Source organism: Homo sapiens, chromosome 1 (assembly GCF_000001405.40).
Source record: "Homo sapiens chromosome 1, GRCh38.p14 Primary Assembly".
In the NCBI taxonomy this organism is placed as follows: domain Eukaryota; kingdom Metazoa; phylum Chordata; class Mammalia; order Primates; family Hominidae; genus Homo; species Homo sapiens.
In genome coordinates this window covers 31,145,162-31,251,077 of record NC_000001.11, presented here as the reverse complement: position 1 = coordinate 31,251,077, position 105,916 = coordinate 31,145,162, and the positions used below count along the sequence as shown (strand labels likewise).

Here is a 105,916-nt window from a genome sequence, read left to right as displayed (position 1 = left end):
TGATAAGACTCTGAGACAGAGTCTTGTTCTGTTGCCCAGGCTGGAGTACAGTGGTGGGATCGTGGCTCACTGCAGCCTCAACATCTTGGGCTCAAGTGAGCCTCCCACCTCAGCGTCCCAAGTAGCTAGGACTACAGGCACGTGCCACGACACCTGGCCAATTTTTCATTTATTTTTTGTAGTAACAGAGTCTCCTGATGTTGCCCAGGCAGGCCTCAAACCCCAGGGCTCAAGCAATCCACCCACCCCAGCCTCCCAAAGTGCTGGGATTACAGGCATGAGCCACTGTGCCCAGCCAATAAATGTTTTAAATGACTTAGCATCAACTAAAATGGATACTCCAGGAAGATTTACTAACTACATTTACCCTATGCTTTGTGTCTTCTCACTTACTTGTTTTAGACCAGTTATCAATTCAAATACAATCTAATAAAAAAAAAAATACAATCTAATACACGTTGTCAAAGGCATACCTGCAAAGAAGGCAATGCATAGGGAGGAGTTAGGAAAAGTTTTACTGAGGGAATAACATGGGGTGAATCTTTGTTGTTGTTGTTCCTTTTTTTTTTAAGCTGGAGTCTTGCTTTGTCGACCAGGCTGGAGTGCAGTGGCCTGATCTCGGCTCACTACAACCTCTGTCTCCCGGACTCAAGCAATCCTCCTGCCTCAGCCTCCTGAGCAGCTGGGACTACAGGTGTGCACCACCACACCCAGCTAATTTTTGTATTTTTAGTAAAAACAGAGTTTCGCCATGTTGCCTGGGCTGGTCTCAAACTCCTGACCTCAAATGATCTGCCCACCTCGGCCTCCCGAAGTGCTGGGATTACAGGCGTGAGCCACTGCATCCAGCCTAGGTGAATCTTAAAGGAGGATCAGAAACTGTGGAGAAGGGAGGGAGCTGGGAGTGTGGGTAGGGGCCATCTAGATAGATAGTGGAATAAACATGGACAACAACACAGATTGCCAAATCTGGTGTGTTCAAAAATAACACACAGCGTATGTGGTGACAGCATGTTGGGGGAGTAACAGATGAGTAGGAGCCTTGGAAAGTGATGGAGCCAAATTATGAAAGGCCTGGAAAGCCAAGTTGGCAGCTTTGGCTTCGTCCTATGGAAAGGGAGCCACCAGAGGGTTCTTAGTACTCTGCACAAGAGGTCAACCACACCTGAGGATGCCTTTGGTTCTGGGTGCCCTCTTGGGAAGTCATTGTGGGGAACAGTTGTAGGAACTAGGGAAGAAGACAGGTAAGATCACTGCCTTAAACAGCAAAAAGCTGCCTTGGAAAAGAGAGGAAACACTCTTATTCTGGGATGCCTCAAAGTGCAGAGCCAAGACAAAGTGAACCATAAGAAGGCAGATTTATACTGAACAAAGAAAGAGCAACAGGCCAGGCATGGTGGCTCATGCCTGTAATCCCAACACTTTGAGAGGCCTAGGCAGGCAGATCACCTGAGGTCAGGAGTTCAAGACCAGCCTGGCCAACATGGTGAAACCCCATCTCTACTAAAAATCCAAAAATTAGCCGGGCATGGTGGCACATGCCTGTAATCCCAGCTACTCGAGAGGCTGAGGCAGGAAAATCGCTTGACCAGGAGGTGGAGGTTGCAGTGAGCTGAGATCAGGCCACTGCACTTCAGCCTGGGTGATAGAATGAGACTCTGTCTCAAAAATAACAACCAAAAAAAAGAAAGAGCAACCATCAGAGCTGTTTCCAGAATGGTAGGGAGTTCCTCATCTCTGGAGGTATGCAAGCAGAAGTTGGGTGACCATTAGACAGGAATTCCTGTCGGATCCATTCAGAGGATTAGAGCTACTCATCAGAATCCCTGGGGAGTATATTAAAAACACCCATAACCAGGTCCCACCTCCACAGATTTTGTTTGATTTGGGCTGGTGTGGAGCCCTGATTCAGATGCAAGTGGTCTGTACACTAACATTTGGGAACTGCTCCATTTAGAAGTCCTTCCAGTTTAGCCAGGCACGGTGGCTCACACCTGTAATCCCAGCACTTTGGGAGACTGAGGCAGGCAGATCACTTGAAGCCAGAAGTTCATGACCAGCCTGGCCAACATGACAAAACCCCATCTCCACTAAAAGTTCAAAAAGAATTCAGCCGGGTGTGATGGTACATGCCTGTAATCCTAGCTACTCAGGGGGCTGAAGCACAAGAATCACTCAAACCCAGGAGGCAGAGGTTGCGGTGAGAGGAGATCATGCCACTGCACACTGCACTCCAGCCTGGGCAACAGAGTGAGACCCTGTCTCAAAAAAAAAAAAAAAAGTCCTTCCAGCTCTACTGTTCTGTGATTTTAAGATGACAGTTTTCCTCAGACTCAAAGATGGTAATTTTAGGATCCTAAGAACTGTTGGCTGAGAAGAGACACCTGGATGAGGCCCTATGGAAAATGACAAGGAGCGGGGAGCAGCAGGGAGTTGAGAATCTCATCAGGGCATTTGGGATGTGCTAGAGGGGCCAGGCTTGAGCTGACTCCATCTGTCTTCCTATCCTAGTTGGTCCCTAGACAACCCCAGTGCAGCATAATGACTCAACACAGTAAGGGGCCAATCGGCGAGAAGGCCTCTAGCCATCTCTCCTTGTCCCCAGCTCAACTGGCCTGAGGGCAGACTTGAACTGAAAACCCACATGGTTTCCAAAGGCTGGTGGAAAGGGAGATTTGTCTTGGCTGTCAACAGATTCTGTGCTAAAGACTGGACCCCACAGTCCAGACAAGAAGAGTAAATTTTCACCAGGCACAGTAGCTCATGCCTGTAATCCCAGCACTTTGGGAGGCTGAGGCGGCCACATCACCTGAGGTCAGGCGTTCGAGACTAGCCTGACCAACATGGAGAAACCCTGCCTCTACTAAAAATACAAAAATTAGGCCGGGTACGGTGGCTCACATCTGTAATCCCAGCGCTTTGGAGGCCTAGGCGGGCGGATCACAAGGTCAGGAGTTCGAGACCAGCCTGGACAACATGGTGAAACCCTGTCTCTACTAAAAATACAAAAAATTAGCTGGGCATGGTGGTGCTCACCTGTAGTCCCAGCTATTCGGGAGGCTGAGACAGGAGAATCGCTTGAACCCAGGAGGCAGAGGTTGCGGTGAGCCGAGATCGCTCCACTGTACTCCAGCCTGGGCGACAGTGCGAGACTCCATCTCAAAAAATATATATACAAAAATTAGCTGGGAGTGGTGGCTCATGCCTGTAATCCCAGTTACTCGGGAGGCTGAGGCAGGAGAATCGCTTGAACCTGTGAGGTGGAGGTTGCAGTGAGCCAGGATTGCGCCATGGCACTCCAGCCTGGGCAACAAGAGCGAAACTCCATCTCAAAAAAAGCAAAAAAAAGAGTAAATTTTCTACCAGCTTTACTGCCATCAGAACTGTTTAGGATTTCCTGCCCTAGATCCCTAGACGCTGCCATTCATATACACCCTGTCCTAACCCCTAACCTCTTCCCTTTTTCTTGACCATTCTTTCTGATCAGAGATTTTGTTTCTCTCCTTTTTTTTTTTTTTTTTTTTGAGACAGAGTCTCACTCTGTCACCCAGGCTGGAGTGCAGTGGTGCTATCTCATCTCACCACAACTCCGCCTCCTGGGTTCAAGTGATTCTCCTGCTGTAGCCTCCCAAGTAGCTGGGATTACAGGCATGCGCCACCACGCCCAGCTAATTTTTGTATTTTTTAGTAGAGACGGGGTTTTACCATATTGGACAGACTGGTCTCGAACTCCTGACCTTGTGATCCACCTGCCTCGGCCTCCCAAAGTGCTGGGATTACAGGCGTAAGCCTCTGTGCCTGGCCTGTTTCTCCTTTTAATATTTGCTCTGGAGGTGAGATTTGGAAGATAGTTAGTTAAAGGAAGTAACTTACAGTAATGGCAGTAAGGAGGCAAGAAGAAGTAAAAAGTGTGGGTGGAAGTTAAAGAAAAGAGGGGTCATAGTTCCTGAAAAAGTATGGGCAGAAGTTAGACACTTCTGCCGTGCAAGTTGGCTCATATCTGTAATCCCAGCACTTTGAGAGGCCAATGCAGGTGGATGGCTTGAGCCCAAGAGTTCTGAGACCAGCCTGGGCAACATGGTAAGACCCCATATCTACTAAAAAAAAAAAAAAAAAGGGAGAAGAAGAAGGAGAAGGAGGAGGAGGAGGAGGAGAAGGAGAAGGAGAAGGAGAAGGAGAAGTTAGACACTTGTGTGTCTGCACATCTTTTCTTGTTTGGAAACCTATATTTCAGGCATCATCTTTTCTCTGAAATTTTTCATTACTGCCTAATCCCGAGCAAAGTTAATTATTTCTTCCACTATTCTGTTTATGTACCTCATAGACGCTATTGCCAATCTATGTATTGCTTATAACTCTCTTTATATGTTTTGCCTCTCCAACAGGCCTAAGAGTCACAAACTTAGATGCCAGTAGAGGCCAGAGAGGAAAAACAACTGGTGAAGCTGCTGAGTTTAAGACAGTGATCAGTGGACAATGCCACACTGTTGGCCACTGTATTAACCTCAGGTCTTTATCCCAGGGCTTTCTTGGGCACACCTGTGCCATTCATGTTTGCTTCCAAAGCTCCTAACACAATACCTGGCAGAGTAACCAAACCGAAGTGACCCAGAAGTGTTGAGATCCAACTCTGCCCCTAAGGTGCTATGTAACTGTAAAGAACTCAGTCAGCGTCTCTGCCCTTCAGGTTCTCCCTTTCTTTCTCTCTCCCCTCTTCAAAAAAAGGCACCTTGAAGATCATCTAGGCCAATGGGTTTTCTACTTTGTTCGTTAGAGGCCTTGGACTGAGGAGCTGATTTTGGAGGCCTTCACAGAAGGCAAGGGCACATTGAGAGAGCAGGTTGCTAGTCCTCTTTCCCTATACAATCAGACAAGTTCTACTTTTTTCTGTTTTAGAAATGTATGCTTTCTTTTGAAGAAAAGGGTCTACTGTTAGAAAAGTTTGAAAACATAACAAATGGTACAGGCAAAGTTGTTCTGCCTGGGATCAAATCCTATTCTATGACTTCCTTGTTATATGACCCTGGGCAAGTGATCTAACCTCAGTTTCCTTATCTAGAAAATGGAGATGATGATAATAGCACCTACCTCAAAGGATTGTAGTGAGGTTTAATGAGTAAATACATAGAAATTGTGCCTGGCACATCGTTTTTGTTTTTTTGGGTTTTTTTTTAGGCAGGGTCTTGCTCTGTCAGCCAGGCTGGAGTATAATGGCACAATCATGACTCACTGCAGCCTCAAATCCCTGGGCTCAAGTGATCCTCACGCCTTAGCCTCCCAAGTAGCTGTAAGTACAGGCTTGCACCACCACACCTGACTAGTTTTTTAACAATATTTTTGTAGAGACAGGGTCTCGCTACATTGCCCAGGCTGATCTCGAACTCCTCAGCTCAAGCAATCCTCCCACCTCAGCCTCCCAAAGTGCTGAGATTACAGGCATGAGCCACCACACCCAGCCTGGCACATAGTTCTTGATAAGTGTTGGCTACAGTGGTATAATACAAAAACATATTTGGTCTTTGTCCCTGGATCTTGGGAATTTCCTGAGCAATAGGAGTGTTTTTTCTTATTCATAAGCCCCTTCTATCACACTTGAGTTTACCCTAATGAGGTGACTTAAGTAGAGCCCCTAGATCTAGGGATGGGACTAGTCACCAGAAAGACCAAGTGATGAGAAGGTTGGAAATTTCAGTCCCACCCACTGACCTCTGAGAATGGGGGGTGGTGCTGAAGATTGAGCTATATGAAAACTCTTGAACAATGAGATTCAGAGAGCTGGGTTGGTGAATGCATCCACAGGCCAGGAGGGTGATGCTCCCTGACTCTTCAGGGACAGAAACTCCTGCACTTGGGACTCTTCTGGACCTCACCCTGTATACTTCTTCATCTGGCTCCTCATTAGTATCCTTTAAAATAAACAGACAAACGTAAGTAAAATGCCTTCCTGGATCCTGTGAGCCATTCTAGCAAACTATTAGAACTGAGGAGGGGATAGCAGGAACCCCCAATTTATAGCCAGTTTATCAGCAGTATAGCTGGGTGGCCAGAGACTTGTGACTGGTCTGAAGTAGGGGCAGTCTTGAAGAACTGAGTCCTTAACCTGTGGGGTCTACACTAACCCCTAATAGCTAGGGTCAGAATTGAACTGGATTGCTGGCCACCCAGTTGGTGTGAAGAATTTGGCTGATGTCAGAAAATATCCCAGAGGCTGTAATTAGTGAGCATGTTCAGTCCTCTAACTTGAAAGCAGGGAAATTATTATGTTTAACAACTCAGCTATCTTATAAGTGAACTTTCTCAGAAGCCTTTAGTGTTTTAACCCACAGAGAGACTAATGGTGGAAGACTGAAACACTGACAAGCCTTGGTTCAGGGCAGGGGAGAAAGTTCTTAACCCTCTAGAAATCTCATCACCTCAGCAGAACCCACCATGCTTCTCTCCGGGCTGACCATGCCTCTGTCTTCTCGCTCAGGAAGTGTGGATATATTCTGAATCATCTCTCTCCTTTATTTCCAAACCCTGCTTCATTCTCCCCACAGCATTTCTTTGGCCCAAGGGTTAGTCATCCTTCAAGGTGAATATTGATGTCATCCCCAGCTCCTAGCCCCTCCAACTTCTTGCCAAAGATGTTTCTATCTGTTCCTACAGTTAGGCTGTCTTCCTCCGTAGAACCCTGACTTCCAGGTGGTAAAGAGGGCACAAGATATGCTGGGCACTGAAGCAGGAACGACAGGAGTGCTGGGTGTGCAATCATTCATTTGCTACACATTTGCTGATTCCTGCCCTGATCCTAGCCCTGTAGGATGTAGAGATAATTTATGACGTAGTTGCTTAAGAGTGGAAGTATGAGAGGGCATCCTGTGTGCGTGAATTCGTCAGGGCAGCACTTGCGGGAATGAGCCAGGGGCAGAGGTTAATTCTACTGAGGTCAGACAGGCCATCCCCACTCCCACAGGACAGACTTATGAGTGAGTCAGCCAGGCCTTGGAATAGAGGTTACAGGCATGACCAGATATAGTCAAGAGCCGGCAGGGGTGGTCAGAGCCCCAGTGGGAATCCACTGTTACTATAGGAATTAAATGAGATAATGCATGTAGAAGCTTGGCTCAGAGTAAACACTCAATAAATGGTAGCTATTATTGTCTTTTTGTTATTGAGTTGCATTGTTAGCCTCACAGAGGTAACTGGCAGAGATTATATCTGGAAGAGGCCCAGCAGAGGATCTGGTAGAGAACGTTACATCTGGGCTGAGCCTTTGTGGAGGTGGTTCTATTCTTTTGTGGGAAATGGACTCTTTGGAGAACCTGACGAAAGCTGTGCCTCTCCCCAGAAAAAGGCACAGCTGCTCACATGATGCTTTGCATATTATTTCAGGGACTTCACAGACTCCTGGAAGCCTGTCTAGTCACGGAACCTGGTTGGACACAGCTGTTATTTGCCAAGCATGGCTGAGAAAATTTCCTGCTGTTCTGCCAGGCACTGTGGCTCACACCTATAATCCCAGCACTTTTGGAGGCCGAGGCAGGTGGATCGCTTGAGCCCAGGAGTTTGAGACCAGCCTGGGCAACATGGCAAAACTCTGTCTCTACACAAAACACAAAAATTAGCCAGGCATGGTGGTACACGCCTGTAGTCCCAGCTACTCGTGAGGCTGAGGTGGGAAGATCAAATGAGCCTCGGAGGTCAAGGCTGCACTGAATTGTGATCTCTCCATTGCACTCCAGCCTGGGCGACAGAGCGAGACCCTGTCTCAAAAAAAGAAAAAGAAAAGAAAAGTTCCCACTATTAGCTTATTGACCCAAGTGAAAACTTCAGCACACATAGGATATTCAACGGTGGGGATATTCTGTGTCTTTTAAAATACAAAGTGGTATCCTGCAGAATGGGTGGAAGAGGGAGACCTGTGAAGAGACCCATCTTTTTTTTTTTTTTTTGAGGCGGAGTTTTGCTCTTGTCACCCAGGCTGGAATGCAGTGGCACGATCTTGGCTCAGTGCAACCTCCGCCTCCCGTGTTCAAGTGATTTCTCCTGCCTCAGCCTCCTGAGTAGCTGGGACTACAGGCGCCTGCCACCACATCAAGCTAATTTTTTGTATTTTTAGTAGAGACAGGGTTTCATCATGTTGGCCAGCCTGGTCTCAAACTCCGATCTCAGGTGATACACCCGACTCAGCCTCCCAAAGTGCAGGGATTACAGGTGTGAGCCACCACGCCCGGCCAAAGAGACCCACCTTAAAGTCCAGGGAGAAGACACAATTGGCTTCATGGGCATGTGACCTCTGCAGTCACACAGGACCCTGCATGTTTTGTTTTCTGTTCTTTGTTTTTTTGAGACACCGTTTCACTCTGTCACCCAGGCTGGAGTGCAGTGGCACAATCTCAGCTCACTGCAACCTCCATCTCCTGGGTTCAAGCAATTCTCATGCCTCAACCTCCCAAGTAGCTGGGATTGCAGGCACATGCCACCACGCCCAGCTAATTTTTGTATTTTTTTAATTTTTATTTTTTGAGATGGAGTCTCACTCTGTCACTAGGCTGGAGTACAGTGGCGTGACCTTGGATCACTGCAATCTCCGTCTCCTGGGTTCAAGCGATTCCCCTGCCCCAACCTCCCTAGTAGCTGGGATTACAGGCATGCACCACCACGCCTGGATAATTTTTTGTATTTTAGTAGAGATGGGGTTTCACCATGTTGGACAGGATGGTCTCGATCTCCTGATTATCTGCCCGCCTTGGCCTCCCAAAGTGCTGGGATTACAGGTATAAGCCACCACGCCTGGCCTAATTATTGTATTTTTAGTAGAGATGGGGTTTTGCCATGTTGGCTAGGTTGATCTTGAACTCCTGACCTTAAGTGATCCGCCTGCCTTGGCCTCCCAGAGTCCTGGGATTATAGCGTAAGCCACAGCGCCCGGCCCCCTGCATGTTCTTGACTTCACGCTCTGCTGTGTTGCCATCTTGAAATTCTTAATTTTTTTTTTTTTTTTAGATGGAGTTTTGCTCTTGTTGCCCCAGGCTGGAGTGCAGTGGGGTGATCTCAGCTCACCACAACCTCTGCCTCCTGGGTTCAAGCAATTCTCCCACTTCAGCCTCCTGAGTAGCTGCGAATTACAGGCATGTGCCACCACACCTATCTAATTATTTTTTGTATTTTTAGTAGAGACAGGGTTTTTCCATGTTGGTCAGGCTGGTCTCGAACGCCTGACCTTGTCATCTGGCCAGGCCTCCCAAGTGCTGGGATTATAGGCATGAGCCACTGCGTCTGGCCGAAATTCTTAATTTTTTAACAAGAAGTGCTGCATCTTCATTTTGTGCTGGGCCCCCCAAACTATGTAGCCAGTCCTGGAAGAAAACAGTGACACATTTATTTGCATGCTTACTATGTGAGCAGCAAACAAGTGACAGTGCTGGAACCGGGACCCAGGCCGTTTGGGTCCAAAACCACGGGTCCTAACCTACATCTTACCATACTTCCTGTCTCTCGAATCAAGAGGGCTAGTGAGAGTGGAGAGGAAGGGAAAGAATAAGAACCTTCTGTTTCTTCCACCAGAACACTCTTCACTCCCCTGCCTCTCCTTCCTTCCTATTGTCGTCTCAGTATCAGTTTCGTTTCCTCAAAGAGGTGTTTCCTGGTCCCCAAACCTAAATTATGCCCCTCTCATTCTCTCTTTTCTCCCTTAGTATTTTATTTATTATTTATTTATTTTGACAGAGTTTCGCTTTTGTCGCCTAGGCTAAAGTGCAATAGCATGGTCTTGGCTCACTGCAACCTCCACCTCCCGGGTTCAAGCGATTCTCCTGCCTCAACCTCCTGAGTAGCTGGGATTACAGGTGCCTGATACCATCCCTGCCTAATTTTTGTATTTTTAGTAGAGATGGGGTTTCACCACGTTGGCCAGGCTGGTCTCGAACTCCTGAACTCAGGTGATCCACTCACTTTTGGGAGGCCGATCTCCACTCAGGTGGAGGTTGCAGTGAGCTGATTCAGCCTCCCAAAGTGCTGAAATTACAGGTGTGAGCCACCGTGCCACGTTTCTTCTTTAATATTCTTTAGAGTATTCATCAGAACTTTGCGTATTTATTTGTATATTTCCTTGTTTTAATGACAATCCCTCACTAGACTGTGTGCTCAATGAGGGCAGAGATTTTGTCGGGTTTTGTTCCCTTATCCCCAGCAGAGAACCTGGCACATAGTGGGTATTTCATAAATGTTAGTTGGAAAGTACAGTTTATAGAATGTAGTGACAGATCAGATGTAATTGTAGGGAAGCCTGGAGGATGACCTAGGAAATTCCACTTGGGTGATGCTAATTGCCAAGGTGAATATAGGAAGTTAGGAGTGGGACAGGAATGATTATGTGGATTTGAGATGTGTCCAGTTCGAGGGCTTTTGGGGGTGGCTTGGAGAAGGCAATCTTCTGCTGGGAAACTTCTGACTCTGTCCCTACTGCAGCCCAGGGTAGGGGCTCCCTACCTCCACCTGGGCAGATCTCTGCCATCACCCATCTCACTGGCGTGCTCTTGGGAGCCTATCTGTTCCCTGGGCGGTGCAGCTCTACGGGATTTGGAACAGTGTTGCAGGTCTCATCTCTGGCTCGCAGGGCCCCCAGGGGTGTGTATGCAGTCAGGGCTCAATAAATGCCAGTAGACGGAAAGAAGGAAGGCGAAAAATGTGGCCAGACACTCAGGGGAGAGGCTGGGGTGAGGAGCAGATCTGGGAACGTAAATAGAACTAGAAGTCCAAGTTGGAACCCTGGAGCCCTAGAGACAGGGTGGACAAAAAAGTGTTCCAAGCCAGGAGGCCAGGCACAGGGCTAAGCGCTTTATTCACATGACTGCATTTCATCTTCATATCTACACTAAAGAGGCATAATTATTCCTACTTTGTTCATGAGAAAACAGGTCCAGAGAGGTGACGTGATTTGCCCAAGGTCACACAGCGAGTGAGCAGCAAAGTCTGGATTTGACTCAGGGCTGTTGTCCCCTAAGCCCGCACGCACTCTTCCACTTCACTCCCTGCCTCTCCAACCCTCCACCTCCCTATCCCTCTCCCCTCCCCTCCGGCGGCTCCCCCGCCCCACCCCTCTGCCGTTCCCCCCAACTCCCTCCCTGTCGGTGGCGGCGGCGGAGCCACGTGGTGGGGCCGGGAAGCCGCGGCCGACGAGAGCCCGGGCGACTGCCCCAGCTGGGCAGTGCTGCTCTGCGCTGCGCCGCGCTCGGGGCTCGCTCTCCTTGCTCCGCGCTCCCCGCCAGCCGCCCCGGGGCAGGAGGCGCGCCTGACGGACGGCCCGCTAGACAAAGGAGGCGCGGCTCGGCGGGGCCAGCGCGCGGACGGACGGACCATGGACTCGGAGCGCGGGCGGCCGGCCCCAGCCTTGGGGACCGGACACTCCCGGGCCCGGCCCTAGGCGCCCGGCCCCGCCGCCCGGCGCGCCCAGCGGGGAGGACGTGGAGCCCGCGCGGCGCGAGCAGGCGGCGGCCGCGGAGCAAGAAGGGCGCCGCGGCGTGCGGCCCGCGCAGCCCCCGGAGCCATGGGCAAGTGCAGCGGGCGCTGCACGCTGGTCGCCTTCTGCTGCCTGCAGCTGGTAAGCGTCGCGTGCCCAGGCAGTCGGGGCAGGGTGGGGCGCGGCGGGGCGCGGTCCCAGGGCGTGCGGGTGGGGTTGCGTGTGTCTCTGTGTGTGTGTCTGGTGCGTGTGCCCGGGCGGGGGGTGGTCTGGAGTCTCGGAGCGGTCGGGCGGAGCCTGCTCCCGCTGGCCGGGCTGTCTCTTTGTGTGCGCTTCTCGCTGCTGTGCCCGGCGCTCCTCCGGTCCCCAAGTGCGTCCTGTGCGCGAGTCCCCGGCCCGCCCGCACTGTACAAGTGGCCTCCTGTTGGGGGATGCGCTGTGGGACGGTGGCTTGCTGGGACTGGGGGTGTGTCTGAGGCTGATCTGTGGATCCGTTGAGGTCCTGCTGTGTGTTTCCCTCTAGATCCCTCGTTTGCATGGGTCTCTCCCTTCCTCTGGGTCTCTGCCTCTGATCACCACCCCTGTGTGAGCGTTTCTCACAAAGTCTCTGCTCCGGCGTGTGTCTCTCAGGGTTTCTCTTTGGTGTGTCTCTAAATCGCTGACCATTTCTGGCCCATGTTCATCTGTGTTCTGGGATCTTAGACTCCAAGAACCCTCCAATCCTTTGTGTTGTTTCTGCCTCCCTTCACCTTCCTGACCGGGCAGTCCTGGGAAAGGAGAGCCACCTCCCTGGAGAGGGTCACCAGGAGCTGCCAGATCCTGGGCCAGCCTGACCCAGCCTGGACCACACTTCCTGCTTTGGTCTGGCCGCTGTGGCCATGGGGGTTCCATCAGTCATCAGTTCCACCCACCAGAGCAGCTCCTCTGCCGGGGCCAGCAACAGTGGGGATGGGGACACTTGGGTGCCCTAGGGAGGACCAGAGCATCTGAGGACACTGTGCCTAGCCCCAGCATAGGGAACTCAGGTTCTTGTCTCAGGGAGGAGTGACTGTAGTGGACTAGAAGAAACAGCACTGCCCTTCAAATCAGGCCCTGGCAGGGGAATTTGGGAGGGTGGTTAAGGAGAGGCAGGGGTCTCCTACCTACCCTAGAGCTGAGATTGAACAACTAGGGAGGTTGAAGCTGTGCTTCTCCTCTAGGCAGAGGTGCATGGGGACCTCCATCGCCGAACCCAGGTCTGAGAGTGGGCAGCGAGGAGCCTGAGCCCCCCTCATGCTGGACTCCTTGTTCTGGGTTTCCACTCTTGCCTGCATCCATCACGCCCTCCCCACCACAGGAGCCAATGATAATGTAGAGTGAAGTTTTGAGCCTGGACATGCAGACCTCCTCATTCGTCTTGCTTCTCTCCTCCTGGGGACACCAGCTTCAAACATGCCATCCACAGACCTGGCCTGGGCAGTGGTGGAAACAGCCCTAGCTCTGGAGATTGTAGCCCTGCTCCCAGCTGTGGGAGACTGGACAAGTGACTTCCCCCCACTGGCCGGCCTCAGTCTTCTTATCTGTAAAATGATTATCCCTGAGGATTGCAGAGGGAATTAATTAAGATCAGGTGGAATGGGAACTCCAGAAGGGCAGAGATTGTCTGTTTTTCTTTATCTACTTTGAGGAACATGAAATGCCAAGAAATGTTTAAACCTTTCAGAGGATTCTTCTGTGTTTGTTAATTTTTTAATTTTAAACTAGGGGTTTTTTTTAATTAGAAAAGTAATATACATATATTGTAAAAAATAAATACATACATAATCAAACAGGACAGATAAATAAAAAGTAAGTTTTCTAGGCCAGGCATCGTGGCTTATGCCTGTAACCCCAGCACTTTGGGAGGGCGAGATGGGCAGATCACCTGAGGTCAGGGGTTCGAGACCAGCCTGGCCAACATGAAGAAACCCCATCACTGCTGAAAATACAAAAATTAGGGGTGGTGGCACGCATCTGTAATCCCAGCTACTCGAGAGGCTGAGACATGAGAATCACTTGAACCCAGGAGGCGGAGGTTACAGTGAGATGAGATCACGCCGCTGCACTCCAGCCTGGACGACAGAGTGAAACTGTGTCTCAAAAAAAAAAAAAAAGTTTTCTTCTCTCTATAACTAGACCCCTCCCCAAAGGTGAACCTGTTAGCAGTTTGTCCCATGCTCATTCTCTGTTGGCGATAATAACGGTTAGCTTTGGAGAGCCCTTGACTAAGTGTCAGGTACTCTTGGAAGCACTTTTCCAGGTATTAACTCATTTAATCCTAACAGCCCTATGAAGTAACTTGTCCAGAATTCTACAGGAACTAGGACCCAGGCTTTGTTTTGGGGGTTTTGTTTTTGTTTTTGTTTGAGACATGGGCTCACTCTGTCATCCAGGACAGAGTGCAGTGGTGCAATCATAGCTCACTACAGCCTTGACCTCCCAGGCTCAAACAATCCTCCCACCTCAGCCTCCTGAGTACCTGGGACTACGGGGGCACACCACCATGCCTAGCTAATTTTTTTGTGTTTTAGAGGTGGGTCTCACTCTTGTTGCCCAGGCTGGTCTCAAACTCCTGTGGTCAAGCCATCCTCCCACTTCAGCCTCCCAAGTGCTGGGATTATAGGCATGAGCCACCACATCCAGCCAGGATCCAGGCTTTGAATCCAGGCAGTTGGCCAGGTCCTCTGTTGCCTTCTTAATTATAAAATAAGTAGTTCTGGCCCTGGTAAGTCTGGGGCCCCATGGAAGGAGCTCATGGCTCTAGAGAGAAATGAAGGTGGTAGAGTGTCTCTCTGCCTCCCACTTCCCTTCCTCCATAGTTCTCCCTTGCTAAGCTAACCCCACTCTTCCACTTAGAGGAGCTCACCAGCACTAGAGGCTTGAGTTAGATGAGACCTGGGTGGCATTCTGGTTTCTCCCACATCCCGGCTGGGTGGCTTTGGGCAGCTTGTGAAGGTTGCACAAGATCATTTGCGGGAGGAACTTGAAAATTGCTCTCTTGGCTCTGTTGCACTATCTGGGCTCATTGCAGAGTGGGCCCTCCAGTTGTCACTAACCTCCATGAGCCCCTACTGCCTGATAGCTTCCATAATGTGCCCCGGGATGTTGGAATTCACCAGCCTGAGGGGAGAAGGGAGTCTTGGTTTTCTCATCCAAGGGACTGAAGGGAAAAAAGAGGCTGTTAAATATCTTTCAGCTGAAAACTTAGGAGGAACTGTGTCATTTTTCTTTCTCAAATGGAGTTTAATCGTTACAATGAATCAGGCCAATTCGAAACATTCTTCCTCAGTTGGGATAGATGTGATTTGGGTGAGGGAGTGAGGTGTGAGGGTGCCATGGGGTTTAAGGGAAGCAGGTAGGGACTGTGCCTTTCAGATGGATAAGTGTAGGATAGTAGTTAAGGCTCTGAAGTTTGACAGGACAGACCTGGCTTTTAGACCTGGTTCTGTCACTTCCTGGCTATGCAATTTTGGGCAAGTTGCTTACCGTCTCTGAGCCACATAGTTTTGTCATCTGTTAAATAGAGAGAATATAAAACAGTTCCTAATCCTTAGGGTTGTTGTGAGGACTCAGTCCATATAATGAATTTAGCACTCTGGCAGGTACAGAGTGAGTACTCATTAAACTGTAGCTTATTGTTATTATCTTAATGATTCATATCATGGGATGTGTCTGTGGCACTGTAGCCCAAACATATCCAGGTGACCCCCTGCACTGTCCTTTGTGGACTGTCCTTTGTGGGAAGTAGCAGGTAGTTGGGCACTGAGCTGAGAGGCAAAAGACCTGGATTTAAGCCTGGCTCTGCTTCTGACATCCTGCAATTTGGGGCAAGTCTCTTCCACACTCTAGGCTTTGGTTTTTCCATCTGTAAAATGGGAGGCATTATTGGTCTGGCTCGCTGGGATCCTGCCAGCTGTACTTGTCAGGAACTCAGGGTGGTGCCTGGACTGGCATGTTTTGTTTATTTATTGTTTATTTTTTAGAGATAGGCGTCTCACTGTGTTGCCCAGGCTGGAGTGCAGTGGCAATCATAACCCACTGCAGCCTCAAATTCCTGAGCTCAAGTGACCTTCCCACCTCAGCCTCTCAAATAGCTGCAGCCTCAAATCCCTGAGCTCAAGTGATCCTCCTACCTCGGCCTCTCAAATAGCTGGGACAACAGGTGCATGTCACCACACCTGGCTTTGGCATGGCAGTTTTGTTGCATCTTGATCCGGTTCCTTTCTGTAGAACATCTTGGGTCCCTTGCTTTCCAGAATTCTTTTTGGTGTATCATTTTGACAACATTATTAACATATTCACCCTCTAATTTTTAATCCCGTGCCTTTTCTCTCTCCTTTCCAAACCCAGCTCTTCCTTGTTCACCTCCTTCCTGAAACCTTACAGGCCACTCTGTTCTTCCTGGAAGGGGATGAACCAGTGAGATTTGCCCTAGGGAATCCCCATCAATTTCTTCATCATCATCATTATCATTCCCATTTCAGGAGTCCTGTGCTAAGCACTTTATATGCATTACCTCATTTAACCAAATGAGCATACATATGTAAAGTGCTTGGCAAAGTGCCTGGTGCATGTTAAATGATCAATAAACGTTAGCTCTTTTACTGCTTTCATCCTTCTTATTGCAATTCCACACAGTGGGGTAGATGTGTTTATTATCCCCTTTTTCAGGTGAGGAAATTGAGGTGCGAAGGGGTGTGACGTTTGCCCAAGCTCGCTAAGCTAGTCAGTGACAGAACCAAGATGCGAGGACTCTTCTGTCTGAACAGAGAGCCACCCTCTCAGCCCCGTGCTACTCTACTGCTCGCGTTTAACCAGTGCTTGACCCCAGACAGGTCCAAGCCTGCGTTTCCTCATCTGAAAATGAAGATGATCATATTTCGATAGCCTCATGTGTAGTGCCTGCACTGTGAGCCAGTGAGTGCCCAATAATAGATCACTGCCATGGTTGTTTCTGTCCCAGCTCTGTGTGACCTTGGACACACGCATTCACTCCTCTGGCCACAGTTTCTTCCTTTGTAAAAGAGGAAGAGTCATCTCTAGCCCACAGAGTTGTAGAAAGGGCTTCCTTGGCCAGGTGCCAGACACATAGTAGGTATTCAGAAAAATGTTGGTTTCATTCTTTTCCCTTCTAGAAAGCTCTTTGCTTTCTGGAAGGTGGGGGCGGGGGGCGGGATGTAGCTTCCAGCTGAGCTGCGAGTAATGGTGTGAAACATGGTCAACCTGATTGATGTCGTTATTAGCAATAGTGACGGCGAAGACCAAAGGGAGATGGGCTCCAGCAGGGGCCTGCACTCTGGAGCAGCTGCAGCTGCAAGCTCACGGCTTCCTCGGGAGGGTCTGGTTCTGCTTCGGGTGCTTGAGGTCCTTGGGCCGGGTATCAGAGTCAGGAGCGTGAAATTATGCAGGCCACTGGCCCCTTTTGTTCCTCATACCCCTTTGGACAGAGTTGGCAGGGATGATCAACTCCCTTTTGTGAATGAACAGACTGAAGCCAAACTGCCCTCGAGGCCCTTATGAGATGGGCGGAGCAGGGTAGAATGGAGAAGAAGGCCTCCAGGGGACCTGGGGATGGCCCTGGTTCTCCTCCTTTATAAGGGTAGGTGAGTGGATGGTTTTTAAATAAGCAGCCCATAAATGGCAGCTTCGCTGAGATCTGGCACAGGGGCTAGGAGCACTACATCTGGGATCAGGCCTTGCTTTGTGACTCCCAGGAAGTCCTGCACCCTCTCTGAGCCTCTGCCTTCTTACTTACAAAGTAGTCAGAAAAACAGCTTCTACCCCACGAACGAGCCCATGGCAGTTTGGGGAATTCGCAAGTTGATGCCGGGATAGCCAAGTACGGTCCCTGGCCTAGGAAAGTGCTCTCCAGGGCTAGCTATGATTTGCCTTGAGACTTGGACAAGTCACGTCAGCCCCATCTCTGCCTGTATTAGAGGATTTCGTGATCAGGGTCATTCCCACAAACACTCCAGCTCTTCTTTATGTGGAAAATATGGGGCTGAGTGGGAAATTAACATAATGAGAATTTCTTTTTGTTTGGTGTCTGCTATGAGCCAGGCATTGTACTAGGCATTTTATATATGTCTCTTGCTACTGTGTGGCTTATCCATGGCCACATAAATGATAGGTGCAGAATGAGTATTCAAACTCAGATCTGGGACTCCACAGCTTCTCCCTGCATGCCCCATTGCCCCCTGCTAGTATTGTGGGACGCTGGAGTGGAAGCAGGTGGAGAAATCCAAACCTTTCCTCAGCCACAGGGCTTGTTACCAGATGCCAGATCTAACTGCTTACACAGATGCCCCCTCTCCCCATTCTACCCACCCCCAAGCTCTGTGCTGGACTTAAAAGAGCTGTGATGCACGGCTGGGTGCGGTAGCTCACACCTGTAATCCCAGCACTTTGGGAGGCCGAGGCATGCAGATCACTTGAGATCAGGAGTTCGAAACCAGCCTGGCCAATGTGGTGAAACCGCATCTCTACTAAAAATACAAAAAATTAGCCGAGCGTGGTGGTGGGCACCTGTAATTTCAGCTACTCGGGAGGCTGAGGCAAGAGAATCATTTGAACCTGGGAGGCGGAGGTTGCAGTGTGCCAAGGAGCTGTGATACAGATTGAGAAAACCAGGGAATAAAGTAACCTGTATCTACAAGTGATCCATCCTCATAACAACTCTATGAGATAGGTGTGGTTTTTATACCCATTAACTGATGGACATACTGAGGCTCAGAAGGGTAAAATGACATCTCTCCAAGGAAACAGGAGATAATAGTCTGAGCCTCAGAGTAGTCATCAAGGGGAAAGGGTTTGAGAACAATTGTTATAAAATCTGGACCAAGCAGAGATAGTCAGCTCTGATCACTGGAACATGTTGTCTCCTCTAGTCAGTCCTTTTATTTTTTATTTTGTATTTTTTTATTCTATGTGGTAGGAGACTCCCAAACTACTCTTCTCTAGTATTAAGGAGAGATGGGTGACAGGAAGGCAGACTAAGGCTACAGGTGTATTTTTAAAAACTAGTTCCAGGCCAGGTGCGGTGGCTCACACCTGTAATCCCAGCATTTTGGGAAGGCAAGGTGGAAGGATCGCTTGAGCCCAGGAGTTTGAGACCAGCCTGGGGAACATAGTGAGACCTCCCCCACTCTCTCTCTCTCTCTCTCTCTCTCTCTCTCTCTCTCTCTCTCTCTCTATATATATATATATATATATATATATATGAAGTAGGCCAGACACGGTGGCTCATGCCTGTAATCCCAACACTCTGGGAGGCTGAGACAGGTGGATCACCTGAGGTCAGGAGTTCGAGACCAGCCTGACCAACATGGTGAAACCCTGTCTCTACTAAAAATACAAAATTAGCCAGGCATGGTAGCTCATGCCTGTAATCCCAGCTACTCGGGAGGCTGAGGCAGGAGAATTGCTTGAACCTGGGAGGCAGATGTTGTGGTAAGCCAAGATCACGCCATTGCACTCCAGCCTGGGTAACAAGAGCGAAACTCCGTCTCAAAAAAAGAAAAACAAAAAGGTAAAAACTTAGCTGGGCATGGTAGCATGCACCTGTAGTCCCAGCTACTGAGGCAGAGGGGAGGATTGCTTTTGCCCAGGAGCTTGAGGCTGCAGTGAGCCATGATTGCACCACTGCCCTACAGCCTGGGCAACACAGTGAGATCCTGTCTCAAAAAAAATTAAAAAAAAAAAAAAAGCTAGTTCCAGCCAGGCACAGAGAGACAAACTTCAGATGTTCTTACTTATTTGTGTGAGCTAAAAATTAAAACAATTGAACTCGCCAGGTGCAGTGGCTCACGCTTGTAATCCCGGCACTTTGGGAGGCCAAGGCGGGCGGATCACAAGGTCAGGAGATCGAGACCATCCTGGCTAACACTGTGAAACCCTGTCTCTACTAAAAATACAAAAAATTAGCCGGGCGTGGTGGCGGGCGCCTGTAGTTCCAGCTACTCGGGAGGCTGAGGCAGGACAGTGGCATGAACCCAGGAGGCGGAGCTTGCAGTGAGCTGAGATGGCGCCACTGCACTCCAGCCTGGGTGACAGAGCGAGACTCCGTCTCAAAAACAACAACAACAACAACAACAAACAACAACAAAAACAATTGAACTCATGGAGATAGTGCGTAGAATGAGGAGGTTGGGCACTGTGGGTCACGCCTGTAATCCCAGCACTTTGGGAGGCCAAGGTGGGTGGACTGCTTGAGCTCAGGAGTTGGAGACCAGCCTGGGTAACATGGCAAGACCCTGCATCTATTAAAAAAAAAAAAAAAAAAAGTAGAATAAGGATTACCAGAGGCTGGGAAAGGTAGTCGGGGAGTGGGGAGGTTGTATAAAAACATGGTTAGATAGGATGAATAAATCTTGTCTTTGATAGCACAACAGTGTGACTACAGTCAACGAAATTTACTGTACATTTAAAAATAACTGGATGGTGCAGTGGCTTACACCTGTAATCCCAGCACTCTGGGAGGCCGAGGCGGGTGGATCACTTGAGGTCAGGAGTTTGAGACCAGCCTGGCCAACGTGGTGAAACCCCATTTGTACTAAAAATACAAAAAATTAGCTGGGCATGGTGGCGGGCACCTGTAATCCCAGCTACTCAGGAGGCTAAGACAGGAGAATCACTTGAACCTGGGAGGCGGAGGTTGCAGTGAGCCAAGATCGTGCCACTACACTCCGGCCTGGGCAACAAGAGCAAAACTCCGTCTCAAAAAAAAAAAAAAAAAAAAATAACCCAAAGAGTATGATTGGATTATTTGTAACACAAAGAAAGGATAAATGCTTGATTTACCCTGATGTGACGATTGCACAGTGGATGCCTATATCAAAATATCTCATGTGCCCCCTAAATATATATACCTACTATGTAACCCACAAAAATTAAAAATTAAAAACATTTTTTAAATTGAACACTAGATCCAGGCCATGGGGGGAGAGCTGGGTTTAGGCCCAGGAAGCCAAGTCCCAGTGCTTTGCCTGGCTTTCCCTGCCCTGGCCTGGAGAGGGATGTCGATTGATTCACAGATGAGGGAGAGCTTCAGAGAGCAAAGCAAACTTCCCCTAGAGGCACTGAATGAGCAGTAAGGTTTTAGAAGAGCCGTTAAGTGTGGTTGCAGGTTTTCCTGATTTACATTGGCCTCCTGGCCCCTCTCAAAGCAGCTGACAAATCCAGAGACAAGGAGGTGGACTGGGAACTGGGAAGAACCCGGGCTTTGGGGTCAGGCTGGGATTTGAGTTCCAGCTTTGCCTCTTTGTAGCTGGATGACCTTGAGCAAGAAGACACCTAACCTCTCTGAGCTTCCACTTGCACTTCTCTAAATCAGGATAATGATCATCTACTTCAGAGAGTTGTTGGGAGGCTCCTTTGAAATAAAACGTGTGGAGTGGGAGCTCACAAAGGGGGTACACTCTTGAATGCCCAGGATATGAGGCTGCAGGTTCTGCAATCCGAGTACTGTGGGGTAGGAAATGAGATGACTCCCCTTTCTCAATGAATGGAAGGCTCAAGCTGGAGCAGCAGTTCTTCTTCATCTGTGTGGTCTTGGCATTGCTGGACCGTGGTCTTCTCTTCTGTAAAATGGGAATAATAATAGCACCCACCTCATAGGACTATAATGAGGGCAACCTGAGATAATGCAGGGAGAGCCGTGGGCACAGGCTGCCACTCACTAAGAGGGGTTCCAAGATGAAGGCGTGGCCTCTTTGGGCCTCTCTCTTGCTCTGTATGGGGAAAAGGTTGGACTCATCATCTCAAAGGACCCTTCCAGCTCTGAGTCAGTAATGAGCTCCTTCTCTTCCCAGGTGGAGGTAAGAGGTGCTGCCTGGCCCACCTTGTTGCAGGCAGTGGTGACTGATGGAGTGTCAGGGCCTGGGGTCAGGAGGAGACTTCTGCCTCTGATGGCTTGCTCAAGACTTTACACCTGGGTGTCAGGTTGTCAGGGACTCTGGTGACCTCATCTTTCTCCTGTCTGTCTGTCTGTCTGTCTGGTGAGCTGAGATCACGCCATTGCACTCCAGCCTGGGTAACAAGAGCGAAACTCCGTCTCAAAAAAAGAAAAAAAAATGTAAAAGATTAGCTGGGCATGGTAGCATGCACCTGTCGTCCCAGCTACTGAAGCGGAGGGGAGGATTGCTTTTGCCCCAGAAGTTGAGGCTGCAGTGAGCCATGATTGTACCACTGCACTACAGCCTGGGCAACATAGGCTGCACTGCTCCCACCCCAGATGCCCATGTAGCATATTTTGATTGTAAGATGAAGTCTCAAACTACAGAGATTCAGAGCTGGGAGGCTTGTGGCCCATCACTCACCTCCAGCTCACCATAGGTGAGCTTCCTGAACTACAGAAAGACTAATACTCTTGGGTCAGAGAGTGAGAATTGCCTCTAGCTAACTCTACCTGGAGTTGAATCCAGCAAATATTTATCAAGCACACACAAACTGCCATGCATGATTCTAGGTGCTGAGTCACCTTAGTGTATGAAACATGCCCTCAGCTGCAAGACAGAATGCCTGGGTTCTAGTACTCACTGCTGTGCAACTTTGAGTTGGGCCTGGCCTTCTCTGGGCCTCATTTATCACAGCCTATGAAGTGGGAAATGAGAGGAGAGTACTGAACTCTGTTAGCAGCTTTCAGACCCTCCAGAGGCTCTGCAGGGGTGGGGGCTGATAACCAGGTGGTGAGTTTCCTGTCCTAGGCAGTGGGATTTATGTGTGGCCAGGCCTGGTGGCTCATACCTATAATCCCAGCACTTTGGGAGGCTGAGGCCGAAGGATGACTTGAGGCCCGGAGTTCAAGACCAGCCTGGGCAACACAGTAAGATCCCATCTCTAAAAAAAATTTTTTTTAATTAGCTGGCCATGGTGGTGCCAGCCTGTGGTCCTAGCTACTGAGGTGGCTGTGGTAGGATGATCACTTGAGCCCAGGAGGTCAAGTGTGCAGTGAGCCGAGATCATGCCGCTGTACTCCAGCCTCAAACAATGAAAAAAAGCAAGAAAGAATTTATGTGTAGGTCGGATGACTGCTTGGACATGTAGTGGATCTAGTGATGACCCAGATCCCTTGGAACCACTCAATGCTGGTTCTAGGTCCTGAGAGGACAGTGCTAACAGCACACAATGATATCTATAATTATGAACATTTCTGTGAGCTCACCATGTCCCCTCTCCTTAGCATACTTCTTCCCACCCCATACCTCAAATCACAGGGCCTGGTGAGCTCATGGTACAGGCAGTAGGGGAAATGGAAATCTCTAGGCATTTTATCCCTTTGCCTGCTCTGGCCACCCCTTGCCCTAGAAGGACAAAAATTCTGAGATTTTCAGGATAAGGATTGGTTCCTAAGCCTGTTTTTTGGGAGGAGGTGGGCATGTTCCACAGCCCCAGCCTGAACCAGAGATGTGGGTTTTCAATTACACAATTAAATGCACAATTAGGCATAATTACCAGTGCTCAGAGCCCGAGACTGCTCATAATAGGCGTGTAATCTACTGCAGCCTCTGTTTATACTACTCAGCGCGCTCCCTAATGATGCCAGGATGCCTTCACACTGCACTGTTGCCATGGAGACAAGCCCGCCACCACCATGCAAAGCTGACAAATGGTGTTCTGGTCTTGGGCCTTTGGATTGTTTCTGAGGCTTCTAACAGCCAGCACTGGAGTGGAGGGGCTGGCCAGGGGGACAGGAAGGTGGGGCAACCCTCCCTGGACTCTGACACACCCCACTGGTTCAGGCCAGCGTTGGAGCCACCAGGGAGGACAGGGGAGAGGAGCATCAGCCACCTCTCACCCCTAGAGTCCTCAAGCCATGAGCAGGATGGCCCGGGGCCATGAAAGGTCTTGTGGTTATCCATTCATACATCTCACGCTATCATGGAATCAAAGGTCTGGACAGGGGGTCCTGCCTACACCAGGTTCAAAGATAGGCCTGGCTCTGCTGTGAACTGGCTCTGTGACCTTGGTTGGGCAAGTCCTTGGCCCTCTTGGGGGCTGTGCTTCCCCGTATATAAAATGGACTGCAGGGTCTCTGCACATGGCATAGTCTAATAGAGAAGATTTACTGAGCACTTATGACCCACCTCATTCTGCTGTAACTGCTTTACCTGGAGTGGCTCATTCATCCTCATGGCACCCTGTGGGGTGGGCACAGCTACTACCTCTATTTCACCGAAGCAGAATCTGAGGCTGAGAGCAGTCACATCCAGCAGTGGCAGAGCTGCGCAAACCCAGGTCTTGCCCTTAACCCCAATGCCACATAGCTTCACATGTGCCACCTGAGGTCATCCTCACAACAGCCCTAGAGGTGGAACTTTGTCACACCCATTTCCGTTTCCTAGATGAGGACTCTGAGGCTCAGAGAACTGAAGTCACTTGGCCAAAGTCACGCAACGAGGCAGCGGCAGAGCACAGTCTGGCTGGTGCCAACAGCCAGGGTTCCTACCTTTGGCTTCTTAGTGGAACTCATAAAGGGGTAAAAAGATTTCCTTTGGCTGGGCACAGTGGTTCACACCTGTAATCCTAGCACTTTGGGAGGCCAGGGCAGGCAGATCACTTGAGGCCAGGAGTTTGAGAACAGCCTGGCCAACATGGTGAAATCCCGTCTCTACTAAAAATACAAAAATTAGCTGGGTGTGGTGGCGTGCACCTGTAATCCCAGCTATTCAGGAGTCTGAGGCACCAGAATCACCTTGAACCCGAGAGGCAGAGGTTGCAGTGAGACGAGATTGCAACACTGCACTCCAGCCCGGGCAACAGAGCAAGACTGTATCTCCAGAAAAAATGATTTTCTGGCCGGGTGCGGTGGCTCACGCCTGTAATCCCAGCACTTTGGGAGACGGAGGCGGGCAGATTACCTGAGGTTGGGAGTTCGAGAACAGCCTGGCTAACATGGTGAAACCCCGTCTCTACTAAATATACAAAATTAGCTGGGTGTGGTGGTGCACGCCTGTAATCCCAGCTACTCCAGAGGCCGAGGCAGGAGAATTGCTTGAACCCGGGAGGCGGAGGTTGCAGTAAACCGGGATTGTGCCACTGCACTCCAACAACCTGGGTGACAGTGAGACTCCGTCTCAAAAAAAAAAAAAAAAAAGATTTTCTTCAACAAGCACATACCATGGAGCCCCGATATCCCCATCTGGCCTGGCCCCAGCCACCGAGGAGTCAAGGAGTCCCAGGGTCCCTTAGACCCAGCACTTCACTTTGATCTTGAAGGAAATTTTGGTCTAGCTCTTCCTCTATCAGCTCACCCCCACCTTGGTCACTAGAAGTGGGGCTTGTTTTTACAGGATTTTTTTTTTTTTGCTGCATTTCTCTGTAATTCAGCACATTATTTATGGATACCTACTATGTGCCAGCCCCTGGGGACACAGATGGATCACATAGTGGGTTCAAATCCTGGCGCTTAACGCGGGATGCTGGGCAAGTTGCTTGACGTCTCTATACCTTGGTTTCTTCATCTGTAATGAAGGCGACAGCCTGTTCCTTGCAGGGTTGTTGGCAATGTTAGCAATAACAACTACCACTTATCAAGCACTATGTGCCAGGCAGTCAGCTAAACCTTTTATATTCCCTGGGTGAAGCTTCATAACATAATCTGTCATTCCCATTTAACAGATGAAGCAACTTAAGGCTCAAGAAGCATAAGTTGAGTGAGGTAAGTGGCAGAGCAGGCACCTGAGTCCAGAGCCCTTGCTCCTCCCCACCCAGTGTCCCACCAGCATGGAGGTGGCAGTCACCGAAATGTGAGTTTCTCCCACCTCTTCCCTACAGCCTCCAGCCAGCTTCTCCTGGAGGAATGAGGCATTTGAATGGAGGGGTAATCTGAGGGAGACAGTGCCCACCTGAGAGGGGCATAGCCCAAGACTCTATCTGGCTGCATGAGTCCCCCCGGACATCTTAAATTCTAGTTTTCTGAGAGGGGGGCTCTCACACATCACCTCCACCCTCACACAATGTAGCTGGGAAAACTGAAGTCCAGAAATGGACTGTGAGGCGTGGTGGCTCATACCTGTAATCTCAACATTTTGGGAGGCCATGGTGGGTGGATCACTTGAGGCCAGGAGTTCAAGACCAGCCTGGCCAAGAGTGCAAACCCTGTCTCTACTAAAAATACAAAAATTAGCCAGGCATGTCGGTGGGTGCCTGTAGTCCATTCAGCTGGGTGAGGCATGAGAATTGCTTAACCCAGGAGGCAGAGGTTGCAGTGAGCCGAGATTGTGGCACTGCACTCCAGCCTGGGCAACAGAGTAAGACTCTGTCTTTAAAAAAAAAAAAAAAAAAAAAAAAAAGGCCGGGCATGGTGGCTTATGCCTGTGATCCCAGCACTTTGGGAGGCTGAGGCGGGCAGATCATGAGATCAGGAGATCAAGACCATCCTGCCCAACATGGTGAAACCCCATCTCTACTAAAAATACAGAAATTAGCCAGGTGTGGTGGCGGGTGCCTGTAGTCCCAGCTACTTGGGAGGCTGAGGCAGGAGAATTGCTTGAACCCAAGAGGTGGAGCTTGCAGTGAGCCGAGATTGTGCCACTGCACTCCAGCCTGGCAATGAAGTGAGAGTCCGTCTCAAAAAAAAAAAAAGAAAAGAAAAGAAAAAGAAATGGGCTGTGGCTTGCCCAAGACCACAGTCTAAGTCAAGGGTATTTGATCCACAAATCTCCATGTGCAGTGTCCGCTGGCTTTGGGTCCCACTCTCAACTCTACCCTTGTTAGGTGGGCACTGCCCCCCTCAGGTTGCCCCTCCATCCAAATGCCTCATCCTCCAAGAAAAGCTGGCCACCCTCCAAGAGAGGAGGCACTAGGGAAGAGGCGGGAGGAACCCACATTTGGTTGACTGTCACCTCCGTGCTGGTGGGACACCGGGTGGGGAAGAGCAAGGGCTCTGGATCCAGGTGCCTTCTCTGCCACTCACTGGCTCTGAGGCCCCGGGCAGGGCACTTACGCTTCATGATCCTCAAGTTGCTTCATCTATTAGGAAACTTCTTGTTAACTTCCTTTTATTCCCCACCAGTCTGTTGGAGAGGGACATTTGGGGGCTGTGGTATGTTTCTGTGTTTGTATGTACAGCTAGCTGGTCCCCAGCTTACAGCTCACAGTGGTTCAACATGGTTTTTTGACTTACGATGGGTTTATTGGGGTGTGGAATGCATTTTCGATTTAGGATGGCTTGATTGGGATGTGGCCCCGTCGTAAATCAAGGAGCATCTGTATTCGAAACTGCACACTGCTGCATGCCCCAGCATTTGTGGGGCGGACACTGGCACGTAGAGATTTGTGGATCAATAAACATCCCTTCCCGCTTCCTCCCTGTTCATTTATTCATGAACTCTGAACTCCTTGGCTCCAGAGAAACTGCCTGGAAGAAAGCAATTAGAGCATAATTAGAACCACTCCTATCATCGGCTCTCAGAGGGAGGGAAGGGGGCTGCTGGGGCATGGGGGGATGTCCCCAACCTCTGCAGCTGCCCATTCAGCTCCTACTCACCCCATGGAGCTCAGCCTCCCCAGAGTCCTGGACACTGGAAACCGCTTTACAGGGAGATGCCTCATCCCTGGAGGCATTCAAGCAATTGATAAGGCTAGGGAGGAGAGCTGTCTGTCTTGCATACTGAGTTAGAGTAGATGATCTCCAAGTCCCTTCCTTGCTGAGCTTCTTGGGTGCTCCCTGCCAGGGACTGGAACAGGCATTGCAGGAAAACTAAAAAGTATAACATAGCTCCTGCTTTCTAGAAAACATTCGTTCAGCAGATTGTAGTGAATGAAGACTACAAGGACAATAGGAAATGCAGATTACCTGGAGGAAGCAATTTACCAGGCAGGGTTCCATTCATTGCCAGGTGATTAATGGTAATAATAACAGTACCAGCAGTCGGCTGGGCGTGGTGGCTCACGCCTGTAATCCCAGCACTTTGGGAGGCCGAGGCAGGCGAATCACGAGGTCAGGAGATCGGGACCATCCTGGCTAACACGGTGAAACCCCGTCTCTACTAAAAATACAAAACATTAGCTGGGTGTGGTGGCAGGGGCCTGTAGTCCCAGCTACTTGGAAGGCTGAGGCAGGAGAATGGCGTGAACCCAGGAGGTGGAGCTTGCAGTAAGCGGAGATCGCGCCACTGCACTCCATCCAGCCTGGGCGACAGAGCGAGACTCCGTCTCAAAAACAAAACAAAACAAAACAAACAGTACCAGCAGTCAATGTTTATGGAGTATTTCTTTCTTTCTTTTTTTTTTTTTTTTTTGAGATGGAGTCTTGCTCTGTCTCCCAGGCTGGAGTGCAGTGGAGCAATCTCAGTTCATGGCAACCTCCGCCTCCCAGGTTCAAGCAATTCTCCTGCCTCAGCCTCCCGAGCATTTGGGATTACAAGCACCTGCCACCATGCCCAGCTAATTTTTGTATTTTAGTAGAGACAGGGTTTTGCCATGTTGGCCAGGCTGGTCTCAAACTCCTGACCTCGGGTGATCCACCCACCTCAGCCTCCCAAAGTGCTGGGATTACAGGCGTGAGCCGCCGCGCCTGGCCGTTTATGGAGCATTTCTGATCCCAGAGCCGCTGCTTTTCCCCAGCAAGTGTCCCAGCATCAAGGAGTAGCCGCCTGAGAGCAGGTGTTCCTCCCTCCCTGAAGAAAAGAGGACAAGACGCAGGGAGGTGCCAGGCACTGTGCATCTCACTTCAGATGCATTTCCTCAGTTGGTCCTGCAGTAACCCTAAGAGGTAGACACTATTATATGGATACTATCTCCCATGTACAGATGAGGAAACTGAAGCTCAGGGAGTGACAGAGCCTGCCCAACATCACACAGTATTTGTTCAGGACTCTAACCCAGGCCTTTTGGACTCCAAACTCCTTGAACTTTGCACTTCACCAGGTTTGAGGGTGCAGTTTGCTCTCTCTTCCTTTCCCCTCTCCTGAGCTTCAGTTTGGGCCTCAGTTGTTCTGAGCTTCCTTGTTGGGGAGCCTTGAAAAGCTGTTTAATGTGCTCCTCTGCATCCGTCTCCTGGTTGAAGAGGATGCATTGAGTCCTCCTGTTCCTCTTCCTCTCACCCTGCACCAGCTGAAGAAAGAATGGGAGAGCCCCACCACTGGTGACGGGTCACCACCCCCAGATGGGTCCATACCCTGCCTTGGCAAAGGAAAGTGAAGGCCTGGCAGATGACAGTCTCTGGCCTCTTGACCCTCTGTAGGACTGTGCCCCCTTTATCTGAGTGACAGGTGGTCACCCTGGCAACAGGCCCTTTGCCCAGCAGGGGTCCCTGACTTCCCAGTAGCCACTTCCCTTTCACGTGTGAAGATACACACATGTTCTGCAGCCACAGCAGCTCTGTCCAGCTGGAGGGAGTCTCCATGTCAGGCCAGCTTTCAGATGTGGGTTTTTACCAGCCCCTCACCAGACTGCCCTGGACCCAGCCTGCGCAAGCAATCTTAATAAAATGCAGTTCTGCTGGGCACAGTGGCTCACGCCTGTAATCCCAACACTGAGAGGCCGAGGCGGGTGGATTCCCTGAGGTCAGGAGTTCAACACTAGCCTGGCCAATATGGCGAAACCCTGTCTCTACTAAAAATACAAAAATTAGCCAGGTGTGGTGGTGGGCGCCTGTAATTCCAGCTCCTCAGGAGGCTGAGGCAGGAGGATTGCTTGAACCCGGGAAGTGGAGGTTGCAGTGAGCCAAGATCGCACCACTGCACTCCAGCCTGGGTGACAGAGTGAGACTCTGTCTCAAAAAAATAAAATAAAATAAAATGCAGTTCTGATACTGCCTCGCCTCTGTTTAAACCCTACCCCTGGCCCCTCATTGCCTTCAGGATAAAGTCTAAAGCTGTGTTTCTCAAACTTTAGCATGCATCAAAAGCACTTGGAGGTTTGTTGAAATATGGATTTCCAGGTCAGGTGCAGTGGCTCATGCCTGTAATCCCAGCACTTTGGGAGGCCGAGGTGGGCAGATCATGAGGTCAAGAGATCGAGACCATCTTGGCCAACATGGTGAAACCCCGGCTCTACTAAAAATACAAAAATTAGCTGGGCTTGGTGGCGCGTGCCTGTAGTCCCAGCTACTCGGGAGGCTGAGGCAGGAGAATCGCTTGAACCCGGGAGGCGGATGTTGCAGTGAGCCGAGACCGCACCACTGCACTCCAGCCTGGCGACAGAGCAAGACTCCGTCTCAAAAAATATATATATATGGATTTCCAGGCTTCACCCCCAGAGTTTCTGATTTAGGAGGTCTGGGATGGGGGCCAAGAATGTGCATCTCTAACAAGTTCCAAAGTGATGCTGATGCTGCTAGTCCAGGGACCACACAATGAGAATTATTCGTCTAGACCAGAGAGACACTGAAAGCCTGCCCAGGCTTGCCTGCTAACCGAAACTTACCACTTCCGTGTCCCTAAACTCAGGTTGCATGGACCTAAACACCCTGGGTTGTTTCACACCTCAGAGCCTTTGCCATTTGCTGTGCCTGCCTCTCTGGAAGCTCTTTCCTTCTTTATCTCCTAGGCCTGCTAATCCATCATTTCATCCTCGGAGCATCTCTGTACTCCCGCATGCTCACCACACTGACTTCTTCCTCTGGGCCCTGACAACTTGTCCCCTGCCTCCATCACAGCAGGTACTATGCTGTTGTAATTCTGCTCTATTTCCACATCAAATCCCTCTCCCTGGACTGGGAGCTCCTTGAGGCCTGGAAGTGTCCACTGAGTGTGGACATGGAGTGTGGCCCTCAGAAGGAACTCAGTGAATGTGTGATGCTTGAATGAACCCCAAGAGCAGATGGAAGGCCCAGGTGAATAATCACAAATCACAAAGTTTCATAGTTTATCCAGCCAGTCAAATATTCACTGGATGCTTTTTTTTTTTTTTTTTTTTTGGAGATGGAGTCTTACTCTGTCGCCAGGCTGGAGTGCAGTGGCACTATCTTGGCTCACCGCAACCTCCACCTCCCAGGTTCAAGTGATTCTCCTGCCTCAGCCTCCCAAGCAGCTGGGATTATAGGTGCATGCCACCACACCTGGCTAATTTTTATATTTTTAGTAGAGACAGGGTTTCGCCATGTTGGCCAGGCTGGTCTCAAACTCCTGATCTCAGGTAGTCCACTGGCCTCGGCTTCCCAAAGTGCCAGGATTATAGGCGTGAGCCACCGTGCCCGGCCACTGGGTGCTTATTCTGTGCTAGGTAGGTGCTGGGGATACGGTAGTATGGGAGGCAATGTCCCTGCCCATGTGGACTCAGATGCTATCAGTGATCATGTTGGGACACAGATGGTGAGCATTATACAGGAAAAGAAGATCGTAAAAGATCTGAATGTTGCCAGGTGTGGTGGCTCACGCCTGTAATCCCAGCACTTTGGGAGGCCAAGGTGGGCAGATCACCTGAGGTCAGGAGTTCGAGACCAGCCTGACCAACATGGAGAAACCCCGTCTGTACTAAAAAAAAAAAAAAAAAAAAAATTAGCTGGGCGTGGTGGCACATGCCTGTAATCCCAGCTGCTCAGGTGGCTGAGGCATGAGAATTGCTTGAACCCGGGAGGCAGAGGTTGCAGTGAGCCGAGATCACGCCATTGCACTCCAGCCTGGGCAACAAGAGCAAAACTCCATCTCAAAAAAAAAAAAAAAAAAAAATCTGAGTGTTCTGAAGCAGGTTTAGCAGCAGTGGCCAGGGTGGAGTTGAATAGCCTGTGCAAGCAAGGCACAAACATTTCACAGACCTTACTGCACTCATTTGCTCCTTCATACAACTCTGCTAGGCAGAAACTGTCATCCCTGTTTTACAGATGGGCAAGTGGGAACCAACAGGGGAATTTGCTGGGCCACAATCACAGCCAGCACATGGCAGAGCTAGGACTTGAACCTGGATTTCCTGATCCCAAGCTCTCCAAACCCTTGGGCTACTCCTGGAGTCTAGGCACCTGTGTGGCCTGAGACCTTCCTTTGGGAATGTGTCTCCAGTGATGATTTACGAGTTTGCTCACAACAGACACCACAGCCCCGCTACAGGGGACCTGGGCGGTACCGGAAGCATTAGGGGGCCTTCTGTGGCCCTCCTCTGGCCATGCCCCTTTCCCCAGGGCGGGCAGTCCACAGGATCAGGGGGACATGCTCACTGGAAACCTATGCCTACGCTCCCACCCTAGACTCCACCCCAGATACTCAGGACCCCAGATTCCCCCATCCAGTCAGCCCCAAGCCCACTGTCAGGGCGTGCCGGGGCTTCTCCAGAGGACAGCCTGCGCTGCCAGTGTGTGTATGTCCACCCATAGACAGCGCCAGCTGCTTGGAAGGAGGGGCAGGTGTGGACATAGCTTACACATGTGTCCTAGGATCCAGACCTGCGTATGAGACCCCAGCCAGAAATGGGACTGATAGCTGGGGCTGGCTTTCCCATATGCTGAAAGATGCTACTACCTTCTGGCTCAAAACTCCAAGAAGTCAGAGGAATTGAAATTCACAGCCTGGCCTACCAGACCATTAAGTCTATTAGAAGACAGAACATATATTTAGGAGGTTGTTAGTTTGGTTTGTAACTTAGATATTTAGGCATGTGAGGGGTAGACCCGCATTGGTGCTCCTGCCCTGGTCCACAAGGCCCCCAAATGTTAGAGAAGGGTCTGGACTTGAGGGCAGAATGCAGGCCAGGGCTCCCCTGGGTGTCTGATCAGCCTCGGGTGATGCCAGCTGCTCAGCCTGTCACTGCCTGTCTGCTGGTCAGCAGCCCCACGAGTCATCTGAGCGCACTGCCGTCCCCAGGCTGCCGCTAGCTGTCATCCTCAAGACAGGCCACCAGAGACAGGGATCATCCACTGAACTGAGAGGCTGTCTGGGGCCCAGCCTGGGAATCACACTGTGGTTGTCGACTATGACAGGCTGGGCTGGTTGGTATCAGGGACAAATAGGACAGGAAGTGGGGACGTGAGGAGGAGGGTACAGGGGCACAGTTTATCAAGGCCTGCTATGGCCAAATGCTTGATGCACCTGATCAACTCTCACTCTCCCAGCAGCATGAGGTGATGGTAAGATTTCCTCCCATTTTGCAGAAGAGGAAGCTGAGGGAGTGGAAATCCTGCATCTGTTACTTCCTAAAAGTGTGAACAGAGGCAAGTTGCCCAGCCTCCCTGAGCTCAGTTTCAAGTTTCTTCATCTGTAAAGTGGAGATGAGTGTACCTGCCTCTTAGAGCCATCCAGCAAATTCAGTGAGAGAATCCATGAAATGCACTCAGCACAGCAGCACCTGGCACTTAGTTAAGGCTTAGAAAATGGTAGCTGCGGCCAGGTGCGGTGGCTCATGCCTGTAATCCCAGCACTTTGGAAGGCTGAGGCGGGAGGATCATGAGGTCAGGAGATCGAGACCATCCTGGCCAACATGTTGAAATCCCCATCTCTACTAAAAATACAAAAATTAGCCAGGCATGGCAGTGTGCACCTGTAGTCCCAGCTACCCGGGAGGCTGAGGCAGGAGAATTGCTTGAACCTGGGAGGCAGAGGCTGCAGTGAGCTGAGAATGTGCCACTGCACTCCAGCTTGGGTGACAGAGCGAGACTCCATCTCAAAAAAAAAAAAGAAAGAAAGAAAGAAAGAAAGAAAGAAAGAAAGAAAGAAAGAAAGAAAGAAAATGGTAGCTGCTGTGATTATGGCCAATACAAATCATTATTAGGTGCTTAGAGGACAGGAGTGCCTATGAAGCATAAATCATGATTGTTTGCTGAATGGAGTCCTCCCAGGCACAGAATCCTGGAATCCAGGAGCCAAGAGGGTCCCTAGAGAACATCCCTGCAGCCCTTTGTTTATACAGATGAGTACACAGAACCCCAGGGACACAGTGGGGCCTGTTAGGTCCAACTCCTGTCTCCTTTCCTCACTGCCCCAGGAGAGGACAGGGAGCCTGGCACTGAGGCCCTTCATGTGCTGTTCCAGGAAGCAGGCTGATGCCACTTCCAGGAGGGATGGAGACTGGGCGTGTAATTCCAGACAAAAATACCTGGAACAAGAATAAGATCCCCCAGTGGGTGGAAGCAGTCAGCTACTCTCTGCCCAATTATGGGCAAGAGTCTGCTGCTAGAGCCTTTCCCCATGGTCTTGATGTTTCCGGGTGGGGGTTGGTAGGGAGCAGTGGTGAGGGTGCCCATCAGTCTAGGAGGTGCCACTAAATAAATCATAATGCAAGGCCAGGCATGGTGGCTCACACCAGTAATCCCAGCATTTTGAGAGGCCAAAGCAGCAGGGTCTCTTGAGGCCAGGAGTTTGAGACCAGCTTGGACAACATAGTGAGACCCCCGTCTCTACAAAAAATACAAAAATTAGCTGGGCATGTTGGCACACACTTGTAGCCCTAGCTACATGGGAGGCTGAGGCAAGAGAATCACTTGAGTCCAGGAGTTGGAGGCTGCAGTAAGCTATGACTGTGCTGCCACACTCCAACCTGGGCAACAGACTAAGACCCTGTCTCTAAAACAAAAAGTCAATGCCGCGGCACGGTGGCTCATGCCTGTAATCCCAGAACTTTGGGAGGCCGAGGTGGGCGGATCACTTGAGGCCAGGAGTTCAAGACCAGCCTGGCCAACATGGTAAAACCCTGTCTCTACTAAAAATACAAAAATTACCTGGGCGTGGTGGCACACGCCTGTAATCCCAGCTACTTGGGAGGTTGAGGCGGGAGAATCGCTTGAATGCGGGAGGCGGAGTTTGCAGTGAGCCAAGATCGCACCATTGCACTCCAGCCTCGGCAACACAGACAGCCTCCATCTCACACACACACAAAAATACAAAAATTAGCTAGGCGTGGTGGCAGCCACCTATAATCCCAGCTACTCGGGAGGCTGAGGCAGGAGAATCACTTGAACCCCGGAGGTGGAGGTTGCAGTGAGCCGAGATGGTGCCACTGGACTCCAGCTGTCTCAATAAATAAATAAATAAATAAATAAATAAATAAATAAATAAAAGTCAATGCCACAGGCGTTCCTAGGAGATCAAACCCCACTGATGATGGCCTCGCCCCTCCTCTGGAAGAAAAGTCCTCCAGCTCTCCTAGCAGGGCAGCGAGTCTGTTAAACTCATGGACATGAGCCAGGGGACCTGGTCCAAATCTTAATCTGCCATATGACCTCAGGCAAGTTACTTTTTGGTGTGCTTCAGTGCTTTCATATGCAAAGCGGGCTTGACCTTAGGCTGTACCTGGCATGTTTCTTTGAAGATTAAATGAATCAAAGTGTTCTAAACTTGGAGAGATACTTGACATAGGGTAAGCATTAGCTATGATTCCCTCACAGTGTCATTCTGGGGATGAAAGGAAATGCCACCTGTGAAGAGCAGCGCTCGGCATAGGCACATTCAGACTAGGCCGTGAGAACCAGGCCTTCCTTGCCCTCCTCGCTCCACTCCTGCTCCCACGTGCAGACGGCAATTGCTTCCTCCAACAGATCCAACCAGCCGCCTCTGGCCCAGGGCCAGGAAATGATTGTTCCATTCCGTTCCCCCGTGCTCCTCTGCCCTCCCCTTTAATCTTCCCAGCCTGCCTGCGAGATAGAGGGAGAGAAAGTCTCCTCCCAAAGCTGCAGTGGGGCCTGCAGGTATCTGCTTAAGAGCTCAGGCTCTGGGACCAGACCACTTGGGTTTACTGCAGCTGTGCCCCCACTCCAGCTCTGAGATCTTGTCCCCTTCGTAGAACGAGGGGGCAGTGGCCCATCCCTCATTTGTAGTTGTGAGAGCTGAATGACATGGGGCACAAAAAGTGCTGGCCCAGAGTCCATGTGCATATCTTAGCCATTGTTATTAGTGCTTTTATTATAGGTCAGAGCCAGGTATTCTGAAGAGAAACCCTTCTAGCATAGTCACTGGGGGTAACTCGTGAGAGATGCACCACTCATGGCCTCTGCCATGATTCCTTCTTACTGCTCCAGCGGTAACAGGCCCCAGGTGATCCCTCCCAGGGCCTTCGGTTGGGCCAGACACCCCCATCCCTCATATACGATGGATTACCAGGAAAGGGACTGAGGGGAGGGGTGGAGGAGGTGTCATTTATTCCTTCGTGCTGCAGGAATCAGAGCAGGAGGCCTGTGCTGATAATCAGAGCTTCAGCATAGGAATGAGTAGTTCAGTGCCAGGGAAGGACACCAGACTGACAGACCCCCTACACCTGTCTGAGCCTCAGTGTCCCGGGCGGTCTGATGGGGATAACAGTCCCACATCACGGGCAGCGTAAATCACAATCTGAGTGGTGAAGCGCTGTCCAGATGTTGGTGCCTGCTGTGATTCTCCACTGGAAAGAGAAGCGGGATGCTGGGTCCGAGCCAAGACTGGGACAGAAAGTAGGTAAGGGGGATCCCGAAGCCCTGGGTTGGGGGGAGTACTGCTGTGCAACTTTGCCCAAGGGGCTCCTGACACCCACTGCTGTTGCTAGGCAGACTTCCCCACCTGGCTTTTAGTCGGAAGGAGAAGTCAGAAGTGGTTGCTGTTGCCATAGCAGTGAGACTGGTTTTCATCAGAATTTCCTTCCTGGGAGAATCAGTACAAGGAGCTGCCGCTAAATAAGTCAGGGAATTGGATTTTTTTCTCCTCCCACGAGGTCACATGAAGAGTGGCCTCAGCCAGAACAAATGACCTCCGGGCTCCTTCCAGATGCTGACTGGGAACACTTGACTCCCCACCGTAGGTGCTTAACGCCTCCAGCATGATGTTTGGCCCTAGGGGGCGCCCGGAGGGCTTAGTGTCCCATCCCAGGCTGCTTTCTCTGTTCAGGCCACAGGGCATGACGGCCCCTCCAGCCCTTCCCTTTGGTGTCCCTCCCTCGCATTCCCCCAGCTCTAGCCACCTGGGTCCTCTCCAGCGCCTGCTATTATGTCCATCTCCCTCCCTCCACAGGACCTTTGCACAGGCGCTCATCTCTGCCTGATTCTCCCTCCCTTTCCTCCTTATCCTGTTACCTCTTCCTTCAGATCACTTCCTCGCAGAAGTCTTCCTTGACCACTCTCATCATAGCTCTTGTCCTTGGCACCCTTCCTTCAGAGCACTGAGCACAACAGGGATTTTGTGCTGCACAGGTGTGCACACACACGCATGCACAAACACATGCAGACACACACATGCATGCACACATACACATGTACACATACACTGAATGTAAGCTCTATGAGGCCAAGATCCGTTTCTGGTTTTTTTCTTTTTTTTTTTTTTTAACTTTATTGAGATATAATTCACATACCATAAAATTGTTCCATTTTAAAGTGTACAATTCAGTGGTTTTCAGTGTATTCATAAAGTTGTGCAGCCATCACCACTATCTGATTCCTGAATATTTTCATCATCCTAAAAAGAGACCCCCAAACCCATTAGCAGTCACTCCCCACTCCCCCTTGCCACCAGCTTCTGGCAACCACTAATCCACTTTCTATTTTTCTGGATTTGCCTATGCTGGACATTTTGTATAAGTGGAATCATACAGTAGGTGATCCTTTGTGACTGTTATCCTTCACCTAGCATAATGTTTTCAAGGGTCATTCATGTTGTAGCAGGTATCAATACTTCATTCTTTCTTATGGCTTAATAATATTCTGTTGTATGGATATATCACTTCTTAAATTTTTATTTTGTTTAATTAATTAATTAATTAATTAATTAATTTTTATTTTATTCTTTTTTTGAGACAGGGGCTCACTCTGTGGTCCAGGCTGGAGTGTGGTGATGTGATCACAGCTTACTGCAGCCTCAATCTCCCGGGCTCAAGCAATCCCCATGCCTCAGCCTCCCAAGTAGCTGGGACTACAGGTGTGCACCACTACACCCAGCTAATTTTTAAATTTTTGTGGAGACAGGATCTCCCTGTATTGCCCAGGCTGGTTTTGAATTCCTGGGCTCAAGGGATCCTCCCGCTTCACCCTCCCAAAGTGCTGGGATTACAGGTGTGAGCCACTGCACCCAACTTGTGTTGCAATTTTTTATCCATCCATCAGATGATGGACATTGGGTTGTTTCCACTTTTTGGCTGCCATGAATAATGCTGCTATGAGCATTTATGTACAAGCTTTGTGCTAACTTTGTTTTCACTTCTCAGGTGTATATACCTAGGAGAAGAAATGCAGGGCCGCATGATATCTCTGTGTCCAGCTGTTGGAAGAACTAGCCCCATTTTCCACAGCAGTCGCACCATTTTACATTTCCACCAGCAACACATGAGAGTTCCAGTTTCTCTGCATCATCAACACTTGTTATTATCTGCCTTTTTTATTAGAGCCACCCTAGTGGGTGTGAAGTATGTCACACTTTTGATTTGCATTTCCCAAATGACTATTTTGAGCATATTTTTTTGTGCTTATCAGCCACTTGTATACCTTCTTTGGAGAAATTCTTTGCAAATCCTTTTTCCATTTTTAATTGGGTTATTTATCTATTTACTGGTGAATTGCAAAAGTTCTTTATATATCCTGGATTTTGGACACTTATTAGATGTATGATTGGCAAACATTGTCTCATATTGTATGGGTTGACTTCTCACTTTCTTTTTTTTTGTATCCTCAACAACTTTATCTGTACAAATTTTCACTTTCTTGATAGTACCCTTTGATATACTAATGTTTTTCAAAAAAAAAAAAAACAAAAGAAAAAGCTTTTTATTTTGTGTATTTATTTATTTATTTTTTGAGACAGAGTCTTGCTCTGTCACCTAGGCTGGAGTACAGTGGCACAATCTTGGCTCACCACGAGCTCCACCTCCCAGCTTCACACCATTCTCCTGCCTCAGCCTCCCGAGTAGCTGGGATTACAGGCGCCTGCCACCACGCCCAGCTAACTTTTTGTATTTTTAGTAGAGACAGGGTTTCACCGTAGCCAGGATGGTCTTGATCTCCTGACCTTGTGATCCGCCCACCTCGGCCTCTGAAAGTGCTGAGATTACAGGCTTGAGCCACCGGGCCTGGCCAAGCTTATTTTTATGGCTGGGTGCGGTGGCTCACGTCTGTAATTCAAAAGTTTCGGGAGGCCAAGGCAGGCAGATTGCTTGAGCTCAGGAGTTCGAGACCAGTGTGGGCAACATGGTGACACCCTGTCTCTATCAAAAATCCAAAAAGTAGCCGGGTTTGGTGGTGTGTGCCTGCGGCCCCAGCCACTCTAGAGTCTGAGGTGGGAGGATCACTTGAGCCTAGGAGGTGGAGGTTGCAGTGAGCAGAGATTGTGCCACTGCACTCCAGCCTGGGTGACAGAATGAGACCTTGTCTCCTAAAAAAAAAAAAAAAAAAGAAACTATTACCTAATCCAGAGTAATACAGATTTATACCTATGGTTCCTTCCAAGGATCTTATAGTTTTGGCTCTTACATTTAGGTTTTTGACCCATTTTCAGTTAATTTTTGTATATGGTGTGAGGAAGGAGTGCACCTTTATTCTTTTGCATGTGAGTATCCAGTTGTCCCAGCAACATTTGTTGAAAAAACTATGCTTTCTCCATTGAATAGTCTTGGCACCCTTGTTGAAAATCAATTGACAATAGATGTATGGATTTGGTTTGGGACTAGTCTGTTCCATTTATCTGTATGTCTATCCTTATGCTAGTACCACACTGTCTTGATAACTGTAACTTTGTCATTGTAAGTTTTGAAATCAGGAAGTATGAGTCCTCAAACTTTGTTCTTTTTCAAGATTATTTTGTTATTTGAACTCCATATATATATTTTTGTTTTGTTTTGTTTTGTTTTGTTTTTGAGACAGAGTCTCACTCTGTCTCCCAGGCTGGAGTGCAGTGGCGCAATCTTGGCTCATTGCAACCTCCGCCTCCTGGGTTCAAGCGATTCTCCTACCTCAGCCTCCTGAGTAGCTAGGACTACAGGCATGCGTCACCACGCCTGGCTAATGTTTTGTATTTTTAGTAGAGACGAAATTTCACTATGTTAGCCAGGCTGGACTCGAACTCAAGCAATCCACCCCCCTTGGCCTCCCAAAGTGCTGGGATTACAGGCATGAGCCACCGTGCCCAGCCAAGATTCCACATATTTCCATATGAATTTTAAGGCCAACTTATACATTCCTGAAAAAAAAAAAAGGTAGTTGGAATTTTGATAGAGTGCATTGAATCTGTAGATCAATTTGGGAAGTATTACCATTTTAACAATATCAAGTCTCCCAATCCATAAATTTGGGTCTTCTTTAATTTCTTCAATAATGTTTTGTTTTCAGCATACAGGTCTTGCACTTACTTGGTTAAATTTATGCTAAGCATTTTCTTCTTTTTGATGCTATTGTAAATGAAATTGTTTTGTTAATTTTATGTTTAGATTGTTCATTGTCAATGTGTAGAAATTCAAGTGATTTTTGTATATTGATCTTGGACTCTGCAGCCTTGCTGACCTAAATTAGTAGCTCTAGTTGTTTTTTGGGGATTCTTTAGTTTATTCTACATACAAGATCATGTAATCTGCAATTAGCAAATAGTTTTACTTCTTCTTTTCCAGTGTGGATGCCTTTGATTTCTTTTTCTTGCCTAATTGTCCTGGCTAGAACCTCCAGCACAGTGTTGAATAGCAGTGATGAGAGCGGACATCCCTGTCTTGTTCCTGATCTTAGGGGGAAAGCTTTCAGTCTTTTACCGTTAAGTATGATGTCGGCTGTGGCTTTTCTGTAGATGCCCTTCACCAGGTTGAGGAAGTTCCCTTCTCTTTCTATTTTGTTGAGTGTTTCTGTCAAGACAGGGGCTATGTCTGCTTTTGCCTTTGTCCACTGCTTTGTCTCCACTGTCTAGTGTTATGATTGACATCCAATAAATATTTACTAGTTGAACAAATCAGGTAAGAATGGAGAGGACTCACAACAGCTGATGGAGCCCAGCCTCCCCAGGCCCTTCCTTCAGGGATTCTAAATGTCCATGTCCCTAACTTCAGGGTTGGACCCTTTCTCCTTACTCACCCCTGTCAACCTTTCCCTGGCCTGATGCACAGATGTGGGTTCTGTTAGAAATGATCTCCATTTCAGATGAGGAAACGGGCTCAGCTGTGTTGAGTGACCTACTGTTAGGTTTGGTGCAAAAGAGATTGCGTTTTTTGCCATTGAAAGTAATGGCAAGCCGGGTGTGGGGGCTCACGCCTGTAATCCCAGCACTTTGGGAGGCCAAGGCGGGTGGATCACCTGAGGTCAGTTGTTCGAGACTAGCCTGGCCAACGTGGTGAAACCCCGTCTCTACTAAAAATATAAAAATTAGCTGGGCGTGGTGGTGGGTGCCTGTAATCCCAGCTGCTCAGGAGGCTGAGGCAGGAGAATTGCCTGAACCCAGGAGACGGAGGTTGCAGTGAGCCAACATGGTGCCACTGCACTCCAGCCTGGGCGACAGAGTGAGACTCCATTAAAAAAAAAAAAAAAAAGAATGGCAAAAACCACAATTACTTTTGCACCAAACCTAATAGCTTTGTGGCCCGTGGGTATGGCTGGCTTCTGAGGTTGCAGTTCTTGTACCTGCTGGCTTGGGAAAAGGAGGGCGCTGAGCCCTAAGAGATGCATTACTAAGACATAATGCATTTCTGCAAAGCATCATTCTACCCTGAATTTGGTGGGCGTGAACTAAGGAGGAGGCTCTATTTCAGAGTAGAATGCTGGATGATGTGTTGGATGATGCTGGATCAGCCATTGTGAGTCCTCTTCATTCTTATCTTTTTTTTTTTTTTTTAATAAGACAGGGTCATGCTCTGTTGCTCAGGCTGGAGTGCAGTGGCCCAACAATAGCTCACTGCAGCCTCGACCTCCTGGGCTCAAGGGATCCTCCCACCTCAGCATCCTGAGTAGCTAGGACTACAGACATGCACCACCACACCTGGCTAACTTTTTTTTTCTTTCTTTTTAGAGACAGGGTCTCACTTTGTCACCCAGACTGGAGGGGAGTGATGCGATCACAGCTCACTGCAACCTTGACCTCCCAGGTTCAAGTGGTCTTCCCACCTCAGCCTCCGGAGTAGCTGGGACTACAGGCATACACCACTATGTCTGGCTACTTTTTTTATTTTTTGTAGAGACAGGGGTCTTACTATGTTGCCCAGGCTGGTCTCAAACTCCTGGGCTGAAGCAATGCTGCATCAGCTTCCTAAAACATTGGGATTACAGGCATGAGCCATCATGCCTGGCTATACGTATTCTTTTAGGATAAAAAAGAGTTCCAGGAGACTCCCTTTTTGCAGGAGACTCCCTGGAGGTGGAATCTGCTGTTGGGATTCTCAGCTGGGAGAGGGGTGGAGGCTGCACTCTGCTGGGCTGCTGGTTGTTTTTTTGTTTTGTTTTGTTTTGTTTGAGATGGAGTTTTGCTCTTGTTACCCAGGCTGGAGTGCAGTGGCGCAATCTCGGCTCACTGCAACCTCCGTCTCCCGGGTTCAAGTGATTCTCTTGCCTCAGCCTCCCAAGTAGCTGGGACTACAGGTGCCCACCACCAAGCCCAGCTAACTTTTGTGTTTTTAGTAGAGACCAGGTTTCACCGTGTTGGTCAGGCTGGTCACGATCTCCTGACCTCGGGTGATCCACCTGCCTCGGCCTCCCAAAGTGCTGGAATTACAGGTGAGAGCCACCACTCCAGCCCTGGGCTGCATTTCTTGGCCCAGTCTTGGCCCAGTGGGATGGTCTTCCTGTTAAAGCCACGGAGGGCATCTTCCCTGTGAAGGGAGAGCTTGATGGCTCCCAGGATGTCAGTTACCCCATTGGATCCACTCCCACCCCCTGGGAGGTGAGAAGGGTAGGAGTTATATTGCCCAGTTTACAGATGAGAAAACTGAAGCCCTGGAACATCAAGTGTGATTTGCCCAAGGCCTCAGTATCACAACTCGCAGAGTCCGACAGCATGTTATAGACCCACACCAGAGTGTGGCACGGAACAGGAAGAGCCAGAGTTCCTGAAAGTCAGGAGGTTTGTGTAACGCCTCTGCTGTAGACAAGGGCTGACCGCTCTCAAAGTCCGGGGCAGCTTCAAGGGAGCATTTTGAGGGAGGCCTGTGGCCTAACAAACTGTGCACTTACATCAGAGGTTTCCAGGGCCCCCTCCCCCCACTATGTGGGGGCCACATAGACCTTGGGTTAATTGCAGGATCCTGTGAGCTTTGGTGTCTCTGTGTCTGGGATCCCCACCCCCAGGGGTGCTGTGAAGGCAGGTAGGCTTCCCTGCTTGATAGGGTAGCAAAGGCCTGTGGGTAGGACTTCTGCATTTTCTCTTATTAGCAAGGAAGAAAGGCTTCTGGAAAGAATGAAAGAAATCTTCACGAAAGGAAGCCGGGAATGAGAAAGCTGCAGCAGAGGCGGATCTCCAACAGAACACAAGTTTCCATAAGCGGGGGGTGGAAGAAAGAATTGGACTCAGAGGAGACCAAAGAATGGCATTTGTTGGGTGCTTCTTCTGTACCAGGCATTATGCTTTGCATCCTTTAGTGTCACAGTGACTCTGAGGTTTTATTCTTTTCCTTTTTATAGATGAGGAAACGGGCTTAGGGAGATTTAAACACTTGCCAGAGGTCACACGGCTAGTAAATGATGGAGTGGGGATTTGAACAGAACACATCTCAGCCATCATCGGTGGCATGAGCGGATCCATTGGGAGAGTTTCCAGTTCCAGTAGTGCAGGGAGTCAGGCCACAGCGGTGATGCTTTGGGGGCCCAGCGGCCATCTGTGGACCAGGAGAGCTAGTGGGGAAACCTGGGGTGGTGGCAGACAGGCTCTAGAGCCTGCAGATCTGTGTTCCTGCCTCTACCGCTTCCTGACTGTGTAACCTGGGATCTGTTACTTCACCTCCCTGGGCCTCAGTATCCATGTATGTAAAATGACACTTCTCCAAGGGTTGAGAGGAGTACATGATATGGACATCAAGCAGCGTGTACAGGGCGGGCTCAGTGCAAGTCCCCAGAGGGTGGGCAGCGTCAGTTTCAGTCCTTGCCCTCTTCCTTGGGCTTGTGTAATTTGATAATTGAAGTTTGTCTGTGTCACCATAGACTTGGCACAGCTCGTGGCCAGGGCAGGGGCTGTTCCTCTTTGCACCCAGGGTCAGTGCCCATGAATGCTTCATGGGCAAAGAAGAACAAGAGTGGGGCAGGGGGGTCAGGCAGCTGCTGGGCTGCTTGGGGATGAGTGGGGTGAAATACCACCTGGCCTCAAAGTGACCTGCACATTAGGACAACTGTGATCCTTTCTCCTTCAGTACATGAGTCCTCTGTATGAGCAACACAGGCCCAGAGTCTGCACTACAGGGAACAATCATCGTAGCTAACACTTCTATGGCTATGAACCAGGCAGTGTTCTGAACATTTGACACATATTCCCTACTTAAGCTTCACAACATTCGCTTGAAATGGGTACTGTTATCATCATCCCCATTTTACAGTTGGCTAATAAATGACAGAGCCGGGATTTGAAATTAAAGAACAGAGAGGTTAAGTGACTTACTGAAGGTCACACAGCTAATAAGTATTAAAGGTAGGATTCAAACCCAGATAGTTTGGCTCCTAGGCCATACTTTTAACCTCTGTGGTGTACAGCTTCTTGGGGAACAAGCAGCAAGAATCTGATCTTGGTATGAAACCAAGGATTTAACAATTATCCTAATAATGGCACATGTGGGCACAGCACTACACAGTTTAAAAAGCACATACAGCCAGGTGGGATTACAGGATCACACTTTTAATCCCAGCACTTTGGGAGGCTGAGGCGTGCGGATCACTTGAGGTTGGGAATTCAAGACCAGCCTGGCCAACACGGCGAAACCCCATCTCTACAAAAAAATACATAACCTAGCTGAGCGTAGTGGTGCATGCCTATAGTCCCAGCTACTCAGGAGGCTGAGGTAGGAGGATCTCTTGAGGCTCAGAGGTTGGGGCTGCAGTGAGCCATGATCATGCCACTGCACTCCAGCCTGAGCAACAGAGTGAAACCCTGTGTCAGAAAAATTAAAATAGGCCAGGTGCAGTGGCTCACACCTATAATCCCTGCACTTTGGAAGGCTGAGATGGGCAAATTGCTGGAGCTCAAGAGTTTGAGACCAACCTGAGCAACATGGTGAAACCCCATCTCCACCAAAAATACAAAAAATTAGCCAGGTGTAGCGGTGTGCACCTGTGGTCCTAGCTCCTCAGGAGGCTGAGACAGGAGGATCACTTGAGCCCAGGAGGCAGAGGTTGCAGTGAGCCAAGATCACGCCACTGCATTCCAGCTTGGGCAAAACAGTGAGACCCTGTCTCAAAAAACTAAATACATAAAATAAATAAAAATTTAAAAAATAAAATAAAAATAAAAACCACATACTACTATATAACTTGCTTTCATGGTTGTGATTTACTCAGTTCTCTAACTTCTCTATGAAGAAGATAGGGCTTTATTGGCTTCTTTTTTAAAATGTTTATTTCTCATTTAAACCAGAGAGTTTATTTATTTTTATTTTATTTATTTATTTATTTTTGAGATGGAGTTTTGCTCTTGTTGCCCAGGCTGGAGTGCAGTGGTGGGATCTTGGCTCACTGCAACCTCCTCATCCCGGGTTCAAGCGATTCTCCTGCCTCAGCCTCCCAAGTAGCTGGGATTACAGGTGCCCACCACCACGCCCAGCTAATTTTTGTATTTTTAGTAGAGACGGGGGTTTCATCATATTGGTCAGGCTGGTCTCGAACTCCTGACCTCAGGTGATCCACCCACCTCAGCCTCCCAAAGTGCTGGGATTACAGATGTAAGCCACTGCACCTGGCCTAAACCGGAGAGTTTAAAATGCTTGTCTGGGCCGGGCGCGGTGGCTCATGCTTTTAATCCCAGCATTTTGGGAGGCCAAGGCAGGCCGATCACCTGAGGTCAGGAGTTCGAGACCAGCCTGACCAACATAGTGAAACCCTGTCTCTACTAAAAATGCAAAAATTAGCTGGGCGTGGTGGCACACACCTGTAATCCCAGCTACTTGGGAAGTTGAGGCAGGAGAATTGCTTACACCTGGGAGGCAGAGGTTGCGGTGAGCCGAGCCGAGATCGTGCCACTGCACTCTAGCCTGGGTGACAGAGTGAGACTCCATCTCAAAAAAAAAAAAAAAAAAAAAACTTGTCCGGCTGGGCGTGGTTGCTCACGCCTGTAATCCCAGCACTTTGGGAGACTTAGGCGGGCAGATCACGAGGTCAGCAGTTTGAGACCAGTCTGGCCAACATAGTGAAACCCCATCTCTACTAAAAATACAAAAATTATCTGGGCATGGTGGGGCGTGCCCGTAGTTGTGGCTACTCAGGAGGCTAAAGCAGGAGAACGGCTTGAACCCAGAAGGCAGAAGTTGTGGTAAGCCGAGATTGTGACACTGCACTCCAGCCTAGGCAACAGAGCCAGACTCCGTCTCAAAAAACAAACAAACAAACAAACAAAAAATTAGCTGGGTGTGGTGGCAGGCACCTGTAATCCCAGCTACTCGGGAGGCTGGGGCAGGAGAATTGTGTGAACCCGGGAGACAGAGGTTGCAGTGAGCCGAGATCGAGCCATTGTATTCCAGCCCGGGCGAGACTCCATCTCAAACAAAAAAAAAATTGCTTGTCCAATCCGTGATAATTTATTGAACAGTTACATGCAAAGTCATTCATTCACATTACCTCATTGAATCCTCCCACAAATCCAGGAAGTAGATATTATTGTTCCCATTTTACAGTTGAGGAAACCGAGGCATTAGGAGGTGGCTTTCCCAGATCCTACAACTTGTGAGAGCTGAGACTCACTTCCAGGCCTGCCCGAGTGCAGAGCCTGAGCTGATAATTACCGGGCTCTCCAGCAGCCTCAGTCCCATCCTGGGTAGATGTTACCTCCTGCTTGTTTTCATTCTGGCCTTCCCCCCATCACTTCCATCCCTCTAGCCACTCCTGAAATTCCGAACACTGCCTTAATTAATTCTCTCTACCTAAGTGCCCGCTTCATTAAGGTGCTTTCTGCCATGAGTTTTTGGCTTAATTATGTGGTGTTCTTCATTGTACTTAGTTGGGGAATCTGATTAATCACCATTTTATTTATCCAAATGTTCATTTATCTGCAGCCGGCGTCTCCTGGGAGAGCCTTGTTTTTGCTGAGCTTGCCCTTCCTGGATTGTCTTCCCCTTCACCCCTGTCTTAAGTGCTCCTCTTTGGAGGGCACCTTCTTTCCAGGCCTTGGCTGCCCACTCCAGAGCTTGCCGGGGTCCCGGCATCTGGGAGATGGGACTGGGGATGCCTCAGTAGTTTAGACGTGGGAACATGGGCAGAAGTAGAGTAGGAATTGACAAGAAGATGGGAGTCCTGGGAGAGTGGGACCTCAGGCATGGAGGATTCTGGGCCCTGTCTCAGCTTGCCAAGAAAGGCCTCAGCATCTCCTCCTGGTCTCCCACTTCCAGTCCATCCTCCTCCTGTAGCCAGACAGCACTGCACCCAAAGCACCCAGCTTCCATGTCTCTATGCTCAGACCTTCCCTGCCTCCTAGGGACCAGCAGAATAAAGCCCTGGGTCCAAGGTCCAGCCACATCTCTTCCCCACCCTGCCACCCCTCATTTCATTCATCCAGAGCCACCCCAGGCCTCCAAGCTGTCCATACCCTCTCCATATCATGTGACCAGCTTGTCCCAGTTTGCCCAGGACTTTTGGAACTTGTCCCTGAAAGTGCTGTGCTCTAAGAAACCCCATGGTCTCAGGCACACTGGGACAGTTGGTCATCCTCAGCTCAGGGTCACCCACAGTCTCAGGCAGACTCATGGGGGTGTGCTCATTTGTCGCCATCAGTTTTGTCTTTGAATGTGTTTGTTCACTTATAAAAATATTACTCATAGGCCGAGCGCAGTGGCTCACGCCTGTAATCCCAGCATTTTGGAAGGCCGAGGCGGGCTAATCACTTGAGGTCAGGAGTTCAAGACTAGCCTGGCCAACATAGTGAAACCCCATCTCTACTAAAAATACAGAAATTGGCCAGGCGTGGTGGTGGGTGCCTGTAATCCCAGCTACTCAGGAGGCTGAGGCAGGAGAATTGCTTGAACCTGGGAAGCAGAGGTTGCAGTGAGCCAAGATGGTGCCACTGCACTCCAGCCTGGGTGACAGAGCAAGACTCCGTCTCAAAAAAAAAAAAAAATTACTCCTCGATGTAAAAACCTTGCAGAAATATATCTGGCTGAATCTCAAAGGCCCCCATAATCCCATTCCCTAGAGTTAACAAATTAACAGTTTGATGATTCTTTGTTTTGTTGTTATGCGTGAAAACAGCGTTGTCCTACTCAAGTGGCTCTGCAGCGCCGTTTCAAACGTGGTAGCTTGGCCCTCTTCCCACACTCCATCATAATGGCTGCATTGTGTTGAATCGTGTGGAGGCACTGTCATTGACTGTGACCCCTTCTGAGGGACATCCACAGTGTTTTCATTATTTTTTATTTATTTTATTTTATTTTTTATTTTTTTGAGATGGAATCTCGCTCTGTCACCTAGGCCAGAGTGCAGTGGCGCAATCTCGGCTTACTGCAACCTCTGCCTCCCGGGTGCAAGTGATTCTCCTGCCTCAGCCTCCCGAGTAGCTGGGATTACAGCCACCATGCCTGTCTAATTTTTGTATTTTTTGTAGAGATGGGTTTCACCATGTTGGCCAGGCTGGTCTCGAACTCCTGACCTCAGGAGTCCGCCCACCTTGGCTTCCCAAAGTGCTGGGATTACCCGCGTGAGCCACTGCCCCTGGCCTTTTTTTTTTTTTTTTAAGACGGAATCTCGCTCTGTCACCAGGCTAGAGTGCAGTGGTGTGATCTCAGCTCACTGCAACCTCCACCTCCTGGGTTCAAATGATTCTCTTGCCTCAGCCTCCCGAGTAGCTGGGACTACAGGCGCACACCACCACGCCCAGCTAATTTTTATATTTTTAGTAGAGACAGGATTTCACCATGTTGGCCAGGATGGTCTCAATCTCTTGACCTCGTGATCCGCCCACCTTGGCCTCCCAAAGTGCTGGGATTACAGGGGTGAGCCACTGTGCACAGCCTGATTTTTTTTTTTTTTTTTTTATACAGAGTCTCCTCTGTCGCCCAGGCTGGAGTGCGGTGGCACAATCTCAGCTCACTGCAAGCTCCACCTCCTGGGTTCACACCATTCTCCTGCCTCAGCCTCCTGAGTAGCTGGGACTACAGGTGCCCACCACCACACCCGGCTAGTTTTTTGTGTTTTTAGTAGAGATGGGGTTTCACCGTGTTAGCCAGGATGGTCTCGATCTCCTGACCTCGTGATCCGCCCACCTCGGCCTCCCAAAGTGCTGGGAATACAGAGATGAATGAACCACCCTGCCTGGTCCCCGGCCTGATTTTTTTTTAGACTTCCCCTTGGTAGCACCCTGGGCCGTTTGGCCCAGGATTTATGCAAATTAATGTAGATATATGCTAATTAGATCACTGCCAGGCACTTTGTTCTAATGGAGTTGCCAGCTCAGAGGTGCAGTGGGTTGGATCTGCCCAGAAGGGGCTTGCAGAGCCCCCCAGCTGGGGAAGGGGTGGGGATGGGTCAGTGGTCACTGAGATGAGGGGATGGGGTTACCATGGAGACAGAGGCCAGGAGCCTGCTGCTGCCTCCTGACAAGACCAGGGCTGGCCCAATCAGTCGCATCCTGGGCCTCCCTAGCAGCTCCAAGCTGGTCTCTGAGGGCTAATGATGCAGAAGGTGAGCAGATGCTCCCTGGCTCCCCAGGCCCAGCGGAGGTAGAGGGCTGGGCCGCAGCAGGAGGGCGTGCAGACAGGCAGATGGCAGTCAGGGGATTGGGGGTCCAGGACCTGTCCCGAGGAGGAGGAAGATTACCCCTCCAGGGTGGAAGGCACCTCCAGCAGTGCCATAAGGGGTGAGACTCCCAAATGCTGGGGCATGCAAACAGGCTGGGCGGCCAAATCTCAAAGAGCACCTTGGTAAGAAGTGGTGGAAAAGAGCAAGGGTTTGGCCCCAGACTGGTTGGAGTCAGCCGTTCTGCGTCCCCTTAGGCAAGCCTGCCACTGCTCTGGGCCTCAGTTTCCTCATTTATAAAAAGGGGTAGGATTGGCCGGGCGCGGTGGCTCACGCCTGTAATCCCTGCACTTTGGGAGGCCCAGGAGGGAGGATCACGAGGTCAGGAGATCGAGACCATCCTGGCTAACACGGTGAAACCCTGTCTCTATTAAAAATACAAAAAAAAATTAGCCGGGCATGGTGGCGGGCACCTGTAGTCCCAGCTACTTGGGAGGCTGAGGCAGGAGGATGGCGTGAACCCGGAAAGCAGAGCTTGCAGTGAGCTGAGATAGTGCCACTGCACTCCAGCCTCGGCGACAGAGAGAGACTCCGTCTCAAAAAAAAAAAAAAAATAGGGTAGGATTAAAAGGTGTGACATGAGCATGAGGTTTATAGACAATGAGTGCTCCATAAAGTATCCTAAGGTAGACCCCTTGAGAGAGGTTACTGATCTTCTGGGAGATTTGGTTTGTTTTGTTTCCTAATGGGACAGATGTTACTGGTGTCTGCTCTGAGGAGGGAAAGGGCAAGACTGTCATCCCCAAGAGGACAGGAGCTGGGTGCACTGTATTCACCACTGTGTTCTCGGGATTTAGCACACAAGAGGCACTCGAACTCCTGACCTCGTGATCCACCCGCCTTCGCCTCCCAAATTGCTGGGAGCGTGAGCCTGACCAAGATGGCAAAACCCTGTCTCTACTAAAAATACAAAAATTAGCCAGGCATGGTGGCAGTCACCTGTAATCCCAGCTACTCAGGAGGCTGAGGCAGAGAATTGCTTGAACCAGGGAGGCGGAGGTTGCAGTGAGCTGAGATCGCACCACTGCGCTCCAGCCTGGGCGACAGAGCGAGACTGTCAAAAAAAAAAAGGCACTCGAGAAATGTTTATAAGACGAATACATGTTATGTACTCAGAATACTGTCTAGATCAAATAGGAGATAAATAAATGTGGCCGGGCACAGTGGCTCACACCTGTAATCCCAACACCTTGAGAGGCCAAGGCAGGGGAGGATCACTTGAGCTCAGGAGTTCGAGACCAGCCTGGGAAATATAGTGAGACCCTTGTCTCTACAAAAAAGTTTAAAAAATAGCCAAGTGTGGGTGGCAGCTGCCTGTAGTCCCAACTACTCAGGAGGCTGAGGTGGGAAGATCACTTGATCCCAGGAGGCTGAGGCTGCAGTGAGCCCGGATCATGCCACTGCACTCCAGCATGAACAACAGCAAGACCCTGTCTCAAAAAAAAAAAAAAAAAAAGAGAGAGGAGACTTCTGGTCCAACTTTGTTGTAAGACATTCCGGAACTATAGAAGTGCATATAGTTAAGATTCAAAGTCTCCCCATCTCCCCACTCCCTAGAAATAACATCTCATAACTGTTTATTGTTATGAGATAACTCCCTGGCTTTTGGTCCTGTGTTTACAGTCGCACGCGTTTGGTGCCTTTTAGGGGAGGTGTTTACACGAACGGAATCATGTTGCTCTGCAGCTTGCTTTTTTCACCTAACAGTGATGGCCGTGGCCATTTCCCAGTGGGATCCGGGCTGGGATAGAGAGGCAGCAAGGCTGCAAAAGCCCTGGAAGAAAGACAGGAGAGAGGGGTGTGCGTGCGTGCGTGTGTGTGAATGCGTGTGCGCGCATGTGTTCGTGCGTGCGCGTGCGTGTGTGCACGTGTGCATGTGTGTGTGTGTGCGTGTGTGTGTGCATGTGTGTGCGTGTGTGTGTGTTCGGGGACCAGGGAGGCATCTTCACAGGTCCCTAGGCACAGTGGAGGGGAACCTGGCAGAGAAGCCCCCATCATCAGCTCATCAGCTCCCAGAGGACAGTGGTCTCTGTCTCCAGACGAGCTCTCTGAGGCAGGATACACGCCATGTTGTTCACTGCCATATGTCCAGGGCCCGGCACATTGTAGGTGCTCAAGAAATATTTGCTCAATGAATTGAGTCCTTACTGGGCCCATCTTCTTTGGCAGGGTCAAAGACCACTTGGTCTCTGTGACTGTTCCTTTTAATCTTATGTTGAGTTAAATCTCATTTCAACTCATGCTCAGATGGCAATGACCCCAGATGGACCCCCGGAGATGGGGAGAGGGAGGAGCACCTCCCCTCAGGCACATCACTGCCCCCTCTGCTGTCAGTTTGCTCACCTCCCTAATGAGGGGGTTGGGCCAGCAGATCTCAGGGGTCCTTCCAGCTCTGTTGTCTGCGGCTTTCATCCCACTCCCTCATTTCACAGATGAGGGGTTGAGTCGAGTTTAATTTTGTCAGCTGCCTCAGAAATCCATTGGGAAAAGGGGGGTCTGAGGTTGGGGATGCAACAAAAGCTGTTGCCATATAGTCAGCACCAACTGCGTGCCAGACATCCGGCTGGCTGCGAGCTTTATGGGCACTGTCTGAATCCTCAGGACATTTCACTAATGAGAAAACTGAGGCTCAGAGAGGGGGATAACTTGCCGAAGGTCACACAGTGAGTCGATGAGAACTGGGGCTGGAACTCAGGCCTCCCTGTCCTTAAATGGAGAGCTCGTCCCTCAGTGGACTGAAGTCAGTGAGAGAGACAGAACCAGGCTGGACCAAAGCTTTCTCCAGAAACTTCAAGGGTCCATCCCTCATCTTTCCCCAGACAGGCTGACTTCTGTGTCTAAGGCCTATGGTGACATGGCTGGAATTTTGGCCAGGAAAGTAGTTGACTTGCCAAATTGGCTGGCAAGGGTGGGGCACGAGAGACTTCTGATGGGTTCAATGGCCCTGAGCCTGGGCCCTACGCTACCTTCTCTCCCAGCCAGCTTCCTGGAGCTAGGGTGGGCCCATCTGCATTATTCAGCCCTTGTCCCTCACTCCCCACCTTGTGTGGGCTCCTGGGGTTGGCGTCTAGACAGACAAGAGCATCCTACTGAGAACAGAGGCAGCCCTGACTCGGGGCTGAAGGTTCCTATGGCAACGGCATCCCCCTTCAGCTGGCAGCTACCTGATAAATAAATAATTAGGGGTGGGGGCGGGGAGCGAAGGGCAGGGGGAAGGGCAGCAGGGAGCCTCAGGGAGGCCCCACTCTGGAGAGCAGAAGGGCCAGTTAGGTTTGAAGTAGGGTGGAGGGCAGGGGGGTTGGCATTGCTAGGTGAAAGAAAGTGGACGGAAAAAAGTGGCCAGATATGAGAGATTTGGAAGATCCCAGAGAGCCAGGGCTTGAGGATGGGCTGCGGCGAGTGGGGGACGTGGAACAAGTGGGGAGCATGAGGGAGACTGAAACCTAAAGTTTAGGTTCCTAGCTCAAGCGGCTGGACACATCGTGGGGCCCAAAACACTGGACATGGACCAGGTTTGGGCATATGGAGTTCACAATGAGCTGTTCACTGAGTCATTGGTTAGAATGCAGCTGGGGGCTGCACGTGAGCAGGTAGTCACTGAAGCTTGGGTGGGCATGCGTTTCCTGGGATAAGTGTGGCATGAAGAGGGCCTGGGATGTAGCTTTGGGGCACTCTAATAGTTAGGGGCCTGCTGCTCTAGAATGGGGTAGTAGCCAAGGAAGGTGGAGAATTTGGTTTTAGCACCTGGAGTGTGCCAAGCACTGGTCTCACCACTGAAAATACGGCAGTGAACCACACAAGCAGAAATTCCTGCCCTCACAAAGCTTGCCATCCACTGCAGGAGACAGACCATAACTAAATAGTGTGTAAAAGAGTGTGTTTGCCAATGATAAGCACAGGCCAGCGTGGTGGCACATGCCTGTAGTCCTAGCTACTCAGGAGGCTGAGGTGGGAGGATTGAGCCAAGGAGTTCAAGGCTGCAGTGAGCCGCGATCACACCACTGCACTCCAGCTGGGTGACAAAGCGAAAATCCCATCTCAAAAAAATAAAAATAAAAAGTAAAAAACCACCAGGTGCAGTGGCTCATGCCTGTAATCCCAACACTTTGGGAGGCCACGGTGGGCAGATCACTTGAGGTCAGGAGTTTGAGACCAGCCTGGCCAACATGGTGAAACCCCATCTCTACTAAAAATATAAAAATTAGCTGGGCTTGGTGGCAGGTGCCTGTAATCCCAGCTACTCCAGAGGCTGAGGCAGGAGAATCGCTTGAACCCGGGAGATAGAGGTTGCAGCAAGCCGAGATCGCGCCACTGCACTCCAACCTGGGCGACGAAGCTGGACTCCATCTCAGGGAAAAAAAAAAAAAAAGGCCGGGCACGGTGGCTCATGCCTGTAATCCCAGCACTTTGGGAGGCCAAGGCGGGCAAATCACAAGGTCAGGAGTTTGAGACCAACCTGACCAACATGGTGAAACCCCATCTCTACTAAAAATACAAAAAATTAGGCCAGACGTGGTAGCTCACGCCTGTAATCCCAGCACTTTTGGAGGCTGAGGCGGGCGGATCACGAGGTCAGAAGATCGAGACCATCCTGGCTAACACGATGAAACCCCGTCTCTACTAAAAATACAAAAAATTAGCCGGGCGTGCTGGTGGGTGCCTGTAGTCCCAGCTACTCGGGAGGCTGAGGCAGGAGAATGGCGTGAACCTGGGAGGCAGAGCTTGCAGTGAGCCGAGATTGTGCCACTGCACTCCAGCCTGGGCGGCAGAGTGAGATTCTGTCTCAAAAAGAAAAAAAAAAAAAAAAAAAGTAAAAATCCAATCATAAGCACTGTGGAAAAAATAAAGGAAGGAGGGAGGTAGGGAGTTTTGCAGAAAAATATAATTTTAAATAATACTGACTCTTCTTGCAACCCTATGAGGAAGATACTGTGAATCATACCCATTTTGTTAACCAAGAAACAGGCACAGGAAGGTTAGTGCCGTGCCAAGAGTTGTATAATAACCAGCACACCAGGATTCTGACTCAGGCTTTGCTCCTGACCACTAGGTCATCCTGCCTCTGGGACGGTGCCATGGGGCAAAAGCCAGAAAAGAGTGCTGCTGGCAGGAGAGAGGGCAATTGAGGTCAGGTAAGATGAGGACTGAAATTCATCTGCTGAATTTATTATTTATTTATTTATTTATTTATTTATTTATTTATTTATTTATTTATTTTTGAGATGGAATCTCACTCTGTCGCCCAGGCTGGAGTGCAGTGGTGTGATCTTGGCTCACTGCAACTCCCACCTCCTGGTGGAGGTTGATTCAAGTGATTCTCCTGCCTCAGCCTCCCTAGTAGCTGGAATTACAGTTGCCCACCACCATGCCCGGCTAATTTTTCTATTTTTTTTTTTTTTTTTGAGTAGGAGTCTCACTCTGTTGCCCAGGCTGGAGTGCAGTGGCACGATCTCAGCTCACTGCAGGCTCCGCCTCCTGGGTTCAAGCCATTCTCCTGTCTCAGCCTCCCGAGTAGCTGGGACTACAGGCGCCCGCCACCACGCCTGGCTAATTTTTTGTATTTTTAGTAGAGACAGGGTTTCACCATGTTAGCCAGGATGGTCTCGATCTCCTGACCTCGTGATCCACCCGCCTCGGCCTCCCAAAGTGCTGGGATTACAGGCGTGAGCCACCGCACCCGGCCAATTTTTGTATTTTTAGTAGAGGCGGGGTTTCACCATGTTGGCCAGGCTGGTCTCAAACTCTTGACCTCAAGTGATCCACCCACCTCGGTCTCCCAAAGTGCTGGGATTACAGGCCTGAGCCACATCACCCGGCCTTATCTGCTGAATTTAATGACAAGGAGATCGCCAGTGACCTCAGTAAGAACTGTTTCAGTGGCCAAGCAGAAAGTCACTCTGGCAGATCGAGTGGCAGGGAAGGCCATGGAGACCTTTTATGTAGTTTTGGGGGTGAGAGTGTTGAGATAGATAAGGCTGATATCAGCTGCAAGGTGGTAAGAAGCTTTTTTTTTTTTTTTTTTGAGACAGGTAGGCTATCACAGCTCACTGTAGCCTCAGCCTGCTGGGCTCAAGCAATCCTCCCACCTCAGCCTCTCAAGTAGCTGGGACCACAGACGTGCACCACCACGCCCGGCTGAGTTTTTGTATTTTTTGTAGAGGTGGGGCTTTATGCCATGTTGCCCAGGCTGGTCTCAAACTCCTGAGCTCAAGCAGTCTACCCACCTGGGCCTCTCAAAGTGCTGGGATTACAGGCATGAGCCATTATACCCAGACACTTTTTTTTTCTTTTTTTAATGGGAGAGGCTTTGAGCTTGTTAGGAGCCAGTGAGAAGGATCTGGGGAGAGGGAGAGGCTATGTTTACAAGAGAGAAGGGACTGTGGATGGTGTGGGCTCCTGAGAAGACAGGAGGAGCTGGATCCAGAGTGCAGGTGGCGGGGGCCAGCCGCGGCGGCAGGGCAGGGCAGGGCAAGGCAAGGCAGAAAGAAAGAAAGGCCAGGCGCGGTGGCTTATGCCTGTAATTCCAGCACTTTGGGAGCCTGAGGCAGGTGGATCACCTGAGGTCGAGAGTTCAAGACCAGCCTGGCCAACATGGTGAAACCCCGTCTCCACTAAAAAATACAAAAAATTAAGCCGGGCATGGTGGCGGGTGCCTGTAATTGCAGCTACTGGGAAGGCTGAGGCAGGAGAATAGCTTGAACCCAGGAGGCGGAGGTTGCAAGTGGGCCTAGATCGCACCACTGCACTCCAGCCTGGGCAACAGAGCGAGACTCAAAAAAAAAAAAAAAAAGGAGGAAGGAATATATAGAGAAGAGAGAGAAAGAGAAGAAAGAAAAAAAGAAAGAGTCAGGCGCGGTGGCTCACGCCTGTAATCCCAACACTTTGGGAGGCTGCGGCGGGTGGCTTATGAGGTCAGGAGTTCGAGACAAGCCATGACTAACATGGTGAAACCCCATCTCTACTGAAAATACAAGAATTAGCTGGGCATGGTGGCACTCGCCTGTAATCCCAACTACTTAGGAGGCTGAGACAGGAGAATCGCTTGAACCTGGGAGGCAGAGATTGCGGTGAGCTGAGATCCCGCCACTGCACTCCAGCCTGGGTGACAGAATGGGACTCTGTCTCAAAAAAAAAAAAAAAAAAAAAAGAGAGAGAGAGAGAAAAGGAAGGAAGGAAAAGGAAAGGAAATGAAAAGAAAAAAGAAAGCAGGCCAGGTGCAGGGGCTCACGCCTGTAATCCCAGCACTTTGGGAGGCCGAGGCAGGCAAATCACCTGAGGTCGGGAGTTTGAGACCAGCCTGACCAACATGGAGAAACCCCGTCTCTACTAAAAATACAATAATTGGCAGGGCATGGAGGCACACACCTGTAATCCCAGCTACTCGGGAGGCTGAGGCAGGAGAATCACTTGAACCCGGGAGGCGGAGGTTGCAGTGAGCCGAGATCACGCCATTGCACTCCAGCCTGGGTGACGAGTGAAACTCCAAAAAAAAAAAAAAAAAGGAAGGAAGGAAGGAAAGAAAAAAAAGGAAAGAAAAAGGGAAGGGAAGGGAAAGAAAAAGGAAAAAGAAAGAGCTGGGTCAGGGGAGAACAGAGATCAAAGGCAGAGAGGACTGATGGGCAGGAATGTGGGGCTTCCTCTGTGAGCATTGGCAGGTGAAGACAGAGATGTGAGGCCTGGGTGACATGTTCTCATCTGTCACTCTGGGATTACAGTCAGGGGGCTCATTCTGTGTGGCTGGGATGAGATTTGTATTTTAGAAAAAGTAACTGAGTGGGGTGGTGGCCAGCCTTCCCCTGGCGGGAGATCAGGGAGAAGTCTGTATCCACTGTCCCCAGGAACTTTCACCCCAGCTCACTTAGGAGAGGGATTCAAGAAGCTATCTTGGCTTGGCTTGCAGCTCTCTAGGTAAAAATATCTCCAAACGAAGGAAGGAATTTTTCCCCCAGTGCACATGCATTTGCAATTTATGCAAAGGAGTAGATTGCTGTTGCCTCTGCACAGTTCCTGCCTTCTAAGTAACAAAGACACAGCAAGGCCGGTTATGATTTACAATCACCACAGCCCTCAGATTAGTGTTTCGGAGCTGACGCAACCAGGTGGGAAAGGTATTCCTCTTATTTTGTTCTTATTATTATTTGTTAATTAGCTGCATGTAACTGCTACACAAGCAGAAGTCCTGTAATATTTGACTTGGTGTTTGTTTGTTTGTTTGTTTTGAGACCGAATTTCGCACTTTCACCCAGGCTGGAGTGCAAGGGCACGATCTCAGCTCACTGCAACCTCCACCTCCCGGGTTCAAGTAATTCTCCTGCCTCAGCCTCCTGAGTAGCTGGGATTACAGGTGCGTGCCACCACGCCCAGCTAATTTTTTGTATTTTTAGTAGAGACGAGTTTTCCCCATGTTGGCTAGGCTGATCTCGAACTCCTGACCTCGTGATCCACCCACCTTGGCCTCCCAAAGTGCTGGTATTACAAGTGTGAGCCACTGCACCGGCCTTGACTTGGTTTTCTAATAAAAAATAATAACTTTAAAATTGAGATTGTTGCCGGGCGCGGTGGCTCACGCCTGTAATCCCAGCACTTTGGGAGGCTGAGGCGGGTGGATCACAAAGTCAGGAGATGGAGACCATCCTGGCTAACATGGTGAAAACCCGTCTCTACTAAATGTACAAAAAATTAGCCGGGCGTGGTGGCGGGCGCCTGTAGTCCCAGCTACTTGGGAGGCTGAGGCAGGAGAATGGTGTGAACCTGGAAGACAGAGCTTGCAGTGAGCCGAGATCACGCCACTGCACTCCAGCCTGGGAGACAGAGTGAGACTCCGTCTCAAAAAAATAAAAAAATAAAAAAATAAATAATAAAATAAAATTGAGATTGTTTATAAGACACTGAATCTGATTTTTTTTTTTTTAATAGAGATGGGATCTCACTATGTTGCCAAGGCTAGTCCCAAACTCCTGGCCTCAAGCCATCCTCTGGCCTTGGCCTCCCAAAGTGTTGGGATTACAGGCATGAGTGACTATACCCAGGCTACATCTAAATTTTTTAAAAGATATATTTAGGCCAGGCATGGTGGCTCACGCCTGTAATCCCAGCACTTTGGGAGGCCAAGGTGGGTGGACCACATGAGCCCAGGAGGGTATGAGACTAGGCTGGGCAACAGGGCGAGACCCTGTTCTCTACAAAAAATACAAAAATCCACTGGGCATGGTGGGATGCGCCTGTAGTCCCAGCTACTCGGGAGGCTGAGGCAGGAGAATGGCGTGAACCCCGGAAGTGGAGCTTGCAATGAGCTGATATCACGCCACTGCACTCCAGCCTGGGCGACAGAGCGAGACTCCATCTCAAAAAAAAAAAAATTCATTTAAATCTGCACTCACCATCGGAGGAAGAGACGGCCTTTTCCAGGCCTGGGTCATAGCCCTGAATACCCCGGTTTGTACTGATTTCCTTCCCCTCCTCTACTAAGTGGGTCCTGAGTTCCCAAAGGGCAGGGACCCCAACTTCTTCACTTCTGCATCCCGGAGCTAGCACAAAGCCTGACATAGACTAAACGTTCTGTGAATAAATAAGTGATGAACCCTGGCTGGGTGAGGGCATGTCAGATGTGGGATGGATGGATAAATGGGTCTAGCTGGTTATAGATAAATGAGTGAATGATTGTTGGGTGTGAGGATGAAGGAAGGCCAGAGCCATGCTGAGAATGGGAAGAACAGCCCCCACTCCATGTCAAGTGGAGAGAGCAGCACCTGTGGGCCAGTCAGGGAGGCCTTCCTACCAAAAGAGGGAACTGAGCTACACTGTGAAAACTAAGGAGGACTTGGATAAAGCCAAAGGGAGGCCCAGCGCAGTGGCTTATGTCTGTAATCCCAGCATTTTGGGAGGCCAAGGCAGGAAGATTAATTGAGGCCAGGAGTTCAAGACTACTCAGGGCAACATAGTGAGACCCAATCTCTACAAAATATTTTAAAATTACCCAGATGTGATGGCACATGCCTGTAGTCCCAGCTACTAAGGAGGTGAGGCAGGAGGATGCCTTGAGCCCAGGAATTTGAGGTTACAGTGAGCTGTGATCACCACATTGCACCCCAACCTGGGCAAAAGTGCAAGACTCTTTCTCAAAATAAAATATAAAATAAAAAATAAGGCAAAGGCAAATGAAGGTAGGACTTTAACTGCTGTTACAGCCTCTTGGGGGCAGGAGCTGATGGGAAATACAGGATTGAGCCAGATCCTAGTGGGCCCTCGGTGCCAAACTAAGAAGCTTAGACTGTTAAGCCTTCTATTAATTAGCCACTATGTATCAAGTCTAATTGTCTGTTAGTTTATGTGATATCTCTATATCCCCACAACAACTTCTCAAGAGAGGGATTATCTTCTCTATTTATAGTTGAAGAAATAGATTCAGAGAGGGAAAGTGACTTGCCCTAAGTCACACAGCAGAGCTGGAATTTGAATCTGAGTTTAAATGACTACAAATCTGCTACTGCTTTAAAAAAAAAAAAAAAAAAAAACCTCTCTCTGTTTTCTATCAATAAGGTCACAGAGAACAGAGGGGGTTTGAGTGGGTACCACTTTGGCTGGAGATGATATCACCTCTTAGGTGGATTTTTTTTTTTTTTTTGAGACAGAGTCTTGCTCTGTCACCTAGGCTGGAGTACAGTGGCGCGATCTTGGCTCACTGCAGCCTCTGCCTCCCAGGCTCAAGCAATTCTCCTCCCTCAGCCTCCCAATCTGCTGGGAATACAGGCATGTGCCACCACACCCAGCTAACTTTCGTATTTTCAGTAGAGATGGAGTTTCACCATGTTGGCCAGGCTGGTCTTGAGCTCCTGACCTCAAGTGGTCCGCCGACCTTGGCCTCCCAAAGTGCTGGGATTACAGGCGTGAGCCACTGCGCCCAGCCTTAGGTGGAAATATTTGGCAGGGTGCCTCCTCAGCTGCACCATGAGCCTGGATTGCTCTGTCACAGCCTCCTCCGTCCTCTGATGGAGACCTTCTCCCTTAGGGCCAGGTAACAGCTGAGTCAAGAACATCAAGCTGGACCCCAGAACACCAAGGCTCCCAAGGCCAGGCAGAGTCAGGGTGGAAGGAGGAAGAGTGGAGTGGAGGAAGTGTGGGATAGGAGCAGCAGACAGAGACCGTGGCAGAGGCCCCTGGACAAGCCTGGGGAGTTTCTCCCCCAAGGCCAGCAGCTGATGGAAGTCAAGGCTGGAAGGGCCCTTGGAGATTACCTAGTCCAGTGACTTCCATGCATGGAAGAGGAGCCCCAAACCCAGCGGGGAAAGTGGGCTGCCCAAAGTCACCCAGGAGTCAGAGGCAGACTTCCCACCACAATTTACACCTCTTGACTCCCTTACCAGTGCCAAGATGGGAAAAGGTGGTGCCAAGATGGGACAGGTGGCTGAGAAAGGCCTATTCTGCCACCAACCTGCTGTGTGACCTTGGACAAGTCACTTCCCCTCTCTGAGCCTCATGTTCTCTTTCCTCAAAATGAAATAATGATTCCAGCTCTGCCTTTCTGCCAAGGAGCATCCAGTGAGAGATGAGCTTTACAATCTGCACATCCCTGGGAGGGGAGTCACCGACAAGAGGCAGGCTGGTGCCAAGTGGGTAAATGCCAAGGTTGGGCCTGGCACCACCAGGCTTCCCTCACCACCTTACCCAAGCCTGCAGCTTCCTTGGTCTCTGCCCAAGCCTTGCCATCTGTGTGGTAGCATCAGCTCCACCTCCTCCTGCCTCCCTGCCTGGAAAAAGGCTTCTTATATCTTCTCACTTTATCTGAATATTCCCTCCCCCTCCCCAGCCAGACCCTCTTCTCTCCTCTTCTGTTGTAGTTAGGACTCTTTGTTGCAAATGACAAAAATCAGCAGGACAAGGAGGGAGAACCAGCTTTAGGCATGGCTGTATTCAGAGGCCTGAAAGATGGCTCAGGACATTCCCTTGTGTGTTCAGTCTTCCTCCCACACACACTCTCTCTGTACCTTAGCTATGGCTTTCTCCTCAGGCGGGCCATCCACCTGAGGTGGCCAAGGCAGCCACCAACAGCTCCAAGCTCACACCACACCCATTCAGGTATCCTGGCAGGATAGCAGCTCTGTTCTGATTGTTCCAGCAAATATCTAGGGTGATTCTCAGGGGCAGAGCATGGGGTGAGCGCCTATCCCTAAATTCATCATTGTCTTTGATTATTTGGCTAGACTTGGCTTACCTGCCCACCCCAGAAACTAGAAATGAGTCAGCCCCACTCAAGCCATGTGGACAGAGTGGTAGGAGGTGGTTCTTTAAAGCAAAATTTGGCTGGGCGCAGTGGCTCACGCCTATAATCCCAGCACTTTGGGAGGCTGAGGTGGGTGGATCATTTGAGGTCAGGAGTTCAAGACCAGCCTGGCCAACATGGTGAAACTCTGCCTGTACTAAAAATACAAAAATTAGCTGCGTATGGTGGCAGGTGCCTGTAGTCCCAGCTACTCGGGAGGCTGAGGCAGGAGAATTGCTTGAACCTGGCAGGTGGATGTTGCAGTGAGCTGAGATAGTTCCACTGCACTACAGCCTGGGCGACAGAGCGGGACTCTGTTTAAAAATAATGATAATAAATATTTAGAAATAAAAAATAAACGACCATTTTATTTAGTTCATGATTCTGTGGGTCAGCTGGGAGATTCTTCTGGTCTGGGCTATGTGTCTGTGGTCAGCTAGTGACCCGGGGTGATCTAGCATGGCCTCGCTCACATGGTTGATGGCTGATGGGCTATTAGCCGGGGTGCCTTCGCTCTCCTCCCCGTGGCTTCTCATCCTCCAGCAGGTCAGCTGGGGCTTGTTCACAAGGTGGTCTTGTTATAAGTGAAGCAAGTTGGCAAGCTCCAATGAACGCCGTTTTTTTTTTTTCTTTTCTTTTTTTTGAGACGGGGTCTCACTCTGTCGCCCAGGCTGGAGTGCAGTGGCATGATCTTGGCTCACTGCAACCTCCGCCTGCTGGGCTCAAGAGATTCTCTCACCTAAGCCTCCCGAATAGCTGGGACTACAGGTGCGCACCACCACACCTGGCAATGGTTTGTATTTTTTGTTGAGACGGGGTTTCACCAGGTTGCCCAGACTGGATGCATGCATTTTTCAAGCCTTTTTCAAACATGGTTTGCATTGTGTTTGCCAAAGTCCCTTTAGGCAAAGCAAGTCGCATGGGCAAGCACAGCATTAGTGTGGAAGGGCACTACTGAAGAGCATGGAAATAGGAAGAGGAGGATTCGAGGCCAATTTTGCAATCTATTCCAGCTCCTTCAGGGAAGGGGAGTGAAAAGCATTCCTTCTCTGTAGCCCAGGAATGCCATGGGCCAGGGCAAGCTCCAGATGGGGATCCTTGGAAGAGGTGACTCGGGCTCCAGGACTTCCTTGCCCTCCAAGGCTAGGGGTGGCAGTCTGGATTCTGATCCCACCATCTTCTCCACATGGAGAAGGTGCAGGAGCTTGAGCCGCTAGAGGGAAGGGCCTCCTTGGCAGGGAGGAAGGTGTTCTGAACCCTCACTCCTATCACCTTTCAGCCCACCCCAAAGTGATGATCAGGCTTAAGGACCCCCCAGCATCCCTTTGGTAGTGAAGGACTGGATTGTTCTGAGGCTTATGCCTCATCACCATGGTAACTGGTGCCACCTGCTCCCCAAGGTCAAGCAGGAATCCCTGTCCTTCCCTTTCAGGGGGGTGACAGTGGCCTCAGCCTGTCTCTTCCACAGGTGGCTGCGCTGGAGCGGCAGATCTTTGACTTCCTGGGCTACCAGTGGGCTCCCATCCTAGCCAACTTCCTGCACATCATGGCAGTCATCCTGGGCATCTTTGGCACCGTGCAGTACCGCTCCCGGTACCTCATCCTGGTACGGCTCACCTAGCCCCTTCCCAAGCCAACTCCTCTCCTCACCCCTGCCCACTCCACCCCTCCCTGCTCCTCAAAACCAGAACTGCCCCCCAACACTGGGGCACTGGTCTTGGCTCCACCCAAAACAAGATGGGGTGAATGTGCACAGCCCCATGCTTCTTTGCTCAGAGGAGACAAGGGTTTTTTTTTTCCTGAAGAATTTTTTAGGGAAATAATCCAAATATAAACAAAATGGATCATGTAGTGAGTGCCTGGCACGTGCCAGGCACGCTGCGAAATTTCACATGCTTCATCTCATGTCTACAATAGCCCTGTGAGGTAGATCTTAACAGCTCCATTTTCCAGATGAGGAAACTGAAGCTCAGAAAGGTTGCGAGTCTTCCTAAGGTCACACAGCTAATGAAAGCAAGGCAGGATTAGAACATCAGATCAACAGTGAAGGCTCCTGCTGCGGCACCACACGGCCTCAGGAAGGGGTGGGCGCAAGGACACAGGAGGGATGGGCTTCATCTTATTTAGTTTCTCAAGAAGCTTCAGGAAGGCTTGGCATTTGTCTCTCTTGCCCGATGTACATCAAGGATGTGTTCTGGAGCAGCTAGTGTGGCTTTGAGGTCAGTGCCTCCCTGCACTCCAGCCCCAGGAGTCTGGGTCTCTCTCCTCCTCCCCGACAGCCTCTTCCCAAGTCCTGGTCCCTGATAGTCTCTGTCAAACTCCTGCTTTCAGCTAGATTCACCCATATTCCCTGCTGTTCCTCAGTGACCTCTTCACATGGCTCTCTTGAGGGAAAAGGCTTTTCACTAGATTTACTACATACATGCTTGACACCTACAATCACAATGACATGCAATGTCATGCTGCCTCCAGAGCCCACACACACTCATTCTAGGACTTCTCTCCCCACCTCCACAGGCTCAGTTCCCAGAAGCCAGGTGAACAGGACCCTAACAAGGCTCTCTCTCATCTGACATAAGAGAACACTTCTCTCCAGTTCTCAGGAAAGCCCCAGACACCACTGTCAACAACACTATCTGCCAGGTGACAGCCACTAGAATTGCAGGCACAGGACTTGGGTAGAAGCATCCAGGTCTCAAATCGACCCTAACCTCCTCTCCAGCTCACTACCGTGGGTGGAATGCTGTTCTCCCCAGAGGTGGCCACATTCGGGATGTGGGAAAACTGAGGGGCCCAGGGGCCTCAGTGCTGACCTAGCATTGCTGCTCCAGCATTGCTGCTCCCAGTCCCTCCCATCCCAGCCCTCTCCTTCCAGACAGATGGAAAGATTGCTGGAGCGGGGCACATTGACCTGTGTCATTCAAGTACAATTTATAGAGCAAGGAAGGGAGGGAGGAAAGTGATGGAGTGAGGGCATCCAGGGCCCAGGCTGGACTCCCGTTCTATGCTTGGGGTCTCAGTTTGGTCTGCTCACCCCAGCCTTTCTCCAGGCCCCATCCATGATCCTGCCTCCACCTGCCCTGGTTCCCTTATACCCAGACTCCAGCCACAGCCATGTGAGAAGATGTCACACACATACTCAGGCACAAGGCTGCAGGATAACCTCCTGTCTCTTTTGGTCTAAAGTTCCCAGCATCCACTGCCCTCCAGCCTGGGTGACAGACCAAAATCTTGTCTTAAAAAAAAAAAAAAAAAAAAAAACACAAAAGAATTAAGACTTTTTTTTTTTTTTTGAGACGGAGTTTCGCTCTTGTTGCCCAGGCTGGAGTCCAGTGGCATGATCTCAGCTTACCACAACCTCCACCTCCCAGGTTCAAGTGATTCTCCTTCCTCAGCCTTCCGAGTAGCTGGGATTACAGGCATGTGCCATCATGCCTGGCTAATTTTGTATTTTTAATAGAGACAGGGTTTCTCCATGTTGGTCAGGCTGGTCTCAAACTCCCGACCTCAGGTGATCTGCCCACCTTGGCCTCCCAAAGTGCTGGGATTACAAGCGTGAGCCACTGCGCCTGGCCTCTTTTTTTTTTTTTTTTAAATATGGGTTTTCTCCATATTGCCCAGGCTGGTCTTGAACTCCTGAGCTCAAATGATCTGCCCACCTCAGCCTCCCAAAGTGCTAGGACTACAGGTATGAGCCACTGCACCTGGCCCATTTCCTATAGTCTTAATGGGTTCATCCAGCTATTCTGTGCTAGGCATTGGCATTGCAGTGGTGAGCCAGGCAGTCAGAGTCCTCGCCCTCTAGTGGCTTACCACCTGGAACATGTTTCTGAAAGTGTCATCTGAGTCACAATCTCCTAGGGATTGCTTAAGCAATCCCTTTTAAACATCCCTAGAAATTCAGAATCAGTAGGTCTAGAGGTAGGACCCAAGAATCTGCATTTTTGACAAACATCCTTGAATGATTCCAGTATTCTAGAGACAGCTGGTCTAGAGGATGTTGTTAGCACAGTGGATGGGATTAGCTATCAGAGAACTTGATTTGAGTGGCAGCCCTACCTCCTCCTAGCTGTGTGATCTTAGAAACCTTAAACTTCCTTTCAGTTTTAAGTTAGTTCTCTCTAAAAGAGGGCAGTGCTGACCTTGCAGGGCTGTTGTAAGGCCTGATGGGTGTGTAAATGATTTGTAAGCTACACTGTGCTCTCTGAGTGAGGTATTCTCATAATTTCCCCTGCCCAGATCTCCTCATCCCTGAGCTCTGTCTCCATTGACACTCCCCATCCCCCACTCCCCAGGCCCCACCCTGATCCCACCTCTGCTTTCCCCAGTATGCAGCCTGGCTGGTGCTCTGGGTTGGCTGGAATGCATTTATCATCTGCTTCTACTTGGAGGTTGGACAGCTGTCCCAGGTAAGCCTCAGACCTGGCAGTGCCATAGGGCAGAGCCTGACCATTCCCATCCCCTGCCCTAAGGGTACTGTGGTATAGGACCAGAGCATCATGTCTCGAAGAAGTCTCTCTCTCCTTACATGCCCAAATAATCTGTGTGCCCCATTTCCTACTTACACAATTTATTTCTGGCTTCCTCAAACACAATGATGGAGCAGATAAGGCTGAAGAGCAGTCCATGTGAAGATGAGCCAGGGGTCCCAGTTGATCACAAGCTCAGTAAAAACCAACAGTATGTGGGAGCCCAGAAAGCTACTCTTAGGCCCCGCTAATAGAGGTAGAGTATTCAGAGCAAGGGAGGTGAAAATGCCATGCGCTTTGTAGTGCTTAGACCACAAAGATTTGGGTTAATTCTGATCAATATTTTTCAGAAGGGAAAGAGACTAGTTAGAGTTTGTTCAGGGAAGATTGAGCAGACCAAGAAAGTAGGACTGTTTCGCTTGAATAAGAGCAAGCCCAGAGAGACACAACTTCTATTTTTAGATATAAAAGAGGCAAAATATGTGAATTTAAGAGCATTGGCTTTGTAGTTTGACCCTGCTAGATTCAAATCCCAGCTCTAAAACCTTCTAGCTGTATTACCCTGGGCAAGTGGCTGATCCTCTCTGAGCCCCAGTTTCCTCATCTAGTAAGTGGACATAAGAGCAACTGCAACTTCATGTGGTTGCTGAGGGGATAAAATAAGGTCACACATCTGAGTGCTTGGCCCCTGGTCGGCAGGCAGTGAGTATTTATCTGTTGAATGAGTGACTGCATGGATGGGCACATGGGTACACACCCTGGGTAAGAACTTCTGATCTAGGCCAGCCCCTTCTCCATTTAACAAATGTGGAGACCAAGGCCCCAAAGGAGAGGTTCGCCCAGGGTCGCACACAGGGGGAGCAGTGGAGATACTGAATGGGCTGTTAAGGGGCTGGTACTGAGGATTTCACCTGTGGCTGGGAAATTGTTAATGTTCCTTCCAGCTCTGAAAATTCTGAGGCCCCTGTGAGTCCACACAAACCCCTTCCCATCTCAGTGACAAAAGAGTGAGGCCTGTGTGGTCATTAAGTGCCACCTGTTGGTCAAATATGGACTTGCAGGTGCAGGCTCCCTGAATCCCTTCACCGATCAATATAGTCTTCCTGGGCTGGGGGAGTAGCTCCCCCCTCCCTCTCCCTCACACTCAGTATCCCAGGCCCCTTTGCCCCCAGGACCGGGACTTCATCATGACCTTCAACACATCCCTGCACCGCTCCTGGTGGATGGAGAATGGGCCAGGCTGCCTGGTGACACCTGTTCTGAACTCCCGCCTGGCTCTGGAGGACCACCATGTCATCTCTGTCACTGGCTGCCTGCTTGACTACCCCTACATTGAAGCCCTCAGCAGCGCCCTGCAGATCTTCCTGGCAGTAAGTCCTTCTGTCCCCCACCCTACACACACTTCCCGATCCCTTTCTTTAGCTCTGGTTGAGGGGATGGGTTGGGCGCAGTGGCTCACGCCTGCAATCCCAGCACTTTGGGAGGCCATGGCTGGTGGATCACCTGAGGTCAGGAGTTCAAGACCAGACTGACCAACATGGAGAAACCCCGTCTCTACTAAAAATACAAAATTAGCCAGGCATAGTGGCACATGCCTGTAATCCCAGCTACTCAGGAGGCTGAGGGAGGAGAATTGCTTGAACCCAGGAGGTGGAGGTTGCGGTGAGCCAAGATTGCACCATTGTACTCTAGCCTGGGCAACAAGAGCGAAACTCCATAAAAAAAAAAAAAAAAAAAAAAAAAAAAAAAAGAGGGAATGAACCTAGGTCTTCCGCCTGTCTGTCCTTTTGTCTGGATCTGTTTCCATATCCTGTACCGTCTTCCCTCACCGCTGCCCCAGCCCCTGTGCAGAGTGAACAGGTTTAGTGAGTAGGATGAGGCATCAGACTATGAATCAATCCTGGGTTTAAGTGCTCAATACACCCACTATGTGACTTTGGACAAGTCACCTGCCTTCTCGGAGCTTGTTTCCTTATTCACAAAAAAGAATGACAATACCAGCCTCAGAGTTGTGAGAATAAGAAAGTGACCCCAGTGGGCGTGATGCCTCATGCCTGTGGACCCAGCTACTTGAGAGGTTGAGGCAGGAGGATCACTTGAGCCCAGGAGGTTGAAGCTGAAGTGAGCCATGATTGCAGCACTGCACTACAGCCTGGGTGACAGAGTGAGACCCTGTCTGAAAGAAAGAAGGAAAGGAAGGGAAGGGAAGGGAAGAAAAAAAAAAGAAAGAAAGAAACTCCAAGATAGGAGTAGTTCCTGTTTCTAGAAGGGCCAGCCCTGTCCTAGGCACTTTGTACCCACAAAGTCACATAATCCTCTTTCTTCTTAACAAGCCATAAGGTATTGCCCAAGTCCAAGTGGGAAAACTGAGGCTCAAAGAGGTAAAATGATTACTTGTCTCAAGTTACACTTTCAGAAGAGTTAGACCATGTATGTTTGACTTTAAGGTGAAAACATTTAATTGGAAGTTGTTACGGTTTGCCTTCATCCTGGCATGCCTCCTCCCTTGCCAGTCAGAGCGTACAGGGCCCGGCAGGGGGCGGAGGAAGAGGTTCCCACTCCTCCTTCCTCCCTGACGTGTCATCTCCACTCCCAGCTGTTCGGCTTCGTGTTCGCCTGCTACGTGAGCAAAGTGTTCCTGGAGGAGGAGGACAGCTGTGAGTAAGGCGCCCCTGGGGAAGTGGGGAATCTGGCCCTGCGCCTTCAGCACCCTGGACAGAGGCCTGTGACTGGCCCCGGCGGGAGGGAGCCCAGGGTCGGCCACGGGCCCCTTTCGAGGGGAAGAGGCGGCTGGTATGGAAGGCTCTGCATACCAGCCCGTTCCAGGCTGGGGTCCAGACGTCCAGGTGCCCAGTCCCTGGCCCCAGCACCCCCTTTCCCCAATCTCGCCCCACCCCATCAGAGGTCTTGTCCCGTTTAGAGGCTCTAGCCCCGCCCCTGAGAGCCTTCTCTCCCATAGGACTGCCCGGCCTCCCAGGCCCAAGCCTTAAGGACTGGGGCCTGACCCTCAGCTGGCCCGGCCTCGCCGCCTCCAGACCCCCAGAGGCCCATCCCTCAGGGTCCAGCCGAAGCCCCGCCCCAGGCCCTGCACGGGGTCTGACCCTCGCCCCTCCCCTCCTCATGGCTTCTCTGGCTCCGCTTCCTAGGGTGGGAGTCCTGCCCTCAGATTCTTCCCCTTCAGGACCCAGTCTCCCTCTCCTCGCCCCCGCCGCCGATCCCTAACATGCGCCGCCCCTCTTCCGCAGTTGACTTCATCGGCGGCTTTGACTCCTACGGATACCAGGCGCCCCAGAAGACGTCGCATTTACAGCTGCAGCCTCTGTACACGTGGGTCACGGCCCCCTGCTGGCTTGGGGAGGCCTGGGCGTCGGGGTTGCGAAAAGGAGGGGATGGAGGAGTGGGCAGGGCAACCGGGTCTCTCCGCCCCCATACTTTTGGGATCCACTCTCCCTAACCTGCCTTTGTTTCCCGCAGGTCGGGGTAGCCTCTGCCCCGCGCCCACCCCGGCGCCTCGCCCTGGGCTGACCGCAGCTGCCGCGAGCTCGGGCCAAGGCGCAGGCGTGTCCCCCTGGTGGCCCGCGCGCTCACTGCAGCCTGTGCCCAACCCCGCGTCTGCATCTGGAGATGCGGACTTGGACGTGGACTTGGACTTGGACTTGGATTTGAGCTTGGCTCTTCGCAGCCCGGACTTCGGAGGAGTGGGGCGGGGCGGGGGAGGGGCACCACGGGTTTTTTGTTTTTTGTTTGTTTGTTTTTAATCTCAGCCTTGGCGTGAGCTGGGGCCTTCCTCTCTTCTCCAGCCTCTCCCTTTCACTCTTCACCCAGCATCCTGCCCCCCTGTCCAAAAACAGCAGGACATCAGACCCATCCCATCCCACCACACTCACTCACCAGCTCTGGGGAAAGCTACTGTGAACTAGGAGCAGGATTCCTGGGTTCTAATCGCAGGTCCATCACTGACTGTGACGTCTAGCAAAGCCCTTGCCCTCTCTGAGCCTCGGTTTCCGCACCTCAAGTAATTAATCCCTTAGCAAATGGACTCTTTTAGACTTCTCATTTAACTCAATTCCCTGAGCTAGACTGGGATTAAAATTCTCATTTTGCAGTACATTAAAACTGAGGCCCAGAGATGTGATTTGCTTGAGGCCACACAGCTAGATTTTTGGTGGAAGTGGGCCTTGAACACAGTGTACTTTCTGCAGTTTCTGACTGTAAAACCCAGTGTCTGCTCTCTGAGTTCCATTTCCAAGCCCCCCTCCATCTTGGACCTATGTGGTCTCCACCATATTCACACACCACCACCACCACTTGCCAATGCCTCTCTTAAAGCAATATACCCATTCGTTCTCTTATTGGGAACTGGATGGATGAAGCCCCAAATTCAGCCCCACCCACAGAGAAGCCTTCCTACACTCAGCCTCTGTCCACCCTTGGCAAATCTTTCAAGCTCTCTCCTCCAGGAAAGTGGGGCCCCAACTCAGTCACTCCACCCCCTTCCAGGTCCCTGAGGCTGGTTCTACTGTATCCCCATCACCTCCACAACTCCACTCACCCCTGACGGCTCCATCCACCTCACCAGTTGGAAGGCTTGTGGTTTCAGAGAGGAGCAATGCTGGTCAGCGCTGCCCAGACTCCAGTGTTTACAGATCACCAGCATTTACAACCAATCCAATGGCCAGAAGCCTCCTCTAACAAGCCCAGAAGGAGTTCTGAAGGGGCAGATGGGGGTGTGAGTAGTCGGGGAGTCGGGATTGCCAGCACCCTCACCCTTCCTTGGGGGCAAGTAGAGGTGAGAACACTTTCCCCACCTCCCTCCACAGACACTCCTGAGGACGCTGCATCCCACGCACTGCCTGGTGCGTCCATAGAGAGAGGATCAGGTCTCAGCATTTCATCTGTGAAAGAGGCATGGCCCTGGGTTAGAAAGGAGGGCAGGAGACATGGAGGAACTGGGGGGCACCCAGATGGTGCAGATGGTTTGCACACCTGAGCCTGTCTGTGGTGACCATTCCGCTCCTCTCCCACTACCCTCCAATCTATCATTCCCTACTCTCTAAGGCCAAAATATCCTGAGCAAGGCTGGCAACCCCACCCCACCATCCCAAATGCAAGCAGCCAGGCCCAGGAGTTCCTCTGGCCCCCACAGGCATGGAGCTCCCAGCTGGTGGGTACAGCTTGAGAGGGGGGCAGCTCCCTCAGGCTAAGCTACTGCCCTTCACTGGGCCAGCCCTGCCTCCAGCCCTCACCTCTCTCACCCCAACTCTCCCCCAAGCCCCTTTCTACTCAACGGGTGTAGCCACTGGTGCTTTGAAGCCTTTTGTTTTTATAAGATGGTTTTTGCAAGGGGACCAGGTTCTCTTTTCACTGGGACCTTGCAAGGAGGGGAGTGCTCTCCTGGTTTCTGTGCAGGCGGGTTGATTAAAGATGGTGTTTTCTTCTCTATCTTCCTGTCCTGCCCATTGGGTCTATAGAACTTTCTAAGTGAGAAGTCCCTGCATGAGGGCAGGCAGGAATGATTTGATGTTGATGTTATCAAATATTCCTGGGGTGGCCAGGCACGGTGGCTCATGCCTGTAATCCCAACACTTTTGAAGGCTGAGGTGGGCAGATCACGCGAGGTCAGGAGTTTGAGACCAGCCTGGCCAACATGATGAAACCCTGTCTCTACTAAAAATACAAAAATTAGGCAGGGCCGGGAGGCTGAGGAAGGAGAATCACTTGAACTTGGGATGCAGAGGTGGAGTGAGCTCAGATGGCGCCACTCTACCCCAGCCTGGGTGATAGAGCAAGACTCCATCTCAAAACAATAAAAAAGAAACAAATCCTGGGGCACTGGCCTGTAACTCTGACTGGGTGTGTAGCTTTAGGCAACTCACTCTCCCTCTCTATACTCATCCAAAAAAAAAAAAAAAAAAAAGCAGAGGTCAAACAAAATCAGTGGGTTCCCAAATGTGGCTTCATAATCCCTTAGAGATCTTCCTACTTATTTTCCTGATAAAATGCATTTTAAGTTTATGCTTTCAAATATCCTTTGCATCTTGGCTCTTCCTGAGAATTCAGTTCCGGGTGTGGAATGAAGTGACACACAGTGCTTTAGACACGGATTCCTGCATCCAACCTTTGATATCCTGGATACTTTTCTGGGGATACAGCGCAAGAATCAGTATTTAGAATGTTTTAATTTGTGTGTCGGCAGGTATGTGGGTGAACGGGTAATATGTATATAAGGTACAGAAGTCAGAAGGTCCCAGTGGGATTATATACTCATACCTTTTTTTCATATCTTTCTAAGGATAGGCCTTTTTTAAATTATACAATTTTTGGTCAGGCATGATGGCTCATGCTTGTAATCCCAGCACTTTTGGAGGCAGAAGCAGGAGGACTGCTTGAGCCCCGGAGTTCCAGACTCACCTTGGGCAACATAGGGAGACCTCATTTCTTTAAAAAAAAGAAAAATGTAAAAATTAGCTGAGCATCGAGTGGCACATGCCTTTAGTCCCAGCTGCTCAGGAGGCTGAGTCAGGAGGATTGCTTGAGCCCAAGAAGTTGAGGTTGCAGTGAGAGCTGAGATTGTGCCACTGCACTACAGCCTGGGAAACAGAGTAAGACTGTCTCAAAAACAAACAAACAAAATTACACATTTTTTTGTTTTTCACACAAATGGCAACATATTCTACTTACTCTTTGACCCCCTGCTTTTTTTCCCCCCCCTTGAGATAGAGTCTCACTCTGTCTCCCAGGCTGAAGTGCAGTGGCGCAATCTCAGCTCACTGTAACCTCCGCCTCCTGGGTTCAAGCAATTCTCCTGCCTCTGCCTACCGAGTAGCTGGGATTACAGGTGCCTGCCATCACACCTGGCTAATGTTTGTATTTTTATTTTATTTATTTACTTATTTATTTATTTTTGAGATGGTGTCTCGTTCTGTTGCCCAGGCTGGAGTGCTGTATTTTTAGTGGAGATCGGGTTTCGCCATGTTGGCCAGGCTGGTCTCGAACTTCTGACTTCAAGTGATCCACCTGCCTTGGCCTCCTAAAATGCTGGGATTACAGGAGTAAGCCACCACACCTGGCCTCTTTCACTTAATCTTGGAACTCCTCCCCCAATAATTCCTGTGGAGCATCCTCTTTTTCTTCCATGGTGACAGGTCTTAATGCAGCTGGCAGGTAAGAATCAGAGGTCCTTAAATAATGATGCCCCAGGTCAGTTATGCAAACCCCTGTGGACCACTCCTGACCATGGGGTCCAGAGGAAAATAAGCCACAGACACAGAACCTCCAAGGAGCTTCTGATCTTCTGCTGATAGCGGGCAGTCAATGCTGAGGGCACAGAGTAGAGTGAAAGGCAATCATTAATAGGAGTTCAGGAGAGAGATCTGAGTGCCCCAGCAGAGGCAACAGCATGAGCAAAATGGTGGAGGTAGGAAAATACATAGTGGCCGGGTAAGAATAGTTGGAGACGAATTGGTTGGAGAAGGCTTCAGTAGATAATATATTTGTTTATATTCGTTTCCTATTTCTATTTTTCTTTTTCTTTTTTTTTTTTTTAAATTGATCATTCTTGGGTGTTTCTCGCAGAGGGGGATTTGGCAGGGTCATAGGACAATAGTAGAGGGAAGGTCAGCAGATAAACAAGTGAACAAAGGTCTCTGGTTTTCCTAGGCAGAGTGTTTGTGTCCCTGGGTACTTGAGATTAGGGAGTGGTGATGACTCTTAACGAGCATGCTGCCTTCAAGCATCTGTTAAACAAAGCACATCTTGCACCGCTCTTAATCCATTTAACCCTGAGTGGACACAGCACATGTTTCAGAGAGCACAGGGTTGGGGGTAAGGTCATAGATCAACAGGATCCCAAGGCAGAAGAATTTTTCTTAGTACAGAACAAAATGAAAAGTCTCCCATGTCTACTTCTTTCCACACAGACACAGCAACCATCCGATTTCTCAATCTTTTCCCCACCTTTCCCCCTTTTCTATTCCACAAAACCGCCATTGCCATCATGGCCCGTTCTCAATGAGCTGCTGGGCACACCTCCCAGACGGGGTGGCCGCCGGGCAGAGGGGCTCCTCACTTCCCAGTAGGGGCGGCCAGGCAGAGGTGCCCCTCACCTCCCGGACGGGGTGGCTGGCCAGGCGGGGGGCTGACCCCCCCACCTCCTTCCCGGACGGGGCGGCTGGCCGGGCAGAGGGGCTCCTCACTTCCCAGTAGGGGCGGCCGGGCAGAGGCGCCCCTCACCTCCCGGACGGGGCGGCTGGCCGGGCGGGGGGCTGACCCCCCCACCTCCCTCCCGGACGGGGTGGCTGGCCGGGCGGGGGGCTGACACCCCCACCTCTCTCCCGGACGGGGCGGCTGGCCGGGCAGAGGGGCTCCTCACTTCCCAGTAGGGGCGGCCGGGCAGAGGCGCCCCTCACCTCCCGGACAGGGCGGCTGGCCGGGCGGTGGGCTGACCCCCCCACCTCCCTCCCAGATGGGGCGGCTGGCCGGGCAGGGGGCTGACCCCCCCACCTCCCTCCCGGACGGGGCGGCTGGCCGGGAGGGGGGCTGACACCCCCACCTCCCTCCCGGACGGGGTGGCTGCCGGGCGGAGACGCTCCTCACTTCCCAGACGGGGTGTTAGCCGGGCGGAGGGGCTCCTCACTTCTCAGACGGGGCGGTTGCCAGGCGGAGGGTCTCCTCTCTTCTCAGACGGGGCGGCCGGGCAGAGACGCTCCTCGCCTCCCAGATGGGGTCGCGGCCGGGCAGAGGCGCTTCTCACATCCCAGACGGGGCAGCGGGGCTGAGGCGCTCCCCACATCTCAGACGATGGGCGGCCGGGCAGAGACGCTCCTCACTTCCTAGATGGGATGGCGGCCGGGCAGAGACCTCTTCACTTTCCAGACTGGGCAGCCAGGCAGAGGGGCTCCTCACATCCCAGACGATGGGCGGCCAGGCAGAGACGCTCCTCACTTCCCAGACAGGGTGGCGGCCGGGCAGAGGCTGCAATCTCGGCACTTTGGGAGGCCAAGGCAGGCGGCTGGGAGATGGAGGCTGCAGCGAGCCGAGATCACGCCACTGCACTCCAGCCTGGGCACCATTGAGCACTGAGTGAACGAGACTCTGTCTGCAATCCCGGCACCTCGGGAGGCCGAGGCTGGCGGATCACTCGCGGTTAGGAGCTGGAGACCAGCCCGGCCAACACAGCGAAACCCCGTCTCCACCAAAAAAATACGAAAACCAGTCAGGCGTGGCGGCGCGCATCTGCAATCGCAGGCACTCGGCAGGCTGAGGCAGGCGAATCAGGCAGGGAGGCTGCAGTGAGCCGAGATGGCGGCAGTACAGTCCAGCTTCAGCTGGGCATGAGAGGGAGACCGTGGAAAGAGAGGGAGAGGGGAGACCGTGGAAAGGGGAGAGGCAGACGGAGAGGGAGACGGAGAGGGAGAGGGAGAGTCCAATGCACCTCTTTTTCTTTTTTCTTTTTTTTTTGAGATGAGAGACAGGGTCTTGCTCTATCACCCAGGCTGGAGTGCAGTAGCATAATCATGGCTCACTGCAGCCTTGCCCTTCTAGGCTCAAGCGATCTTCCCTCTTCAGCCTCCTGAGTAGCTGGGACCACAGGTGTGTGCTCAGGAGGATAGCTTGAGCCCAGGAGTTTAAGCCTGCAGTGAGCTCTTATCATACCACTGCACTCCAGCCTGGGTGACAGAGCAAGACCCCAACTCTCCCATCTCTCTCTCTTTCTTATTTATTTATTTATTTATTTATTTATTTATTTTTTGAGACAGAGTCTCACTCTGTCACCCCAGGCTGGAGTGCAGTAGCTTGATCTTGACTCATTGCAACCTCTGCCTCCCGGATTCAAGCAATTCTCGTGCCTCAGCCTCCCATGTAGCTGGGACTACTGGCATGTGCCACCACACCCAGCTAATTTTTGTATTTTTAGTAGAGACAGGGTTTCGCCATGTTGGCCAGGCTAGTTCTGAACTCCTGGCCTCAAGTGATCCGCCCATCTCAGCCTCCCAATGTGCTGAGATTACAGGCATGAGCCACTGCAGTTGGTAAAGACCCAATCTCAAAAAAAAGAGAGTTGTATCTAGGTTACAGCAGTCCTGATTGTTGAATCAATGCATCAGCCTGAGTGATAGCGATGGGGAACCATTGAAGGATTTCCATCACAAGCTAATCAATTAGAGCCATACTTTAGAGAGAGTGGGCAGGGCTGGAAGGTTAGGCTAGAGGAGGAAAGCAGGAAGCAATGTTCTGTCTGCAAGAGGCCTAGCGTGTCTCACTTCTGCATGTAGGCATGTGTCTCATGTGTGTGATGATGAGCACTCTGTGTATTAACTTGGGAGAGCTAGTACAGTAATAATCAGCATGAACTGCAGGAGTCAGGCAGACCTGGATCCAAATATTAAATTCCCCACTCTGGAACCAGTTGAGCTAGTCCTCCCAGGCAGTCCAGTGGATGTTCCCCCAGCTCCTGCCATCCTGAGGCCATCTTCCAACAACTTCTGCATATTAAAATAATCCAGGTAGGGCTGACCATCTTCCAATAACTGCCGAGTCATAAAGGTGCCCATGGCATTCTTTGAAGCAATGAAATGTGAATTGACCCATGGTGCATTTGACAAGCACAACAGTCTACTGGGACTTAGGGACATAATGTTTTCTTCAGTGCATTGGAATGTGAGTCTTGCAACTTCTAAACAGATTAGGGATGAAGTAGGTCCTGACACCAAGGCCTCATTCCTTTCTAAGAAGATTCATTATTCCAAAGGGCCAGGGCAGTCGTTTTCAATCTTACAGAATATTTTTTTTCTTTTTTGGAGATGGAGTCTCGCCCTGTCACACCCAGGCTGGAGTACAATGGCGTGATCTCAGCTCACTACAACCTCCACCTCCTGGGTTCAAGCAATTCTCTTCCCTCAGCCTCCCGAGTAGTTGGGATTACAGGTATGCGCCACCACGCCCAGCTAATTTTTGTATTTTTAGTAGAGATGAGGTTTCGCCATGTTGGCCAGGCTGGTCTTGAACTCCTGACTTCAGGCGATCCACCCACCTAGGCTTCCCAAAGTGCTGGGATTACAGGCATGAGCCACCATGCCTGGCCCAGTCTTGCAGAATTTAAGAATCCCTTAAAATCCAGATTCCTGAGCCCCAATTACTCTGAGACACACTGAATCCAACATCCCCTAGGCAGTGATGGGAATCTGTGCTTTTCACCAGTGCCCCAGGTGATCCAGGTTTGGGAAATCTTAGGCCCTGGTGAAGAGGCATTCAAACAGCTTTGAAACCCACCTATGTCACTGTCTTCAAGACGCTGTCAAATTATGCCTGCCAGCTCCCTCATATCAAGAGCTGGCTTTAAGAGTATTTTCTCAAGCCAGGTGCGGCAGCTCACGCCTGTAATCCCAGCACTTTGGGAGGCTTATGCAGGTGAATCACAAGGTCAGGATTTTGAGACCAGCCTGGGCAATATGGTGAAACCCCATCTCTACTAAAAATACAAAAATTAGCCGGGTGTGGTGGCAGGCACCTGTAGTCCCAGTTACCCAGGAGGCTGAGGCAGAAGAATCACTTGAACCCGGGAGGCGGAGTTTGCAGTAAGCCAAGATCATGCCACTGCACTCCAGCCTGGGTGACAGAATGAGACTCCATCTCAAAAAAAGAAAAGAATATTTACTCAAAGCTGGCCGGTGCAATGGCTCATTCCTCTCCCAGCACTTTGGGAGGCCAAGGCAGGCAGATCACCTGAGGTCAGGAATTTGAGGCCAGCCTGGCCAACATGGTGAAACCCAATCTCTACTGAAAATACAAAAATTAGCCAGGTGTGGTGGCACGCATCTGTTGTCCCAGCTCCTTGGGAGGCTAAGGCAGGAGACTCACTAGAATCCGGGAGGTGGAGGTTGCAGTGAGCCGAGATCACGCCAGTGCACTCCAGCCGGGGCAACAGAGCAAGACTCTGTCTCACAATATAAAAATAAAATAAGAATATTTTCTCAAAGCTGAATTACATTTAAGCTTAATTTTATTTATTACTGACAATCTGAAAATTTTTAAAAATGGATTAGCCATTTCAAAGGCTATAACCCAATTCCTGAAATTGAGCATTGGTTTAACTTCACCACTAGATTAGTTTGGTCAAAGACTGGGGTCCTGGTGTAACCGCCCAGTGAATTCTTCTTACCCACTGCCTAGACAGTGCCGATTTATCAAGACAGGAAAATTGCAATAGAGAAAGAGTAATTCATGCAGAGCTGGCTGTACAGGAGAACGGAGTTTTGTTACTCAAATAAGTCTCTCTGAAAATTCAGAGATGGGAGTTTTTAAGGATAATTTAGTGGGTAGGGGCTCAGGAAGTGGGGACTGCTAATTGGTCAGGTTGGAGATAAAACCAACAGGAACCATGAGGTTGAGGTGAGTTTTTCTTTCTTTTTTTTGAGACAGAGTCTCACTCTGTTGCCCAGGCAGGAGTGCAGTGGCACGATCTCGGCTCACTGCAACCTCCGCCTTCCGGGGTCAAGCAAAATTCTCCTGCCTCAGCCTCCCTAGTATCTGGGATTACAGTCATGTGCCCACCTAATTTTTTTGTAATTTTTGTAGAGATGGGGTTTCACGTTATGATCCGCCTGCCTCGGCCTCCCAAAGTGCTGGGATTATAGTCGTAAGCCACCGCACCCGGCCCCTATGAAGTGAGTTTTTCATGCTGTCTACTGTTTCAGGGTGAGATCAAAGAACTGGTTGAGCCAGATTATGGGTCTGGATGGCGTCAGCTGGGAACAGCAAGGTCTGCAAAATATCTCAAGCACTGATCTTAGGTTTGACAACAGTGATGTTATTCCCAGGAGCAATTTGAGGAGGTTCAGGCTCTTGCAGCCAGAGCCTGCATGGTTCTTAAACCGTAATTTTTTTTTTTTTTTGAGACTGAGTTTTGCTCTGTCACCCAGGCTGGAGTGCAGTAACAGGATCTCGGCTCACTGCAACTTCCGCCTCCCAGGTTCAAGCGATTCTCCTGCCTCAGCCTCCTGAGTAGCTAGGATTACAGGCGCCCACCATCATACACCCAGCTAATTTTTGTATTTTTAGTAGAGATGGGGTTTCACCATGTTGGCCAGGCTGGTCTTGAACTCCTGACCTTAGGTGATCTGCCCGCCTTGGCCTCCCAATAAACCATAATTTCTAATCATGTAATTTCTTTTTTTCTTTTTTTCTGAGACGGAGTCTTGCTCTGTCACCCAGGCTGGAGTGCAGTGGCGTGATCTCAGCTTACTGCAAGCTCCAACTTCCGGGTTCACGCCATTCTCCTGCCTCAGCCTCCCGAGTAGCTGGGACTACAGGCGCCTGCCACCGTGCCCAGCTAATTTTTTGTATTTTTAGTAGAGATGGGGTTTCACCGTGTTAGCCAGGATGGTCTTGATCTCCTGACCTCGTGATCTGCCTGCCTCGGCCTCCCAAAGTGCTGGGATTACAGGCGTGAGCCACCGTGCCCGGCCAATAATTTCTTAGTCCTATGAAGGCAGACCGGTCCCCAGGCAAGAAGGGGGTTTATTTCAGCCGGGTGCAGTGGCTCACGCCTGTAATCCCAGCACTTTGGGAGGCCAAGGTGGGTGGATCACGAGGTCAGGAGATCGAGACCATCCTGGCTAACACGGTGAAACCCCATCTCTACTAAAAAAATACAAAATTTAGCCGGACGTGGTGGCAGGCACCTGTAGTCCCAGCTACTGGGGAGGCTGAGGCAGGAGAATGGCGTGAACCCGGGAGGCAGAGCTTGCAGTGAGCTGAGATCGCACCAGTGCACTCCAGCCTGGGCAGCAGAGCAAGACTCAGTCTCAGAAAAAAAAAAGAAGGGGGTTTATTTCGGGAAAGGGCTATTATAATTTTTGTTTCAAAGTTAAAGTATAAACTGAATTCCTTCCCAAGGTTACTTTGGCCTACACCCAAGAATGAACAAGGGCAGCTTAGAGGTTAAAAGCAAGATGGTGTCGGTTAGGTCAGATCCCTTTCACTGTCATAATTTCCTCAGTTACAATCTTTGCAAAGGTGGTTTCACGTGAAGGGAGGGGGTCCCACGAATGGGGAGGCAGTCTGAGCTCTCTGCCTGTCCCTCTTCCGGCCTCAGCCTCAGTCACCCAGAGGAGGTGGGGGCAGTCCCACTCTGCCCCACCCCTAACCAGGCGATGGAGGCCACACCCTGCCTTGGGCCTCAGTTCCAGTGACTCAGCAGTTCCCCTCAGTCAGCCCTGGAATGAGACTGAGCAGGCCCAGGCCAGCTGGAGCTCCAGGGAGCCTTGTGTTGGGTATCCGACACTACTGTTGGCACTAGTTCTTTCTCTGTCAACAACCTGTGACCTTGGGGAACTACTCTCACTCTGCTCTTGGTGATGTCATCTGTGAAATGAGAGGGCTGGACTTTGCTTGCATGATACTCATTGGCTGCTTTACTGCTGACATTCTGGGATAGAGCTTCTCAACCTTCACTATACTTGGGATGCCTTTCTAAAATACAGATACAGCTAGGCACAGTGTCTCATGCCTGTAATACCAACACTTTGGGAGGCTGAGGTCGGCGGATCACTAAAGGCCAGGAGTTCAAGACCAGCCTGGCCAATGTGGCAAAACCCCGTCTCTACTAAAAATACAAACATTAGCCAAGCGTGGTGGCCCACACATGTAATCCCAGCTATGGGGGAGGCTGAAGCATGATAATTGCTTGGACCCAGGAGGCGGAGGTTGCAGTGAGCTGAGATCGCACCACTGCCCTCCAGCCTGGGCAACAGAGCAAGACTCTGTCTCAAAAATAATTTATAATAATAAAATAAAATATAGATTCCACTAGGCTCAGTGGGGTGCACCTGTAGTCCTAGCTACTTGGGAGGCTGAGACAAGAGGATCCCTTGAGACCAGGAGTTTGAGTCTAGCCTGGGCAACATAGTGAGATCCTGTCTCCTAAAATAAAGTTTATAAACATATATACGTATAAATTTTTTAAATAAAATACAGATTCCTGGGCTCTACCTGCGTAACAGGTTATAATTCATTGGAACCTGGAGCCCACGCATCTGAATTCATCCTTCAAATGTTTATTAAGCACCTGCTATGTGCCAGAAATTGTGAATAAGCAGTGAACTAAACAGACAGTAATCCCTGCTCTTGGTGAGGATGTCTCCTGGGAGGATGCACACCATAAATAAACAAGGGGCCTGGGGAAGTGGCTCACACCTGTAATCCCAGCACTCTGGAGGCCAAAATGGGAGGATTGCTTGAGCCCAGAAGTTCAAGGCCAGTCTAGACAACATAGCAAGATACTGTGTCTACAAAAAATTTAAAAATTAACCAGCTGTGGTTGCACATGCCTGTGGTCCAGCTATTCAGGAGGCTGAGGCAGGAGAATCACTTGAACCTGGCAGGCAGAGGTTGCAGTGAGCCAAGATCGTGCCACTGCACTCCAGCCTGGGCAAGAGAGTGAGACTCTGTCTCAAAAAAAAAAAAAAAAAAAAAAAAAAGAAAAGAAAGAAAAAGAAAAAGAAAAAGAAAAAGAAATGCTTAATGAATACCTACTATGTTCCAGGAACTGTCCTAGATACTGGGCTACAGCAGTGAACAGGACAGACAAGGCCCTAGATTTCTTTCTTACAGCTTACCTACTGGACAGAATCAACATAAATGCTCTTGTTAGTCTTCCTAACAATCCTAAGAAAGTAAGTTCTATTACCACCAGCTTATAGATGGAGAAACGAAAGCTGGCATAGATAAAGTCACTTACCCAAGTCTACACAGCTAGTAAGTGGCAGCATCCGCATTCAAGTCCAGCCTCTCTGACTCCTGAGCTCAGTCTCTAACCACTGAACACATATTGTTTCACGGCAAATTCCTTTGCATTTTTTTCTTAACATTCATGGGGAATTCTGATGCCTAGCCAGAGCCATGAACCACTACCCTAAAACTTGGGGGACTCTTAATTTTTTATTGCTCGCATAGCAAATCACCCCAAAACAGTGGCTAAAACCAACAAACATTACTTCCCACAGTTTTTGTGGGTCAGAAATTCAGGAGCAGCTTAGCTGAGTGGTGCTGGCCAGAATCTTTCATGAGATTGCAGTTAAGACTTAGGAAGCTGGGTGTGGTAAAAGCACACCTGTAATCCCAGCAATTCAGGAGGCTGAGGTGGGAGGATCACTTGAGTCTAGGAGTTCAAGGCTGCAGTGAGCTATGTGATTGTACCACTGCCTCCCAGCCTAGGTGACAGAGTAGGACCCCATCTCTAAAAAATGAATTTTAAAAATTAAAAAAGGGATGGGAGTGGTGGCTCATGCCTGTAATCCCAGCACTTGGGGAGGCTGAGGTGGGCGGATCACTTGAGGTCAGGAGTTCAAGACCAGCCTGACCAACATGGTGGAACCCCATCTCTACTAAAAATACAAACATTAGGCCGGACGCAGTGGCACATGCCTGTAATCCCAGCACTTTGGCAGGCTGAAACAGGCAGATCACAAGGTCAGGAGATCGAGAACATCCTGGCCAACATGGTGAAACCCCGTCTCTAGTAAAATACAAAAAAAAAAAAAAAAAAAAAATTAGCCAGGCATGGTGGTGGGCACCTGTAATCCCAGCTACTTGGGAGGCTAAGGCAGGAGAATCGCTTGAACCTGGGAGATGGAGGTTGCAGTGAGCTGAGATCATGCCATTGCACTCCAGCCTGGGTGACAGAGACACTGTTTCAAAAATAATAATAATAAAATAAAAATTTTTAAAAGTTGGGCACGGTGGCTCATGCCTGTAATCTCAGCACTTTGAGAAGCCAAGATAGGCAGATCACTTGAGGCCAGGAGTTTGAGACCAGCCTGGCCAAAGTGGTGAAACCCCATCTCTACTAAAAATATAAAAATAATTAGCCGGGCATGGTGGCGGGCGCCTATAATCCCAGCTACTGGGAGGCTGAGGCATAAGAATCGCTTGAACTCAAGAGGTGGAGGTTGCAGGGAGTGGAGATCACACCACTGCACTCCAGCCTGGGCAACAGAGTGAGACTCTGTCTCTGTTTGTTTGTTTGTTTATTTGTTGTTCTTGTTGTTTTGAGATGGAGTTTCCATCTATAGCCCAGGCTGGAGTGCAGTGGTGCCATCTCGGCTCATTGCAACCTCCGCCTCCCAGGTTCAAGCGATTCTCCCACCTCAGCCCCGCCGGGGTAGCTGGGATTACAGGCACGTGCCAACCACACCCGGCTAATTTTTGTATTTTTAGTACAGACAGGGTTTCTCCATGTTGGCCAGTCCTTATTCCTGGGGAGAGCCCTCAGACTGGATGGGGAGAAACTTAATACAAAAAAAAAAAATACAGAATCAATGCTCTAATGGCAGTAGGATTCCAGGGCGGGTGGAGGCTCATGGTGGAAGCACAGAAGAGGGCAATCAAGGGAGTCTTCACAGAAGAGGTGGCACCTGAACTAAGACTTGAAGGATGAAGAGGAGTGTATTTGGAAGACACGCGTGGGGAGAACAGCATTCTAAGCCAAAGTACAGCTTGTTCAAAGAGGTCAAACAGCACAGGGGTGTGATAGAGCCTAGCATGTTTTGGGAATTTCAGAATTAGAAGGAACCTGATACCGTTGAGTGGAAACCCCATGGCATCTCCTAATAATAGTAATGGCCAGCATTTTCAGAATGCTGAAATTGCCAGCACTGTGCTAAGCACTGTGATTAGACTGTCCAATTTAATCCTCACAATGACCCAAAGAGGTAGATACTATTATTATCTGCAGTTCATAACTGAGGAAACTGAGACTCCGAGAGGTCAAGTACCATGTCCAAGGTCACACAGTAAGTTGTAGGGCTAGGACCTAAATCAAGATCTTTCTGACGTAAAATCCTGTGCTTTTAACCTCTGCACTGTACTACATCTACATTGGTAAGTGGCCCTGTGGCCTCAATTTGCACAACTGAAGTGACAGAAAGCCTGCCACCTCTCTGGCAAGGACACAGAGGCTGTGGGGTCTTTCACAAACATCCCAGTCCTGGAAAAGCCACCAGCCTAACTGAAGCAAGAGGTCAATAGACGAAAGACACTAACTGTGTTTTTTGGTTTGTTTGTTTGTTTTTTTGTTTTTTGAGATGGAATTTCACTCTAGTTGCTTAGGCTGGAGTGCAATGGTGCGATCTCAGCTCACTGCAACCTCCACCTCTCAGGTTCAGGCTATTCTCCTGCCTCAGCCTCCCGAGTAGCTGGGATTACAGGCACCTACCACTATGCCCAGCTGATTTTTGTATTTTTAGTAGAGACACGGTTTCACCATGCTGGCGAGGCTGGTCTCAAACTCCTAACCTTAGGTGAGCCGCCTGCCTCGGCCTCCCAAAGTGCTGGGGTTACAGGCGTGAGCCACCGCGCCCAGCCCTAACTGTGTTTTAAGCCAGTAAGCATTTACTGAATATACCTTCAATACCATCTGCCCAAAGAGCTCTGGTTAGAGGCAGGACAACCAGCCCTGTTAACAGCACGGCTGGTGGCTGCAGGGGCTACAGGGAGGAGCGACCTCTCCTGGGTGGGGAGTCAGGAGAGGCTTCCTGGTGTGACCCAGAGGGAAGGGCGTGCATTACTTTAGATCAGAGTTTCACAAGCTCAGCAGTGCTGCCATTTGGAGCTGGGTAGTTCCTGGTTGTGAGAGGCCATCCTGTGTTACTGGAGGACGTTTAACAGCATCCCTAGGCTCTAGCCACAACACGCACCCCCCACCCCTGGTTGTGACAACCAAAAATGTCTCCAGACATTGCCAAATGACCCTGGAGGACAACACTCACACTTGAGAACCACTGTTCTAGGCAGAGGAAAGACAGTTAGTAAAGTTACCATGAAGGAAAAGTGAGCCTTTAGATCTTGAGCCTTATTTTTCAAATCTGTAAAATGACATAATATATCAGAGCTACTGTGATAATTAAGGAGAATGTTTATAAGCCACCTGACACATAGTATGTCCCCAATAAACATTAGTTCTTTTCTACTACAGGACAATGACAACCCCTGACCCCTGGTCTTAACAAAAACTAGACTGTGACCTTTGAGCTTCAAACTAGGGCCTCAGTGTCTCTGCCTGTAAAATGGTGTTTGAGTTAAAGTGGAGAATGTAAACTAGATCAGCATTCCCACCTTTTTTTTTTTTTCCTGAGATGGAGTCTCGCTCTGTTACTCAGGCTGGAGTACAGTGGTGCGATCTCGGCTCACTGCAACCTCCCCCTCCTGGGTTCAAGATATTCTCCTGCCTCAGCCTCCCCAGTAGCTGGGATTACAGGTGTCTGCCACCATGCCCAGCTAATTTTTGTATTTTTAGTAGAGACAGGGTTTCGCCGTGTTGGCCAGGCTAGTCTTGAACACCTGACTTTAGATGATCCACCTGCCTCGGCCTCCCAAAGTGCTGGGATTACAGGCATGAACCACTGCACCCGGCCACTCCCACCTTTTTTTTTTTTTTGAGATAGGATTTTGCTCTCTTGCCCAGGTTGGAGTGCAGTGGCACAATCATGGCTCACTGCAGCCTCGACCTCCTGGGCTCAAGTGATCTACCTCAGCCTCCCGAGTAGCTGGAACTACAAGTGTGCACCACCACACCCAGTTAATTTTTTTCTTTCTGTAAAGATGGGGTTTCACCAGGTTTCCCAGGCTGGTCTCGACCTCCTGGGTTCAAGCAATCTTCCCATCTCGGCCTTGTTGTGCTGGGATTACACGCATGAGCCACCTTGCTCAGCTGCTCCCCACTTTCTACCATCCACAACCAGGTCCCATTTTTAAAAACAGAGTATTGGTTAAGAGTTAATTAGTTTTCCATTTGCCAACAACAGCTGTCCCAGCAGCTCTGCTGGGCAGGACACACTATGTGACATCCTAGAGAGCTGATGATAGCCCCCAACAGAGATTCTTCTGTGGGCCTGAGCAACCTCTTCCCATTTAACTATGGGATGGTTCTCTGGATTTCAGAAACATCACACTGGCATGAGGACCCCAGTCTGCCATCACAGGTTACCAAATATTAGATTAAGAACCACAGCTTTGGCTGGGTGTGGTGGCTCACGCTTGTAATCCCAGTACTTTGGGAGGCTGAGGTGGGTAGATCACGAGGTCAGGAGATCGAGACCATCCTGGCTAACACGGTGAAACCCTGTCTCCACTAAAAATACAAAAAATTAGCTGGGCATGGTGGGGGGCACCTGTAGTCCCAGCTACTCCAGAGGCTGAGGCAGGAGAATTGCTTGAACCTGGGAGGTGGAGGTTGCAGTGAGCTGAGATCATGCCACTGCACTCCAGCCTGGGAGACAGTGAGACTCTGTCTCAAAAAAAAAAAAAAGAATCAGAGCTTTAGTGGCCGGGCACAGTGGCTCATGCCTGTAATCCCAGCACTTTGAGAGGCTGAGGTGGGTGGATCACCTGAGGCCAGGAGTTCAAGACCAGCCTCTCCAACATGGCGAAACCCTGTCTCTACTAAAAATACAAAAATTAGCTGGGCATGGTGGCAGATACCTATAATCCCAGCTACTTGGGAGGCTGAGGCACAAGAATCGCTTGAACTCAAGAGGTGGAGGTTTCAGTGAGCCAAGATCATGGCATTGCACTCCAGCCTGGGCAACATGAGCGAAACTCTCTCTCAAAAAAAAAAAAAACACAGCTTGGGCTGGGGGTGGAGGGGTGGGGGTGACTCACACCTGTAATCCCAGCACTTTGGGAGGCTAAGGCGGTCAGATTGCTTAAGTCCAGGAATTCAAGACCAGCCTGGGCAACATGGTGAAACCCTGTCTCTCTGAAAAAATACCAAAAAATTAGCTGGGTGTGGTGGCACATCCCTGTAGTCGGAGCTACTCAGGAGGCTGAGGTGGGAGAATCACCTAAGCCCGGGAGGTTGAGGCTGAAGTGAGCTGAGGTGGTGCCACTGCACTCCAGCCTGGGCAACTGGGGTGAGACCCTGTCTCAAAAAATAATAAAATAAAATAAAATAACCACAGCTTGGTTGGTGATCTGTGACGAGACAGCAGGGGTCCCAAGCCCCCAACACCAGTGCCAACAAGCCCTGCAGCTACTGCTATTTGAATGCCCACTCTGTGCCAGACACTAGGCTGGAGTTTCACATTCGCCGCTGGCTCTTTCACTGATATCCATTTCACAGACAGGAAAACTGAGTTTTGAGCAATGACGTCACCTGCCGATGGACACCAGCTTTTTTTTTTTTTTTTTTGAGACGTAGTCTTGCTTTGTTGCCCAGGCTGGAGTGCAGTGGCGCCATCTCAGCTCACTGCAACCTCCATCTCCCAAGTTCAAGCAATTCTCCTGCCTCATCCTCCCAAGCAGCTGGGACGACAGGCGCATGCCACCACACCCGGCTAACTGTTGCATTTTTAGTAGAGACGGGGTTTCACCATGTTGGCCAAGCTGGTCTCAAACTCCTGACCTCAGGCAATCCACTCGCCTAGGCTTCCCAAAGTTCTGGGATTACAGGTGTAGCCGCCACGCCCGGTCGACACTGACTTTCAAACCCTCTCACCCTCCAGAGCGAACACACCCTGAATGCATCTCTGTCCCCCTCAGTATCCTGCCCTTGTGTCCAGAGAGAGTCCTTGGTGTGACAAGAGGTCTACACAGGTGGGGGGAATAAAACTCTGGGAGCCCAGCAAGGCAGATTGTTGCTGACAGGAGGAAAATAATCAACATTAAACCCTTACCAAGTCCTTACAACATGCCAGATGGACATTAACTCTCTGAATCTTCACAGCATCCTATTTTATAGATGAGGAAACGGAGGCACAGAGAAATTAAGAAAAATAAGGCCAGGCACGGTTTTAATCTCAGCATTTTGGGAGGCTGAGGCAGGAGATCACTTGAGCCCAGGAACTTGAGACTTGCCTAGGCAACATTGCAAAAACCTATCTCTACAAAAATACAAAAATTAGCGCCTGCCCGTAATTTCAGCTTTTGGGGAGCCTAAGGTGGGAGGATCACCTGAGCCCGGGAAAGTCGAGGCTGCGGTGAGCTGTGATCGTGCCACTGCATTCCGGCCTGGGCAACTAAGTGAGATCCTGTCTCAGTGAGAAAAGAAAAATGACACACACACACACACACACACACACACACACACACACACACACACAAAAGAAAAATGACACAGGTGGTAAATTTCCTAGAAAATAACCCGTTTGTTGAGCATCTGGCTGGGCATTTTTCCTAAGTGATATTGTTCAACCTCCCTACTATCTCCAGCAGAGGTATGGCCCGTGTTTACCATCGCTATCTCTTCCCTGTCTACACAATCTTAATCCGACTCAAATATCTCACTCTGCTCTTTCCATCAGAACACCAAAGAGAATGGGTGTCACAGCGACACCTGCTGGCTGGCGCTATATCTCCGCTGCCCCTAGACTTTTGTTTTGTTTTGTTTTCCAAAACGGAGTTTCGCTCTTGTTGCCCAGGCTGGAATGCAGTGGCGCAATCTCGGCTCACTGCAACCTCCGCCTCCCAGGTTCAAGAGGTTCTTCTGCCTCAGCCTCCTGAGTAGCTGGGATTATAGGCGCCTGCCACCACACCCAGCTAATTTTTGTGTTGTTAGTAGAGACAGGGTTTCACCATGTTGGCCAGGCTGGCCTCGAACTCCTGCCCTCAGGTGATCTGCCCACCTCGGCCTCCCAAAGTGCTGGGATTACAGGTGTGAGCCACCGTGCCCAGACTTTTTTTTTTTTAGAAGGAATTTCACGCTATCAGCTGGGCTGGAATGCAGTGGTGCAATCTCAGCTCACTGCAACCTCCGCCTCCCGGGTTCAAGCGATTCTCCTGCCTCAGCCTCTCAAGTAGCTGGGATTACAGGCGCCCGCCATTATGCCCAGCTAATTTTTTTGTATTTTTAGTAGAGACAGGGTTTCACCACATTGGCCAGGCTGGTCTCAAACTCCTGACCTCGTGATTCACCTGCCTCAGCCTCCCAAAGTGCTGGGATTACAGGAGTGAGCCACCACGCCCGGACTTTTTGTTTTTTTCTTTGAGACAGGGTCTCACTATATCACCCAGACTAAAGTGCAGCGGCATGACCACAGCTCACTGTAGCCTCGACCTCCCCCAGGCTCAAGCAATCCTCCCATCTTAGCTTCCTGAGTAGCTGGGACCACAGACACACACCACCACACCCGGTTTTTTTTTTGCTTTGTTTTTTTGTTTTTGTATTTTTAGCAGCAGCAAGGTCTTGCCATGTTGCCCAGTCTAGTCTCGAACTCCTGAGCTCAAACAATCCACTTGACTTGGCCTCCCAAAGTGCTGAGATTACAAGATCACAGGCATGAGCCACCACATCCGGCTGCCCAGCTAATTTTTGTAGTTTTTGTAGAGACAAAACATGCAGTTTGTCTGTTTTGGACCAGGCATCTAGACTGGGAGGAAACTATCCCTCCCTGCCAGTTGACTGGCCCCAACCTCATCCCCAGCACCTCCCCTGCGCACCCCTCCGGCCCCAGGAAGTTCAAGTCCTCCTGCATGTGTGATCATCCTTCTGCCTAACCAGAGCCCGCCGTCTCCCTCTCCATTTTTGGTCTTGGCCCCTGAAAGGTCATGGGCTTTGGACTAGACCAGGGGGAGTTCATATCCCAGCTCTGCCAATTGCTAACTGGGTAATCTTGGGCAACTCGTAATTTCTCAGAAGCTCAATTACTTCATTTGCAAACTGCCTCACCAGGCAAGGTTCTAGGAGGATCACAGCAGGTAATAGATGTAAAATTCCCTTTCTCTAGCATCCAGGCATTTGTGGGGTTTCTTCATTGTTGTTTGTTTTTTTTTTTGAGACGGAGTCTCACTCTGTCGCCCAGGCTGGAGTGCAGTGATGCAATCTCGGCTCACTGCAACCTCCGCCTCCCGGGTTCACGCGATTCTCCTGCCTCAGCCTCCTGAGTAGCTGGGACTACAGGCATGTGCCACCACGCCCAGCTAATTTTTGTATTTTCAGTAGAGATGGGGTTTACACCATGTTGGCCAGGCTGGTCTTGATCTCTGGACCTCATGATGCGCCCACCTCAGGCTCCCAAAGTGCTGGGATTACAGGCATGAGCCACCGCGTCCGGCCCGGCATTTGTGCTTTAACAATGCCTGAATTGAAGACCATCTTAATGGTGGGGCATAAGGCCTTGAGTTTGTGGAAGGGGCTGAGGAAGGAAGAGGAAAAACTTGGGGACATGAATGTCCTTTTTTCCCGCCCAGAGCCAGAGTGTGATACAGTAGGATTTGCCTCCAGACTACCTCCAAATCTTTGACCTTCTCAAGTCCCTTACCTCCTCTTGAAAGGTAACAGCTCAGCCAGGCGCAGTGGCTCACACCTGTAATCCCAGCACTTTGGGAGGCCAGGGTGGTTAGATCACTTGAGGTCAGGAGTTCATGACCAGCCTGGCCAACATGGTGCAACCCCATCTCTACTAAAAATACAAAAATTAGCCGGGCGAGCCGGGCATGGTGGCGCATGCCTGTAATCCCAACTACTCAGGAGGCTAAGGCAAGAGAATCGCTTGAACCCAGGAGGCGGAGGTTGCAGTGAGCCAAGGTCGTGCCACTGCACTCCAGCAATGAGACTCTGTCTCAAAAAAAAAAAAAAAAAAATTAACAGCTCCTGGATTACCATGGATGGGGATCGGGAGGTTTCAAGGCTCCAGGAGAGTTTAGGTTAGGGAAAGGTCAGTGGGGAGATGGAAGGAGTGGGGATGGGCTAGAGCCCTGGGAGTGACCCGGATGCTGAGTTTTGTCTCTGCCGAATGGCTCACTTTAGGCAGGTTAGCCTGATATTCTTAGCCTCAATACTCCCACCTGTAAAATGGCCCGAATAATGTGTACCTCAGAGTCATAGAGGGTAAGGGTAAGAGCTTTGAAAATTGTAAACAGTTGTGCACATGGGAAGACCTCTTATTATATTTTGGATGGCCTGAGACCCCCTTATCAGACCATACCCTAGAGCAGGCCTAGAGGGACTTGAGTCTGGGCTCTGACTCCCAATGGGGCTTACAGAGGTTTCTCCAGCCTGGGGCATCTCTGGAGGCTGCTTAGACTATTTTGCCAGCTCCAGCCTCTCTCCATTTGCCTCTGCAGCACTCGTCTGCCCACTTGGGATGGCCTATCCCACCGACAGAGCCTGGCCTGAGAAACAGCCACTATTTCCTTCTGCCTTCTCTCTACCATGTGATCTGCTTATCTCCCTGCGGCCTTTGCCTTTATGAGGCATCTCCAAGCCTCCACCACGATAAGCACTCCCATTCCCCAGAATTTAACGTGTAGCCTGCACTGCTGCTGTGCCATGGCCTGCACAGGGCTCAGGACTTGGGTTTAGCTGTGCAAGGGCTCAGGACAGCTTCAAGGAATTTAGGAGACATAGTCCCCAAGACTGCTTTTTTAATGCTGGAGCCGTTGGGAAGTACACTCTCTCTTCAGGGACCCAGAGCTATAAAGTCAATGAAAGCCTAAAACTGCTTGTAGCCACAGTCATCTTTCTGTTTTCTTTTCTTTCTTTCTTTCTTTTTTTTTTTTTTTTTGAGACAGGGTCTCACTCTATTGCCCAGGGTAGAGTGCAGTGGCACAATCATAGCTCACTGTAGCCTTGAATTCCTGGGCTCAAGGAGGGATCCTCTCACCTTAATCTCCTGAGCAGCTGGAACTACAAGTGCAAACCATCATGCTCAACTAATTTTTTTCTTATTATCTTTTGTAGAAATGGGGTCTTGCTATGTTGCCCAGGCTGATTTCAAACTCTCAGCCTCAAGTGATCCCCCCCCCCCTTAGCCTCCCAAAGTGCTAGGATTTACAGGTGTGAACCACTGCACCTGGCCCTAGAACGGCTAGTAGCCATCTTGCTTGGCTGCCTGTAAGAGAGAATTGAGGGATAACGAGAGACATGGAGCTGTGAAACCTTCTCTTGAGCCCCTGGGATCCAGCCATACTTAACATACTTCAAAACATACTTCCGGCCAGGCACGGTGGCTCATGTCTGTAATCCCAGCACTTTGGGAGGCCGAGATGGGTGGATCACGAGGTCAGGAGATCGAGACCCCTGGCTAACATGGTGAAACCCCGTCTCTACTAAAAATACAAAACATTAGCCAGGCATGGTGGCAGGCACCTGTAGTCCCAGCTACTCGGGAGGCTGAGGCAGGAGAATGGTGTGAACCCGGGAGACAGAGCTTGCAGTGAGCCGAGATCGGGCCACCGCACTCCAGCCTGGGTGACAGAGTGAGGCTCTGTCTCAAACAAACAAACAAACAAACAAACAAAAACATACTTCCAGAGTTTGTCAGTAAATCTTCCCCTCCCTGCTCCAATCCTCTCACCTCAGCCTCCCAGTAGCTGGGACTACAGGCATGTAATGTCACCCCTCACCCTGGCTTTTTTTTTTTTTTGGCAGAGATGAGGGGTCTCGCTATGTTGCCCAGGCTGCTTCTTAAACTCCTGGGCTCAAGCTATCCCTGTAGGCCTCCCAAAGCCTGGAATTACAGGGAAATTTACTACAACAGGCCTGTGTTATGTTTCTGTTACTTGCAACTGCTAGAATCCTGGTTGATACAATGTTTGAAATAAGTCTGATCTAGATCTTAGGTGGACTGGAGACCACAGCCAAATCTTAAATGGTTTAGCATAGAACCTGGCACATAATAATAAGCACTGGCTGCTCAGAAAACACTGCTCCTGTAGTTCCCTGTACTTCTCCACTAAGGTGCATATGATAATTTTTTTTTAGACAGAGTCTCACTCTGTCACCCAGGCTGGAATGCAGTGGCACGAACTCAGCTCACTGCAACCTCCGCCCCCCAGGTTCAAGCGATTCTCCTGCCTCAGCCTCCCGAGTAGCTGGGATTACAGGCACCCACCACTATGCCCAGCTAATTTTTTGTATTTTTTTAGTAGAGACGGGGTTTCGCCATGTTGGCCAGGCTGGTCTCAAGCTCCTGACCTTGTGATTTGCCCGCCTCTGCCTCCCAGAGTGCTGGGATTACAGGCATGAGCCACCGTGCCCAGCCACATATCACAATTTTAATTGAATAACGATTCATATTGTTAATTGTTCAGTCTTTCAACCAGCCTGCAAGCTTATTTGTGTAGGAACTGTAACTTGTTCACTGTATTCCTCAGCACATGACCTAGCAGAGTGGGTGTTTCACCATGTTGGCCAAGCTGGTCTTGAACTCCTGACCTCAGGTGATCCGCCTCCCAAAGTGTTGGGATTACAGGCGTGAGCCACCGCACCCGGCCAAGACAAAATTATGAGAAATTTAGTATAAAAATATCAGTTGGCTTTATTTGCGATTCCACAATTGGGCAGCACCTCATTCTATAAAATAGAATAAGTATGTCAATGATCTGAGCAGAAGAGCTTGGCTTTATAGACACAGAAGGGTTAAAGAAAGCATTGGCAAAGAATAAAGAGTATATTAGGCCCAGAGCCCTGGATCACACCTGTAATCCCAGTGATTCAGGAGGCTGGGATGGGAGGATCCCTTGGGCCAGGAGTTTCAGGCCAGCCTGGCCAACATGGTGATACCCCGTCTCTACAAAAATTTAAAAAATGGGCCAGGTGAGGTGGTTCCCTGGAGGCCGAGGTGAGCGGACCACCTGAGGTGAGGAGTTCCAGACCAGCCTGGCCAAGATGGTGAAACCCTGTCTTTACCAAAAATTCAAAAATTAGGCCAGGCATGGTGGCTCACACCTGTAATCCCAGCACTTTGGGAGGCCGAGGTGGGTGGATCATGAGGTCAGGAGATCAAGACCACCCTGGCTAACATGGTGAAACCCCATCCCTACTAAAAATACAAAAAATTAGCTGGGTGTGGTGGCAGGCACCTGTAGTCCCAGCTACTCGGGAGACGGAGGCAGGAGAATGGCGTGAACCCGGGAGGTGGAACTTGCAGGGAGCCAAGATGGCACCACTGCACTCCAGCCTGGGGACAGAGCGAGACTCTGTCTCAAAAAAAAAAAAATCAAAAATTATCCGGGTGTGGTGGAATTTTTTTTTTTTTTTTAACGGCCAGGTGCAGTGGCTCACGCTTGTAATCCCAGCACTTTGGGAGGCTGAGGCAGGTGGATCACTTGAGGTCAGGAGTTCGAGACCAGCCTGGCCAACATGAAGAGACTGTGTCTCTACTAAAAATACAAAAATTAGCAGGGCATGTGGTGCACGCCTGTTATCCCAGCTACTCAGGAGGATGAGGCACAAGAATCGCTTGAACCTGGGAGACAAGAGGTTGCAGTGAGCTAGGTAGCACCACTGCACTCCAACTCCAGCCTAGGCAACAGAGTGAGACTCCATCTCAAAAAAAAAAAAGGCCAGGTGCAGTGGCTCACACTTGTAATCCTAGCACTTTGGGAGGCCAAGGCAGGCGATCACTTGAGGTCAGGAGTTCGAGACCAGCCTGGCCAACATGGCAAAACCCTGTCTCTATTAAAAATACAAAAAAATTAGCCAGGCGTGGTGGCATATGCCTGTAATCCCAACTACTCGGGAGGCTGAGACAGGAGAATTGCTTGAACCCAGGAGGCGGACGTTGCAGTGAGCCGAGATGGCGCAAGACTCCATCTCAAATAAAAAAAAAAAAATTAAAAATAAGCAGAGCGTGGAGGTGTCCACCTGTGGTCCCAGGTACTCAGGAGGCTGAGGCAGGAGGATCGCTTGAGCCCAGGAAGTCAAAGCTTCAGTGAGCTGGGTTTATGCCACTATGCCACTGCACTCCAGCCTGGGTGACAAAGCTAGACCCTGTACCTTAGAAAAAAGAAAAATTTTTAAAAAAGGCCAGACACAGTGGGTTATGCCCGTAATCTTAGCACCTTGTGAGTTCTAAGCCGGTGGACCACTTGAGCTCAGGAGTTCGAGACCAGCCTGGCCAAAATGGTGAAACCCTGTCTCTACTTAAAAAAAAAAAAAAAATTAGCTGGGCATGGTGGTGTGCGCCTGTGATCCCACTTACTTGGGAGGCTGAGGCAGGAGAATCGCTTGAACCCGGGAAGCAGAGGTTGCAGTGAGCCGAGATTGCACCACTGCACTCCAGTCTGGGCGACAGAGCGAGACTCTATCTCAAAAAAAAAAAAAAGAGTATATAGTTATTTTTCAAAGTTACTTTTACTTTTCTTGTAAGGCAGGACAGACCAATAGAATAATAACCAAGTGGTTACTATCAGGTTCTTTCAAGCCGCCTTTTTTTGCGTAGGATTAAAGCAGGGAAATGTGATGTTGATTGAGGATTTAAACCGGCCTGTTTGGGAAATTGGCTGTTGTCTCTTGATTTCTCCCCAGGTTAGATGGCAACTCAGTTTCCATTTGGTAATGTGGAACTTTAGCATGGGTGACTCTTTTGATTTTTAGTCTGGTCGGCTGGGGCCTGGTGCAGAAACTTAGTCCAAAACAGTGGCCTCCTATAATGTTTATTTAACGGTAGGAAACACATGTTAGTTAAGGTGATGGTGAAGCCTTCCTCTTCACTTCCATTCTCTCAACCCACTCTCCCAGGGCCCTGCAAAACAAGAAGGGCCATCGTCATTTCACAGAAGCGGAAACAAGACCCACGCAGGGAAGGACTTGCTCCAGGGCTCGGCGGGGTGCCGCACAGCCTGGGACCTGCGGGTTCTCAGGACAGACGTGTGGCGGGGCCAACAGTGCGGCGCTCAGGGATAGTGGGGCGCGGCCCAAAGCGGGTGGAGCGCGGCCCAAAGCGGGTGGGGCGCGCAGACTCCACGTGGCCCCGGCGCCGCCCTCTGCGCCCCCTCCCGGCCTCTCCCGGGCCACCCGCGGATTCCCCCAGAGAGGATCGCGCCCTGAACCCGCCGCCCCCGGCTCCTGAGGCCAGGCCTCGCCTCCATTCCTGCCCTGCGCCCTCCCCCTCTCCGGGGCCAGGGGGCCCTCTAAGCTTCCGGGTCTCCAGCCCCCAAAAGGGCCCCGCTCTAGCGGCGACTCCCCGCCCGCCTCTCCCGGGACTCGGGTCCCGCCTCCAGCACCCACTTTAGCCTCCCCCAGATAAGTCCCGCCAGACCCCCACACCCCCAACCCCCACACCCCCAGCCCCTTCCCAACTCCCCTCGTCCCCACCTCCGGCCCCGCGCCCGCGCCCGCGCCCGATCCTTCACGGACTCGTTCCGAAGATCCAGCCTCGCCCTGCCCCGCCCAGGGCCCGGCCGCTCCCCGCCCTCGTCCCCCGGCCCGGGCTCCGCCCCTCCCTCGACTCCGGCCCCGCCCTCCCCCCCGCTCCCTCCGGTCCCCGGATCGGGCCCCGCCCCCGCCCCCGCCCCAAGGACTCTCTTTGTTCCGGAGTCAACCGGCCTCGGTCCTGGGATCGCTGATTCCACGGAGGAGAGCCATACCTGGGCGTCTCCACCCCCCACCCCACTGTCTCTGGAGACCAAGGCCGGCGCCGGGGGAGGCGGGTGTGCGGGCGCGCGAGCCGAGCCCTTTGTTCAGGAGAACATTCCTCAGCGCCAGCCTCCCCACCTGGAGAGCCTGTGGTTCCTGTTTCAGGCTTTGCCTTGGAGAAACTCTCGCCGAGTATGCAGCTCTCAAGCCTGGCTTCTGGCGCATCCTACTTCATGGCCTTCAACGGGTCCTTTGACCTCCCTGAACCTCAATTTTCTCACTTGTAGAATGGGAACCAAAATTCTGACGTCGAATGATCGCTGTGAAATTAAATTAAATGCCAAAACACAAATGTAGAGTATCTGCAGGCATAAGGTGAATGTTAGATACTTGCGTTTGGAAGACCTTCACCGAAAGAAGCTAACATTTTTGTATTGAGTTCACCCTACTCCCCCATCCCGCTTTGTATGGGCAATTTGTAGTCCTCCCAAATCTTTGAAATCTCACTTTCTTAGTAAAGACTTTCCCTGATTTCTGGGGCACACCCTCATGGAGTCACCCTCTGGCATATTTCCATAGCATGCTGTAACGTCTATTAAAATATTTGCAGTTACTTTTTTTTTAATTGAGACTTAATTTGCATTCAGCGAAATACACACAACTTGGCAGGGCGCGGTGGCTCGCGCCTGTAATCCCAGCACTTCGGGAGGCCGAGGCGGGCAGATCACCTGAGGTCAGGAGTTTTGAGACCAGCCTGGCCAACATGGCGAAACCCCATCTTTACTAAAAATACAAAAATTAGCCGGGCCTGGTGGTGCGTACCTCTAATCCCAGCTACTCAGGAGGCTGAGACAGGAGAATCACTTGAATCCAGGAGACGGAGGTTGCAATGAGCCGAGATTGGGCCATTGCACTCCAGCCTGGACGACAGAGCAAGACTCTGTCTCACAAAAAAAAAAAAAGAAAAGAAAGAAAAAAAGAAACTGCCAAACAGTCCTCTCAAGTTATATAGTTATATCCTTTTACATTCCATTCTTTACATGCGGTTTTTTTTTTTTGTTTTTTTTTTTTTTTTTTGAGACAAGGCCTCACTCTGTCACCCAGGCTGGAGTGCAGTGGTGTGATCATAGTGATCATAGCTCAGCAGCCTCGACCTCCCGTGCTCAAGCCATCCTCCCGCCTCAGCCTCCCAAAGTACTGGGATTACTAGCTTGAGACTCTTTGCCCAGCCCCATTTTCCATTCTCACCAGCAGTTATAAGCATTCCAGTTGCTCCACATCCTCTTGAGCATTTGACATTGCCAAACATTTTACTTTTAGCCATTGGAATGGGTGTAGTGTATCTCATTATGACATTACTTTTTAAAAATGAGTAATACAAGTATTCAGTTCTAAAGGTACAAAAGCCTATTAGTCTGTTTAATTTTTCTCCCTGAAAAGTATGTTTCATGAGTGGCTTGTGTCTCCATTTACACTGACATTTCTTTTTGACTATCTGTCTTTTTTCCACTAGAATATAAGCCCCAGGAGGAGAGGGACTGCCTATGGTGATGATAGCTGTCATCTCAGCTCCTTTCTAAAGCTAGTAAAAGCCTAATAAATATTGGTGAATGAATGCCCAGCACTATTCTTCTAGACAAGTCGCATAATCTATTACATTATCACATTTTGATTCAAGAGAGTAGCAGATTCCTTTGGGACTAAGTATGGAACTGAGTGATATCAATACAAAGTTGTGGCCGGGTGCGGTGGCTCACACCTGTAATCCCAGCACTTTAGGAGGCCGAGGTGGGTGGATCACGAGGTCAGGAGATTGAGATGAGCCTGGCCAACATTATGAAACCCCATCTCTACTAAAAATACAAAAATTAGCTGGGCGTGGTGGTGTGTGCCTGTAATCCCAGCTACTCCGGAGGCTGAGGCAGGAGGATCGCTTGAACTAGGGAGTCAGAGGTTGTGGTGAGCTGAGATCGTGCCACTGCACTCCAGCCTGGCGACAGAGCAAGACTCTGTTTCAAAAAAAAAAAAATACAAAGTTGTAAAATGAATGAATGTTGATGAAGGAGCTCTCGGGGTGTTCCTGCATGCAGTGCAAGCTGGCTTTTTGAAAACAACATCTATATGTTAAGTGCTATGCAAACTTTGAAAATAAACATCTGTTACTTCTGCTGCCCAGCATTACTTCACCCTTCTAGTAACAGGACACGAATTTTTCTCTGGGAAATTGTCCTCCTCCACTCAGTCCACACCTCCATCAGCTTCAGGGCATGTGACTCAACCCCAACTAATCAGAGCATCTCAGCCCCTTGACAACTGTGATTGGTTCAGGGATGTGCCCACCCAATTTGGGCCAATGAAAGCCAGCCCTGTCTTGTTGGGCAAGAAAGCTCTTTTTCCTGCAGGACTTGCAATTGTGGTGATGAAAGACTAGGAGAAATGAGGTCAAGGGGAATCGAGCTATTAATGAAGTGATGGAGGGAACATCCCTGGTATTAGGAAGAACAGGAAGAAGGCCACTGCAGTACAGGGAAAAAGGAGAGAGGTAGAGGATGAGAGGATGAGTTCAGGGGCAGGCAGAGGCCAGATCTTTTTTTTTTTTCAGACAGAGTCTTGCTCTGTTCCCCACGCTGGCTTGCAGTGGCGCGATCTCAGCTCACTGCAACCTCCGCCTCCTGGGTTCAAGCGTTTCTCCTGCCTCAGTCTCCCGAGTAGCTGGGATTACAGGCATGTGCCACCATGCCCAGGTAGTTTTTGTATTTTTAGTAGAAACGGGGTTTTGCCATGGTGGCCAGACTGGTCTTAAAATCCTAGAGAGGCCAGATTTTGAGGGGCCTCAAGGAAGATCCTCAAGGATCATGGGAAGGATTTGGAGTTTACCTTTTTTTTTTTTTTTTTTTGAGACAGAGTCTTGCTCTGTCACCCAGGCTGGAGTGCAGTGACGCGATCTCAGCTCACAGCAACCTTCACCTTGTAGCTCACTTGCAAGCAAAGTTGCAAGCTCACTGCAACCTGGGCTCAAGCAATTGAGCCCGAGCAGCTAGGATTACAGGTGCCTGCCACCACGCCCGGCTAATTTTTATATTTTTAGTAGAGACAGGGTTTCACCATGTTGGCCAGGCTGGTCTCAAACTCCTGACCTCAAGTGATCCACCTGCCTTGGCCTCCCAAAGTGCTGGGATTACAGGAGTGAGCCACGGCACCCAGCCTGGAGTTTACCTTGAGAAGCTATTAGAAGAATTTGAGCAGAAGAGTCAATGATCTGATTAAATTTTTTTTGCGACCAAGTCTTGCTTTGTCACTCAGGCTGGAGTGCAGTGACACAGTCATTGCTCACTACTGCAACCTCAACCTCTTAGGCTCAAGGGATTCTACTGCCTCAGCCTCCTGAGTGGCTGAGACCATGGGTACGTGTCACCATGCTCAGCTAATTTTTAAAAATTTTTTTGTAGAGATAGGGACTTGATACATTATTCAGGTTGGTCTTCAACTCTCCTATCTCTGCCTCTCGAAGTGCTGGGATTACAGGTGTGAACTACTGCACTGGTCAAAAAGTATTTCAGTGACATATCAATACAGGAAAACACATAGCTTGTAGCTCATCCTTTAAAACCAGAATAGCCAAGTGAAAAGTCAGTACAGCTTCTTATTTTTACTTTAAAAAAGACATCAGCCCAGGAGCAGTGGCTCACGCCTGTAATCCCAGCACTTTCAGAGGCCAAGACGGGCAAATCACCTGAGGTCAGGAGTTCCAAACCAGCCTGGCCAACATGGCAAAAACCCGTCTCTACTGAAAAAAAAAAATTAGCTGGGCATGGTGGCAGACGCCTGCAATCCCAGCCACTCGGGAGGCTGAGGCAGGAGAATCACTTGAACCCAGGAGACGGAGGTTGCAGTGAGCCGAGATCATGCCACTGCACTCTAGCCTGGGCAAAAGAGAGAGACCCTATCTCAAAAAAAAAAAAAAATTCAAAGGTACGCAGTGGGAATTGAACTACTATGTTTTTTCTTCTTCCTAGAGATGTGACATACATGTTTTCTGGTAAGTAACATTCTACCAAATGTTGTCTTAAACCAAAGCAGAGAGATGACCAGTGAAGCTTCTTACTACCCCCTACTTACTAAGGTAGGAGGATTGCTTGAGCCCAAAAGTTCAAGGCTGCAGTGAGCAGAGATGGTGCCACTGCACTCCAGCCTGTCCATCACAGTGAGACCCTGTCTCAGAAAAAACACAGGATACTTTTTAGGCTATTTCTAGAACACAGTATACATGCATTGGTGCCCAGTAAAATAGGAACCACCACCAATGTAGAAGGTATTTTTGCCTTCATAACACTAACAACTAAAAAGCACAGGGCATATGATACTTTGATTTTTTTTTTTGAGACAGAGTCTCGTTTTGTCACCCAGGCTGGAGTACAGTGGTGCGATCTCGGCTCACTGCAACCTCTGCCTCCCAGGTTCAAGCGATTCTCTGCCTCAGCCTCCAGCGTAGCTGGGACTACAGGCGCACACCACCACGCCTGGCTAATCTTTGTCTTTTTAGTAGAGACAGGGTTTCGCCATCTTGGCCAGTCTGGTCTCGAACTCCTGACCTTGTGATCTGCCCACCTGGGCCTCCCAAAGTGGTAGGATTACAGGTGTGAGCCACTGCGCCCAGCCTTTTTGTTTGTTTTTTTGTTTGTTTTGTTAGACGTAGTTTCCCTCTTGTTGCCCAGGCTGGAGTGCAATGGCATGATCTCAGCTCACTGCAACCTCCGCCTCCTGGGTTCAGGTGATACCCCTGCCTCAGCCTCCCAAGTAGCTGGGATTACAGGCATGTGCCACCACACCCGGCTAATTTTGTATGTTTAGTAGAGACAGGGTTTCTCCATGTTGGTCAGGCTGGTCTTAAACTCCCAACCTCAGATGATCCACCCGTCTCGGCCTCCCAAAGTGCTGGGATTACAGGCGTGAGCCACTGCACCCAGCCTGATATTTTGATCTTTAAGTGGGTAATCATGGGTGTTTCCAGATTATATCCACTAGGTTAGCTGGAGTATTCATCTATAATATATATTCTCAAATATTATGCTTACAGCCAGATGCTGTGGCTCTTGCCCATAATCCCAGGGTTTTGGGAGACCAAGGCAGGAGGATCACTTGCGACTAGGAGTTCAAAATCAGCCTGTGCAACACAGGGAGACCCCATCTCTATTTATAATTTTTAAAAATTAAAATTAAAAATAATAATAGTTAAAAGAGACTTCTAGGGGTTGGGCGCAGTGGCTCATGCCTGTAATCCCAGCACTTTGGGAGGCCGAAGCAGGTGGATCACCTGAGGTCAGGAGTTCAAGACCAGCCTGGCCAACGTGGTGAAACCTGGTCTCTACTAAAAATACAAAAATTAGCCAGGCATGGTGGCAGGCACCTGTAATCCCAGCTACTTGGGAGGCTGCGGCAGGAGAATTGCTTGAACCCGGGAAACGGAGGTTGCAGTGAGCGGAGATGGTGCCATTGCACTCCAGCCTGGGCAACAAGAGTGAAATTCCATCTCAAAAAAAAAAAAAGAGACTTCTAGAAAGAGTGAGATTACATCAGAACCAGCAGAAAACATAGTGATATAAGGACTGCAAATGTAAAACTAGGAGTGGAGTTTCACATGTAGCTTTTAGGTAAAGGACATCTTTTTCAGTTAATTCCTAAAGACAAGACAAGCTGTGATCATAGGAGATTCAGAAACCTCAAGATGGGAAGCTGGTTTGAGGAACATCCTAGATAAATATAAAAAAACCCCAGTGAGGCCGGGTGTGGTGGCTCAGGCTTGTAATCTCAGCACTTTGGCAGGCCAAGGCAGGAGGATCACCTGAGATCAGGAATTTGAAATCAGCCTGGCCAACATGGTGAAACCCCATCTCTACTAAAAATACAAAAATTAGCCAGGCGTGCTGACAGACGCCTGTAATCCCAGCTACTCTGGAGGCTGAGGTGGGAGAATCACTTGAACCCGGGAGGCAGAGTTTGCAGTGAGCAGAGATCGTGCCACTGCACTCCAGCCTGGGCGACAGAATGAGACTCCATCTCAAAACAAAAAAAATTAATTTCATATAACCTTAGATCAAATAATTCTACTTCTATAAATCTGGCTTACCAGATATACTTGTACATGTACACAAAGATATACAAAGAATATTCATTGCAATCTTGTTTGTTAGAGTACAGACTGGATACAATTAAAATGTTCTTCAATAAGGGAATGCTTAAATAAAGTCAAGCCTATCCATGTAATATAATATTATGCAATCACTGAAAAGAATGAGGATTATCTAAATGTATCGCCATGGTACCATCTTCAGGATGTGAAATAAGGAAAGTAAGAAACAATATGGATAATATGCTACTATTGTTTGTTTTGTTTTTTAGAGAAGATAGGAAATAATATGTACATACTTTTTTTTTCTTTTCTTTCTTTCCTTTTTTTAAGACAAGATGTCTCTGTCACCTAGGCTGGAGTGCAGTGGCACAAACACAGCTCATTTTCCAGGCTCAAGCCTTGACTTTCCAGGCTCAACTTCTCCTCCTACTTCAGCCTCCTGAGTAACTGGGACTAAAGGCTGATACTACCAGGCCCAACTAATTTTTAAATTTTTTATGGAGACGGGATCTCACTATATTGCCCAGGTTGTTTTCAAACTCCTGGGCTCAAGTGATTCTCCTGCCCCAACCTCTCAAAGTGCTGGGATTGCAGGCGTGAGCCACTGTGACCAGCCTACACATAATTTTTTTTTTTTTTTTTTTTTTCAGACAGAGTTTCTCTCTTGTTGCCAAGGCTGGAGTGCATGGTGCAATCTCGGCTCACTGCAACCTCCGCCTCGCGGGTTCAAGCTCTTCTCCTTCTTCAGCCTCCCGAGTAGCTGGGATTACAGGCATGTGCCACCATGCCTGGCTAATTTTGTATTTTTAGTAGAGATGGGGTTTCTCCATGTTGGTCAGGCTGGTCTCAAACTCCCGACCTCAGGTGATCCGCCTGCCCTGGCCTCCCAAAGTGCTAGGATTACAGGTGTGAGCCACCGTGCCCGGCCTCATACATACTTTTACAGGCATAGAATATCTCTGGAAACATAGTCCTTCTGAGGCAAAGCAACAAGGGCTAGGTTTTTTTTTGAGACGGAGTCTTGTTTTGTTGCCAGGCTGGAGTGCAGTGGCGCGATCTCGACTCACTGCAACCTCTGCCTCCCAGGTTCTAAGCAATTCTCTTGCCTCAGCTTCCAGAGTAACTGGGACTACAGGTGTGGACCACAACACCCAGTTAATTTTTTTGTATTTTTAGTAGACACGGGGTTTCACTATGTGGGCCAGGATGGTATTGATCTCTTGACCTCGTGATCCGCTCGCCTCGGCCTCCCAAAGTGCTGGGATTAAAGGTGTGAGCCACTGTGCCTGGCCGCTTAATAGGTAATTTAACATACTACCTATTAATTTTTTTTTCCAACCAGCAGCCCTTGTGGCAGCTCTGCCTATGGCGTAGCCGTTTTTTTTGTTTTTTTGTTTTGAGACGGAGTCGCTCTGTTGCCCAGGTTGGAGTGCAATGGCGCCATCTCAGCTCACTGCAATCTCCACCTCCCGGGTTCAAGTGATTCTCCTGCTGCAGCCTCCTAAGTAGGTGGCATTACAGGCACGTGCCACCGTGCCTGGCCAATTTTTGTATTTTTAGTAGAGACGGGGTTTCACCATGTTGGTCAGGCTGGTCTCGAACTCCTGATCTCGTGATCCACCCGCCTCGGCCTCCCAAAGTGGAGACTGTTGATGCTCAATCCAGATTCCCTTGGATCTCTTCTTATCATTTCTGTGTGCTCGTTTCCTAGTTTCAGAGCTGGTGCCTTAGTTTCCAGTGGATCACGTGGACCTTGTTCAGAAGACTGTTCAGCTACTGGAGCTACCCTGTCTTGGCAATAGTACTTGGAAGTACCTGGAAATTTTGCTCTCTCCTCCTCCCCACGTCCTGCCCTCTGGACATGCTTTGGCCAATGATTGAGCAGAATAGAAATGAACACCAGCACTCTTACCTCAGGACAGGCAGTAGTTCCCCCGGCCCCGCCACCCAACCTGGAATTGCCAGGTCGCGCCAGGCTGGCAATGCACCCCTCTGGGAATTTTGTCTGAAATCACACCCTTGTTTGTCTTCTTCCCCTTCACCTTCCTGCTTTCCCACTGCCTTACCAGTTTCTCCATAGAGCCCTCCTTAATTAAGCACTCGTGCAAGAATTCCCATGTTGGGGTCTGCTTTTGAAAAACCAACCTGTGGGCCAGGCGTGGCAGCTCACGCCAGTAATCCCAGCACTTTGGGAGGCTGAGGCAGGTGGATCACCTGAGCTCAGGAGTTCAAGACCAGCCTGGCCAACATGGTGAAACCCCATCTCTACTAAAAATACAAAAAAATTAGTTGGGCGTGGTAGTGGACGCCTGTAATTCCAGCTACTTGGGAGGTTACAGCAGGAGAATCACTTGAACCCGGGAGGCAGAGTTTGCAATGAGCTGAGATCGTGCTACTGCACTCCAGCCTGGGCAACAAGAGCAAAACCCTGTTTCAAAAAAAAAAAAACAAACAAAAGAAAAATGAAAAAGAAAAACCAATCTATTTGTTTATTTGCTTTCATTAAAACAGAATTTATGTATTTATTTGGTCATTTATTTAATTAGGCAAGTAATACAGGCATTTACTATCATTGCAAAATCCAAGCAAAATTCAGCACAAAGCAATGTTAAATTTCACAAATTCCAAGTCCTCTGCTCCTCAAGAGGGTAAATTGTGTTATTAGTTATCTGTATGTCCTTTTAGACCTTTGACTGTGTGTTTTCACTCAGACCTGTATTTTGTTTGGTTGTATTTTCATAACTAGGATAGCTCTGTTTCATTTGGCAACCAGCTTCTTTTCTTTGAGAGTCTGTCTTGAGTGTTTTTCCATGTCAGCACATATGGACCTGCCTCCAGGGTGACCTTCCTAAACTGTTTGTGACATCGGGCTGCTCCCCTCCTTAAAGGCCTTGAAGTCGAGAAAAGAAAAATGCACAGAGCAGCCTGAGCTCAGTGAGATATGCAAAATGTATCAAGCCCAGAGAGACATAAGCATGGGACTTCAGTCATGCCTCTCCACTCATGCCCAGGGGCAATTGTTTAAAAGCATTTTGTTTATAACTAGCTACCTCACCCATTATCTTCACGTTCCAGGAATTTGTGATACAAAGAACAATGTATAGCCAATCAATAGCTTATGTTGTTTTCATGTAAATTCCTGGTAAACAGCTTAGGAATTGCCTTCTCTTTTCCTTTATTTATTTTTTATTTATTTTTTTTGAGACAGAGTCTTGCTCTGTCGCCCAGGCTGGAATGCAATGGCATCATCTGGGCTCACTGCAACCTCTGCCTCCTGGGTTCAAGTGATTCTCGTGCCTCAGCCTCCCGAGCAACTGGAATTACAGGTGCACACCATCATGCCCGGCTAATTTTTTGTTGTTGTTGTTGTTGTTTTGAGACAGAGTCTTGCTCTGTCTCCCAGGCTATGGTGCAATGGCGCAATCTCAGCTCACTGCAACCTCTGCCTCCCAGGTTCAAGTGATTCTCCTGCCTCAGCCTCCTGAGTAGCTGGGATTACAGGTGTGCACCACCATGCCCGGTTAATTTTTGTATTTTTAGTAGAGACGGGGTTTCACCATGTTGGTCAGGCTGGTCTTGAACTCCTGACCTTGTGATCCA

At 49.9% G+C, this 105,916-nt stretch overlaps 1 protein-coding gene and 1 long non-coding RNA gene across 2 annotated transcripts, besides 13 other annotated features; one reads left to right on the top strand and one right to left on the bottom strand.

Moving 5' to 3' along the window:
• Positions 1–11,190: 11,190 nt before the first annotated feature.
• NKAIN1 (sodium/potassium transporting ATPase interacting 1) lies at positions 11,191–71,333 on the top strand. The gene is made up of 7 exons (NM_024522.3): positions 11,191–11,584; positions 62,891–63,028; positions 65,751–65,831; positions 67,064–67,261; positions 68,488–68,548; positions 69,137–69,218; positions 69,366–71,333. The coding sequence occupies exons 1-7, from the start codon at positions 11,531–11,533 to the stop codon at positions 69,373–69,375; spliced, it is 624 nt and encodes a 207-aa protein (NP_078798.2). The 5' UTR covers positions 11,191–11,530; the 3' UTR covers positions 69,376–71,333.
• Positions 28,324–28,824: an enhancer, noted in NCBI's record as "H3K4me1 hESC enhancer chr1:31695101-31695601 (GRCh37/hg19 assembly coordinates)". NCBI's record gives its function as "activates a minimal SCP1, AML or CMV promoter by ChIP-STARR-seq in primed H9 embryonic stem cells {active_cell/tissue: H9 hESC(primed)}" and the evidence as "EXISTENCE:reporter gene assay evidence [ECO:0000049][PMID:30033119]".
• Positions 34,445–34,944: an enhancer, noted in NCBI's record as "NANOG-H3K4me1 hESC enhancer chr1:31688981-31689480 (GRCh37/hg19 assembly coordinates)". NCBI's record gives its function as "activates a minimal SCP1, AML or CMV promoter by ChIP-STARR-seq in naive H9 embryonic stem cells {active_cell/tissue: H9 hESC(naive)}" and the evidence as "EXISTENCE:reporter gene assay evidence [ECO:0000049][PMID:30033119]".
• Positions 52,084–52,584: an enhancer, noted in NCBI's record as "H3K4me1 hESC enhancer chr1:31671341-31671841 (GRCh37/hg19 assembly coordinates)". NCBI's record gives its function as "activates a minimal SCP1, AML or CMV promoter by ChIP-STARR-seq in naive H9 embryonic stem cells {active_cell/tissue: H9 hESC(naive)}" and the evidence as "EXISTENCE:reporter gene assay evidence [ECO:0000049][PMID:30033119]".
• Positions 66,802–67,096: an enhancer, noted in NCBI's record as "tiled region #5533; HepG2 Activating non-DNase unmatched - State 13:Ctcf". NCBI's record gives its function as "activates a minimal TATA promoter and a strong SV40 promoter by Sharpr-MPRA in HepG2 cells {active_cell/tissue: HepG2}" and the evidence as "EXISTENCE:reporter gene assay evidence [ECO:0000049][PMID:27701403]".
• Positions 69,215–69,464: a silencer, noted in NCBI's record as "silent region_566". NCBI's record gives its function as "represses an Ori minimal core promoter by ATAC-STARR-seq in GM12878 lymphoblastoid cells {active_cell/tissue: GM12878}" and the evidence as "EXISTENCE:reporter gene assay evidence [ECO:0000049][PMID:35858748]".
• Positions 79,922–80,171: an enhancer, noted in NCBI's record as "active region_640". NCBI's record gives its function as "activates an Ori minimal core promoter by ATAC-STARR-seq in GM12878 lymphoblastoid cells {active_cell/tissue: GM12878}" and the evidence as "EXISTENCE:reporter gene assay evidence [ECO:0000049][PMID:35858748]".
• Positions 83,701–84,200: an enhancer, noted in NCBI's record as "H3K4me1 hESC enhancer chr1:31639725-31640224 (GRCh37/hg19 assembly coordinates)". NCBI's record gives its function as "activates a minimal SCP1, AML or CMV promoter by ChIP-STARR-seq in naive H9 embryonic stem cells {active_cell/tissue: H9 hESC(naive)}" and the evidence as "EXISTENCE:reporter gene assay evidence [ECO:0000049][PMID:30033119]".
• Positions 86,767–87,266: an enhancer, noted in NCBI's record as "H3K4me1 hESC enhancer chr1:31636659-31637158 (GRCh37/hg19 assembly coordinates)". NCBI's record gives its function as "activates a minimal SCP1, AML or CMV promoter by ChIP-STARR-seq in naive H9 embryonic stem cells {active_cell/tissue: H9 hESC(naive)}" and the evidence as "EXISTENCE:reporter gene assay evidence [ECO:0000049][PMID:30033119]".
• Positions 94,892–95,527: an enhancer, noted in NCBI's record as "H3K27ac hESC enhancer chr1:31628398-31629033 (GRCh37/hg19 assembly coordinates)". NCBI's record gives its function as "activates a minimal SCP1, AML or CMV promoter by ChIP-STARR-seq in primed H9 embryonic stem cells {active_cell/tissue: H9 hESC(primed)}" and the evidence as "EXISTENCE:reporter gene assay evidence [ECO:0000049][PMID:30033119]".
• LOC107984935 (uncharacterized) lies at positions 94,944–96,032 on the bottom strand. The gene is made up of 2 exons (XR_001737961.2): positions 95,926–96,032; positions 94,944–95,353 (listed from the first exon to the last, which is right to left on the bottom strand). It is a non-coding gene; the product is annotated as an uncharacterized LOC107984935 (long non-coding RNA).
• Positions 95,228–95,317: an enhancer, noted in NCBI's record as "active region_639". NCBI's record gives its function as "activates an Ori minimal core promoter by ATAC-STARR-seq in GM12878 lymphoblastoid cells {active_cell/tissue: GM12878}" and the evidence as "EXISTENCE:reporter gene assay evidence [ECO:0000049][PMID:35858748]".
• Positions 95,488–96,077: a silencer, noted in NCBI's record as "silent region_565". NCBI's record gives its function as "represses an Ori minimal core promoter by ATAC-STARR-seq in GM12878 lymphoblastoid cells {active_cell/tissue: GM12878}" and the evidence as "EXISTENCE:reporter gene assay evidence [ECO:0000049][PMID:35858748]".
• Positions 96,165–96,801: an enhancer, noted in NCBI's record as "H3K27ac-H3K4me1 hESC enhancer chr1:31627124-31627760 (GRCh37/hg19 assembly coordinates)". NCBI's record gives its function as "activates a minimal SCP1, AML or CMV promoter by ChIP-STARR-seq in primed H9 embryonic stem cells {active_cell/tissue: H9 hESC(primed)}" and the evidence as "EXISTENCE:reporter gene assay evidence [ECO:0000049][PMID:30033119]".
• Positions 96,802–97,439: an enhancer, noted in NCBI's record as "H3K27ac-H3K4me1 hESC enhancer chr1:31626486-31627123 (GRCh37/hg19 assembly coordinates)". NCBI's record gives its function as "activates a minimal SCP1, AML or CMV promoter by ChIP-STARR-seq in primed H9 embryonic stem cells {active_cell/tissue: H9 hESC(primed)}" and the evidence as "EXISTENCE:reporter gene assay evidence [ECO:0000049][PMID:30033119]".

Excerpts from the sequence above, each read along its gene's own strand:
- NKAIN1 (NM_024522.3), top strand. The coding sequence starts at position 11,531 with ATGGGCAAGTGCAGCGGGCGCTGCACGCTGGTCGCCTTCTGCTGCCTG. Across the intron at positions 11,585-62,890 it reads CCTTCTGCTGCCTGCAGCTG|GTGGCTGCGCTGGAGCGGCA; the intron begins GTAAGCGTCGCG and ends TCTCTTCCACAG. Across the intron at positions 63,029-65,750 it reads GCTCCCGGTACCTCATCCTG|TATGCAGCCTGGCTGGTGCT; the intron begins GTACGGCTCACC and ends TGCTTTCCCCAG.